The sequence below is a fragment of the Suncus etruscus genome, chromosome 6 (genome assembly GCF_024139225.1).
Source record: "Suncus etruscus isolate mSunEtr1 chromosome 6, mSunEtr1.pri.cur, whole genome shotgun sequence".
Lineage (NCBI taxonomy): Eukaryota > Metazoa > Chordata > Mammalia > Eulipotyphla > Soricidae > Suncus > Suncus etruscus.
This window is the reverse complement of record NC_064853.1, coordinates 27,862,875-28,007,053: the sequence shown is the minus strand read 5'-3', so window position 1 is coordinate 28,007,053 and position 144,179 is coordinate 27,862,875. Positions and strand designations below refer to the sequence as shown.

The following is a 144,179-nucleotide window of genomic DNA, read 5'->3' as shown; positions in this document are numbered from 1 at the left end:
AATGAGGGTTTTCAACTGTGAGCAGAGTGATCAGATTGTATGTTTCAAGGATCCTGGAGACATTCATTTTTTGGGGAAAGAATTGGATAAATCTGGTGCTAAGAGGTAAATCTGAAACTTTTATTTTTTGGACCACACCTGGCAGTGCTCTGGGGTTACTCCTGGCTCTATGCTCAGAAACTACTCCTGCACTCAAGGACCACATGGTATTGAAACCATTTAGGCCATGTGCAAGGTAAACAAATGTTTTACCTGCTGTGCTATCACTCTGGCCTCAGAATGAATCTGGAACTTTTATTTATTTATTTATTTATTTATTTTGGTATTTGGGTCACACCTAGCATCGCTCATGGTTACTCCTGGCTCTACATTCAGAAATTGCTCCTGGCAGGCTCGGGGAACATATGGGATGCCAGGATTCGAACCACCATCCCTCTGCATGCAAGGCAAACTCACTACCTCCAGGCTATCTTTCCGGCCCTGAATCTGGAACTTTTAATGCCCATTCGTAGGGAAAATAAGCTGTGTAGTGTAGAATTGGAGAAAAGTAGAGATAGAGAGAAAATGGAATGAACTTGAAAATTATGTTTAGATATAATGCCACCTCATAATACTTTATTGTTAAATACTTGTTGATTGAATGAAAATATTCACGAAATCCTGGTGATGAAAACTATGGTGATAAGTGGCAAACTGTGCAAGTTATTGAATCCCTCTGAGTCTCTCTCTGTTCTTCACAAGTTTGAAAAGATAAAAATATTTCACAGGAAAATTAGCTAACTAGGGTTCTTAAGAGAAAGGGCACCAATAGTATGTATGTATGTATGTATGTATGTATGTATGTATGTATGTAAAAAGAGACTTAATATAGAGTTGACTTGTGAAATTTTGGAGGCTACAGTTCTAAGGTCTGCAGTCACTAGCAATCATTAGCTAGTATTCTTGTGCTTTGAATCAGAAAAAATAACAGTGTTGTTCTAGTCCAAATATCATTAGACTCCAGACCTAGAAAAAGATGATTACGTGTTTCAAGTTTGAAAACTCAAGGCAGGCAAGCATGAGGAATTTTTTTTTACTCCCTGGAGGGTCTGTCCTCTTGTTCTTTTCTGTAGTTCCACTCATTTAATCTCTTTTGATCCCACTCATTTAATCTCTTCTGGATTAAATGACCCCCAGGCACACTTAATGGGAAGGCCAATCTGCTTTACTCACTTTACTGATTTAAAATTAAATCTAATCCAGATACACTGACATAGACATAATCAGAATAATGTTTGACCAAATATTTGAGTATTCTGTGACCCAGTCAAGTTGGCCTATACATTAAATACATATTTCCGCTGCTTGTTTTATATTTGCTATTTAACTTTTAATATACTATATAAGGGAATTTCATTTATTCAAAGGTGAAAGGTTATTTCTTTGTTGTTTTTTTTTGTTTTAGTTTTTGTTTTTTTTTTGGGGGGGGTCACACCCAGCAGCACTCAGGGGTTACCCCTGGCTCTACGCTCAGAAATCGCCCCTGGCAGGCACGTGGTACCATATGGGATACAGGGATTCGAACCACCGTCCTTCTGCATGGAAGGCAAACACCTTATCTGCATGCTATCTTGCCAGCCCCGAAAGGTTACTTCTTAATGATAATACAAAATACATCTAGAGCAGGGGTGGCGAACAACTTCGACACAAAGAGCCAAAATTTTAAACTGTAAGAATCAAAGAGCCACACCACTCAGTGACCTGCCAAAACAGACAAACACTCACACAAAAGCATCTAATTTTAACAATAATATATTAAACACATATTGCATTTTGCCATTTTGAGTGAGGGTCAAAATCCTGTGATGGTGAGGGTGTGCTGCGTCCTCCACACTAAGAACTCACGGCAAGATGTGACCCAACATGTGACACACTGGTCCCCCTCTCGCTGGCCCGTGCAGTTGTTCCCGAGGGATGGGAGACGGGATGACGCAGCCTGGGGGCGGGACTCCGCGCTCGGAGATCTCTCCTCAGAGGTCCCTCCTCAGAAGCTACAGAACAAAATCCAAACTTAGCAAAGAGCCACGGTATACAAAATCATAATAAGAGGCAAAGAGCCGCATTCATTTTGGCCGGGAGTAGCATGCGGAGAGCCGCGTGTTCGCCAACCCTGATCTAGAGCATTACATTAACCAGCTATTCAGTTGTACTTCTCTTGATTTATTTTATTTAATTTTCACAACAGCCTTATCATTCCTTTTTTACCCACTGTAGGGGTTTATGCCTACAGTTGTTGCATATGGATTGCCTCTATGATGATATATTGCAGAGAAGCGCAGACTCTAGAGCCAATCTGTAGTACTTTGAATCCCAGCTCTGTCACTGATTGCACAATTCTAGGGACAAGTTTTAACTTCTCTGTACCATTGTATTCTCTTAAACACTATATATACATATATATTTGTTTATATGCATTATGTGTTGCATGTAAGGGATAATAGTGATTCCAGAGAGGAAAAAACTCAAATGCCTTCTAGAACATCAGTTGTGAAGCAGGAATTGTAAGTCAGTCAAAAGTGGTGGGGGTAAACAAAGAATGAAGGCATGAACTTAAGAACTTAAAAGCACTACATGGGCCTCTATCCATTTTTATCTTTAGTTTGCTATATGCCAAGCTGTATAAAGAGTGTTTTACAAGTTGTGCCCAGAAGAGTCCTATCAACAGGTTCCCTAAAGCCATCAAAATCTAAGCCCACTTACCAGATAGTATGGACAAGGGGACTGGCATTGAACTAAGGGAAAGGTAGCCTCATTTCAAAGCCAGTAATTTTTTTTTTTGGTTTTTGGGCCACACCCGGCGATGCTCAGGGGTTACTCCTGGCTGTCTGCTCAGAAATACTCCTGGCAGGCACGGGGGACCATATGGGACACCGGGATTCGAACAAACCACCTTAGGTCCTGGTTCAGCTGCTTGCAAGGCAAACGCCGCTGTGCTATCTCTCCGGGCCCCAGTAATTATTTTTAACTTCACCATATAGTCTAGAGGCTCCTGGTGAGTAGAACTAAAGCTGTCAGTATGTCCTACAGGCTGACTGTTGCCACTAATGTCCTTGCATTGGTCTCAAGCAATCTGTTTCTCTGAGTGGTATTAATAGAGTTAGTGGAAAGAGGGAAGTCATCTATGCTGTTTCCCTGGAATGTTTTCATGATCCTCTCAACACATATTCCATCTCTCTCTCTCTGTCTCTCTGTCTTTCTCTCTCTGTCTCTCTCTCTGTCTCTCTCTGTCTCTCTCTGTCTCTCTCTGTCTCTCTCTGTCTCTGTCTCTCTCTCTCTCTCTCTCTCTCTCTCTCTCTCTCTCTCTCTCTCTCCTTATGCCTATGTCATGAGCTTCCAATGGAGATTACATAGGTGAGGACTATTTTTCTGTTTGTGCTGCTTACTTCATGATTAGTTCAGAGGGTTGTTTAGGTAGCATTTATCATTTCATCCCTTGCGTCTAACCCACTGGCATACTTTGAGTAATCTTCTCATCTGAGTTCTGATTCTCCTCATCAGATGATAACTGTGGCTTTTGTCTACCATCTAAGATGTTTAATTTTTATGTCTTCAGAATTGGAATAGAGGCTGGAGAGATAGTACAGTGGGTAGAGTGCTTGCCTTTTACACAACAAACCTGGGCTTGGTCTTGGTACCCCATGAAGTCCCCTAAGACCTGCAGAAGTGATTCCTTAACACAAAGCCAGAAGTAAGTCCTGAGCAAGAACCCAAAACAAATTAAAAAAATAAACAAAATTGGAATAATAACTGTCACAAGTTGGATTTCCCAAGCACTGAAATGTGGAACAAATATGAGGGAGCACTCTGGGCTTCAAATTCTGGGAGAAGGGAGGAGATTCAAGAAGTGAAAAGAGGGAAGGAGGAGTCACAGCAGAATCTCAGGAAGTCCTCACTGCCCTATGCCATAAAGCTAACAGCTCTTTAAAGTCTCCTGGGTCAAAGTGAGGGCACCAAGTCTTTATACTTTATGTGCATCGGTAACTGGATTTAGGGTACCCCAAATAGAAAGCATGTCCTTGGGACACTTCTCTCTTCAGTCAGCTGAGGGATTAAGGAACTAAATGACGGTTGAGTGGTACATCTCAGCCTTTTACCATAGTAGCAACTTCAAAGGGTTTTTAAGAATCTAATACTTATAAAAGCATGCATGCTGTGAAGTGCTAAACAGATGTAAGATTTTTGTTGTTGCTTTCATGTTAATAGGATGTTACTGGGCTCAGCAAATATTACTTCATGATTTGAGTCTATTTTCTAAGAGCATGCTATCAGTAAGAATCATGAAGCCAGTATATACCCTTGTTTTTATTCCTCTCGCTTCCCCTAAAGACACCTTTCTTCTCTCACTTTTGTTATTAATCTAGTCTTAAAAGTGCTTATGCCATCCTATTTTAAAACCTCTAGGCTTGGTTTTATTTGATTTCCTTTCCACTGAAATGACTATTCTGAACTCTGACCTTAATCTGGGATGGTTAGAGCAGCTTGAAGCACTTTTTTTGACTCCTATCTATCTTCATACTTTATATTCCCTATAGGCTTAGAGAAATTCTAAATTCAAGTATAGTTTTAAAGCATTGGTAACATTAACTATCCCTGAAAGTGAGGTTAATTAGATGCATTTGAGTGCAAGATTGAACATTCCTAACTTTGGACTGACCCTAGAATGTGTTTTTTCAGCTAGTAGGGCTCAGATATGAGAACATCTTGGCAAGAGTTATCAATGTGAAAGATGAATGTTTCAGAGTTCAAGAATATTGAGGAACTCATTACAGTGACCATACTTATAGAAAGAGCTATATTCAGTGGGAGTTCAGAGGTGTAATGTACTATAGATTTCTCTCACTTTCTTTCTCACCTACACACACATGTACAAACACAAATATATATATGTATATATACACTCATGCAAATATTCTATGAATTTTGTCATTGCATATCTCTTTCAAATATTTATGCATATATATATATATTTCTGAATCAAGGAATTTTTTATGTCTCTACCTTGCTGAAATATCTTCTGTGTCTTACAAACATCTATCATAAAATGTAAAATCTTCCGAAGGCCCTTTGAATACCTGGATACGTCAGGGTTTTTTCCATTGCTGTGTGTGGTGCATGTCTTTTTCTTTTCTCAGAAAGCTTCATTGCCTGTGCAACCTTTGGGTCTCAGTGAAAATGTAACATCCACGAGGCAGCTTTGTTAGGCTTTTCCAGACCTATTCTTGCCACTATCAATTGCCTTTCTTCTCAGTGAACCACCAAATAGGAGGGAAGTTAATTCATTGACCCTCAGAGAGATGAGAGGCTCAAAATGAAAAACTTTATGCAAAACTGTTTTACTTAAAACATCTGTAGAAACAAAATTCAATTACATGTATTTTAAAAAGTGTTACTCTGGTTATCTGATATTTAATTTTGCTCTTGGTTTTAAGAACAAAGAATTTTTGATCCCAAATTTACAAATTTCTGAGAGATTTCCTGACAGAAGTAAAACTTTCCCCTGACTGCCCTCTTGTGGAGGTGCTGAAAGAGCCCAGGAATGATATTAAAATATCATAAACCTTATTCCTCTGGTTGAAAAAGTGTGTTCAGGATAGTCAATGTTGTTCAAGCTGCCATATATATGTATGTATATATATATATATGTATATATATTGAATTTTTTAAAGAATTAGAATTTAAGAATACATACTTCAAATACAAAGTGAAATTAGTAAATTGAATAATTCTTCAAGAATGTTACAGTACTCAACAATGGTTATGAGCAGTCTGTGGAGAAAGTTTGCATGTGGTTTTGGAGAGATCCATGGTGATTACATGCCAGATGGAAACCACATCTCAGTTAGTTTTTAAAAATTGAAGAGAAACCTTAAGAAACCTTACATTCTCTTTCCCATTGACCAGTTGAATTGCCAAGAATTGCCTGGTCTGCTAAGAAATGTAAAAATGTTGATTTCTGGGTCTCTCATCTGGGTTCTGATTAAGTGTACATAGGTTAGAGCCTGGCAATGTGCATTTTATAAGTACCCTGGGGATTCTAATGGTTATAACTTTCACACATATGGTAATGGGAAGAGGTTTAATAAAGTTATTTATATACTTTTTCTGTGACAAGGGCAATTATCTATATAAAAATCTATAGCAATCTCTAATATGCTAGCCCTTACTAGAAGCACTCATTTTATACCTCATGCCTCATGATTTTTTGGCTTGAAACATATGGTCTTTATTTTTATATGTGGGGATGGTAATTAGAATTAGCGCTTGATCTATAATCGCTGAATAGACTTTTCTTTCTCCCTCCACTCCATCTTGCTTTCTTTCTACTTACCTCTCTGTCTACCTGACTCCCTCTGTGCCTTTATAACTTACCAGTGTGAACTTACAAATTAAACTATGCTCTTTGCCTTGTGTGTTATAAGCTAATATGTACCACAGGTAGAGCCAGCCTATTGCAACAGAGGTTACCTGGGAAATTTTACTTTTTTGTAAGAGTAAAGGTAAGAAACACTAGTCAGGAAGTTAGTAACACTAACCATTGATTTGTATTTAAAAAAATTTGAACATTTCTGGACCTCGAAAAATGACTTACTGAATCATACCAAATAGAACACCAGGGAAATCTATCTTATAATTATCTCAGTAAATAGATTCATAAAACTATAAACTTAGAGAGATTATGCTAATAATTACTTAAGGATAATAATCACTTAACTTATGCATAGTTATCTTTTTTTTTTTTATAATTTGAGTGCAAGTATATTTGACACCAGTGATTTCTGCTCTCTCTCTTGGATGAATGCAGTTTCTAGCTCTTTGCAGGTAGGCACCAAAAAAAGTAGAAACTTATTTTGGTTTACTAGAGAACTCTCAATAAATATAGTTCTTTAGGAGAAAATTTCATTTTTGAGACAAAAAGCTAACAAGTCAAGAATTTCCCTCAGAGTCTTACTAATAACATCGTCCTATTTTCTGAGAAAGTCAAAAATCTGTGACATAAAAGTTAAAAGCAATATGTTTGCTTTGACTTTTGGAGGACATTTTTGAAAGAAGTTTCTGGAAAAGGATCAATCTGAGCAGCATGTATCTTAATTTTGTATTTTGGAGAGAACCTGTAATATTATTGACACTCCTGAAAGGTCAATAGCAACTTGTTTGATATTTCAAGTTAATTGTGAATCTCTGCATGTTTGCATAGTTGAACCATTATAAGGAAAGGTCCCTTATAAATGTTACATTGCCCTCAATGTTTGGTCTGCATCGAATACTTTGTACACCTTTGGAATTCATTTGTTGCTGTGGAAAAAGCATTTAATTTGATGCAGAGTACTCCATTTTCCTTTAGCCAGCAGAATATTTTAAAATATTTTTCTTTTGTTATGAAAGAAACATTTTTGTTTAAAATTAGAAAAATATGGGGCAAGAGAGATAGTATAGCAGTTATCCCCAACATCTCATATAGTCCCCCCAAACACCACAGGATTGATTCCTGAATGCACAGTCAGGAGTAATCCCTGAATACCTCTGTATGTGGCCCCAAAATGAAAGCAAAACAAACAACCAAAAATAGAAAAATCTGAAGCAATATAAAGCTGATAAATCAGTCAATGCTCTCATCCAAGAGTAATGATAATAATTTAAAATTTCTCAAGTAAGGCATCATTAATCGTGTGTCATTCACTCTTTGTTTAGATGGCATAATTCTAATCATATAGCTTTGATAATTAAGACTTAGAAAGTTTAAATAACTTTCCTAAGTGTCCTTCTAAGTGGTAAGTAGTGAAGCTTGGTATGGCATTCTATTTTTTCCTCCTTCCACAGTGAATTCTCTTTTTGTACCTCTCCCACATAACCACGGTTAATATTCTAGTATGTTTCTTCCAAGTCTTTTTTTATGCATGTTTTTTCATGGCTGAGATCAGGCTGTGAACATAAATTTTAACCCTCCTGTTTTCACTTACCATAATGGTAATAATTATGTTCTTTAGATGATCTGGCTCTGCATTCTTCTTCACTACTGTCTTATACATTCTTCTGGCTTGTATGCCACATGCTGGCCACACTGGCCTTTTGTCTGTCCCTGAAATAAGCCAAGAATGTTCTTGCCTTGGGACCTTTATGCTAGTTCTCACCTTTGCTTAAGTCACTTTTCTCTTAGCTCTCAATGATTACTTTCTTGTTTGTTTGTTTTTGGTTTTTGGGCCACACTCGGTGGCGCTCCTGGCTTTATGCTCAGAAATCACTCCTGGCAGTCTCGAGGACCATATGGGATGCGGAGAATTGAATCGGGGTCCATCCTGGGTTGATCATGTGCAAGGCAAATGCCCTACCGCTGTGCTATCGCTCCAGCCATTCAATGGTTGCTTTTTTCTTATCGTTTAGGCTCAGTTAAATGTACAGTCTTTCCCTAAATGTCTAATTCTTGCAGTCTTTCTTAGCCCTCTGGTTTCCTTCATAGTAGTAGTCACGATTTATCATTATTTTACTTTTAACTATTCTCTCTTGACATATTTACCTCTGTAAGTCTAGTTCTAGGCTATATATGATTCTGTACTGAACATCTTTTATTTATAAAAGAGTTTACCTATGATTAGGATGGTTACTTAGCATTCCAAACATTTGGTCAATCTATAGGAGCATTTTTTGTGGCTCTTGCTTTGTTTTATTATAAAACTTTGGTCCCTACACCCAAAATGTCTGTGTGCAACACACACACACACATCTTATGAGCTCTGTGTAAGGGAACAGAGCTCTCCTTACATCTTTGCCAGTGTAATCATTTGTAAAGTCTTAACTAATGATATGTTCTTGAAGTCATTGCCTCAATAAATCAATAAATGAAGGCACATTATAGGTGCTTAGTACAGGTTTTGAATAAATAAGTCCTTTTTGATAAGAAACTGATGGAAAATTGACAGTTGGTCAATAATCCAAAACCCTAGGTTCCTTTTATGGACCCAATATCTAATGAGATGATTTGTCTTGATATGGATTTCCCTAATAATAAATGATCTTGTGCCTATTGGCGATCTGCTTGTCTTCCTTTGAGAATTCTCTTTTTATTCCTCTCCCAATTTTTTGTTTGTTTGTTTTGGGGCCACACCCAGTAGCACTGAGAGGTCATTGGGCTCTGCACTCAGAAATCACTCCTGGCAGGCTCGGGGGACCATATGGGATGCCAAAAATTGAACCCAGCTCCCTTTATAGTCAGCCATGTGCACGGCAAATGCCCTACTGCCCCCCTCTCTCAATTTTTGAAAATGGTTTTGGTTGACCTTTCTGAGTACTTTATATATTCTGGATATCAATCCTTTATCTGTTGTATTGATGCAAATAATTTTTCCCATTCAATTTAGCTAGTTTATTTCTAGCCTAAGTTTATTTTGCCATAAAGAAGCACTTTAGTTTGATGTAGTCTCCTTTGTCGATTTTTCATTTTGCTGCCTTTACCAGTAGTATCAGATCAGTTAAGATACTTTGAGGTTCAAATCTTGGAACATTCTGCCTGTATTTTCCTTAATGTACTTTATAGTTTGTGATAGAATATCTTTGGTCCAGTTTGAATTAACTTTTGTGTAAGGTGTGAGATATAGATCAAGATTTAATTTCTTACATGCAGTTATTCAGTTTCCTAGCACCAGTTGTTGAAAAGACTATATTTATTCATTGTCATTTACTCAGTTCCTTTATAAAAAATTAACTTACACATATATAGGTTTTTATCTTTAGTTATTCGATTCGGCCCCATTGACCAGTCTATCTTTATTCCAATATCAGGCAGTTTAATCACTATAGCTTTATAATACAGTTCAAATTAAGTAACGTAGATACCTCCACATTTTTTTATTTTTAAGTATGGGTTTGGATATCCGTGATCTCTTCTGATTCCATACAAACTTTAGTATTGACTTTTCTAGACCCTTGAGAATGTTGCCCAAATTTGGAGGGGAATTGCGTTGAATATAATAGCTTAGGTAGAATAGTCATTTTAACAATATTGATTCTTCCAACCTATGAGCATAAAATCTTTTTATATTTCCTAGGTCATCTTTTTTTTTTTTTTTTTTTCGGGCACACCCATTTGATGCTCAGGGGTTACTCCTGGCTAAGTGCTTAGAAATTGCCCCTGGCTTGGGGGGACCATATGGGACACTGGGGGATCTAACCATGGTCCTTCCTGATTTATTTATATATATTATATAATTATAATATATGTGATAAGATAAGATAATAAATATAATAATATAATAGTTATATATAATATATATTTTTTATTTTTTGAAATCATTGTGATCTACAAAGTCCTTCATTGTTGAATTTTAGATATACATGTGTCAGGGCCATTCCCACCACCAGTGTCCACCTCCCTCCACCAATGAACCCAGAGTGCATGCATACCCCCACCCTTTGCCCCCTAGCCTGCCAATATAAGGCCTATTTAAGTTTAGATTGTTAAAGTTTAGGTCTCTTGATTCTATTGTCGTTGACTTCGACTTAGATATTTAGTTCTGTCCTTATTTTTTCTCCACCAATGTTTCTGAGACCACTTTGCCCCTGGCCCCCAGCCTTTCTTTTTACCTTTCTTCTTAGCTTTATAGAAAAAAAATGCAGAAATATGTGGTAAAACAAAGTAATCCGTGTCCCAATGTTCTGTGAAAAAAGCAGGAACCCCTATTTCAAAAAAATAAGAAAACAAAAAGAAAAATAAGATGTAAATGTGTGTGGCAGTTTTTTTGTTTTTGTTTTGATTTGTTTTGTTTTTGTTTTTGCATAGATGCAGCAAAAGTTGGGGAAAATTGAAAGGAAAAACCTTTAAAACATCCTAGAGACTCCAGACATACTAAGTTTTCTAACCCCAAAGTCTTTCTTTGTGGTCCCAGTAAAAGTTCTTCTCAATCACGGTTGTCAAAGTTAGGTTTCTGTACTTAGAGATCCCGGTTTTTGCGCAGACCCTATGTCAAAGTCAGGGTGTCACAGAGTGTCTTCTAGTTTCATCTTACCTTTAAGTGGCAATACAGGAAACCCTGCCCTGAAAGCAAGTTGTAGACATCCTATTTTTGTGTATTGACTTTGTAGCCAAGAGGTATGTTTTATAGTTTGGGAAGCAGAAAAAAACTGGCATTCAGAGATTAGTCCTACTTTGTGCTAAAAATTGACTTCTGGCAGGGTTGGAGGACCATATCAGATACTGGGGATTGAACCTAGGTTAGCTGCATGCAAGACAAATGCCCTACCCAATGTACTATCGCTCTGGCCCCAACAGGTAATTTTTTTTTTTGGTTTTTGGTTTTGGGGCCATACCTGGTAACGCCCACGGTGACTCTGCCCCCACCCCATTACTTTCTGTCCACCTCTCTTACTTCCTTCATCAATTTCTTTTCTTCTCTTTTCCTCCTCTAACCTGGGGTCAAGGATGAGCTAGGCATCCCCCCTTACTACATTGCATTTCCTTATACAGTTATTTTATACAACAGAAAAGTGAAATCATCTTATTTTAGTCCTCTTCTGGCTTACTTCATTTAGCATAGTATCTTCCAGTTTAAGTTGCAGTGAATTGTATGATTTCATCATTCTTTGCAGCTGCATAGTATTCATTGTGTATATGTACCAATCAATCTTCATAGTTCACTTTTCATTGTTGATCAAGATATTGTTTCATATCTTAACTACTATATTCAATTATACAATGAACAGTGGTTTTTATATGACCTTTTGAATGAATATTTTTGTATCCTAGCATAGATACCCAGAAATGTAATTACTGGGTCATATGGCAGCTCAGTTCTTAGTTTGCTCAGGTTTTTTAATATGTGTATTTTTACTACATTAGATATTTTCTATTTGCTTGTTAGACAGTTATAAGTCCCATTTTACATTTTGCTTAAGTCTGTATTGATGTGTTCATTTGAGTGTTTAAATATCTTTATATCTAACATAAATGTTTTTGAGTATTTATACCTGAGGTATTTTTCCAGCTTAACTTCCTTATAAATGTTACTGTTTTAGATTTATTGAAAATTTGAATTTATGCTTAGTCAATTTTGTCAATATTTTCCCTTGTTAGTTGCTTTTAAGCTTAGGAAAGCTGAAGACTAAATAAAAGTTTAGTTGTGTGTTTCTTATTTTGTGGCTTAATAAGCATGTTTTGTTTAGAAGTGCTTTTTAATTACATACCAGAACACTAAAATTATTTCAGTTGTAAATACTGATTCTATAGCACAGTCCCCCAAATTGGTGTGAACTTGTTCCAATTTGGCTTTGAAAAAAAAAAGAGTTCAAAATGAGGTATAGCTAGATAAGCTTTAAAGGTATTTCTTTGTTTAGTTTCTTGGAATCATTCAGCTTTTTTTTTTTTTTAATGCTCTCCTTGCTATTTTCTGGAATTGTACGCAGAGGAACCCTTTAGCATACTAATATAATAAGTATGCTTTTTATGGCTTAAGAGATCTTGGGAATCCTTGGGAAAATAGTTTAGTGACTCTCCACAACAGAATTAGTGTTTTCAAGACAGTTACCTTCATTCTATATGAAAGATACATTTTCAGAGTTCTGTCTGTGATCTTGACTGCCTACCTTCTTTCCTTTTGATATTTTAAAAATCATGAAGCTCCCATCCAGATAATTGGATTGCAGCCATTTTTCCTTTGTTGTTTGCCTCTTGGAGAATGGAGGTTATGCATTATTTTGCAGAAGAAATGGGGGTGCCTTATACCAGAGGTTCTGCAGATCCAAAGCCAATCCTTCATTCACTCAAGTCACTTACTGGTCTTTGGTTGCTCAGTTAAAGTGATAAAATTTCTAAGTGGTACAGATTGTTTTTATTTATTTTTCCAAAGAACAAATGCTGCTATCAAGAGAAAAGATAGGTATAGATGGGCAATTCCTTATCTTGTGGGCTTAAAAATTATTTTATCACTTGTTATTTGGGGGAAAGTATTAACTTTCTAATAAATTTACTGATTTAGATTCCCTCATCAAAATATGATGGATTGAAGTGAATCCATTTAAAAATATTTTTAATCTTTTTATTTAAAGCACTGTGATTTATAAAACAAATCATGTTTTAGACATACAGTATTTTAGCATCTATTCCTCCATCAGTGTCAACCTTTCTCCACAATTGTTCCCATAGTCTACCTCATACCTCCTCCTCCCAGCCTGCCGTCTTAACAGGAACCTTTGTAAGTTTGGTTATTAAAGTTTGGGTCTCATTATTTCAGTGTTGTTGACTCCATGGTTTGGATATTTAATTTTGTCCTTCCTTAGCACTACCAAGGTACCTAAGTGCATTTGATCCATGTCACCACTTATTTCACATTTGTCTCTTTCCCTCTCCATTTTGTTTCTTTCCTTCTTCTCACTATACTCTGGGGTCAAGAGTGTTCTAGGCAACCCAACCCATTTTAAACTATGCCATTCCCTTGAGCAGTTATTCTAAATAAGTTATATCATTCTATATCTTTCTTCTTCTTGCCTTCATTATCTAACATGATATTATCCAATTTCACCCACGATGCAGCGAATCTGTGTTGCATCATTCCTTGTACCTATGTAGTAGTCCATTGTATATATGTGCCATATCTTCATGATCCATTCATCTGTTGTTGGATATCTAGGTTGGTTCCAAATCTGAGCTATTGTACTGAGTGCTGCAATGAATGATGGTGTGTATATGTTCTTTTGAATGAAAGCTTTTATGGCCTGAGGAGAGATACTCGAGAATTTCTGGGTCATAGGGCACCTTGTGAATCTACTTAAATTCCTAATGTTGACACTCCAAGCCTCCTGTGAGACTCTAAAAATAGAACTTTCAGGATGTTTAATGTATAGGGCCCTAACTCAGTAAAATTATAGGCTGGATCCTAACTTGGGTCCTATAAGAAGAGTATGTGAGCATGACAAGTCTGTAAGCATCTCCCAGTCAGAAAAATCATCATCATCAACACCCTTATCTTGAACTTTCTACCTTCAAAACTTAACAGTTTTCTGTTTAAGAAATTTAGTCGACCACATAGAGTGATGAGTGCAGTTAGGGAAATAACTACATTGAGAACTATCATAACAACATGAATGAATGAGGGAAGTACAAAACCTGTCTTGAGTACAGGTGTTGGTGGCATGGGGAGGAGGGAGATCTGGGAAATTGGTGGTGGGAATCTTGCACTGGGTGAAGGGTGGGGGGTGTTCTTTTACATGATTGTAATCATACAACTGCAATCATGTTTGTAATCACGGTGTTCAAATAAAGAAAATATAAAAAAAAAAGAGAAATTCAGTCCTAGGGGCTGAAAGATAGCAACAGTGGTGTTTGCCTTGCAAGCAGCCGACCCAGGACCTAAGGTGGTTGGTTCGAATCCCAGCGTCCAATATGGTCCCCCCGAGCCTGTCAGGAGCTATTTCTGAGCAAGATAGCCAGGAATAACCCTTGAGCACCACTGGGTTTGTCCCAAAAAACAAAAACAAACAAAAAGAAATGCAGTCTATGGTATTCTGTTTTGGCAAACAGAGCTAATACCAACCTTATATTATATTTTAAAATTCTGGTTCCTAGATCCAGATAACAAGATCATTGATAAATTTCTGTATTTTAAAATAATAGTTGATGTTCTGCTACCTTTTAAAAATATCTAAAATTTTGGTTTTAAAATTTTCTTGTAATTGAAATAATAAGGTTACAATAGTGTTAATGTTAATGGTTTGGGTATAACAAAGTTGCTGTACTCCACCACCAAGACACTCCATCACTTATTGGTATTTCAGAACATTTGCTTTACTTGGAAGATATAGTATATATAGCTTATTTGTTGACTGAAATACTCTGGCTAACAAAAGGAGCAGAAACTGACCTGTCTTCCTTTGAATCAGAAGTAAAGGATTCATTTGCATTGGGATATTGCTGCAACCAGAAATCTTTGCTGGGCTGAGTAATGATTTCTGGACTCATTGAAATCAAGCAATGTAAGTGAAATACAAATAAAGATTGAACAGGATCACTTTGCTAGTTTTTCCTCTAGTATACTGAGTTATTCTCAACATTGTGGAAGAGCTGAATCATAGAATCCTGTAGGAGGCATTCTATCTCATCCCCTCTTTCCTAGAGGACCAACTTTTCCCACAAGCTTTACTAACAAAATTTTGAATCTCTCATCATCCCACACAATAGCTGGTGCCCCTTGTACTGATAGATCCAGATGGTGTCAAATCTATAAAAAATATTTATTGGACTAAAGTTTGAGATTTATCAATGTGCAGCCAATGAAATAAAAGAAAACCGGTTGCTGCTCTGTACTTCATAGCAGAATGAAATAAAAATCAGTTCCATAGTATCAGCAACCAAATGTTCTTCCACTTCCAGGGTTCCAAGGACAAACAAGCTCCTTAGTTCACCTCATATGTGCTGGAAATCAGAGAAGAAGAAAGGACAATCACCCACATAGCCAGTAACAACTCTCACAAACTCCTACTGAATCCTTTTCTCCAATGCTGGATGAAAGATATAATCAGTTAAACCTTCCTAAGTGACAGTGAATTTAGGTGCATTTAGATGACAACCATGTGGTTTCTTAAGGGTTGAGTTACTCTGTGGAGCAGGCTAAGTACAGTCATAATCCCATTCACACCCTATAATGTAAGATGTGTGGCCTAACACAGCAAAAGAATTTAGCTGCTACTGATTATAGTCTACCTTAAATGTGATTCAGCTATAAGAATTTTTTTTTAATTTTATTGAGACCATTGTGAATTGCAAGTCTTTCACAGTTGTATTTCAGGCATATAGTGACAATGAATTAAGGCCATTACCACCACCAGTGTTGACCTCCCTCCACCAAGCTTCCCAGCATCCATCTCATACCTCCCCTCTTAGCCCCCTGGACTACTAGTATAACAGGTCCATTTTGTGTTTAGCTTATTATAGTTTGGGTCTCTTGATTTTGTTGTCTTTGACTGTGGCTTGGTTATTTAGCTCTGACTTTTTTTTTCTACTCAAAGCTCCTGAGACCACTTGGCCCCTGAATCCCATCCACTATTTTTTTTCTTTTTTTACTTGAAGAAAGATACAGAAATATGAGGCAAAACAACTTATTCAAATTCAAAGGTTCTATGTAAAACCCAGAATCCCCTATCTAGAAGATACCCAATAAAGATTGGGGAAATTAGAAAGGAAATTTCTGAACCTCAAAAATCGTTAGTTTAGTTTAGTGGGAAATAGAGCCCTCTAAAAAGTCCCTGCAATGTCAAAATGTTATAATGGAGTTAGAAAGTAGAGAGGAGAGCATAAAAGTTGGTCTCTAACAAGTTTTTTTAAAACTAGACAAATTGAGTTCAATCCACAAGACCAGATGTTAAAGAAATAAGACAGGGATTAAGGTGCATGCCTTGAATGCAGTCAACCCTGGTTCTATCCACAGCACTCCAGGATCACCCCAGCATTACTGGGTACCACAGGCTCAAGCAGCATCATATCTTCAGGTCCCTTGCACTGGACTATTGTTCCACATGGATGAGAATAACTCGAGAAATGGCCCTCAGTCCCTGAGCAGTGGTTGGGAATACCCCCACTCAAAACATAAAGCTTTGTTATTTTATTTTAATTTCTTCATTCTCTTAAGTGTTGACTTTTTATCTCTGGTTCAATTCAATATATTATTATTATTTTGGGGGCCACACCCAATGGTGCTCAGAACTTACTCTTTTATAAAAAATTTTATTTGAACCATCGTGATTTACAAAGCTGTTCATAGTTGGGTTTTAGACATACCATGTTTCAAGACAATCCCACTACTAGTATCAACTTCTTCCACCAATGCTCCCAAATCCATTACATGCCTTCAACCTCAACCCCAGCCTGCCATCATAATAGGCTCAGTTTTAATTTTGATTGTTGAATTTTGGGTCTCATGATATCATTGTTGTTGACTTTGTCTTGAATATTTAGTTCTGTCCTTTTTTAACACCACCAATGCACCTAAGACCTCTTGACATCTGTCCCTGTCATTTTATATTTGACTTTATCCTCCTCCACTCATTTTTTTTCCTTTTTCTCACTATACACTGGGACTTAGAGTGTTCTCTCTCAACATCCCCAATTTAAACCATTGCATTTCTTCATATATTTTTTCTAAATACCACATATAAGTGATATGCATCCTACATGTATCCTTCTTTCTTTATTATTTTTTTTGTTTTTGTTTTTTTTTTAGTGAAGCTCAGTGGTTACTCCTGGATCTGTGCTCAGAAATCGCTCCTGGTTTGGGAGACCATATGGGATGCCAGGGGATTGAACCAAAGTCCGTCCTAGGTCAGCTGTGTGCAAGGCAAATGCCCTATTGCTGCACCACCGCTCTGGCCCCTATCTTTTTTTTTTTTTTGCCTTATTTCATTTAACATAATCTCTTCCAGTTCCATCCATGTTGCAGTGCAGTGAATTGTATGATTGTATTATTCCTACAATTGTAGCATTCCATTTTATATATGTACCACATCTTCATGATACACTCACCTGTTGTTGGACATCTAGGTTGATTCCAATTCTTAGCTATTGTACCGAGTACTTCAATGAATAGTGGTTTGCAATACATCTTTTTGGATTTAATGTTTTATTTTTTGTCCTGGGGATAGATACCCAAAAGCAGGATTGCTGGGCTATAAGGCAGCTCAATTCTGAGTTTACTGAGAACCCTCCGTACTGTTTTTCATCGGGGTGGAACCAGGCAGCATGTCCAACAGAAGTGGATGAGAGTTCCTTCTTCACCACATCCTTGTCAAGGTGTTGACTTTTAAAAAGTACTTTCCCACCTTTCCTGTAGTCAGAATGGGGTATGTGTCTTTTTTCAGTGGATGCCACCAGTAGTGGGGAGAAAGGGGCAAGTGTAGGAGAGCCTATACAAGAACAGTAATATGGGATTGATTTATCATCTATGGAATAAGATTTTGGTTTTAAGGATCATGTTAAAACTTGTTATTTGTATTCCCAGCTTGGAAATAATAGTAGCAAGGTTGGTGTTTAGCTATCAGAGAGGCTACATTGCTCATTGCTGTGAGCAGGTGTGTCCACTGGAGGTACTTGGAAGTATCTGGTGCAGAGATTGGGGGAAAGGAGAGGTCAGACTATCTTAGTCAAAGATGTCATACCTGAAAATTTTCCTGAGTTTATTCCCTCCTGTAAAATAGTGGAAGGTTATTATGAGAGAAAAGTGAAACTTGCATATACAAGGAGACTGGCCCTTAAGAAAACATGACCTTTCATACCTCTTCATCCTTCCCTAACCCTTCCCAGTACTTTCTAAAATAGTCATTTTCAGAAACCAGTGGTACATAGGCTAAACTAAAAATACAATATATAAAGTGTGCCACTGAGGCTTTAAGGAAGAAATTGATACAGAGAGTTCAGAGACACTTAGTCTGGAATATTAGCATTGGGAAGGGGAATATGTGATAGACTATATATGTCAGAAAAGTTGGGGACCGGCGAGATAGCATGGAGGTAAGGCATTTGCCTTCCATACAGAAGGACAGTGGTTCAAATCCCAGCATCCCATATGGTCCCCGTGCTTGCCAGGGGCGATTTCTGAGTGTAGAGCCAGGAGTAACCCCTGAGCGTTGCCAGGTGTGACCCCCCCAAAAAAGGTGAATTTTCTAGCAAGCAGTCCTCAAATCTTTGAGACTAGCACAGTCAAGATTATTTACCACTCATAATACAGTTCACCATGAGACTATATGAGAATGCTGCATACAGTCATTTAGGGTCTCAGCCATCCCCACCCTGCCCATCCCGTGGCTGTGCTCTCTTTAAGGGGCTCATGCCTTCAGCATCTACTTGTTAGGCAAGTTAAGAAAAAGAGAAGATAAGACATTGTACTAAACTTGTTTAGGTACAAAAGACCTAGAAAGTGATCATTCCCACCTACATTCCAATGACCAAAACTAAAACTCGGTTGATCAACCCCCCTGTAGTTCATCTGGTGTCCAGACCAAAAAGGAAACAATTTGTTTTTAGTAAACCCTGTTCATTGGTTAGTGATTACCACAAACTAGGCAAATTATTGAACAGTTAATATGCTTTTTCTCACTGAAGCTATGTAAGTCCAATGCCCTCTTGCTTTCGGGCATGTTGGGTGAGTCAGGGTAAGGGAACATTCAAGCTAGAAGAATTTAAAGTACATTTCTCTCAGAGATTCTCTGATTCTAAAGCAGCAAAAAATTGGATCCGAATTACGCAGCTGAATTTCCGGTGCTTAAACTGAGCTCTTGGAGTAGAAATAGAAACGTTTGAATTCCATTTCATAAATTGTTCTTCCAGCTTGACGTATTGGAGATTTTTAGCACGCACGCTCACACCTGGCTGCCCGCCACCTTCTGCCATTGCAGATACGCTTACAGGAAACCGTAAGTGGATCTGCTTTTGATGCTGGCAGCATCTTAGTAAAATGCTTTTGCTGGCATCATGGAACAGGAGCAGAATTCAGCTGGGACCAATAATGAGGCTATTTAGAAAGTTCTTTCCTCTACCCCCTGACAAGGCAGATGTGGTGGGGTTTTTTCCATTCCCATTCTGTTGATGGTGGCCGAAATTAGCTCAAGGCCATCAAAAATGTTTAGACCTTGAGAGTTGAAACCCCAGACCCATAATGAGGACAAAACCTTTTTCTTCTATCTAGCAAGAGAAAAAAATCCCACTCCAGAGACTCCCAACACAGAGATTTTTCTGCCTATTTATTCTGTTAACAGACCTAGGGAAAAAAGCACAGCCATGTGTAGCTTTGAAAGGAAGAAAAATACTGACTTCATATTCTAAATACCTCCAGATAGCCTTTTGTGATATTCCTTCTCCACCCCACATCATACTATTATTTGAAACATTTTCTTCTAAGCACTTCACTTTTATCATCTCATTTAAAGCTCCCAGTCATCTTTGTGTGGGGTAAGAATTTTAGTCTTTGTTTCTGCTTAATAGATTAAATTACTTAAGTTCCATAGAGAGCTTAAGTGACTTGCTTAAGGTATGTGATATGAATTTATGATTAATGCACACATCCCTCCACTTCCAAACTCTTTTACTAAACTACAAAAATATACATTTTGGGGGTATAGGAGTTTGAAGTAATCAAGCTTATTCAAATGAACTTTGTGTGTCTCTTGATCATTTATCTCTGTCCACAAAAACTCAAGTATTGTATTTGAGATATAGATAAGAATAAAGTTCTTTACCTTCAAGGAATTTACAGCTTAGAATAGATATATAGATATAGATGGTGGATACAAATGAGTATATTATATATATATGATGGCTATACATGTGGGAAAGGAACAGAATTAGGCGTGCAGTAAAAGCTTAGTGAGTTCTTTCTTGAAACTCAGGGGTGATGTCACAAAGGAGTACAATGTCCCTCATTTGAGCTGAAACTTAAATGATCTTCAGACATACTAAGGATAAGGGGTGTCTTAGACAAAGGCAGTATCTTGTGCAAATGCATAGAATATTGAGAAAATATTTAAGACTGTCCTAGCATACTTGGGGGTGTTTTTGCTTTTAGTTTTTTGGGGCCACATCATGCAGAGTGTGTCAGAGTGGCTCTGTTCTCAGAGATCACTCCTGGTGGTTTTCAGAGGACCATATATGGTGCCACGGCTATTACCTGCTTCTCTAATCTCAATCACCCTATCTCTCCCTCTCTCCCTCTCCAGTCCTTAAAGATGTTTTTGAAGTTATGAGCAGCACAACTTCAGAATTTATGGACTGATGATGAAGAATTATATTCTTTTTTTTTTTTGGGGGGGGGCCACACCTGGCAATGCTCAGGGGTTACTCCTGGCTGTCTGCTCAGAAATAGCTCCTGGCAGGCACGGGGGACCATATGGGACACCGGGATTCGAACCAACCACCTTTGGTCCTGGATTGGCTGCTTGCAAGGCAAACGCCGTTGTGCTATCTCTCCGGGCCCGAAGAATTATATTCTATAGTTCTTGTGTCCACCTTATTCCTGGTCTCAGGATGACATCTCAATATTCTGAATGTAGAGAATATTTTGGTTCTGACCCACACATGTAGCCATTTTTAATGTGCTCTCTTGCTCTTTTCTGTTTTGTCCTCATTAATAAGTTTGATTTCTGTTCTGACTGTAAGTATTCTAAGATGTTGAACCATGTCAATATTCTTGCTGTATCACCCAACCCATGACTAAAAATAGTCCATCACTGGTACTAAGAAACTGCATGGTGATTTTGAAACACTCAGAAATCAACAGTGAGCTCAGGAGAATGTTAGCAGGGTAGGCATCTTAGGAGGGATAGTAGGTGATCTTCAGTTCAATTAGGTAACTCAGCCCCTGCTGTGTTTTTCATGGGGGACACTAATAAAGATGGTTCTTGCCTTAAAAAAGCCCACAGTCTTCAGTAGAAGGAAGTAACAAGTTTCATGAGGCATGGAATAGTTTGAGGAACAAGTTCTTTGAATGGTCAGATAGAATTTGCTCATTCTTCAGGGGGAAGGAAAGAATTGGAACACTTTGTATACTCCCAGTTGAGTATAAAGTCACATGGCAGGGATTTGTGTCTCTTTTCATGTTCAATTCCAAGTATATGATACATCATAAGTGCTTAATATTTGCTAAATGAACTTGCAGGGATAAATACTTAAACTTGATTTTGAAAGATCAGTGATATTTATCAAGCAAAGGGACAAAAGAAATAGGTTTTGAAAAGGTAGACTAGCTTATACAAAGACAGATGTAACTATACAATTTTATTTATCTAAAAATTGCTTCCTTGAGGTCATTCCTGAGAATATTAGTATAAAGTGTGGATGTTAGTTGGAGAGTGATGTTTATGTTTTTAACTGAATACTCCTCAATCATTGCTGCATTGTGTGCTGTGATAATATAATAACATAATATCTTAGCAATGACCATAACACCGCATATTAGTCATTATGCCCATGAGTAGTTATCAGTTGATGTCTGGAACAGATAAAATGACAATGTAACTTGATTTACCTTGGACGGTGCTACTCTATGCCTGTCATCTAAGTGTAATTGTAAATAGAGGTTTTTTTTTTACATTCTCAAAGATGTTTAGATATGATTAAGAGAAGGAAAGAGTCCCTTCTCTCAAGCATCAGTCAAAGAAAATGGCTGATGTAGAAAGCTTCACTACCAGAGTTCAGGAGTACTAATTTTCAGATTTCAGTACTAATTTATCAGATATTTATTGCATGAGATTCTTTTCTGGATACTCAAAGGAACCCTAAGGACAACCAAAACATGGCCTCTCATCCCATGTATTGTGAATTTACTTTCTTATAGCAGAGTAAACATTCTATAAATGACTCAATATATGTTACTTAACCTCTCTCTGACTTAGTTATTTTAATCTGCCAAAGTAGGAATAATAGTAATAACAAGTACTTTATAGTGTTATTGAAATATTAAGTATGTAAAGAGCTATGACCAAAGTCTGATATAGGAAATCTCAAATAGATAGTAGTCATTATGCAAAAGCACCTTGCAAATGAAATAACTGCTTGTAGCTTTCTGCAACTTAAAAAGGAAAAAGCAGTTATTTGGAAGCTTTAGTTAAGCAAGATTGCAGTTTAAAAATTTACTCCATAATAGTTTTCATATATGAACTTGACCCTCAAATCTAATAAGACTAACAGAGTTGTAAAAGAAGACTATGAACTCACATTTGTGACTTGAAAAACACCTTATAAGCTTGTGGAGACTGTTAGAGATTTGTTGAAAACCTATCCACAGCCATTGCATTGAAATTCTCAACAAAGGAGGCAGTGGACACATATTGATATTATGAAGGAAACAATGAGATTAGATTGGAATTTTTAAAAGGTCACTGTGGCTGGTAAATGGGATTCAGTCCAAAATTAGAGGTAAGGTATTTTGATGACAATAATCCAAGAGAGTGATGTAGAGACTTGAACTAAGGCAGTAGCAATAGATAGAGGAAAAGCTGAAGGACATTGTACTCAGATGATAACAGAACTCCTTAGCAGCTTACACACAATAATAGGTAGTTATATCTTAAAGGAAAAGCTCTAGAAACCAGATTTCTTTCTCCCTAGGTACTTGAGTGCCTCTACTCATTGTTTTACTTTGTATTTCTGAAAGTAAAGAATGATTTGTCAAGTAGACTACATATCTTGAAGGTATATAGAAAGTATGAGAGGAAAAAAGTTATCCTGGTGCTTGTGAAACTTCAAAACTTGGGCATTTTATTGGGAACCTTGGATAAATATTTCCAAATTCTTTGGGCGGGGGGTGAGGTGGGGTTAAGTCACATCCATTGGTTCTTAGAACGTACTACTGGCTCTGAACTCAGGAATTATGCCTGGTAGGACTTGGTAGACTATATGGGATACTGGGAACTGAACCTGGGTAAACCATGTGCAAGACAAGTGCCCTATCCACCATACTATCTCTGCAGCCCCAGATATTTTGAAATGCTTTGAACTAAATGTAATGGAGAAATCTTGGACCCCACAGTGGTAAGTTTGTTCTGGAACTCAAGTCTTTTGACTCTCAGCTCGGTTTCCCAGCCCCAGTCTGTTATCATTTAGACTAGATTGGTTTTCTCTCTGTTTTCTGAGTTATTCAGTGTATGCCAAAAACTGCATGGGTGAGTAATATAAATTATATGGGGTATACCCATTCGCAATTATTTAAGTAGTTTCTGTATTAGGGATATTTATGTCTTTATTTAGAGAAAAGTTAAACTGAAAATAAAAGCATGAAGGAATTATAAACTGGTTAAGGAGATGATACTGAAGAACCATTGCTCTCTTTATATATAATGACATAATTATATATGCACATTAAATATTAACTAATGTCACTTAGCATGCAGTGATATTAGTGAAATACATTTAGAATACACTATTAGTTTATTTAAGCATTTGCTACAGTTTTTCTATAATTCTGGTTGTATAGATCCTAGTTTCTTAAACCATGGATTGTGAGCCCAAATGGGGTCATGATACTGATGTGGAGATACTCAGAAATCTTGACAGTATTTGAAAGCTTCTGAATATGTGACCAAAAATTTATCAAAAATCAACTACATAATGAGTATCAGGTGTTTCTTGCAGCACTTGACCATGTTGATTTTTTAGGTGAAAGTGAGTCACAAATGGAAAAAGTTTAGTACACTCTGGCAGAGAGCAAGGGAGTAAGGACAGATTATGATTTCATACTCCAGGCCACATTGTTAGCAGTTTTCTTTTCTTATGCCTTCTCTATCCTTCAGGCCCATTGGAGTTCTTTGTGATTGAAGACTTCTCTAGTAGTAGAAGCACAAATCATCATGCCAGCCCTTATGTTATATTTACTAAATATGTTTGCAGACAGTATATTGCCATCTCTAAAAAGTTTTATTGCTGTTGAAATATCTATTGAAAACCTTGTGGCTTCAGTTTGATAGCTATGATTTTCAGTCACTTGAACATTACTAGGAGAGTGAAGACCTTTCTTTTGCAGAGAGTTATCACATCAGGAAAAGGATTCTGTGATGGGGAGGATTCCAAAGTTTTTTTTTTTTTTGGGGGGGGGGCTCATCTTTGGGATGAGACTTATATGTTTCTAAAAGAGCCAGAGTGATAATACAGCAGGTAGGGCACTTCTTTGCATAAGGACAACCCATGTCTGATCCTTGTCACCTCAGATGGTCCCCTAAGCACCACCAGGAGTAATTTCTAAGTGCAGAGTGAGAAGTAACCCCTGAAAATCACCATGTGTAGGCCAAAAATAAAACCAAAAGAGAGAATGAGATCCTATTTAACTTTCTATGTATATATTTCTTTTGCTTTAGCTATTTTCCAAGCATCAACTATGATATAGATCCTGTGCTCAGCTGAAGGGACACAAAGACAAAGAACGATCTTTGTCATGGCTTGTCTTGAAAACTGCTCATAGAGACAAACTTGTAAATAATAATAGTAATACTCTGCTATGATTGAGTAGCAAAATTCTGGAATGAATTTTGTGGAGCAGGATGAAAAACTGCTATAAGAGTTATCTTAAGATAATGAAGCCGGTAATTTTGTTTAGTGACACTGAAACCTAACAGATACCTGAGCATGACTTTCCAAGGAGATTATGCTTCCAAGTAGAAGGAACAATAGTAATAAAGGGATGGAAATGCTGAGCAATATGGAAGAATAGACTGACATGTTTGGAGCTGTCTGTATGAGTGAAAGTGTTTCAGAGGAATCAAGAAGCTCACAAGAAGGTCAGATTGCAAAAATCTGAAAATGCCATTCTGATTAATGTAGTTGTTATAAGTAGGGAAGCTTTTTTAGGCAGAAAGATTAAAGAACATAGGTTTAAATATATAAAATTGACAAAATTTAATTACTTTTGAGCAAGGAAAACAATATAAAAATAGTTAGCATTCTTGATATTTAACCAACATGTCACATATCCAGTAATGTATTTCAGGTCAAAGCCCTTGATTTTGGTTATTTTAACCAACCTCTCTTTATTCTATTAATAATATCTTTGTTGGGGCCGGAGAGATAGCACAGCGGCGTTTGCCTTGCTAGCAGCCGATCCAGGACCTAAGGTGATTGGTTCGAATCCCGGTGTCCCATATGGTCCCCCGAGCCTGCCAGGAGCTATTTCTGAGCAGACAGCCAGGAGTGACCCCTGAGCACTGCCGGGTGTGGCCCAAAAAAAACAAAACAAAACAAAACAAAAAAATAATAATATCTTTGTTAACAATATTGGCTATTAGAGGAACATAATTCAGTGAGGAATCTTCTCTTCATTTGAGACATATTTTATGTCATATTTTATCTTCTTTAAAAGCATAATTTCCCATTTGCCATCATCCTTACACTGTAAAGTTGGTTGAAATTTTGAGTTACCCTTATTGACAATTTAGTTTGTGAAGATAAAACAATTCATGCATAAACTTTGATATACTAGATCTAGCAGAAACTTCAAAAGTAATCTACTCTCATTTCTTATTAACTCATGAAGATTCTAGTTCAAAGAGAAATGACAGTCCCACAGTCCCACAGGCATAGAATTATTAGTGGTAGAGATGGAACAAGTCTGGATATCACCTGTCTCCTACTGTGTCTTCAATATAAATTAATCTTTCTTTCACAGACACATTTCAATTTTGTACTGTGTATAAGAACCACTGGTCTAAACACATTCTTCAGTACTAGATTAAATGTGGAAATGTGTAAAATATCATGTCAAGTGGATGGTAAGTTTGGCTTTCTACTAATGCCAAATAAGAGATAGAGCATGGGGGGAGGGGCTTGAGAAATAGTGCAGTGAGGGTACTTTCCTACTACACAGCCGACCCACATTAAATCCCCAGCACTGCAAATGTCCCCTGCACACAGTTCTAGGAAGTAAGCTCTGAGCATCATCGCTATGATCCAATAACCAAAACTAAAGAGCAGTAGGGGGATAAATTTTTAGTTACCCATATCTTTAAAGACATACATAGATTGGTCTTGATACATTTTTAGCAGTGATGAAGTTCATTGAAATAACTGACTGAATTCCTCATGCACTTTATTTTCTTATCCACATGTACTAACAGACACTAAAGAATACATTTCAAGGAAGAGTCTGTGTTGTCTGAATACGAAGCCTCAGTTTAAAAATTCTTGAAGATGAACATTCATAACATACGCGACTCAGTTTACATCATAGGGCTTTTGAAGACTTCCAAAATCTTTTGTAATAATTCTTATGTAACTGAATATGAAAACAATCAAATGTAATACTTATTTGATTTTGTCATGATCTTTTTTAGTTAATATCCATTAATCGTAAATTCTGTACAGTTTGTGAGCTAGAATTTGTTTTGAAATTTTCTTGTCACAAAACAAATGTAAGTTTCTAAAACTGACTTAGTTGTTTATTCTTCTCAATAAGAGGGCAAACAGAATAAGATCAATATCAACAACCCCCTTTTTTGGGGGGAGGGGTTGGGTCACGGTGACGCTCAGGGGTTACTCCTGGCTTTACGCTCAGAAATTGCTCCTGGCAGGCTTGGGGGACCATATGAGATTCTGGGATTTAAACCACCGTCCATCCTGGATCGGCTACATGCAAGGCAAATGCTCTACAGCTGTGCTAGCTCTCTGGCTCCTCAACAACCCTTTTGAAGGAATAAGACATAATTTGTAAAAGAACCTAGTATTTACGGTGACTTGAATACATCAAAATTATGTGTTTCTGAATAATTTTAAAGTAGACTTTTTCAGAGGCTAAAGTTTTTTGGGGCCCAGCATCATTATGATTACCACATAATAATCTAAAAGAATAGCATGAACTAGGTATCTATAACCTACAAGAGTTTGAGGGTTGTAATGATTAAACTTCTATTCAGAAACTTAGATGAATGGATAAATATACTATAGTACCTCTATACAATGAAATTTTATGCAGCTGTTAGGATAAAATGAAAACATGAAATTTGCTTATTTGTCCATAGACATGAAAAGTGAGTCAGAGGGAGATAGTCAGACATATAATTATCACACTCAGTTGAGGAATATAAAAATAATATGACAATAATACTCAAAGACAATTAAAATGAAAACCAGGAAGACTGGTCTATGTTATGAAGCTTGCCACGAAGGTTGGAAGTGAGTACAGTTAGGACAGAAAAGGAACTACTATGACAATGATAGTTGGAAATTATCACTCTGGACAAGAACGTGGTGCTGAAAGGAGATAAAGTGAAATGTAGAATACCCTTTGTAGTAACAAAGTGCAAACCACAGCATCTAAAAAGAAAAAAGTTGGGGTGGGGGCAGGGAACGGGCAGTGAAGGGAGGAAGGAAAAGGAAAGCTGGGCACATAGTAGTGGAAAGTATGCATTAGTGAGGGGTATACATTGTATTACTGAAACTATATCATGAACAACATTGTAACTGAGTATCTCATGGTGATTCAATTAAAGAATTTTTTTTAAAAGGATGAACCGTCTTTTTGGAAATGAGAAAGGAGGAAATAAAACTTGAATGTTAAAAGGAGATAATGTGATATTCATGATACCCTCTCAGTGACAATATTGCAAACCACGAAGAAAGAAAGAAAGAAAGAAAGAAAGAAAGAAAGAAAGAAAGAAAGAAAGAAAGAAAGAAAGAAAGAAAGAAAGAAAGAAAGAAAGAAAGAAAGAAGAGGAAGGAAGGAAGGAAGGGAGAGAAAGGAGGGGATACCCTCTCAGTGACAATATTGCAAACCACGAAAGAAAGAAAGAAAGAAAGAAAGAAAGAAAGAAAGAAAGAAAGAAAGAAAGAAAGAAAGAAAGAAAGAAAGAAAGAAAGAAAGAAAGAAAGAAAGAAAGAAAGAAAGAAAGAAAGAAAGAAAGAAAGAGGAAGGAAGGAAGGAAGGGAGAGAAAGGAGGGGGGAAGGAAGGAAGGAAGGAAGGAAGGAAGGAAGGAAGGAAGGAAGGAAGGAAGAGAAAGGGGGGGAAGGAAGGAAGGAAGGGAGGGAGAGAAAGGAGGGGGGAAGGAAGGAAGGAAGGAAGGAAGGAAGGAAGGAAGGAAGGAAGGAAGGAAGGAAGGAAGGAAGGAAGGAAGGAAGGAAGGAAGGAAGGAAGGAAGGGGAAAGAGAAAGTCTATCACAGAAGCAGGCTAGCAAGAAGGGAGACTGAATGAGAGGAAATGGGTGGTGGGAAATGAACACGGTTGATAGAATGGTTATTGGAATATTATATGGAAACCATCAAAAACTTTTGAATTCTTCATTTCATGGTGTTTCTATTTAAAAAATACTCATTTTTCTTAAAGAGATGATCTTTTCCAAGGAGGTATTTTGAACTTGAAATTGCTGTTGCTATGAAGTTGCTAAGGGAAATGAGCTACTCAGCACTAATATGTAACTTTACTCTTCCATTTAAAAGTAGTTAAATCATTTCCTCACCTTCAGAGTAAGAGAAGGAAGGAATAACAGCAAAAAAGGGTAAAGTGGGGAGTTGCCTCTTTCCAGCAGTTAGATAGCAACTCCTTGTCTTGCCTTTTTTATTTTTTTTAACAGCCCATAGAGAAAGAAAGCTACATCTCTTGGCATCCAAAATGTTGATATGGTAACAAAATTTCTGAGCAGGGAAGACTGATAATGAATATTGGCTGTCCCTATAAGAGGCAGAAAGATCCTGAGCACAGAAAGAAATGACTCTGCTGATGACCAATCTCTAAATAAAACAATAACAATCCAGCATTAAAGATGACTCAAATAAATTGACAAAAATAATTAAGAAAGTAACAAATACTTGTACCCTAAGAAATTTGTTTAAGAGTTTGTCTAAATATTTGGAATTAATTTTAAGATGTTTTACGGAGTGCGTACTATATTCCTATACAGATAAGTAATTAAAATATAATTTTTAACTTTATAAATTCTTATTATAATAGGAAAGTAGCAAAGAACTAGAATTCATTGTAATATCTATAGAGTTGTGTTTGAAAATGTTGAAGTTTATAGAGTTGTAGTCAGTTTAATTTTTGACAATACATTTTTAAAAAATATTTGGAAAGATTAATGTATTGGGGTAATTACTTTTTTTAGATTAAGATTAATGTTCGAGCAGCTAATTTTGAGGATCAGGTACTCATTGTTTACTGCACTTCTAGAGATGGACTTGGGGATTTCACACACACACACAAAAGAACAAAAGTGGCATAAATATGCCCTTCGTGAGCCTCAAAATACCTGAAATCTATCACTACCTGGTAGCAAAAGACAAATCACAGGCAGAGGATAATTTCCTTTTGGGTTTTAAAAAATTATTGTTGTTTTTTATGTTGGCAGAAGTCAACAACATTGCTCTAAATTTTCTTTAAAGTAAAAAGTAATACAGAATTAAACAAATCTTAATTTTTTTTAGTCTATGCTTTTCTATGTCAAATATTGAATAGGAAAGGGACATAAGATTGGACATATGTAAGTCTGAACCCAAAATTTGCCTCTTACTAGCTACTTGATTTTGAGAAAAAAAAATCATTTAAAATCTCTAATCTTTAGTTTCTTTGTTAGAAACTTCAGAGCTTTGGAATTAAATGAGATTTATAGCAAAATATCTAGTACAATATTGAACACATAGTAGATGTTCAGGTATTAATTTGAGAACCTTTTACTGATAAGAGATCTCCCATACCACGGCTATCATAGGAGAATATTACTCTATTTGTAAATTTTAAAATGGAAGATATTGAGCTAGATTAAAATAGACCTCAGAGGAGGCCTGGTTAGAATGTGCCAGCATTCTCTTCTGCCCTTTGATCTGACGTGAAAATCATACACAAAATTGCCTGAATTTTTTTGTTTGTTTTTGGGCCGCACCCGGATTGCTCAGGAGTTATCCTGGTTCTGCACTCAAGAATCGTTCCTGTCGGCCTCGAGGGACTATATGGGATGTCAGGGATTGAAACGCAGTCAGCCGTGTGCAAGGCCCAACCTTCTATGTTATCTATCCAACCCCACCTACATTTCTCTAGACAAAACCTATCCTATTTTTTTTCCTATAGATTCTTGGCCAGTGGTTCAGTGTGAGAACCCAAAGATAGTATTTTCAGAGGTCTCTAGGTTTGCACCCAGCATTGCACAGGGAATAGAAGTGCTAGGGATTGAACCCTATTGGGTTCTGTGCAAGGTAAGCATCTTAACCCTTGTACTGTCTCTCTAGCCCCCAAAGCCAATCATTTTTTAAGCTTAGCCTTATTACCAGTTTCTCGTATAGTATCTTCCTCCATGTTGCAGATGACACCCTCATCATCCACTGCCCTTAATACTTAATTTTTATTATTATATTTATACTTTATTTATATATTATTAGAATTTTTACATAAAGAGCCAGCTCATTTCACAACCAGATGATAAACTTAAGCTTTAAGAATTTAACACTGAACTTTGCTCACATTACTAAGTAAATTTTTTTCCTGAGGAATATATGTTCCTCATATGTTTTTTTTATCAGAACTTGAACAGACTATTGAGCCTTTTATTTTGGGGGGAGCCACACCCAGTGACACTCAGGAGTTACTCCTGGCCATGTGCTCAGAAATCGCTCCTGGCTTGGGGGCCATATGGTACTCTGTGGGATGGAACCGCGGTCCATCCTAAGCTAGAGCGGGCAAGGCAGATGCCTTACCGCTTGCGCCACCACTTGGCCCCTATTTGGCCTTTCTTACTTATTTGTTTTTCCCCTTCCCTTTTGTTAGGATCACACACATTTGATTACACCCTTGGTTGTGATGCTGTCTGGATGCCTCACATCTGATCATTGTGCACCAGAAATCACACACTGGTAGGAATCCCAAAGGGCAGTGACCTTAGCATGTGGAAATCAAATAAGAGGCCCCTGGCTCCAAAACTGCTGAGCTATCTCTGGGTCCTCTCTTAGTTATTATTGTCTTAGTATCTAATTGTTTTTAATAATCATTGTATTTTCTTTAATAAGGTTGAAATACAGTTCTCCCTATTATTCACATTCCAATAATAACTACAATTTAGAGTTCTGTCTCCATCAAGTCTGTTTCTGTTTTGATTCTGGCAATAAGTCTCATTTGTATTATTATGTCCATTTTACAGTTGAAGAAATTGTTTCAGAGAACCTATCATATCATTTTCCCCAACGGAGATGTTCAGCAGCCTTAAAGGAATTAAATTAAATAAGCCTTTTTTGAGGGGTACTGTTTGAGTGCTTCCCAGAGCCAGGTTTTGTGCTATAAAAGACTAAGGACATATGGTTCTTTGACCAATGTTTACTGACCAGCTACTCTACATAAAATTTTGTAAGATGTAGATGAAAGAAGTCCGGAGCGATAGCACAATGGTAGGACGTTTGCCTTGCACACAGCTGACCCAGGACAGACCTGGGTTCAGTCCTCGGCGTCCCATATGGTCCCCCAAGCCAGGAGCGATTTCTGAGCACATAGCCAGGAGTAACCTCTGAGCATCACCGATGTGGTCCAAAAACAAAACAAAACAAAAAGATATAGATGAAAGAGGGTAGGGAACTAGGGATTCAGAGATTCTAAGTCTTTTTACTTTATAGCTTTAATCATTTGTATCTTTGTCACAAATTTATAGTTTGGCTATAATGATAGATTAGAGGAAATATATTTTGGGAACACATCTAAATTAGAAGCACCTTACAGAGTAATATTATGTCAATTTTAATTGAGAAAAAAATGGAACAAGGGAATGATGCACAATGAGTAGGACATTTGCTTTGCGTGAGCCAACCTGTGTTGTATCACCAACATCTCATATGGTCCCCTGAGCCTGCCAGGAGTAATCTCTGAGTGCCACTAGGTGTGACACAAAAACAAAAACAAACAAAAAGGTAACAAGCCTTCTATCATCCCTTTCCTTCCTCTTCTAGTCCTCATTTTTATGCAGATATTTACTGAGTATATTCTTTTAGGAACTGATGAAGTTTTTCTGAGTAAAACACTTCTCTATAGTACTTGAATATAGTGATTGTTACTACTGTTCTGTTATGAGATTGTGCCTGTCAAATGCCTAAAGCAGTGTTTGGTATACAGGAGTCTTTTAGTAAAACGACAAACTTTTTATTTGCACTTTACAAGTCCTATCAATTCTATATTTCTTATTCTCCCTAGCCCTTCCTCCCCATTATCTTCTCAAGGTCTATCTCAACCCCACCACCACCACTATCACTTCCTCTTCCTTCTGTAAATTACTTCCCATGCCTTACAATTCATTTATTTTTTTTATTTATAGTTATATAAATGTATTTATAAATGACCCAGGATTTAAAAAATAATTGCATTATTTTTGAAACTATTAATCTGGTTAAGCACTATATTATTTAATGACATAAGTAGCTGCTTCATACTTCTGATCAGTGGCTTTGATTTGTAAAGAATTATATTTGTGCTAGGATTTTGTTTCTTTGTTTTCGTTTTTTAAATTTTTAGTAGAGCCCTTCTGAATTGAAATGAAAGCCCAGATCCTGTAATGTAGGGATTCTTTTAAAAAAAAAAAAATCTCTGTGTTTGCAGGTTTGCTCTACCGAGTTTCCTTCGACTGTAGTGAGAAATCTGTCAGTAAAAAGTCCAGACACGGTCTCTACCTAAATTAGATTTCTTGACTCAATATGTATTTGCCTTTTCCAGAATTATCTAAATAAGGCAATTTTCCTAGCCTTTACATTATCTTTCCCAGAAAGGCACTCTAGTATTTTAAGAGTGTGGTCAAAGACACATTTCAAAAGCCATATACAGATTCTGGAAAGAAACCTGCTTTAGGGAACTGCTGTTGTAGCTTGAGTTAGGAGTATGTTAAGATAATGGAAGAATCAACAGTAAATTAACCCCTAAGTTAATTTACCTGCACAGATGAACGCTTGAAAATGTAAGGCCATATTACAGGCCCCCTACACACACACACACACACACACACACACACACACACACACACACCCTCCAGATTCTAGTAGCTTTTTCATACTATATCCATTATATGAAATTACTTAGGAAAGAGAAAGGCATCACAAGGTCAGGTTATGTTGCTCTAATGAACAGGGACAGTGATTTCCTGATCCTTCTGTATCCATCTGGTGTATCTTTTTTTCCTCTATGGTATGTATGCATGTTCCTGTAAAATTTGAGTTAATGTTTCTGCGGAGAGGGAAAAAAAGAAAAAAATCAACACAATTCATCATTGGAAACTTGGACTTTAAATTTTTTCAGAAGTCCTCAAATATATTATGACATTGCCTGTGGATACTTACTGTATTTTCACTAAAGCAAGAAATGTCAGCTGTTTAGGTTTAGGTTTATTTTTCAAGGCAAAAGACATAAAATAAAAAGAAATTAAACCATAAGAAAATGTCAGGTCATAGACACATAGATGCTGCTATTTAAATGATGTGACATAATCATATTAGGGAAGAGCACATGGAATTCCTAATTTCTGCATGACAATGAAAAAGGGCCTGCAATTATCTCTCTGTGTGTGTGTGTGTGTGTGTGTGTGTGTGTGTGTGTGTGTGTATGCACTCTATCTTTCCACCTGACTTTGCTAATTCAATTGAGGGGCAAGAAGGGGTAATCCAGACACCTGGAACTGGAGGAAAAAGACTGCAGCTGTGCTCAGAGGGACTGGTGTGGAGAGAGGCTCAGTCTGACTTGAGGTTTTGTGCTATTGCATGTGAATGCTCTGGAAATGCCCTAATCGACTGAAAATGAGCCGGCTATGGTCATATGGAACAGGTCTGTTTAGCCACCTCACTTGGAAGAATGGCAGATGGTAGACCGTCAATGGGTGGTATTGATTGGCTAAATTTGCCTTAGGGCAACAAGACTATGGGTCCTTAAAACCCTGCTTTATCTTATTTTCCTTTGTGCAGCTACATACAGTTGTGGTTTTCTCACTCCTCCAGCCCCCAATATCTCTTTTTATCCTTTTTCAAATCAAAAGCCTTCCTTGGTAATCAAAATAGAGAGGTTACCTTGAGATAAACACTCTTTAAATTATCACCAAGGCAAGAAAACTGGAGAATATTTTATTTACTAGGCTGATTACATTTTAATGTTTGAAGAAAGTGACATTTTTTAATTAGTGTTTAAGACATATGGTGAGTGTACAAATTAGCTTATTTCATACAACCAGAATTTGATGAGAGCAACTCCTCCTTCTCACTCCCCAGTAAAAAATTGTCACTTGAAACCTAATATATTCTAGGAGGTTAAATGGTATTAAGTGATGCAGCCCTGACTTGAAGATGAAGACAGACACTGCTGTATGTGGCTAAATGTTGCCTGGATTGGCTATAAGAATTCTAGCATTCACACTGTATTTGCAAGAAGATGTGAGAGTTCCAGGTCTAAAATTTTGTACAGCCTAGGAAACAGAATATCAGGTAACTGTGTATGTTGGTTTCTCTTTTAGATACGAGGATATATAGAGTGGTGCATGCAAGCTCTGTAAATGAAACCTCCTTCAAATCAGACCACATGGTAGTGTAAGGGAGAGATTTCCTTTTCTCCAGGATTGTACTTTATTCTTTTAACATTCTCTCATTCTGACCCACTCATATCACTTGGAACTTTCAGTTGGGGGTATTCCTGGCAAAGAAACAGATTAATTGGAATATAAAGGAGATGCTAATTTGACGATACATCTGAAATAATATAGGACAGGAATGTTCTATTTCAAGACAGGTCATAGGGAAATAGAACTACACTTGGAGGAAGACGTGAGTAGTTTTCTTCTGTGGTTGTTTATACCTATTTACATAACTGTAGTTTTAACAGAGATGTCTTTGATCTTTTTCAACATCTTTAAAGTTTTTGTCTATTTCCTATTGTGAAATAATCATGTCAAAGAAATTTAATGTTGAATTCAGAAGGAAAGTTGTACCCTCAAACTCTTGCCTCCAGTCTGTATGTGCCTTATCCATTTGCATATTTTCTAATTGGGTTCAGATTAGGTGTTCTTTTTTTTTTTTTTTTATCTTTTACAAATGAAAATATTTCCAGGGAGTTTTGGGTTTCTCCCTTGCTGTTGTAATTGGGTTTGCCTTGTTCATCCTTTGCTGAATGAAACAAAAAAGCTTGTTTGTATTTCATTCTTCATAGTCTTTTTAGAAATGGTTATGATGTGTTTTTTTTTTTGTTTTGTTTTGTTTTCTTGCTCTAAGTTAGGAGAAGGAATTTTATTTATTTATTTTGACAAGATATACAAGACATAGTGTCCATAAGAATGCTGGTATTTCTCGAATCACATTCTACCATCCAAGAGAGGAGGGAAGAAAAAAAAAACAACACACAATCTTTTAAGATGGTTCGTTTGAATGTGTGCACTCTACCCACCTGGTGGTTATATAGTGAACTGTTACTTTAAAGAGTAGTTTAAACACCAGCCATGTTTGGGGCAGGCTGCTCTTGCAAAGAGAGCAGTAGATATAACAGGAGTCTACTGTGTGGGAGATAAGGGGAAAATTCAGCTCCCTGTCTAGAGGTTTTAATGTGCGAACTCTAGGGAAATAATATATTGACTGTTCCGTGGCGTGCAAGAAAATTGAAGAACCCTTTGCAGACGGAGTGCTTTGCAAAGGATTCTATCTGTTTCTCTTAAAACAAAATCTGTGGCAAGATGTTTGAAATCAGCAGGACGCTTAATGCTGCTTTGTTAAATAATGAGGTAATATTTTGTCACTTTTTTCTGGGCAGCATCTGTTTTCCCCCCCTCTTCTTATCCCCTCCCCATGTTTATGAAGAATTCTTTTTTCTTTTTCTTTTTTTTTCTCATGGAAGTCAAGGAAATAGAATTAATTCATGCTTCCATTTCTGTTCCTTCCTTTCCGTGCTTTTGGAGAATTTGGTTGTCTTTTTATTTGCACTTTCAGCCGACTGCTGTTTCCTAGCCCATTGTGCCACGTAAGGCTTCTCCACTGCGCGGAGTAGGTAGTTATTAACGCTGAATTGGCTTCTGGTACAGTCCATCTGGACTCTGTGTGGGAAAGCTGGCTGCCGGCGACTGATGCTGAGATATCTGCGACCTTTGGGATGTGCGCATGGTGGCGAGGGGCTGACTGATATGAGATTACTTCTTTTAAGGGAAATTGTTATTAATGAGTCAAGAAACTGCTCATTTATGGTAAGAGGGATGGAGCGACGCTGGCAGCCCCACCGCTCTGGGATATCATTTTTAGGTTACCTTAGCTGCTTGAGTGAGACAAGTTTCTTTCTGTGGTGGTGGAGGATTGTGGTAGGAAAAAAAAAATCCTGCATGACTGGGAGACTCGCCTGCCCGATTCTTGAGATAATATATTGAGAATCTGTTGCTTTCCAAATGTCACACCACTGATGTAGTGGTCAGCCCCTCTCTCTGAAAGATGAATGGTACTATTGGAAATGCAATAATAAGGTTGACTTTTCCCAACAATAGGATTCTGCCATTGTCTTTAGAGAAAAGGCCTCTGAGGACATTTGTGCATTTGTTTGAGGATTCTGTTGAAAGACTTTAGAGTGGAGGTTTTGGGATAAGTGATCAATATACAAAGTGCATGGATTTTTTTTAGCCTAGCAAAACCCGTCTATTTATATGGTAATGTAGAGTTAATATTTTGGAAGTGGTCAGAATATCTTTTGCTATACCTGCTATTATTTTATAGTTCACCAAGTGTACTGAGATGAATATGAATAGGAGAAAAGTATTTTAATAAATTCCTTCTTTTATAACCTCCAGAGAATACAAAGTAAATATTTTGCTCCAAGCTAGCAGTTTTTATTTGTGTTTGTCAGCATTATGCTCTTGTTTACTTTTCACAACATTTTGATGTTAGTGAGCTTGCACTTGGAGTTTCTGTTGTTGATTTGGGGCACCTGTCCCTGCCCTGTGTATGTGTGTTGAGCTCCTCAGAACACTTAACCTGTGGTTCATGTTTAGTACAGAAGTCAGCACTAGTGCTGTGGAGACTCAATTGCTATATATTTGCTAAAGAAATTGTTTTTATGGTTTACTTAATTCAGTATTGTTCACGTAAAAGGACTTTTTAATATTTCCATCTTTTTTGTTCATACATTTTTATTTCTAATAGCTAAATTTACTTACAGAGAAATCTAATCATTCACATAGTGTACTCAGCACCTTGTCTTATAGTGTGTCTGTATTTTTTAAGAGTGTGTTTACATGTGTATTTGTTATGTATGTATTTATAAAATAGTGTGTAAAGAAAAATTTATTCTTTTAATGTAAAGGTTATTTTGTAGTAATTTTTCAAAGTCATATGTATTTGTAGACTTTGAAACTCAGAGCATAGCATCATTTTCAGCCTTCACTTCTTCTCTACCCAGCCCTATTTCATTATCACCTTTGATCAAAGATTAAAGAGTATGCTGAATTATGACTTTGGTAAAATCTATTACTTCTATGTATTAATTAAGGGGCAAATATATTAAATTATAAGCAGAATAAATAGTGATAAATTAGTCCTCGGATTGAAGTACAGTCAGAACTCCCAAAAACCCAAACCGGAAAAAAATAACTGTATACTGGAAGCATGGTAAGATAGATTTTATAAACGCATTGTATAGGTAAATAAATGGTTCACATCATGTCCTTTTGCTGAAGTCTCTGCGGGTCTTTTAAGAGGCAAAAAAAGAAAAGACATCCTTCAAAGGAGAGAAACAAAATCACATGTTCAGTTTAGCAAAATGAACACTGCACTGGTTATAAAATGAGGCAGATAGTTGTCAAAAGCATCCTTTACCTTTCTTTATTAGCAGAAGGGGAAGCAAAGAGAGAATGTGTTTTAGTAGGTTTTTAAAAATTCAGATCATGCCCCTATCCAAGTTGAGAAATAAATTCATTTAAATAAATCATTCATCATTCTCTGTTTTGAAAAGCTCAGACAGAAGGCAGAAAGGTAGAGGCTGACAGCTGCCCCCTCCTCCCTCCAGGTTTTTGTTTTGTTTTGTTTTCTGTTTATTAGGAAATAGTTTTCTGAAGCAAACTTGTATGAACCTAGTTCACCGAGAAAGCACAATTTCAAACTGGCTTTCTTTTAAAACTCTGGCCATGTTAACTGAAACAGTGCATCTCCTAGTAAAAATCTGCAATAGTAAGAAATAAGAAAGTTAAAATGTAGACATATTAGCACATTAAAGTGCTTTTGTTGTATCTTAAAGCCTAGAGGCGGATCATTAAATATGCATTTCGCTAGAAAGCAACTGTCTAGAAAGATAAGGTGGTTGAAAATATTCTGTAGGGGGAAAAGCCCTCCAGCAGGCGTGTGGGGGTGGGGGTGCAGCCCTTAGGACAGGGGAAAGGGAGGACACTCCCACTAGTAAGGTTTGCTAGCTCCCGGTGACCTGCAGTTGTTACAGTACTTTTGAGCTAGGAGGGAGAAAAAGGTAAAAATACAAGTATGGCTGTTGTTGCTTCAGCCTGGCCTTAATTACCAGACACAAGAAGCAGTTCAGAAATCTGGTCTCTGTTGTTGTAGAGGTCACCAAATCATTAACATCGTCAATCTGGCAGTAGCTAATTTAAATAGCACCTGATGTTGCAACGCCTCCCTTCGTTTCCCCAGCCAATCAGGTCCTGGCTTCTGCTGACAGATGGTCCCATAAATGGATGTAAAAAGGGGAAGCTTCGAGCCAATTTCAGCAAGGCTCTGTTCAGTTGTTCTTATCTACATCCTAGAATCGGGGTTTCAGCTCACTGCTCCTTTTCTTTCCTTTTTTTTTCTTTCTCTCCCCCGACCCCCCCCCCCATAATAGATTTGCTTTACAATCATCCACACTGTGTTTTGTGGATCCTTAAATATATATAACAATAGTAGTCCTTTTAAAAATATATTCTGAAACCTTTGCAAATTTTAAGAGAAGAGTTGAAGCCCTGCGAGACCCAATATTTGCCAATAAGAATGGTTATGGTAGGTATGATTAGATTTATAATCTGTTGTTTGTGTTGCTGGAGGGAAGAAAAGCATCTACACCTTGTCCAGTCTTATGCTTGCACAAGAGTTTAGTTCTGTGCCGCTGTTTGGTTTCTACATTTACTATCTCTTTTGTGTAGAGTCTGGGTAGGTCCTTTTATTGAAAAGCAGTGGGGGAGTAGATTGTCATTTTTAAGCGGTCATTGTCAATTTTCCCTTCAACAGAGAGGCAGGGGTGGGGGTGGGGAGGTGGGCTGAAATAATTATGGGTTTGTTGAAAGAGGTTATATTACTTGAAACCATAAGGGCAGAAGAAGAGCTTTCTTTTTTGTCAGGGAAAGGGGGTTTGTCTATGTGCCTGGATTTTGTGGGGTTGGGGCTGTATGTATCAGGGTTAGGAATCTCTCCATTTCTGTGCTGGAAATTTAAACCTCAAGAGGCAGCTCCTGGATACTGAACGTTGAGATGGGCAGTTGATGGGGGTGGGTGGGAGGGGGGCTGCGCAGTCAAAACGGCAAAGAGAATGATTTATTTGGGCTTCAGTAAATGCTGCATCTTGTATTTCAAAGAGTTTCCTGTCATGACCTCATAAAAAAGAGGAGGCGGCTTGTATGTGTAGCGGTGCCTGGCTTGTTGAGTTGTTGCTTCCTTCTCTGGGCAGCAGCTCTGTAAGAAGGAATGTCAGCTTTTACATAACGTTCCTTTCCGCTTTTGACACACTGTGTGAGGGTCCATCTTCTTCTGATCACAGATGGAGTGGAATGGCTTAAAGATGGTAAGTGAAAGAGGAAGACAGCTTGGAGATTTCAGCCTCGCGCGTGTGTATGTGTGTGTGTGTGTGTATGTGTGTGTGTGCGTGTGTGTGTGTAAGGATGGTGGACTGTGTATTATAAATCACTGTGCTGATCGTTTGTGTGTGTGTGTGTGTGTGTGTTTGTGTGTGTGTGTGTGTGTGTGTGTGTATTTATTAGTATTTCTCCTCTCAGAGAACCAGAATCCATCTCCAAGTATAATGGCACTGCATGCACACAAGGCACACACACTGCCTCTTCCATTGAGCACATTTTTGCCAAGCAAGGTTGGTGTCTTTTTTGACAATCACTGTCACCATTGCTGTTGGCTAGCATGTCCACAGGCTCACTGAGCTTTCAGCAAAATTATATGACTGTTCAAGTTAAAGGCACATTTCTTTTTTCCGTCTCCTGCTAGGAGTGATGGGGAAGGCTGGGAAAGAGGGGTGGTAAGATTTAGTGCCAGCAAATGTGATTGTGAAACAGGACTTTTGGATGTGGAAGGGGAAGTGGAAAACCTTTCTGCCAAAGTAGTAAATCTATTTTTAGCATCATCTTTTTCGGGGGATGGGGGAGGAAGTAGGGAAACTCCTTGAGTACCACTCCTGCTGCTGATGGTGACCCTTAAAGATATGGCACAAAATGGCACGATCAGATGCCACTAGTGCTCACTTTGACTTTGAATTTTTTTTACTAGCAATAGCTTGCATGAGGTTTTAAGGCTTGGTATAGGGGGAGGCTCTAAATTCATACCCATCTCACTTATCTTTCCCTAGAAAAGCCTGGGAGGACTTTTCACTCTGCATAGATGTTATAGCAAAGCTATGGTCTTTTTCCCATTCTTAGAGGATTGCCTTTGTCTGGCTGCTTGTTTTGATGGGTGTAAAACAAATAAGATTAGACCGAGCAGCCCAACTGAAAGCGATAGCTGGGAGGAAAACCCAATGAAAGGTTGCCGGGGAAACGAACAGAGGAAAAGCCGAGTAGGGAGCAGGTGGCTATCATGAGAACACACAGCAAACAGTGTAAAAGGGGGGGGGGGAGTAGAACCTCGATTATCTTTGCTGTTCTTTGTGACTAGCCCAACTTTAATTATTCTTTATAAATAGGTGTTAATTACATTTCTAAACTGATTTGCAGTGATTTTTAGAAATCTATTTTTAAGCATCTATTCTGTCTTCCTTGTTTTTTTTTTTTGTGGATTTTTAAAAAATATAAAAAACAGGGTGGGGGAAGGGAGAATAGGAAATTCTCTCTCTCTCTCTCTCTCTCTCTCTCTCTCTCTCTCTCTCTCTCTCTCTCTGCCTCCCCCTTTTCCCTGCTGTGAAATTGTACGTGTGAAAAATCGCACTGTGAGGCCATTTGGAAAAAAATGTAAATTATATTGAATGAAGTTAACGGAAGCATACTAGTGAACTCTCACAGAGCTGAGCTGATAGGTTCTGCAAATGATTTCTTAGAAATTTCCAGCAAATATCCATATGAGAAAGATTGGTAGAGTAGGTTTACCTTAAGAAATTATTTCATGCTAAGTGATAACTGGTATTTGCACTGAACCTGATATTAATACCACTGTTCCATCGGATGATCATTGTATCTCTCATTTTATATCCCAAGTAGGAAATACTTTTTAAAAATATATGAGTACCTGTGTTCCAGCCTTTTGCTTTTTTATTCCCTTTTCATGCCACCACTGTCAGGATCCACTTGGTTGTGTATACCCTTGGAAGCACTGCCTGACTTTTGACACTTGGTCTTGCTTTGGTCTTGGCATAAACTGAGTAAAAAACTGTTATATTTTCCTAGTGTCTCTGAACATCTGGGACCCATGCCTGCGCTGGGTGACAGGAATCTTTCAACTGTTTCTCTCTCTGACTGAGCTTGCTCAGAGTCCTTTTCGTGACTGCGAGTATCTGAAGGACCAAATAGTATAGTACTTAGGTGAATAAGACAGAGAATAAAAACAGCTGTAAGGTCAATCTGTAACTGTCTCTGGCTGAGGTACAAATACATGATTGGATAGCTGACTTTAAGATTCCATATGAGCCTATTAAAAATCCTGAAATGTGTAGAAGATTAGGAAATATAGTTGGTTTTAATGAAAACCTCTTCATTTTTACTGTGGCAAATCTCTGCACACACACACACTCCTATTTTTTTCTTATAAATTCTTATTTTACCTTTTTATTGAGAAAGTTAAAAAAATTAACTCAGGTATAAACAAACATTTTAGTTATATAGTTGAACTTTGCTCTCATGTCTTGAGTGCTTTCATTTGTCAATATTAAAATTCATTTTTATCACTATTGTAGTTTCCCCCGCCCCCTAGCTATTTTTTATCTTTTCTTTTCTTTTTTATTTAAGTTGGAAAAGTAATTTCCATAAGATCTTGGGTATAAAAAAAAAAGATATAAGATTCTACTGCTGACCTTCCTGCCTGCTTTGTCTTAAAAATATTAATATCTCTTATACTTGTTTTTGGAGGTATGCCCTATGGGAGCACGAGGCTAAGTGTGCAATTTGATTGGAAATATTTCTGGAAAAAAAGAACACCAGGCTATATAAAAATTTTAAGAGCAGAACTTCTCATGTATTTCCTTGTAATAAGATGGAAAAATTATTTAGTATTTCTGAATTTAGGTGGTAAAATGACTGAAAACTATCTTCATAATAATTGATTTTTGATCATTTTAATCTCATTTTTAAAACAACCCAATAAACAGCATAGCCATGCATTTATGATCTCTGTCCCATTCATTCTTGAATTCATTCAAGCCATCATCCTGACCAGTAAAGATGAGCTTGTTTCTGTTTGATAGTTTCCCAAAGCCTTAAAACTTTTTTCTTTCTCTATAGCCCTTCTTTGGTCCTTTGAATATTCAAGAATTTTGTTACCAGAAGAAGATCAAATTGGTGTGAGGTAACAAAAGAATATTTTTGTAACCAAAAAAGAAAAAACTGAATTACAATTGTGCATTAGTTCTAAATTTATTTGAAATAGGGTTTGGGACATGTTATACTTTAGATACTTTACATTTGTCATTTCTAATGGGATAACCTATTTGAAATTTTGAATCTCAGACTTATTGCATGAATTGTGCTTTTATGTGTATTCATAAAAATTATGAAGAATTAATTTTAAAATTATGGGTGAATTAGGGTGATTTTTCTCAAATAAGGTTTACCATGAATAATGAAAAAGCTTCTATAGACCAAATCTTTTTTTTACTTGATACCTTTATTTTGCACTTATTGTGGGTGGTTTCTTTTCCTATATATGGACCAAATGCTATTCCTTACATGAGGAAATAGTTTGTTTCAATTAGCCTTTGACATCTTAATATTTTTTAAAAAGGGGCAAATTATTTGTGTGCATCACAAGTAAGGAATGGTGGTCTTGATAGAGGTCACTGTATATGGACAGAAATACTTTGACAATCATAAATTTTTTTATCAGTTTCAATAATCTGCAACCTCCATATATTTAATTTATATTCCTTGACATCTAATATGTATAATATGTACATATGTTGTTGAACTGGCCAGTAGATTTTAGATACATGAATATGTACTAAAAAATGCTGCAATGCAGTATTTTTTCCAGTGTCATTAAGAATTTGGAGGATATGAAAGGACATAACATTCTCAAAGCTTTTATCTTAGTATTTTCCAGTTGATAGACCATGTGATATCAAATTGGCAAATTTCGTTTTTTGAAAATGTAGTCAACCCTTTTGCCTACCGTCCTATTGATAAAGATGCAGTAAGCCTGTATGTATGAGCGAGTGTATGTACATGTACATTAATATGCGTATAAGTATGCATATTCTAGAAATCTGCACCTATCTGAAGCTTTCCTCATTTGGTAGAACCAAATGTATATATACATTTGCAAGTATATTTGTTATTGAAAATCGGGGGAAAAATCAAATTGATCTACTTCCTATAGGAAGTAAATTACCTCTTCACATACTCCCAAGTCTTTAGCAAAATACAAAATTTCAGACATTTAATTATATATATAAAGGGGATCTTGTAGACTTAAAATTGTGGCTCAATTTGTGAGCTAAAAAGTGTGTGTGTGTGTGTGTGTGTGTGTGTGTGTGTGTGTGTGGAGAGCTTTTAATCACTGGTTTAAAACAAGAAAGATGTGATGGGGTAGTAGTGTTAGCATGCCTTGCTGTGTGTGTGCATGCATGTGTGTGCGCGCTTATATAGCCTTATGTGTATATATATATATTTTTTTAAATCTCAGCATATTTTAAAGATAGAGAACTTTTATAGGTCAGTTTTCTAAGGGTAAAATAAAAAGGTGATCTGTGGGTGTATGGAAGTGTCACAGCAGTAATTGTCATAAATTAGCCATCTAGAAATTGGAAAAAAATGGGCTGGAGGACAAGAGTTGAGAGGGTACCAACATGTGGATCTGCACCTTGCTGGCAAAAGAGATAATGAGTAGTAAATTTGAACTGGTACAGTGTGGGGTGCCCGATAATTTCACAGAAACTTGACTTTGCAGGTTCATTACTTCCTTGCTTGCTTGTTCACACCTTTAATTATATCCAGTTTGGGATGCTAGCTGGGGGGCACCAAAGATAAACTATTTTGCTTATTGTTTACTTCATTAAGTATTCAGGTAGTGTTCGCTATGGCTCTGGAGCATCAGTGTTAGGAAGGAAGCACTTTGGAAATGAATTGTACAAGAAGAAAACTGTTGGCCAGCTTCTTTAAATTGAATATTCACATCTATTGTGCTTAATGGTAATATTTATGCTGTTGTTGTATAACCATTAAGAAATAACTTGTACAGTGTCTAATGCTCTTAATAGGCCAGTGTTCTCTCTCTCTTACACATATCTATATGCAGATATAGATATATTTCTCCTCACTGTTCCACTTACTAGTAAGATTGTGCCTTTCACTGGACCATTTAAAGACTCAGCAATTTTGCTTTGGAGAAGATCAATATTCAGGTCCTCATTGAATATAGCAGCACCAGAAAACATTTTCTTCTCAATATGACACACTACAAGAATCAAGAAATGCTGCATGCCATAAGGAAATTTTTACAAAAATTTTGGTTGAGAAAGCAGTGAAGATGTTGAAAATATACACTCAGTTTAATCGTACTTGCTTTTAGTTTTTATATCGATATGGAAAAGACATTTAACCACAGAAAAAAAATGCAAAACTAGTGTATGTGATTTTTATGTGTGTGATTTGTTAGGTTGAGGGCCACACCTGGATGTGCTTAGGGCTGACTCCTGGCTCGTGCACAGGTATCACTCCTGGCAGAGCTCAGGGTACTGTCAGTGATGTCAGGGATCAACCCTGAGCTGGCTGCATGCAAGGCAAACACCCTACCCACTGTACTATCACTCTAGCCCTGTGTGATGTTTTTCATAAAAAAAAATTACAAGTATGCTTCACCTAAAATGAATTTCCTTCGGTTGGAAAAATAGAATTTAAATTCAAGCTTAATTTTTGGCTTATTTATTTTCAAGCTATAAAATTAAATTTATAAATATTTTTTCTAAAAATTTGGTCTAGTTTTCAGTATATGAGTTAACAAATAAATAAATTCTAGTCAAAATGGCAAATTATGAAAACACACTCCAGCACTGAGGTTTTCTCTTTTTCCCTTTGTGGCATTGAATTTACTCCTGCTAGTCTTGTGAATTAGTTTCCTTTATGGTCTAATAACTAACCCTGTGAATTGTTTTGCCATGAGTGTTTATAGTGAAAACTAGCTTATCAGAGCCAGAGAGATAGCTAGCTAGCTTTCTTTACACATCACCAAACTAGATTTAATCATTGGCATCCTTAGGGTTCCCTGAATATTACCAGGTATAACCCTGAGCCAGGGGTAACCATGAGCATCAGTGGGTGTGCCTCTTGCTCTTTTAAAAGGCTAGTTTATCATTCATAGTTGACATTGCTGACATGATTCATAGAAGACATATTGCTAAGTCTATGTGAATTTCTTTGGAACATGGAATTTAAGGTTACCATTTCCTTTTCTTTTGTCATTGATCAAAAGTCGAAATTTGAGATTAAATTTCTATAACAGAATAAAGTTGGGGTGAGTGACTTTCAAGTCGATTGTTAAACAGCACAACTTATTGCAAATTGTAAGAAACGATCTGTTGGAACATTCAGATACATAAATGTTTTCCTTTTATTTGTAAAAACTTTAGATGTAGCTCTAATAGATAGACATGAAAGATCTCCTGGTCATTTTTTTTCTTTTCTTTTTTTTTTTTTCTCTTTTTAAATAGTATCTTATTTAAGCACCTTGATTTAAGCTTAAATACTGGTCATTTTTCTTTGTAAAGCTCCTAATATCCAAATATCTACTCTCAAGAAGAGGTAAAATTTGGGCAATTGGGACAAAATTGTCTTTCGGTGGCCCATGGAGCTTAATTAACTTAGAAATTTATAGAAATACGAATTTCTGTAATTTTACAGAAGTATGAATGCCTTTCTTTTAATAATGATGACTCTTTAAATACCTTTTTCTGTGTTTTTCTTTTTTTTCAATAAGAGTCAGAAAAGATACCCCTCTTTGCATATTCCTATGCAAATTGGAAGTGTGCTGGCTAGTAGAGCAGAAGTCAATGAATTACTTTGTTGTACATGCCTTGATACTGTAAAACTGCTACACATGCATGTGCATGTCTGAGTGTGTGTTGTGTGTTTATGTTATTAGGCTGTCATGTATGCCCTGGGATGTTCCAATAATGACTTCTCAAGTAGCATGTGTATTTTTCTAAGATGACAAGGGTTGTGCTTTCTAATTTGTACATGAAAAATAACAAGCTGAGTTGAACTTTTTCTCCAAGCCCTCCTTTGAATATGCAGCCATAGTAAATACAGTATTAATGATAAACTTTAGCTCTAAGTGCTATGTAAAAGTCTGTAGTGGAAGCCTGAGAACTTGCAATCTTTACTAATGAATCTTTCATTAGGAAAGTGCTCACTTAAAATGGAGTAAACGACTAAGTCCTTGCAATTTGTGATTTTCACCAGATTTGACTCATCCTTTCTTATGCTACTTTTTGTAAGGCAGCCAACCACACATCTAAAAATTCTGGATATTGTACATGTCTTCTATATTAATTATCTGTTAATGTACTGAGTACAATTCCCACAAATCCAGATTTTTACAGTAACATCAAAACAAAAGTGATATTTATGAGTAATTTTGGGAAAGTTATCCTCATTGTAACAATTCCCTGAAGGAAGTTTTATATAAATGTGCATTTGTGATTCAGGCTATTTAAAGGGAGTCCTTAGTTTTTACTTTTTAATTTGGGCTAAAATATGTAAATTGGTTTTATTTTTGAGTTGCTCTGTTTTAGGTGGCTTTGGGGGAAGATAACTTCTGGCTTGATTATATTTTCATCACCTCTGTAGTAGAAAGATACCAGTCTTGATATCAACCTGTTTATTGTTTGCTTATTTGTTTGAAGTTTTGGAACACTCGTGGTGGTGCTCAGAGACTCCTGCCTGCTCTGTGTGTTTGGTAATCCCATATGGGTTCCATACCAGGGTCTGAACCCACAGCTTACACACATAGCATGCATACTAGCCCATTGAGCTAGTTCTTCAACCTCTCAACATCATTATTGTGATTAGGTCCCAGAGGGTTAGTGTGCTGATGGGACTAAAAACATTACATTGACTTGCACATGTCAAAAACTTAGATATGTTTCATCTAGATATCACTATTCCCAAAAAGGCTTTGTTGGTGAGAACAACTCTAAGACCACTTAATCACAAGCGTGCTTCTGAACACTTAGGATCTTCCTGGTGTGACTGGAAAGATGGTTCTTTCTTTTATGAAACCAAGACAGACAGAAGACTTTGAAATTAGGTGGATGGGGTTAGATTTCCATTTGTAATTGTGTGGTCTTGGATGAGTACTTAGACTTTCTGAATCTTGAGTTCCTCCTCTTTAATATGATGATGAGGGGCCAGAGCAATAATTTAGCACGTTGGTGAAGTATTGAGTGCAAAATTGAGTGCACCTGACCCATGTTTAATCTTCAACATCCTATATGGCCCCCTGAGAAACCCTGAAGAGTAATCCTTGAATGCAGAGCAAGGAGTAAGTCCTGAACATTGTCAGATGTGGCCACAAAACAAAAAAAAGATGATGATGATCATTCCTGACTCACATAGTTTCTGTGGGTATCAGATGAGAAACTGAACAAGAAGACACCTATCAGATTGAGTCCCTGAAAATTAAAGAGGACATTTAGGTCTTTTTCTTTCTTTAGTTCTTTCTGTCCTTGTCAAATGTCCTAGGAAAAGTAACATCACATTATATCCTCTGTGTCATAGCCTCCATTCTTGCCTCAGAACTCATGGGAAGGGGGATGTTATATACAGTGTTTTTGTAATCAAGCCTTTGATTCTTTCCTGGAACAGTGTGACTTTATTAAGTTTTCTGTCTTCTCCTAGGAGGTTGCAGGTTTCATCTGTGATGTTCTTTGGAATTATAATGAATGTGTCATTTATCAAAAAGTGAATATAAAATTAATGTTAATAAGTGCTGGTTTGGGGGGACTCTCACACTGTACTCTGTGAGCTAAGGGGGCACTCCTAGTGACCCGGGGCTAATGAGTCTGGCAATTCAATGCTAGAGTCCAAGGATGTGATGCTGCTTGTGCCCTGTGGTGCTGGGGACCACTAGGGCCACTCCAAAGGTGTTCTGGCACATGACCTTGTACTCTCTTACTTTCTCCCAGTGCTGTGCGGTTTTTTTTTTTTTTAATTTGGTGAAAGATTTTTAAAAGGAAATTCAGAAGTCAATAATAAATAAAAATGAATGAGTTAGTTTATTGATAGGAATTTCATCTTTGGTGTCTATCTACGTATATAGTATAAAATGTGAACTACTTGACTTTGACCCAGAAACCAACCAACTTATTTTAGAACTATTTCCCCCTTTACTACATCAGCGTTTTTTCTCTGCCTTCTTGTTTCCCCAGTAGGCTGAATTTTGAAGTTCCTTTTCTGTAGGAGAGGTAAAGAGGTTGAAGCAAAAAGTGGCTTAATGAGATTTTTCTAACTTGCCATCAGATTTTTTTTTCCTCCTGCTTGCAGAGGCAGGATGATGGATGACTTTGGCAGTGCAAACAGCTCTACAGCAATCAGATTGACTGAAGAGATGTGGAAGATGTGAGCAGAATATTGGCCCTCAATTTATTAGCCTCTCATTTGAAAGGAAGAAAGAAAAAGGAAAATTACCTCTTAGGTCATGACATAGCTGTTGATTACACATAGTTGGGGAGGGATATTAGGAGGTATTAGGATTGCTGTTTGGCCACGCCTACTTTTCTCCCCCCCCCCCACTCTAAAGGGGATGGGAGTATGTAAAAACACATTAATGAAGTCACCAATTGTTTTTATTTGGGACCTATTGCTGTAACTGGTATGGATAAGTCAATAAATGAGTGAGCCCTAAAGATGTTCAAGACTTAAATGAAAAACATAATCTTAGAACAGTTTTAATGTCCTAGATTTTTAATACAATGTCATAGAAAAGATCTAAAGTGTTTTTATTTCTTCACTGTAATCCTTAAACTAGGGGAAGCAATTGATTTTATTCCCAGTGCCATTTTTTTCAGGCCTCAGTGCTTTTGTTAAGGACGACCCTTTCTGTACATAATTGGCATGTGTTAGATCCTTGTATCTCTTGGGTGCCTCCTCTACCTCACCAACTCTGCTGAGATATCGTTGGAAGCCACAAGCACTATTAAGGTAACTTGAGCAGCTGGGCCTAACTTTAACTACCTGATCCAGTTGCCTGAGACTTTCTGGGAGTGACCCCTGAATTCCCTGAGTACCATTTGGAAGGCCACTTCACACGTATACCTTTATTGTGATACTAAGTCTTTTATTTTAGTGTGGACCTATTTTAGACCTTTGCAAGGTTGTTGTTGTTTTTTAAGAATTTTTTAAGTAACCATGTCTGTGATATGAAAGTTCTCTGGGTTAATTTGATTTTTAAAATATGTTTGTATAAGCAAAAACAGATTGTGGAAGGAATATGAATTCACCAAAAAGATTTTATAGAAAATGCTTCTGCATAGTTAAGAGAGGAAAAAAGAAATCTCACTTCTGTTAAAAGAAAAATGACTAAAATGAGATGACTGGGTAAGCAAACTGAGAAGTGACAGGAAGACAGTGGAATATTCTTGGGATTTTCTTGCTAATATATGTTTATATTATATTTTAAAAACTGATTCCTAGTTAAGCCAATCCTTGAAGTTTATTTCTTTAATCTTCTGAATTCAATGAAATTCTTAACTAGATCTCCAGTTAATACATTTTGGAGACATAGGCTTTCATTTGATATCATCTCAACAGTACTCATTCTGAATTCATCAAGTTGAGTCAGTTTTCCAAGAATAAAGAAGCAACTTTGCATTTCTAGAACTTGAGATGTTTATATACATTCTGCTGAAACATCTGTGACCATGAAAATCATTTTTCATATTTATTAGACATTGTATAGTTTTTGTCCTATGGTGTCAGTTTAATCTCTTTTATGTTTGACACTAATGTATTTTAGCATGATTAATACAGATTCATTTTATTTCAGAGTGTTAGGTATTTTGACATGACTTACCAAGCTTTGAAGTTCTCACAAAAACCTTAAGTTTTCTAAAGAATAAAAAAATAATAATAAATAAATAATAATAAAAAAGATGTTTTTTTTAATAATTTTTATTGTGATTTAAGTGAATTACAAGTCTTTAACAGTAATATTTAAGGTACCGTATTTTCCGGCGTATAAGACAACTTTTGAAACAAAAAAAAAAAGCCAACTGAAAATCGGGGGTCATCTTATACACCGAGTATATCCCAAAAAATGTTTTAATACGCCGCTAAACGAAAATTGTCTGAATATTGCCACAAAAAGAATTTTCCAACTCGATCCTGCACCAATCACTGCCAGGCTGCTCGGACTGCCTCTCTAACTCAGCCAATCCAAGCAGGTTTTTTATGCATGCAAATTAGACAATATTCTGGACCCGAATCTACACTGTCAAAAGCCTGCTCATATTGGCCAGAGTCAGAGAGGAAGTCTAACCTTTGAACCTTTGCTTGTTGTGATTGGCTCACTGTGGTACATACAGTTGCAGCACAGGAACGTTCTGTCTGATACAGCGAATATAGGCCTAAACCTATGTTTTAACTGCAAAATTAGGGGTCGTCTTATACGCCCAGTCATCTCATAGGCCAGCAAATACGGTACATAGTGTCAATGAATTAGGGCCATTCCCACCATCAATTTTTTCCTCCCTCCACCCCTTTTCCCAGGCTGCATCCCATACCTCCCCACTTTGTCCTATGTGGATGGCTAGTGTAAGAGGTCTCCTTTGTGTATAGCTTATTGTAGATTGGGTATAGATTCTGGTTGACACTAACATTTAATGTCTTCTCTGGAGAGAGCTAAGTAACCACCTTATTTGATGTGTTTAACAACATTAAAGGTCCTAGTTTGAGTGTGTTTGGGAATACACTCTTCTTGTTTACTTTGGGCAGATCATGTTTTTTTGTGAATCAGAAAATGTAATTATCTATTCCAAAGGAACCAGATTCTAGATACCTCCTAGAACATCTGAGTATTAAAAACAACCTAATAGAATGGACATGGACAATGACAGGGAAAATGTAAATGTATCTTGAAGAATAGGTATAAGATACAGAGGATCAAAACTTTCATTCTTAGGGGAATAAACAAGCCACATAGCAGAAAAAGATATAGTAAGTGGCTGGAAAGCAAGAGAGCAGAAATTTTCAAAGCAAGGGAGATTGCATTGGAGAGAACTGTATATTAGTGAAAGCATGGAAATGCGTATTTACAGCACTTATTTATTGAGTGGTATGTAGTCTGGTGCAGCATAGAATGTAAGATAGAGTAAAAAAGTGTGGGAAAGTTAGGATGTCTTTTATTTGAACTAAAAGCTATGGAATGTCTTAGGTCAGAGAACTAAAGTTTCATTATTGTTTTTCAAGACCTGTCTTTATATTTTTTTTTTTACATTTTTTAATTTAAGCACCATGAGTACAGAGTTGCTCAAAATTGAGTTTCAGTCTTAAATGTATGCCGGCCTTCACCCATGAATGTTTCCCACCACCAAGGTCCCTAGTTTTCCTTCTACCCTCCCCCCTGCCTGCCTCTGGAGCAAGTACTCTGCCCCCTTCCTTTATTTCCCTTTTAGACACTGTCTGTGGTTTGTACTATAGTTAATGAAGGAATACCATACATATCACTTTATCTCTATCCAATACCAAGTTATTGTCCCGAGTGATCAGTTCCAATTATTGTTGTCATTGTGGTCTATTCTTTGCCCTAACAGCACTGCTCCACTATCTGTCGCAAGCTTCTTACCATGGACTGCTCTTCCTCTCTATTGTATCTGGATATTATTACCATATCATCATTTATTTTTCTTATATCCCATTAAAGACTGAGAATATTCTATGTCTGTCCTTATGCCTCTGGCTCATTTCACTCAGCATAATATTCTCCATGTCCATCAATGTATAAGCAAATTTTATGACTTCATGTTTTCTAATAGCTGAATAGTATTCCATTGTGTAGATGTACCAGTTTCTTTAGCCACTCATCTGTTCTTAAGCACTTGCGTTGTTTCCAGATTCTAGCTATTGTAAATAGTGCAATGATTAACGTAGGAGTGCAGGTGGCATTTTTGTATTGTGTTTTTGTGTTCCTAGGGTATATCTCTAACCTGTCTTTATTGACTCTTGGTTTCTCAGAAGTTTAATTCACTTTTAATTAGGTCTTGGTTATTTATATGGAATCAGTGTTAATAGTGTTCTTTTGGTCATAGTGAGATGTTATGATGATACTCATTGGTAAGGTCATATTAAGGATTACTTTTAGTGTCCGGGCCAGAAAGCAATAGAAGGAAAAATAGAAACTTTATTTCAGAATGTAAGAAAATTGAGCAATTAGAAAAGTATGCTGAGGGGCTAGAGCAATAGCACAGCAGCAAGGCATTTGCCTTGCACTCGACCAACCCCAGACGGATGCTGATTCGATTCCCGGCATCCCATATGGTCCCCGAACCTGCCAGGAGCAGTTTCTAAGCACAGAGCCAAGAGTAACCCCTGAGTGATGCCAGGTGTGACCCCCTCCCCCAAAAGGTATGCTGCATTTCCTCACTGTTGATCATTTTATGAAACAATTCATGCACTAGAGAAGATGGTGGGTGGTATAATGGTGTCTACAATAGGATTCCACATTCAGGTTTCCAAGTACTTATTCCAAGGCATGCTTGTCTCCTCCATTAGTCTATCAAACCTAGAGGGAAGAGATCATATCAAATGCTCTTACTTCACTATCAGGCATAGGTTCTCAATAATTATTTATGTTTTAAGAGTCAATTGCAGTATTAAAAGATGTTTGAGTTTAAAATATGTCTTTAACTTGTGGGATTCTATTTAGTCCAAGTCATTTAACCATACAGAGTTTCAGTTTCTTAATATAATTATACAATTAATACAGCCTTGTAACTTTATAGGAAGAGCAATTAAATTATATCCTAACAAATAGGTTAATAATATTAGTAAATTATTGGTTTCTACTTTACCTACAATTATTTTATTGAATATTACCCACAATTAAAAAATTTAAATCAAGATCTGGAGCGGTAGTACAGCAGACAGGGTGTTTGTTTGCTTTGTGTGCAGCCAGCCTAAATTTGATCCCTGACACCTCCTGGTATCCCCTGAGCACTTCTAGGAGCAATTCCTAAGTGCAGAACTTAGAGTAAGGCTTGAGTACTGCGAGGTGTGGTCCCCAAAATAAGCAAAATTAAATCTGCAAAATGCTAAAGTTGAATGAAATAATAAATAAAATGTTAGTGACTGGTATTTAGTAAGATATTTTGTAAAATTTATTTTAATTTCCTGTATTCTGATTTGTGATGATGAAGTTGATGTGTTCCATTTGTCTTTTTGATTTTTTCACGTTGTTAGATTATGGTAAAGATATTATTGTTAAAGATATTATTCTAAAAAATAGTGAAAATTTTATGTTGTGCAGAGGGGAAAATGTTTAACTTTTTCAATGCTGTGCAATGTAGGAGTTCTACCTTCTTAAAGAAAAATGAAATATTTGATAGTTAATGATGTTATCTATTATATATTATATAATCTTGTATATTTTATTTATATATGAACTTATATATTGTATAATATATCTTATATATTAATGATCTTATATAGTAGGCTCTCTATTGGTCAAAATATGTATTTACTAGCACACCTCATTGCTTCATTGTTCTACGTAGGTGGAGCTGCAAAATAGCATAATACACAAAGTGGAGTAACCTAAAGGAGAGCATAGAAATAATGAGTTTCTTTTTTTCATTTCTTGAGGTCTTTTAATAAGTCAGTATCATGTCTGACACACACCATTACGTTAAGATGTCGAACATGTTTCAAGGAAAATGTTCACTTTACTATTTATGAATGAGCTAACTGATACTTTGAATAATTCTCTGCAATCACTACTTGATTTAAGTAGGATTTAATTTGAACTCAGGTCTCTTTGATTCTAGGGCAGAATTTTAAAGGTCTAAACACCTACTGCGTGTTAATACTGTGTTCCTCTGTAAAGTAGTTCAATTGGTCTCTGCCCCTAAAGGTGTATTAGCTGTCCCTAAAGTAAGAACTTAATTTCATCACAACAGGAGTACAAGTGCATTTGAAGCATTGTCATTCTTTTTTTACAAGTACCAAGAAAAGTGTCTACCATATAGTAGTATGCTTTGATAAAGAGTAATTGAATTTCATTGAGGTTGGATTAATTCTTGCCTAGGGACTGCAAAGGGAACATAAGATTATTGGGGAAATTTTACTAAAAGATGCCCTTTACTTCAAACTTTATTCAGACAGAGGACAGCCTTTCCATATTTGTATATACTGTGGCAGACACTATTGAAAAAGAACAAGTGAAGGATGAGCTGTCTTCAAAGAAAAAACTGATAGAGGGGCCAGAGAGATAGTACAGCGGTGGGGCATTTGTCTTGCATGCGGCAGACCCAGGAAGGACCTGGTTCGATTCCCAGCATCCCGTATGGCCCTCAAGCCTGCCATAGGCGATTTCTGATTGCAGAGTCAGGAGTAACCCCTGAGCACTGCTGGGTGTGGCCAAAAAACAACCAATCAATCAATCAATTAGTAAAGTTTAAAAAAAAGAAAAACTGATAGCAATTGTTATTTTTACTACAGTTTATTAATTTATAATCTTAAGCAAGACATATAACCTCTATGAGCTTTTGAACAACTATCAGAAATGTTGGTGAGCATTAAATAGATCTAATTGATAAATACTTTCTAAACACTGATTGGTGGTCTCTAGGGACTTAGTAAAGGACTTAGCCCCTAGCACCTAAAGAAGTTGAAACTGGTGAATGTTCAGTAAGAATGTTTCTCGCATTTCTCTACTCTCATTTTTGGTGACTTTTTCACTGTAGAGAAGCTAAACGCACATCCCTCTCTTCTTTTCCCCTCACATCTTTCTAAATTGCAATAAATAAAAACTATCTTGCTTCAAGGAAAAAAAAGAAGTGCTATTACAATAGAATTCAGACTCCCACCATCCTCAAAGGTCAAAATTAAGAGAACGCAGCACCGACATAGAATATAGATATCTTGGAATATGTTTATTACTTCTGCTTCATTAAAAGTTCAAGACAATTGGGTACAAAGGTGCTATGGTATTCTTCTTTATATTGTTTCCTTTTCTCTTGCCCCTGCCCTGCACGTGCTATCTAACATAGTCAGAAAACATCAACATTTTCAGGGTACTGTGGTAGGGACGGAAGAGAAACATTTACTGAAGATAATTGAATTTGGAAAACAGAAACAAACAAAAAAAAATGACTTGAGTGTCCAAAAACAAGGGAACAGTATCATGACATGGTGATAACCCTAAACGTGTGGTTAAATTGCTTGTGGTGTATTCTAGAAGAAAATTGGGCAATCAAATAAAATTTCGTGGTGAACTTAAAAACAAAGTATTTCTTTTCTTTTTCTCCCAGAGCTATTTTGTTTGTGTTTTATGGGAAGCAGTATATTTGCTACAGAAACAGATGAGACCTGGCATAGCTATTTAATTGATCTATGGCTCAGGATCAAACCCAGCTACTTTCATAAGACCCAAGAGATCCTCCCATATCTTGGCCTCTGTCCCTGGCCTCTACTCTCTCTCTTTTTTTTTTCTTTTTCTTTTCTTTTCTTTTTTTTTCTTTTTTTTCTCACTCCACCTGCCATTCTTATATACTGTAGAACTACACTATACTTGTCTATACTTGGTCTCAGAAAGATTCCTAGGTCAAGCATCCTTCTGCTTTTCTTGATCTGACTTCATGAGTTTAAATAAGAGAGCTATCTTATACCAGAAGCTTCCCTGATTCACTGTGGGTTAGAGCTGCCTCATCAGTGCTGTAACTTCCTTCCACCATTGGTGTGTATGCCTGCTTAATAAGTTACTGATTTGCCTTTGTTTCACCACCACTTCAACAGTCAGAATTAGGTTTATCTCTGTACCTGGAAACTATCAGGTGCTTCATAATTGTTAATAACTTATGAGGTAGGTTGGATGTTGGTTAGATTTTTCATAAAAGGGAGTCCACTGAGGTTTCTGTTAACTTCTTGTATGTTAAAAAGAGTGTTGGATCCAAAACCCCTTATCATGAAAACTGGTTTTGACACCACTTGTCATTCTCCAACCAGTTCTGTAACTTTGAGCTGAAGATCTTGAGCATATATATTTGTGTGAATCTTTTCTCTACCACCATGACTCACCTCAGTAATTCTTCCAGTCTCCCTTATGTCATTTGCTCTCTATACCACACAGTTAACAATGAAATTGCACAGAATAGGACCCTTTATAGTGTGTGTGTCAGATTTCACTTAGATTATCACATTGAACCTCACAACTCTGAGACTTGAGTATTTTTATTCCCATTTTGAAGAAAATTCCATGTAGCTTACATATTTTGCACAAGATTACATGGCTATAAAATATTAGATTTGTAATTCCATGCTTCATCTGGTTCATACATTCATATTACATCTCCCATTTTGAATACTCACTTTTTAAAAGGGAGAAAATAATGAGATGCACTTAGCTTTGTGTTCCAGAATAAATGACTATTAATATAGACTTTACATCAAGACTGCCTGGACTTGCATCCTAACTTTACCAATGTGAGCTTGGGAAAAACCACTGATGCTCCCTAATTGTCAGGGTTTTTATTTTAACCTGTAAACTAGAATTGTTCTGAGGATTTGATAAGCTTAAACATAATGCTTTTAAATGGACAGATATGAACATCACCATTTCATAAATATTAATTTTTGAACAATTTTTCAAATATGTTTTAAGAGTCTACTGTATTCCAGGCACTATTTTAGGGGATTATAGATACAGCAGTCAAGTGACTTTAGTCACTAAAGTGAGTCTTTGGCCTGGATCAAATAGATAGTGTAGGATAAAATGCTTATCAGGCACATGCCTATTCTGGTTCACACCCAACACATGTGTGCATGGTCAAGATGTAATCCCTGAACACAGCCAGGAGTAAACCCTGATCATCTCCATCACCCAACCACTACTCCCTCGAAAAGACAATTAATTCAGTCCCTCTAGTGTATGTATTTTCGTATTGGTCTTTTATTTGCACAGATAGGGGAGAGAATGTTCAGACTAAAATATACAAGCTTCTTCCCATGGTATAGCTACTTCAGGTAGGAGAACAGGTCATTTCAACACTGCCATAGAGTGAGCACCATCAATGGAAGCAAAAGATATGATTTATTTTTGCTGTGTATCATTATGATAGAGACAGCATCAGCCAGTCTGTGTTTCACAATAGTGTTGGCTCGACTCTAGAACAGACCTTTAGAGCTTCAGGCTTTATGAAGAAAAACACTTGTTAAAGGAGCTTTGGAGTCTAGAATTCTGAGTTTAATTCTTGGTCTGCTACTTGTTTAGTTTTAAGTTGCAATTCTACTTTCAAATGCTCATTTATGTAGGTCAAAGGGACCTCATACAAAGTTTTCCACCCTTACTATAATTGTAAATAAAACTTCATATGTTCCATGGCAGAGCAAGTGGAAAGTACTGATTTTTAAATAAAGATATAAATGCTTGTGTATTCTGTTTTCTCTCTTCGTTGTGTATACTATTGCATGAAATTGTTGTTTCAAAGTTCTCTTGTTTCATTAGAAATGAGTAGACCCTAAAGTGACTTTTACAAACAAAACCAAGCAAACATACAAACAAAAATCATTTCCGATAATTCAGGCATTTGACAACTCACCCTTTCTGCAGAGTCTGGTTGAAGCCCTAAACATTTTCCTTATGCATGGTTAGTAATTTCTGTATTTTGACTCTCTGGGAATTTATTTGATCCCCTTAGCTACTAGTTCACATTTTTTTTTTTTGGTGGCTGCATCATCTAAATTAAGCAATAAAGAAGAGTAGAGAAAATGTTTAAGAAAAGAATTTTAAAGTAGACAATGTCATGTTCCTTCTGTAATTTTCTGAGCACACTGGAGAGCCTGGGGATGAGAGGATGTGGGTGTTATGTAAAAGGAAATCTCCAGTATCCCCATAGACAAACTCTCCTAGCACCTCTATCTCTGATCACTGATTCCTTTTGCAAACCGGTTAACTTCTTCCTGTATTCTACATGCTGGGAGTAAGAAGTCATTCAAATCTCTCTTCTCAAGAACTTGCCAGATAAGTAAGCAAATATAGGATGGGATATGCCTCAATAGTGGAGAGAGAGGAAGTGTTTGAGGCCACAGAGGTTAGGAAGGCTAGCTACAGCTAAATTTCCAAAATGACATAGTTTGATAGTGGTAAAAGAACTATTTCAGTAGAGGGAGAAGGAATATGTACTCAAAGACTTAAGAGGAACATTGTGCTGGAGACCTTTAGAGTAAAGCATGACACCTTCCTTAACATATACTGGAATTTCTTTATTTACAGATATAGCTGCTATTCCCCCAGGACTGAATATTCTATAAGATAGGTATCAGTGTCCAGGAATGTTATTTAACAATAATAATTCATGCAATATTTGCACATGCCTATTGACTATATCTTCACTAAGAAAACATGGGGCCAGAGAGATAGCATGGAGGTAGGGCACTTGCCTTGCATGCAGAAGGTCAGTGGTTTGAATCCCGGCATCCCATATGGTCCCCTGAGCCTGCCAGGAGCGATTTCTGAGCGTAAAGCCAGGAGTAACCCCTGAGCACTGCCCCGTGTGACCCAAAAACCAAAAAAAAGAAAAGAAAAGAAAACAAAGTCACAGAACAGTTAAGTAATATGCCTAAGGGCACATTGCTGAGTAATGATTTGAACTTTGTTAATCAAGCTCTAGTATCTGTATATACTGGTAAGCAGTATATATTTAATAAGTGAACTTATTGTAAAGTACTTCTTTTTATTTTTATTTGAACTGATTTGAATTGAGAGGCTGTAAACTCAATTGCTTAAAAAAATAATGATAATAATACTATACTGGGCATGCTCAGACCATATATGGTCTGATAGATGTTGAAGTAAAACTAACTAATTAACTAACATTCCTTCACTGACTTTGACTTTTGCTTATGTGATATACAGAAACTCTCATAGATAGAAATATTGTGTGGGGCTCTTAACCTCTAGTCTTTAGTTACATGTATAGCCAAAGTGAGAATGAAATAGGAGTTTAGACCTGAAACAGTGCGAATCTGGAAGAAAAGTAAGAATGAGGAGACAGAGGCTACAAAAATAGCCTCACCCAGGAAATGGAAGGCCTTGAGGACAGAATGAAAGAAGTTGAAGAAACTAATCATGATAAACTTTAGAAAATGAAATGCTTAAATGTTTAAATTGTTTGTGTTTAAATTGTCTTTGAAAGAGAACAATTAAATGAAAGGTTTATGATGAAACAAAAATTTGAAGAACCAATCAAGTAAAGCAGATTTAGCTATGGAGAGAGTAGGTGAAGAGCTAGTCTTTCATTTGTGCAGTTACTTTGCAACAAAGTAAAACTCACAGTTATCTACTAGTCTCTGTGATTACAGATGAATCGAATATATTTCTTGCCTTTAAAGAGCAGAGTTCAGTGATGGAAAAAATGTCTGTGATGGAAGTTTGTAGAGGACAGAGATGGGAGATGAAATGGACACTTGGGGAAGGATATGTTAGGTCTGATTGCAAGAAATGGAGGCTCTCCAGACCAAAGGAGTATTTGTGTTGAAAGTGGCACTGGAACACCATATGGTCTGGTTTCTCCTTGCAGAAGAGCATTGCTGAGAGTGTTGTGGAACTGAAAAGAGTAAAAGAAAGATGGAACCCATGATGAGAAAAGCTTAGTTCCAATCATAGCTCTACACCATGGATGCCATAACTTTGGAACTTATGTTTACTCCTCATTAGCTCACCTATAAATGCAATGGTAGAAAAGTAGTCCCTCATCTCTTTGTGTTCTCACGATCATAAATATGGTAGAGAGGATATGATGTGTTTACAAAATTTATTGAATCTGTTAAGTATTTTCATGAATTCTTACCCATTACACTCCAAGGGTTAGTCACATTTCTGCAAGGATATCAAATACTTTCCATGTTTTCTCTGTTCTTCTTAACATACCTTTCTCACAGCCATGGAACATACTCTTGAAATCTGTATGGTCAATGCAGTTGTCCCTTGAAGTTCACAGGTAAGAAGGAGGACTCTGAATGGAGAAAGGACCAAGATCAGTCCCTGCTCTTACTCTTGAGCAATTCCATTTGCAAAACTAGAAATACCCTCTGCTATCTCCATACAGAGTACACTGTGGCAATTTCCAGAAATTTTTCATAGAAACAAAAGGGTTTTCTTTTTGGAGAACCCAAAACCATAATGATTGTGCATATTACATTTGAAGTATCTGACTTTAATCCATTCAAAATGGAGTGTTTTAAAAGGGCAAAGCACACCTGAATTGTGTGAATAAGTGTTTAAAATAGTACTTTCATTATACACTTTTGAGATTTCACTTAATCCCTCCCTCTTGGCACTGTACTTTCCTAACTGGCATTATTGTGCGAATTTATTAGTTAATGTTTGTGAAGCATTCAGAAGATAAAGGAAATAGCTATCATCATGAGTGATGAATAGTAATGTTTTTTAAGTGTTCTTTTCTATTTCAGAAATTAAATTTCGAGGATAAATCTTTACCAGCTCTTATATTAGCAACTTTGCCACCTCAACACATGTTCAGGGGTACATATATTCCAAATGTTACGTTTTGGACAAGGGGAATAAATATGTACCAGTGCATACTGCATGCTGAACTCTGAGCCAGATGCCTTAAATTTACTATATTTAATCTCAAAGTAGCCCTGCAAGGCAAATAGAATTGTTCACATTTTTCAGATGAGTAAATTTAAATTGCACCTCAGAGAGTCTTTAAGTGGCTCAACCAAGGTCAAGGCTGTAGCTAGCTTTCAAACTCATATCAGATCAAAGTCAAATTCATGTTCTTTTTATTCCACCAGGTATAATTTTAAAATAAGATTTCTTCTCTCATTTTCATCATTTAGTATTTCATTTGGTAAATTTATTTAGTAGTATTTACCTACTATAATAGATGCACAATCTATAAGATTAGATCATTTGTGCTTTATTTGGTTGAGTTGTATTTTTGTTTGTTTTTGTTTTTGTTTTGGGGTCACACCCAGCAACGCTCAGGAATTGTTTGTCTTTCTGCACTCAGAAGTTGCTCCAGGCAGGCTTGGGGAACCATATGGGATGCCAAGATTCTAACTGGGGTCTGTCCTGTGTTGGCCGCATGCAAGGCACACACATTACCTCTCACTGTACTATCGCTCCGGCCCTTGAGTTGTATTTTTTTAATGGCAGGAACTCTTTCCTCAGACTGGTAGTTTTGAAAAAGACACAGGATTTGTTTTCAGATTTGAGTTCAAATTGTGATTTTGACTGAGTGACAGTAGCTACTGTTTCAGAGCTTTATTTCTCCATCTGTAGGATGACTTTACTTTTTCATGCCTCCCCTTCTCCAAAGTAGGTGAAAATATAGTAACCCAGTTTTTAAAAATTGTGGGAGAATTAAGAATATAAGTGTGTGTGAATAGGCCTGTCACTCTTATTACATGCTTATTTTTGGTAGTTTTGGAAGAAGTTAATGGCTAATTGCTGGCTTTGTCTTTTTCTTTTTCTCCTCCACTCCCCCTTTTTTCCTTTCCTTACCCTTTTCTTGCTACTGGGGCACATCTGCTGTGCATAGCCATTACTCCTGGCTTTGTGCTTAGGAATCACTCTGAGTGATGCTTGGAGATCAAAATTAGGTCTGCCACATGCAAGGTCTTAACCCCTGAACTACCTCGCCAGCCCTTTGACTAATCTTTTTGTCCTGTTCCAAGATCAAACCCAAGTTTTTATGCATAATAGGCCAGATCCTCAGCTCTCCTAAACATTTTATTGTGCAACACAAATCACTCTTTAATTAGCATTATAACACTCTTTGGAAGGAAGGGGTACACCTGGAAGTGCCTAGTGCTTGCTTCCATCTTTATGCTCATGGATCACACTTGGTGATGCTCAAAAAACAATATGCAGTGTTGTGGATCGGAACCCAGTAGGCTACATACAAGTACACTACCCACTATAATGTCACTCCAAATCCAACAAGGATGTCGGATTCAATATCCAACAGCCTTATTCTGGTCAGGAACTCTGCTAGGCAGTTTATATGTACTTTTCTATTAGCACAGTTATGATAATTTCTTATTAACTGATTTATTTACTTCCTTGTAGGCAGGTAACCCTTTTTCTCTCCTTGTATCCCTGGCATTCAACATAATGGTTTCTCGCTCATCAAAGAAGCTCATTAATGTTAAGGAATTAGCTTGGCTTTCCTCCTTTGTATGCTTCAAGTCAACAACTACAGAGAGGAATCTGTTCAAGTCAGCACTATATTATCATTATTAAATTGAGAATTATATAAACTGTAAAGCACTATACTATCGGTATCAATTTTGAATTATAATGCACTTTAAAATTTACCTGAAACTAGTTTGACAACAGGTAATTACTGTTTTTAAAAGGTAAGTATCAAGGCACGGAGAGATAGTACAGTGGGCAGGATGCTTGCCTTGCACATGTTAGCCTTAGTTCCATCCTTGGGATCCCAAGTTCTCCTGAGCCCTGCCAGGAGGTGATCCTTAAGAGCAGAGCCATGGATAATTCCTGAATACCACTGGGTGTGGTACAAAAACAAACTTAAAATATATATATGGTATTGTATCAAGAGGGGGCTGAAGTGATAGCACAGAGAATAAGATGTTTTCCTTGCAAGCGGCTTATGCAGTTTGATCTCTGGCATCACATCCCAAATGGTCTCCCGACCCTGTGAGGAGTAATTTCTGAATGCAGAGCTAGGGTAATCCTTGAGTGCCGCTGGGTATGGCCAAAAAAAAAAAAAGATTGTATCAAGAGGATGGAGATTTACCAAGTAAATTTATTTTGTATGTATATTTTCAAAGGACGTGGTTACCCTCTCCAAAAAATACAGTTTTTTAGTATTTTAGGATATAGCATGTATCATATATAAATTATTCTTAGGAATACATTATATTAATCCTTAAGTACCTTCTCTTGAAATTATGTATTATAGTGTAACATTATTTGTGAAACTTTATCATACATAATAAAATCTTATTTCTTTTTTTGGGGGGTGGGCTTTTGGGTCACACCCGGCAGCGCTCAGGGGTTACTACTGGCTTTATGCTCAGAAATCGCTCCTGGCAGGCTCAGGGGACCATATAGGATGCTGGGATTTGAACCACCATCCTTCTGCATGCAAAGCAAATGCCCTACCTCCATGCTATCTCTCCAGCTCTAAAGTCTTATTGCTAAATTTTTTAAATATCTATATGATCTGATTGATTAGCGAGGCTTCCAAAAAATCTTATTTTTGGTAAAATGGAATAAACAGTCATATTAAAATTCTTATTACATATTTAAACTGAAGTTTCACAGGTATTATGAAGCAATTTACAAAACATAGATTTTTTAAGAATGAGACAAAGAAATAAGTTGTGGTAATGGAAAACTAAGTGAATAAAAATATAATACAGTGGTGCCTTCTGTGTTTTAAAAATAACTATCTCACAGTTACTCAACTAAATAATTTATTAAAAAATAAAATTAAACATCAAAGAAAAAAGTTTTCAGTAAGGCCCAGGCTCTTTGCACAGCATTATAAAGAGGATTTCTGCTAAATTACTAGACACAAAGTCCACAAAATGAAAGCAAACCCTGTCACACAGAGGGCATAGTATATTAGTGGTTCATTGTTATAAAACAGTGTTTTCCTCACAACAGGAAGAAATATCTAATACAACTGTTTGTGGGTTTTTTTTTTTTTTGCCGCGTTCCTTTGCCTCTTATTTATGAGATTGTTTTAAATAAATATGTATTAGGAGAATCTCTTATATAGGAAAGAAAGAGAGAAGCTTAAAAAGGATGACATGGAATGCTGCTTGACAATGTCATTCATTCACAAGACGTCCTTGAAGATGAACATAGAACAGAGATCAGGGAAATTTTTGGCAGCTGCAGTTGGGAAAATAGATGGCTGTTGTGTGATTGGGCAGATCCTGAAAACGGGCTCCTGCTCAAACCATGTAATTAAGAAAAGTGGGAGCTTTTGTCCAAGTGCAGAATGTTCATAATATCAGAGTTTGTCAGCAGGAGCTTTTAGAACGGATCAGTACTTTTCACTCCCTGATCCAGGGAATGGTTTTCTTATAAATCATCTATTCTCCTTGCTGTCCTTGTGAAGGTTGCTGCCAGGCAAAAAGACAGACTTAGATTGTAAGCTTGCTAATACACAGTGATTTAGGTGAAGAGGAGACCCAACCAGAGACTGTCTCAAGAAATGTGATTTGTATTCATTTGAGTTCCCGTGTGTCTTTAAGTATAAGAGCAAACAGAGTGTGACCAAAGAGACATCCTATCCTGTAGCACTGGTCCCAGAAGGAGATAGAATGATTTAATACCATGATTCTAAACCTAGCTTTAAGCAATTGACATTTTCTTTTGTTTTTAAAGATAAAATCCTTTTGGATTTAAGAAATGCTGTTTTTCTTATTTTAAAATAAAAGTTGGAAAATAAAGATGGAGACAAGAATAACAATTACTATAATCCTATTATGTAATTTCATTATACTCTAAATCTTTCTTATTTTGTACATGTTTATACAATGAAGACAATTTTGTTGCACTTTTTTTCTATACTGGTTGTACATATTTTCTAGCATTATAAGAACTCATTGTAAAGATATTTAATAATATTATATCATAAAACTATACAGTAACTCACTTAATTGTCTTCCTGTTGAGCCCTTAGGATGTTTTCATGTCTCACTCTTTTTTGGGGGGGTGTTTTGATTTTGGGGGGCCACACCTGTTGATGTTCAGGGATTACTCCTGGCTATGTGCTCAGAAATCGCCCCGGATTGGGGGGATCATATGGGACGTCGGGGGATCAAACTGGGGTCCATCCTAGGCTAGTGCTTGCAAGGCAGAGCTGCCTCACCTCTAGCGCCACCTCTCCGCCCCCCCACAAGTCTCACTCTTATAAACATATTTTTATTTATGTATTATTGTACATACTTTTGGTCTACAGAATTTTGGATTATTTTCTGAGCTTCAGAATGGATCATTGGATCAAAGAGATAAACTTTTGGAAAACTGCCAGTGAATTTATACCATCACCAATAATATGAGGAAAAATATTTCAGTGCACTTTTAGTTGCTGTTTGTAAGCCTTAACTTTCTGTGTTCTCATAGTCAAGATGACAACAAATAATTCAGGTACTAATTTGATAAGTTTTACTCAACCATTTGCTTTCATATAGGCATATGACCAATGGTAGTGAGGAATGAAATTTCTATCCAGTCAAAGGTCAATTTTTTCTTATTCTATTTATACACATATACAATCATAGAAGGAAATTTAGCAAAGGATGGAATTAACAGTAAACTTTCAAGTGTAATAAAGTGATTTTTAAATTAAAACTATTCGCTCAGAGCAATTTCAATATCTTTTCATGACTAAACAACTACCTATACTATGAGGCTGTGTGAATAGCTCAACAGAGTAATTGACCATGGCCACGGATATGGCCATGAGATGCTGGGAAGCATTTTAGTGCATTTAATATCTTTAGCTTTAGAATGCCCCCAAGTAAGTTTTTACTTTGTCGCACAATTGGAAGATGGGCTGGCATTATTAATTCTCCTTAAAATAAGATTACTCTGTACAGATTTTTCTGTGTACTAATTCTATCTTCTCCCTTCACATTTTTTCCCTGTCCTTATCTCAGCTGTGCTAAAAAGATATTTTTATTTTCAAAATAAAAAATATTTTATGAAGATATCTGAAGTGTTTTAGTGTACATAAAACTTAAATTCAAAGATGTGGCATAGTGCTTTACATCAGGATAGAAAAACAAGTAAATTGTTTTATTAACAACTGAATCTCAATGAGTTTATATGTACTCTGAATTTACACCATAAGTATTGTACATTTATAAATACATAGTACTTAGGTTTACATTGATTATGTCATTGGCTATTGTTTAGGCATTTGATCAAAAGATAAGTCTGCTTGAATTAGTTTGTGGGAAGTTTTACTAATGTCTCAGTAATGTTCTATGTATGGAAGATGAAAATAATTTTAGTGTTCTTTGTATGGAAGATGAAGGTAACACATTTACCTTTCGATTTGCTTCTCATCTCAATAAATCCATAGCTTTTTATTAGGCATGTGGGTTATTTTGTCCACATTAAATACTTAGAGTTTGTGGGGCTTATATAGAAGGATGAAAAAGAAATTGTTTGCCAATTGATTTTTTATGAGATCTAATACTTTTGGAAGAAGAATTTGCCAACGGTATTATATTTATGTTTTTAAAATTCTGTTTTTCAAATATGACTTTAATATGGAAAACTTATCAAAAGTTTATGATTACATTTATTTATTTGCCATTTTAGAAACGAGGACTGAATTGTTGTGAGGGTAGGGTAAAAGAAAGGTTTAATTGCCTTTCTATTGACCTGGATAATTAAACCATTTCTTATATGTACAAATTTTACTGGATAAACTTGCTAAAACCAAGTAATCAAGAGTTAATTAGATGATTTAAGGCCTGAAGCTCATGCTTTGCATGCAGTGGACCCAGTTTGATCCTTGATGCTCTATAGTCCCCTAGAAACAACCATGAATGGCCTCTGAGTACCAAACCATGAGTAATTGCTAAATAGCTTAGTGATACAAAAACAAAAAGTGAGAGTTTTACCAAGAGAGGCACACTAAGAAATTGTTTCAGGCACAAAGTGAAGCCACTGGGCATCCATGAGGTCTGATTGGTATTCATTTAACAAAGAAGATGCTGCTTGGGGGCTGGAGCAATATCACCACAGGTAGGGTCTTGCATGTGGCAGACCCAGGTTCAGTCCCCAGCATCACATATTGTTTCGAAGTCTGGCCAAGAGTGATTTCTGAGCGCAGACCCAGGAGTAACCTCAGGGTGCTACCGGGTGTGCCCCCCCCAAAAGATGCTATTTATGGAAGGGATGCCTCAAGTTTACCTACTTGTTACAAATAGTTATTTAGGCTCAAAACAAGTTTGCCATTTCAATATCAGAATGGCATAGGATTATTCTATGTTTTAGTTATTTGTGTTTGGTGTCATTAGAGAAACTCTGCAGGATATTAAAAGAAAGGGTTATATGCAGTTAATTTTAATTGTCCTTCTCTTCCATTCTCCCACACTCATCACTCTAAGGGCAGGAACCAAAATATTTTTGTTTCTCCAAATTTTGGTGCCATGTTCGATTATAAATAGCATTCAGTTAACTTGTATTGAATTGAATACACTTGCTTTAAGGATATGCTAAGAATTGTTACCACATAACTTCTTAGAGTAAATAGGCCTTTTAGGTTATTATGTGCATCTGCCCAAAGGTATTATTAAACTGTCAGCATGTTTTCTCCAGTTCGAATTAAATAATTTTTCTAGAGATTTCTTGTTACCTTTGGGCAAAATCTACCAAAACTTGTTACAAATGATTTGGGAGGACTTTGATCCTTTGGTGTTTGTGATCAGCATATGTCATTTGGTGATAAAAAGAACATATTTCAAAATTCCTTTTTTTTATAGTAATTAGCTAATCAGTTGTATATCCTCTCGTAAAATGTCGCTTCCATTATTGAATAAATCAAGAAAACATTGCATAAAACCTGACAGGACTTGAATTAAATTCTCTTAGAAAAGGAGGGAAGTGAGAGTATGAATTTTATATTATAATGGAAGAAATTTCATAGAAATAGGAAATTAGGATTTTTTTGTTTTGTTTTGGGTCACACCTGGTGATGCTCAGGAGTGTTACTCCTGGCTATGTGCTCAGAAATAGCTCCTGGCTTGGGGAACCATATGGGATGCCAGGAAATCGAACCTCGGTCTATCCTAGGTTAGTGTGTGCAAGACAAACACCCTACCGCTTGCGCCACTGCTCCGGCCCAGAAATTAAGGATCTTAAGGACATTTTTAGTATATTTCAAGGAGAAAAAATAGAAGTGAGGAGTTATTCCTAAAAATAATGCCTGTCTTCAGGAACACTGAACCTGCTGTTTAATTTTCTAACTTTGGGAATTTGTTTTTCAGACTTTTGAAAGGTGGGTGAGACACAATCGTCTGAGCTGTTCCATTAGTCTAACATACTTCATGTCAAAATTTTATAAGGGTTAAGTAGGAAATACCTACAAAGAGAATTAGAATTTTTATTTTTGTTCTCATGAATAATTTAAATCTATTTCTTTAATGGTTCCATTCACTGACTGCCCTTGGTAAACATATTTTTCATATGCTTGGGAGTGCTTGTCTATTACATAAGGGTTAACCTTTAAACATAAATTTTCAAAAGTCCTTTCAACACAGTAGAAGTCAACACCTTTAAATATTTGTTAAAATCATGCCCATGTATATATATGTGTGTGTGTGTGTGTGTGTGTGTGTGTGTGTGTGTGTGTGTGTGTGTGTGTGTGTGTGTGTGTATACCAGAGACATGCTTGCAATCAGTACACTCTTTTGGTATCTTGCTAGGTTCTAGGAATGCTGACACTCAGAAGGCACTGAGAACAGAGGAGAGAATATTTGGAAAAGAAACATCCTAGTTCCATGATTTTCTTAAGTTCTTTTCTCTTGTTTTTTTGTTTGTTTGTATTTGTTTTGCTTTGATTAAGCATCAAGGCCTCCCTTCCATTAGAAAACAGAAATTGAGTGCTGCCTATTGTTCCCTGATGGGGGGAGGATAAAGGGGGACTAGGGCCCAGCCCTGGGCTCTTAGATGTCAGTGGTGACTTTTACAGCTGTTCACGTTTTTATAGCAGAGGAAACCTTCTATACTGAAATCTTTATGATATTTTAATGCAAGACTACATTTATCCTCAGCGCCATTATATAGAAAACACGGGAGTGCAGACAGGATATGGCATGACACAGTACTGATAAAGAGGCCATGCTAGCACCCGGGATTTCTTGGGTGCCTGAACAATGAATGATCTGCTCCTCATGTGTAAGGGGGAGGATCAGCCTTGGAACTCTAGCCTGACCTGTTGCCCCAAACTTGAGCAAATGAGAGCCTTACAAAGAGTAGAGAGCAGTAGAGGATAGGAATTCATGAGCTGGTTGAAGGAGCTATACGTACTTTTATAGAATAATCTTATTAATACATGTAAGGACTTTCTTACTTTCTAAATTGCTGGCTCTCTTGACACCTGGACCCTTTGACAATAAGTATTTGTTTGGATAATGAATAAATGTGTTCTGAGAGCAAGAAATTGTGCAAAAAGAGTAACTGGGAAGGAGGAAAATTTTTGTTTTATTAAAATGCTACTATTAGCTTTTTTGTTGTCTAACTCTGAACCTAGGCTCTTAGTTTTATTTTCTCCCTGTTTTCTTCTCCCTATGCTATTATCACTTATTGCTAACATCTGTGGAGCAGTGCTGACTGTTCCATAAATATCACCTCCTTCTTCAGTTTTGTGAAGATGGGTACCATCACCATCCCCTCTCCTTTTAATTAAAATGTTCAATTGATGGTCGAGAGCAGTAGTACAGGGGGTAGGGCTTTGGTCTTGCAAGCAGCCGACCTGGGTTCAATTCCCAGCATCCCATTTGGTCCCCTTAGTACCACCAAAAATGACCCTGAGTGCAGAGTCAAGCGTAATCCGTGAGCACCGCCCAGTGTGGCCCTAAAACAAACAAAATTAAATTAATTGAATCACCATGACTTATAAAATTATAAAGTTATTCATCATTGAGTTTCAGGCATACAATGTTCCATCACCCTTTACCAGTGTCCAATTTCCTCCAGCAGTGTCCCCAGTTTCCCTCCCACATCCCCACCATCCCCCAACCTTCCAAAGACTTATATCAAATACTGCTATAAACCAGCAGCTCTACCCTCTTCCTGATGACTACTTCAGTAGAAAAGATAGGAGACTGTGGATAGTTTTAGTAAAGCTATGGACATTAAGTGCTACCAATATTCTTTACTAAACAGTTCTTATATACACACACCCTTACATGGGAAGAGAGGTGAAGAGTAGAAGAGTAGGAAAGTGTGAGATGGGCTAGGTATATTCTAAACTTTCCCATAAAGAAATAAAGTATTGATCTACACAGAGGTTTCAAAAATGTCTCAGGTTTCAGTGGTAAGATTTGGGGACTTGAACCTAAACATAATGGATTGCTTTAAAAAGTGTTGAGTTTTTCCAGGGAGAAAGGACAAAGGTATTCAACATTTAACAGCTTCTCCAGAGGAATTATGTCAGCCAGATACTCAGCTCTTCTATAGGATTGAGTATCTTTTAAAATCTGCATTTGTAATAATATCTGAATGTATTCCTGGTATACATTTTAAATACATAATAAGCATGTACTTTATTTCTATGTGTGAACTGTAAATGGCAATAATACATTATCAGCTTCTACTTTACAGGCTTCTGGACTTTTACTTATTCAAAAATATTTTATACAGAATCTTCCAATTGTCCGGCCAGTGCAACACAGAGAGATACTATAATAAACAAAATGGAGGTGGTCTCTGTGGAGCTTAGAGTTAAGGTTACCATTTGGGGGGGGGATCACACCCGGCAGTGCTCAGGGGTCACTCCTGGCTCTACTCTCAGAAATTGCTCCTGGAAGGCTCGGGGAACCATATGAGATGCCGGGTTTCGAACCACCGTCCTTCTGCATGCAAGGCAAAAACCCTAGCTCTTACCACCATGCTATCTCTCCGGCCCCAAGGTTAACATTTTTTAATGAATTGCAAAGTGCAATAGTCAGTACAAAAAAAAGGATACCTTCAGACTTCCATAAAATACATTTCTGTATTGTAACCATTTATTCCCCAAGAGGAGAAATAAATCATTAATATAACTAACTGTATTGTCAAGAGCAATTCAAGTGAGGTTATTTAAACACCTGCACTCAGATTCCACCTGTTTTTAACTAGCAGTATGACCTTGGTCAAGTCATTTCCCTGTTGTGATCCTGTTTCCTTAGTATTAAAAGTAAAAGGTTATGTTTTATGCTCCTGATGTTCTGTGAAATCTGTCAAGTATCCTCAGTAAAGGCCAGCTCCTTGCCTTTTTTGTTTCTGTTTCCGTATCCTAAGGGCCTGTCTCTACATGCCTGGCACTCTGCATCTCCCTTTTTTCCCTCTTTTCCATTTAAAGTATTTTGATCTAGCCAGAATGGACATAAAAATGCATATAACTGTATGAAAGAAGTAATATAGCAGAAACCCTCAGTGAACAATAGTAAAAGACATGATTGACAGGTGATTAGAGCCATTTGGAGGGACTGAGGGTAGTAAAGATGGCCATGCCATGAAGGGCCAGAGAGGATTGGCCTTTTTCTCAAGAGCACCCTGAGAAAGAAGTTGATCCCTCCTCCACTTTTACCTTCTCTCCACAGAAATAATGACCCTGAATGATGATCCAGCAGCTGCATGTCAGAAGCCTCCTCTTTTGCTTTTGTTGTATATTTTGCAGAAAAGAGTGGTGGGAGGGGTAAGGTTAATGCACTGAGTGTGAGTAATTAGTCATTCAAACCATCGACATTTACAATGACAGGATTTGAGTGCCTACGTTATTGTGCACCACTCTAATAGTTTATCCCTGAAATTTTCTGCCTGTATAATGTTTCTTAAAATATATCAGAGAAACATAAAAGATTTAATGCAGTGCTTTGTACAGTCATTAGAGTTTGAAATCAACTGAACCTCCTCAACGTTCCATCCTGGCTGCTGACTGTAATTCTGTTTTTAATTGCCATTCAGAAAAGGAAAGGAGGGAAAGTCAGGGGTTTGGAACCTGGTCAGCTAAAAATTTGATTGTGAGGCCCACACAGAAAGTTTCATTAAAATACATATGCACACTTGAGTAACTAATATATTTAGTTGCAATGAAAATTATGCTTTCAGAATATCAAAGACCGTAGCCTGGGGAAACAATGATTTTGCTGAGCTTGCTCTGGTTTTATTTGAGAATATGATTTCCACTAATACACATGTTTGCTTTGGTTTTTTTCTCAAGTAAAGGTGCTCTGTGTTTTTTCCGTAAGATCTATCTTAAACCTTAAAATTATTTTGTTTTGCAATCTTTAGACTTGATACCTTTATGTATCAAACTTCTCTTGTTTTCCAAGTAAGATTTCTTAAATCCTTTTGGTTTACTTGTGTGTCAGATTGGATACTGACATTTTACATTTCTGAGTCCTTTTAAAAATTGCCTTGCATCCTGTGATGCAGCATTAAGACTGGGAAGGGGTCTTATTACATGATATATTAACATTTTTTGAAAATGTTCCTCAGCTTTCAAAGTTAAATTTTTATTGAGAAAACCCTATGAGTGTATGTGTATATTTTCATAACTTCTTTCTGAACTCAACAAAGGATAACTGTATTCTGAATAGATCTAGTAAACTAATTTATAGTTTTAGTCAGGATATTTGGCCAGTCCCAAACATTACATTGCAGTGTTCCTTTTTTACTTATTTCTTTTTTTTTTTAAATTAAAACATCTTGATTACATAAATGATTGTGATTAGGTTTCAGTCATGTAAAGAACAACCCCTTCACCAGTGCAACATTCCCACCACCAATGTCCCACCCCACCCCCACCTGTACTCCAGACAGGCTTTCCAGTTCCCTCATTCATTCACATGATTATGGTAGTTCTCTGTGTAGTTATTTCTATGGCTGCACTCACCACTCTTTGTGGTGAGCTTCATGAAGTGAGCTGGAATTTTGCTTATTGCTTGAACCCACATGGAATTTTCTGACCCCCGGATGGGATTCAACTCCAGGAATCAATCTCTATTAGGAAATTCAAATGTAAGGAGACATAGGAAGCTTATTGAATTGAAATTATTTTGACTTAGGCACTTCAGCTTGAGGCTTTCTAGGTCTTTCAGAAGCAGGGACACCTGTGAAATGTTTTCATGGCAAAGGAGGTCATTTACCTCATGGGTATGAGGTGAACATCCAGTGACTAGAGTCTGAACCTAGCTGTCAAGTGACCTGTGGCCATTGAGTCTAATTTGGAATCTCAGCTTTTTAGGTCTAATTTACAATCTTCTTTGTATCCTATAATTAACACCCAAAGAGCCACCTAAGTGCCTATTTTCTAGGTGTTTGTGGAAGAGCCCTAAGGAAAGTAACTTGAGAAATGTGAAAAGTAAGGAAGATATGTTCGGTAGATTACAGGACTGATTTTTCTTTTGCTAGGAAACTCAGCAAAAAAGGAGTAGTTAGGCAACTCTAGATAAGTCTTTTCAAGCTCCTTATTGAGTTGTCAGTGCTCTCTGTTACCTGGACACCTGACTCAGTGAAGCAGCAAGAAGACACAGGAAGTGGAGGCCCTGCACAGACCCAGGAGACCTGACAACTTGGCAAAACAGAGCCTGCCTGCTAGGCTGGAGTTGTGCTAAAGCCCCACAGCATCATCTCCGGAAACATTACCCCTCCCTGGCACACATCCTCCCCACCACCCCTTTTCTTCTGGACCCAGGTCTCAAGGGCAGAGTTACTGGAAATTTATTTTTCTAGTTATAATTATCTCAGTGCTGAGAAATTGATTTCAGACTTTCTCTTTTTGGCTTTCTCCTGCTTGTCTGGACCAGTCTTCCTAAATATCACAGTTAACAGGAAGCCACTTAAGTCCTGATGGAAAAGGATTTTAGAAGATCCCCAATGTTTTAATCTACCTTATTTCTCTGACTGCTCTTTTGGTTTTATTTCCCATCTCTGATCATCAGAAGACTAAACAATTTGAGCAACACTCACCTATTTGTGAAGCATAATGAAAAATGATGGCTACAATGCCTTTTTTATGTTCTAGAGTATATGTATACAGTATGTTATATAATGATATATGCATATATACATACATATAATTTATCTCATATTTAAGAAAGCATATATAGGACCGGAGTGATAGCACAGCAGTAGAGTGTAGGACAGACCCTGGTTTGATCCTCGGCATCCCACATGGCCCTCCAAGCCAGGAGTGATTTCTGAGTACATAGCCAGGAGTAACCCCTGAGTAATCCCTGAGTAATTACTGAGTAACCCAGTAATCACTGGGTGTGGCCCACAAACAAACAAACAAACAAACAAAAGGAAAGCAGATACAGGAAAATATTCATTCTGACGATAACCCTGCCTGATAGGCTTTATTCCAACTTACAAAGAGCAAAGGCTCAGAGTATATAAGTAACCTGCTTGAGAGTCACAGAACTAGAATTTCAAGTCAGCTTTTGTCTTAATAAAAATTTATTTATTTTTTACTGTGGCATTCTCTTTTAGATGAGAATGCATATTTTTAGACAGGCCAAAATGGAACAAAAGAGAAAAATAATCTGAATGTCAGCAAGGATGTTTAGTAATTGAAACTCTCATACTCAGCTGGTAGGAGTAAAATTTGGTATAACCACTTAGAAAAACTATAGTACCTACTAAAGTTGAATATATATATATACATTGTGCTTACATACATACATATATGTTCTATGACCCAAAAATTACCCCTAGGAATATTCCCAACAAAATTGTGTGTACACCAAAGACAATTACATAATGTTCAGAACAGCAGCATCTATTATAGCTAAAAACTAGAAACAACAAAGGTACATCTACAGTAGAAGATAAATAAAATGTGATATTTTCATACAATGCTTCCACTATATCTAGCAAAATGGATGACACCTTAACATAATGTGTAAAAGGATATGAGTTCACAGGGTAGATCAAGAAGATATCTGATGAAAATACATTGGGGCTGGCAAGGTGGCGCTAGAGGTAAGGTGTCTGCCTTGCAAGCGCTAGCCAAGGAAGGACCGCGGTTTGATCCCCTGGCGTCCCAGGTGGTCCTCCCCAAGCCAGGGGCAATTTCTGAGTGCTTAGCCAGGAGCATCAAACAGGTGAGGCCCCCCGCAAAAAAAAAAAAAAGAAGAAGAAGAAGATATCTGAGCTGGCAGAGCACTTATTGCATGCGAGGAGATCCAGCTTACAACATCGGGCACTACATGGTCTGATGACCACTGAGCACTAGCAGGATGGGAACAGAAAACTGGTTTTCTGTCCTGCTCCTTTTGCTCAGAAACTCCAAGTGCCCATTTATTTGTGGGATTTATAAAAAGATAATATAGTATTAATATCCAAAAACAAAAGAGATGGGGACCAGGAAGGCCAGTCCATAGTAGAAAGCTTGCCACAAATAGTGGGGTAATGTAGTTACAGCGGAGAAGGGACCACTATGACAATGATAGCTGGAAATGATCACTTTGGACAAGAACTTAGTGCTGAAAGGAGATAAAGTGATATTCATGATACCCCTTCAGTGGCAGTGTTCAAACCACAGCCAGCAACGATTTCTGAGCGTAGAGCCAGGAGTAACTCCTGAGTGCCACTGGTATGGTCAAAACAAAGAGAAAACTTTACGGGATGTTAGTAACTTTCTATAACGTGATCTTCACACCTGAAATGTGACTTAGCGGTGAGGTACTTGCCTTGCATGTGTGAAATCCTGGGTTCATTCCCTAGTACCAGAAAATAAATATATAGACTAAATGCCTCACATGTATCATGATCTCAAAGGTGGTTATGCTAATGTGACAATAAACATTCTCAGATTTGTACTTTCAAATTTGGATACTTTACTACATGTATGTTATATAAAAAAGCTCCCCCCCCCACCACCACTGCCACATAAAAATTGTCTGAAAATTCAGTAATCAAAACTACTACTTACCAGATGTCTTTATAGATGTCATCTATAAAAGAAAATGCTTCAGTGCTTTTATGGGTGGTGTCACAGAATTTCCAACAGGTGATTTGAGAATGACTAATAAATATCAGCAGTGGCAATTAGTTCCCAGCATTGTTCAGGCACTTTATATAAGTCCTATTATCAAATCCTTCTTTCCACCTCATAAGGTAGGTAGCATTGTTCTCATGTTTTAACTGAGAAAAACTAAGATTCCTAGAGTTTGTTATCCTTGCCCAAGGTGACATAGCTAGTGCATGATAAAGCATGATTACATTTCCAAGGAGTTTTATCAGTTTCAGAAATGGAAACTGATCTTGAAGGACAAGTGAGAATGATGCTAGAATAGAACAGGAAAGTGGGACTAATAGACTGCATTTGGGGCTGGAAACCTGGGTGCAGGCCCAGACTCTGCCCTACTTTTCTGTGATGACAAAGAAGTTGCTGAATGTCTCTGAAATTCATCTCAAACATGAGAGTTTTGAACTAGTTTTTAATTCCCTTAAGTGCCTTTGGCACTGCAGTTTTGTGACTCACCATGTTTGTCATCCCATACAGGGCATCTTCATGACCTGACTCCATGAACTGAAATGCATTTTTTGTCTAAAATCTTTTTGCGGCATTATCTCAGCTCTTCTCCTTTATCACCTTTATCGCCTTTCCTATAAGTAGGGTTAATTGCTCCTCTAGTATATGACATTGTCCTGCAAGCTGTTTACCGCTGTGTCCTCCAGAAACTATAAGCTCCTTGAAGGTAGAGATTAAGAGATATTTATCTCAGACTGGCTAGGGTGGGGGGGATGGGTTGGATGTGGAGACCCAAAAGTTACAGAGTATACTTAATATTTATGAGACCAGAGTTTGATCCTCTGCACTCTTCCCTGCTCCTAGCACTACAGCCATGAAGGCCTCTATAAAAATAAATGATTAAAAAAAGGGGGAACCAGGAACATAGCACAGGAATTAAGACATTTTTTTTTTTTATGCAGCTGACTCATGTCCAGTTCCCAGCATCCTGAGCACCGTTGGGCATGGTCCAAAAACCAAACTATTATAATAATTATAACAATAATAACTAAAATCAATCAAACCAAACAGACTCTAATATCTAGAATCCATAGATTATTTTAGTAATTAAGTACATTATTTCATCTTCTTATTCCTTTTCATGTTCATACATTCATAAAAATCTTTGGTTGATTAAACATTTCAATTCAGAGTTCTTTTTGAACTGTATACTAAACTTAAGATAGACACTAGTGAGAATGTTTTCATAGTTTAATTTTACTAACAAAGTGGGAAAATAGTAAGAGAAAAAAATCTTCAGATGGCTTTGCTGTTCCCCAGCATATGTTTATGAAATTTGAAGTTTGATCAGTGATTGAGCATCAGTTAAATTCTAAACTCTTCCTATATGAATTGGCCTCATTTAATTTAATGTCATTTTATGTTATGAGATAGTTAATAAACAGGTACTGTATTTGATCTTGTAAGCATAGCCCTCTATATTTAGCTTTTTCAGCTTTAATGGAACTATAATTTTAATCATGATTATTACTTTACATTTTAATTATAATTTGGTGTGGCTTAAGTATACATTTCTGAGAGTGATTGTGTAATGAAAACAGGAATTAGCTTTTCATTAACAAAATAATGGGAGAGTTCCCACTGCATTCTAGTCTGTGTTCAAAATCTATGGGCTGGCCTAAAAATAGCAAGGGGAGTTTAAAAACATGCTTCTAAATTAGCTGTGTTCACAAGCTCTGTTGCTTCATCTTACTTTATCTTGTTCCTTTTCCTTTCAAAAATAAGTAAAATAAAATAAAATAAAAATCTGAAGTAGACTTTAATTGTGTCTTGGCATTTCAAAAAGCTTATTTGTATTATTCTTATTTGTATTTAGATAATTAGCACCATGGAGCCTCAGGTTTCAAATGGTCCGACATCCAATACAAGCAATGGACCCTCCAGCAACAATAGAAACTGTCCTTCTCCCATGCAGACAGGGGCAGCCACAGATGACAGCAAAACCAACCTCATAGTCAACTATTTACCCCAGAATATGACCCAAGAGGAATTCAGGAGTCTCTTTGGGAGCATTGGTGAAATAGAATCCTGCAAACTCGTGAGAGACAAAATTACAGGTATGCTCTTCAGTATTCTAGATGGGATTCACAGCAGTGTTGTGCTATGAAATATGCAGCCCTTAGCAATAATGCACATGCAAATGCATGGGAATGCATTTGAGTGTCTGCATCATATCACACACTCGATGACAACATGGGAACATTATCATGAATTTACACTGCAAAACCTTCTAGCAGATCAGTAGAACTGGGAAGCAAAAAAAATTTTTTGAGCTTCCTCTTTTTTTTATTTTATGTGAAATAATCCTTTTATTTTATCCCTTTATTCATAATCAGCCACTCTTGCTTTCCCTTTATTCTTTAGTTTTCAGTTCTGCCCTGTGCTCCATGTAGCCTATGTAATCTTTGCCTCTCAAACATTTGATTTGTGTGTGTCCAATCTGACACTGTTTTAAAGAGGGTCATTGCAGGCTTCTGAATGGGGATACAGCTATCCATTTTCTCTGGGGAGAAGTAGGCCTGAAGAATAGCAGATTATTCTGGAATAAAACTGCTCTCCATAGGAGTAAGGTGTTTGGTGAAGATCTGCATTTAAGGTATTTTATTTTGTTTGTTTTAAAGAATGTCATTTGAGAAATCATCAAAGACTTGTTATTTGAAAGTGAAACAATTCACTTCAATATTTGACATACATCATGAGCTTTTTTTCTTAACCAACAATAATTATTTGAGGACCTGAAGTTTGCCAAACATTAATGCTATAATTCATTGTGGGAAGTAGCCCTGTAATTTTATTGGGAGTAAGAGTTTTTTGTGGTGGGGTGGGAGTGAATGGGCCACACTTGACAGTGCTTAGATCTAACTCATGGCTTTGTGCTCAATAATTACTCCTGGTGATGCTCAGGGACTGCATGTGGTACTTGGGATTGAAGTTGTATAAGGTCACATTCAAAGCAAGTGCAGTACTCTTCTATGGACTACCTTTCTTGTCCCAGATATTTCTGTCTCTCTGCTCAGGAATGAATCCTGGTGGTGCTCAGGGGACCACATGTATTGCTGTATATTGAATAAGGGTTGGCAACATGCAAGGCAAGCAACCTATAATGTATATATGTAAGTTGGACGTAAGATTTTTTTAACAAAAAATATTGGGTTACATCATGGTGTCAGTGAAGCATGCTCCTAAATCCATTCACATTCAACTTTGAGTCTTTGTTGTTTTTGAATGTTGACTTTTATCATTTTTGTGTACAATTTAGTTGATAAGCTAAAAAAAATAAGGAAGCTAAGTAGATTCCACTCTGGAGTTGCCCACATTCCAAGTCAGGATCTGTAATTCCTTTCTTTTACTTTATGAATTCCCTCTTATTCTCTCATATATTTCTAAATAAAACTTTTACTTCACTGAAAGGAAAAATAAGAAAACTTTTAAAGGTCATGGAATGCACATCATCCTGACTTTAAATCAGCAGATTATATACATAAAATATAAGTATAGATATTATATATACATATATGCATATATGTAATATACACACATGTATATATATGCATGTAGCTTTATATATCCTCCAATTCTAATTCATTTGTGAATTTGCCCCCAAATTTCCAAGTGACAGCCTCAAAATTAAATACTTTGCAAACTAGTGAAACTAAACTGTGTCAAAAATAAGTCACATAACCCTGTCAACACAATTTCTTCATCTCTAAAGCTGGAGAATAATACTTATCGCAAAGAATGTTATAAGAATTAAATGGGAGATGGATATACACTGCCTAGCACAATGCAGAGTAGTCTCTCAATGATCAAGCATGTTAATTTTGGACATAGTGAGTATGTTTTAAGGAGAGTGACTTGAATGGAGAAAAATATATGGGATTATTGAAATAGGACCGTGGCTTTGATGATCTGTTCTCAGAGCACTGCAGTATCCATTCTTTGGCAGAAGTGCCGATGCTCCCAGAAAACCAATGTTTAGACTCCTGAATAATCTTTATATAATAGTGTGATAATTCAAACCAAATTAAAGCCAGTTAACCATATGATTTTTCCTCCCACTCCTGTATAGAAAATGTATTTTTGATGTAGTCTTACCTCCTAAATAGGGACTCTGCTAGCTATATTAGTGAATATTATTAATCACCTTTTCAAAAGAGTTTCTGTAGAGCTGTAGTGAGATTTTTGAGAAGTACTGATTCATGGTGTTGTTCCTTGTTTTCTAAAGACACATGTTTAAACAAGCAGATTCCTTTACTGAAAGAATGCTAATTTGGTAGTTCACCGAGTGGATTTGAATAGGAGTGACAGCTTCGAAGACAGCCTTTAATTTGGTATACAAAACCAAAATTGTCAACTTTGGTTTGTTTAGCACTCTCTCCAGTACAAGCAGAGACGTACAGTAGCATCTGAGCTTAAAGAGGAAGCTTATGGGTTGAAAGCAGAAATACAATTCAGGCATAAATTTATAATTATGCATTTTTAAGATTCAGGCACAAGAAAAGGATTTTATTTGCAGAGAACTTATGAGAATGAGGCATGAAAATATAGAGAGACCAGAGATATTTGCCCTCATTTGGTAGCAGTGTTTAATAAAAGTAGAACTTGTGGTTGTAAAGAGTGCTTATTAAATTCTTCATTTACACTACCTAATTAATTCTAGCATTTTAAATTAACAGTGAAACTGGTCCCTGCTGTACCATTCCATAGATGCAGCATATTTCCTCCATCCACCCGTTGTTCAGGTTTAATTGGCTACGCTAAGTCAGAGAAGGAGGGAGAGATGGGGCTTTGGGGAGGTGAGGAAGGAATAGGAATAGTTCCAGTGGAAGATGCTGTGAGGCCTCCTTTTGGGGTTAAATCATAACACAGGCTAGGAGAGGTGAGGTATCACACCAGGCACATTGAAAGGTTGTTGATGGTGGTTCAGAAGTCAGGGTAAATGACATCATAGGTATTTTTGTTGCCCTGATTTTTAACATCCTAGACCCCCCCCCCTTTTCCTTCAACACCTCCTACAGATCTTTAATGCATCTGGATCCTGTGAAGTTTACAACGAGTTCTAAATATCCAGTGGGAGGACTGGGGGTAGGGAATGGCAAGAGATAAGAATTCAAGATTAAGATATTTCAGCCCAATATGGTCCCCCCAAGCCAGGAGTGATTTCTGAGCTCATAGCCAGGAGTAACCCCTAAGCATCAAACGGGTGTGGCACACACACAAAAAAGATATTTCAGCCCAAACTATTCCCAAAGAGGATGTAATGATATAATGAATTCCCTTTAAACGTTTTACTTTAAACTATGAAAGGAGTGGGATCCTGCTTCTGTTCTCCAAGTACCACCCCTCCAAACACACATTGAAATGGGGGAAGAAGAAAAAGAGAGAGACCCTATTGATGGCATTGCCACCAATGGGAGTAGGCGACTGATGAACTCTCCATTTGAAAACGGGAAATTTGTGGCTAAAGTATTTGGTGCTGAGGACATAATCATTTATCATTTATTCTATGCTAGATGCTTGTTGAGCACTGGAGATGCCTTATTTCAATAAACCTGGAGAACAGCATTAATTTTCTTAGATGAGGACACTAAAACTTGGTGAGGCTAGGTCACATCCTCAGGCTGCACAGTTACTTACAGGTGGGAAAGCAAGAATTCTCACTAGGATTCATTCCCAGTTTCCAAAAGCATAAAAGAAAGCATACAAGGAGTCTAGGTTTAGTGAAGAACCCTGTTAACCCTCACCCCATTTCTCACTAAAATTTTGTGCTCCTATGAACAAAGAGAAGTTGTTTATCACCCTTTGACTGCTTACCTGTTCACAAGGTTTTAAACAAAACCTCAATATATAATGGAGACAAAGATAACAGTATTTCTCATCTGCTAGAAATACAACTCAGTTTCTTGGAGAAAAACCAAATTTACAGAAATCATCAGGTTTGAATATCTCTGTTATTCATCTTCTTAGATATTAGATTGTTGCTTTTCTTTTTTAAGTATTGCTCTAGTTTTAGTAAGTTGGGAGGGAGGGTGATGGTGGTAGAGAAGCACAGCCCTACAATGCCCAGGGCTTACTTACTCCTACTCTTAGTTCTTTGCTCAGCAGTCCTTCCATGCAAGGCTTGAGGGAACTTTATGGAATGCTGGGATTAAACCTGAACTAGCCAAGTTCAAGACAAGTGTCTTATCCTCAGTATTATCTCTACAGCCCCTTGATGAACAGTTACTACTTGCCACCACTGCTTTGATGACAGGGTTTTGGGGGAGGGATGTTCCCAAAGGAAGGTTTTCTCTGTTTCTATTTCCAAAATGGAGAAGACACTTAATAGAACAAAGTATGTGCCAGAGAAAGAAAACATGTTCCAGAATTCACTCATAGATAGTGAAGGGCTACATAATCTGTGGATACCTGTCTGCCACTTCTACTGTTATAAAGGAAGTAGCTTGTGGCCCACAAGGGTTTGTGTCACCTAGAAACTCTTGCAAATAAGATCAAATTCTTAGTGTGGAAATCATATCATTTCTTTGGAACACACACACACACACACACACACACACACACACACACACACACACACACACAAAACAAAAAACTGAATGTGGTCCAGAGCATTAGTATATCGGGGATGGAGTTTGCTTTGCATGTGGCCAATCCAGAATCAATCCCTGACATTCGTCCTGAACACTGCCAGGAGTAATTCTTGATTCCAGAGCCAGGAGTAACTCCTGAGCACTGCTGGGTATGACCAAAAAAAAACAACAACAAAACAAAACACCTAATCACCTAATTGAATGTTTCTTATTTTGTACCTTTTTTTTTTTTTGGTCAGATCTTAAAATTACATTACTGAGTTCAGGTTCTGAAATGATCAGTATTTTATAAGAGGAAACATGACTTAGCAAGTAGCTCCATGTATGACTGAAGTTAGTAGGGCTAGAATGCTAAATTGTATTTTTATTATTTGTTGCTGTTGCTGCTGGTGGTGGGGGTGGGGCTTACACCCAATAGTGCTCAGGGACTTACTCCTGGCTTTGTGCTCAGGCATAACTTCTTGCAGGGTTAAGAGTACCAAATGCAGGGCCAAGGCCAAAAGGCCTGTCACATGCAAGGCAAGCATATTTTCCACTGTATTATTTCTCAAAGTCAAGATTTAGGTAGAGATTGGAGACAAGGAGATGGCTCAGAGGGCTAGAGTGCATTTCTTAAAGGTGGGATCCCCAGGTTTGTTCCCCCAGAACTACATGAATTCCAAGCAAAACTGAAAACAACCTCTGAATAAGTAAGGAGGTGCTCCTGAGCATTACCAGGTATGGTCCCAAAACAAAAATAAAACCAAAACAGGGGCAGAGGAAAGAAAACCTGGACTGGAGATGTACTTTGATAGATCACATATGCCTTACTTGTGAGTTCACTCCTCAGCAACACATAGTAAGTAGAACTGGACAATGTTTCTTTGGAATCAATGATCTAATATAAAGAGACATTGTCAAATAAACCTGATTAACACATCAAAAAATTACATTGGTTTGACTTGTGATCCAGTAACACAGACATTTCCTAAACATCACCTTTAAATTCTTCTTTCTTTCTTTCTTTCTTTCTTTCTTTCTTTCTTTCTTTCTTTCTTTCTTTCTTTCTTTCTTTCTTTCTTTCTTTCTTTCTTTCTTTCTTTCTTTCTTTCTTTCTTTCTTTCTTTCTTTCTTTCTTTCTTTCTTTCTTTCTTTCTTTCTTTCTTTCCTTCCTTCCTTCCTTCCTTCCTTCCCTCCTTCCCTCCCTCCCTCCCTCCCTCCCTCCCTCTCTCCCTCCCTCCCTCCCTCCCTCCTTCCTTCCTTCCTTCCTTCCTTCCTTCCTTCCTTCCTTCCTTCCTTCCTTCCTTCCTTCCTTCCTTCCTTCCTTCCTTCCTTCCTTCCTTCCTTCCTTCTTTCTTTCTTTTTCTTTCTTTATTTCTTCTTCTTTTTTTTTTTTTTTTTTGTTTTTTGGGTCACACCCAGCAGCGCTCAGGGGTCACTTCAGGCTCTACACTCAGAAATCGCTCTGGCAGGCTCGGGGGATCATATAGGATGTCGGGATTTGAACCACCATCCTTTCGCATGCAAGGCAAACACCTTACCTCCATGCTATCTCTCCAGCCCCTTTCTTTCTTTCTTGACTTATATAAAGGTAAAAAAGAAAAGGCAAAAAAGAAACCTTTATTACTGTGGACAACAAGGTGACTACTTTACCTTTGTCTTATATTTGAAATAATCTCTAAAGGAAACAACTCAGTTTTGATTTGCTGACATAGGGTAAAGTGCCAATAATCTCCTGTGTCCCTCTCAGTTGTGAGAGGGACATGAATCACACTAGTGGGGTGAGTGCATGCAAGACTGTCAAGTCTGGGAGGCATTATATGGGATATGGTTGAAAAGAGAGAGGAGAGAGAGGGCTATTGATTGCCTTACATACTTTTAAGGAAGTGGATTTATAGGAGTACTATGGTAATCTGGTTGTTTTACTTCTGAAACAGCTCTAAAACCACAAAAGGCTTTAAAAAGCCCTAAAATATGAGTGCATTTTCAATCGACTCCTAAGGTATGAATTTAGCCCCTAGGTGAGTTTATTGGCATAATTCATAGTACCCAGGAGAGATTAGTGAAAATAATAGCAGCAGCTTTTGCATGTTTTTCTGTGCCTTATGTGTATTCTGGGCACTATATTAGATGTTACAAATATAGTAACTCATTTAAATAGGAAACCAAGTTTTTGCTTAGATTATAATAGCCAAAGTTTATTGAGCTTGTACTCTGTGCTAGTGTAAATGTTCGTATAATCTCAAAACAACCATTTTGTAAAGTAAGAAACCTAAACTCAGGAACAATTGAGTAATTTGCCAAGTGATTTAAATTCAAAGTAGGGGAGCTGGGACTTGAATCCAGAGCTATATGACTAATCCTGGGTTTTCTGATTATAATTTATTTCTAGAAGTTTTCTAAAAAGGAATTAAACTGGCTAAACTAAACTGACTTCTTCCCTTTACAAACCAACTCAACTTATATTAACCAGGAAGTAAAAAACCTATAGTTTAAGAATGATCAGAATTTAAAATCTTTTGTTTTGATAAATAATATACTATATACATAGTAATAATAGCAGTGGTTCTTTTTATTTTTAATTAAACAGATCAATGATGCCAGAATAAGGAAGAAAGGAGTCAGGTTTTTTTAGCTTCTAATTTTCTCGCTTCATGACATTCCCGTCATTGTATTTGCCTTTACTTGCAGCTGTCTTTTTTAAATGTATGGTGCTTTAGTGAACTCAAGCATAGTTAACCCAGCCCCAGTTATACATATCCAGAAAAAATTTTAAGATATTGATTCGCTATGGGGACTTTTCTGCATGCATATCAAAGGGGCATTTGTTAGTGATGGGAAAAGTAGCATTAATCAGCACAGTTTGCTGCTCATTTTGAGCATGTGCTTGGTACAGTGAAATCTAAAGAAAATCAGGCATATTTGCTTCTGTCATCTTATCGCTCCACTGTAGTCATCTTCTATATATTCCACTATATGAATAACAAAGCTTTCTTTGTTGACTTTGGAAGAGGTTGGTTATTGTTTGGGGTGAATGGAAATTTTTAGGCATGGAATTTTAGCAACTTAATGCTGTTATACCGTGTGGGAATATGGCCTATAAATAATGGCCTATAAAGGTGGACTTGGAAAATATTACAACTTTAAGTACAAACAATATTTCATGTAATCATTATGTCTTTTATATACCCACTAAGGACATCCAGAGTCCTTCCATCCTTTTTATTTAGGACAGGTTGGTAACTGAGTGGAGATGTGAGGGTTAAAGTTTATGCAGGTACCATCTGCCTCTTTCAACACAGTGTGTTCCCAGGGTAGCAATAGTCAGGATTGTAGGCCAGGTATGGTTCTATGTTGCCCACTGGCTATCTTTCCCTTTATCTTCCCTTCCCAATCACACCGTTCTACCCGGCTTCCGAACTTGGATAACTGCAGAAAAGTATTCTCACTCCCAGGAGAGATGTCTCAAAGGATCTTTTACCTAGGATGTGAATCAGGACTGGGTATTTTAAGAATTTTCTATTTCTGTACTTTAGCTGACTATTTGGTTGGTAAGACCAATTCCCAGTTCACCCAGGCTACCCTCCTCCCCCACCAAGATACCAAAATATTCTCTCTCTCTCTCTCTCTCTCTCTCTCTCTCTCTCTCTCTCTCTCTCTCTCTCTCTCTCTCTCTCTCTCTCTCTCCCCCCTCTCCTCTCTTCTCCTCTCTCTCTGACAGACTTTCTTTCTGTGTCTTTCTCTCACATACACTGTCTCTGTCTGTCTTTTATGTCTGTCTGTCTGTCTCTCTCTCACACACACACACTTCTCTGTGGAGTGACCTATTACAATCTAGACTAAGCTGGAAGGTAATGTCCAAAAGAAATTTCCACACATTATCTAAAGATTTAATTCATCAGATTCAGGAAAGAAGGAAAGCGCTTTTTGGAATATGTTTATAGGAAATCTTTTTTTTGTCTTGTATGAGGATTGTTAGTGATCATTTTTTTCTTCAGTCTATCGTCTCTCATTATTGTTTTCAATTGATCAATTTTTTGTATTAACTAAATTTTTTGGTGTTGGGGCCACAGGTATTACTCCTGGCTCTATGCTAAGGAATCATTTCTGGCAGGCTGGAGGGACTATATTTGATGCTGGAGAACTAAATCCGGGTCAGCCCGGATGCATGCAAGGCATGCAAGGCAGGCACTCAACCCTCTGTGCTATCACTGGCTCCAATTTCTTGTAATAACTAAATTTTTAAGTTGCCTTTTTATTTTCTATATTGTCTCAAATTGAGTTGTTTAAAAAGTTTTCTTGGGGGTTGCATCTGACAGTGCTGGAGGAAAATGTAGTACTGGGATCATACATGCAATTCAAGCACCATACACCATCTCACCAACTTTGTGTTATCTCTCTGTTCCTTGAATTGAGCGTTGATAAGAAAAAGTATTCCTAATTTGAAGAAACTATAAAACCCAGATATTGATTACATATTTGTATAAGGTTTTTTTACTCATAAAATATTTTCAGTCAAAAGCATTTAGTTAGTATCTGCTCTCAGATCAAGTAAATGTTATTTCCTTGCCTTCTCTTAAATTCTGTTTAAGAATAAAATACAATTCTCTTAGGAAAACAATGAATTATTGATATAGTTTGTGCTCACATATTGCTGCTAGTAAGGCTAATGAGTGGACAAAGCCATACAAATACTAGAGCCCTGCAGCAATTCACATATTTGGAAGGGGCTGGGAACTTGCTTATTAAACATAATACACTTGACTTTGCTATTTCATGGGGTCTTTGTTTTTCACCACTGTCCAAATTCACCCCACTGAGCTAGAAGTATAATTGGCATAATTATGACTCTAGACTAATGTAAAGTTAACTGAAAAAGATAAAACAAAAGTATTTGTAATGAAATGAAGTTGTAGGTAGGAAGGACTGCCTACTGTGTGACAGTTATATGTACATGTTAACTCACTAAAGTGTTATGACAGTTATATGACAGTTAGCAATTTGTGGTATATTATCCCTATTTTACAGTTACAAAACCAAGCTTTAAAATCAACTAGGTCAAAGAGATAGTTTAGTGGGAAGGTACATACCTTACAAATGGCCAATCTGAGCTCCATCCCCAACACCATATATGGTCCCCATATCCCAGGAGTTATCCCTAAGTGCAGAGCAAAGACTAAGCCCTAAGCATCACCAGATATGCCCTCCAAAAAAAGTGATAAAGTCAACTTTTTAATTTTATTTTTATATCCTTTTAAAAAAAAACTTTATTGATTTATTGGTTTTAGTGCCACACCCAGAAACAGTCAGAGGTTACTCCTGGCTCTGCACTCAGAAATAGCCCCTGGCAGGCTGGGGAACCATAGGGGGAAGCCAGGAGTCCCTCCCAGATTGGCCGCATGCAAGGCAAATGTCCTACCGCTGTGCTATCTCTCTGGCTCCTTATTTTAATATTCTTAAAATAAAACCAATAAAATAAATTTCTTTGGCCTTCTACATCCTCAGGGAAAAATAGTCACTAAAGGTCTTATAGAAATCTGTCTTCTTTTAACTTAACAAACAGAAAGTGCTTGGGTCATTTCAGCTTCCCCCTGGATGCACTATCACCTACTCTGGAAAACACTAGACTAGATGGGTTCTATCTGTCTGACTGAAAAGCCTATGATCTTTTGATCTCTTACCACTGTCTCTGTTGAATGAACATGAAGACAGCAACACTTATGGGTGTTTAAAGGAAAAATGGATGGGAGCTCCCAAAACAAATGTTAAATAGTAATGAACTTAGGTATAATTTAATTGCAAGAAAAAAGTTTCATATACAAAATCCATCAGAACAAAATTCAAAAACTTCTTGGTTTTATGAGTGGACAGATCAGAACTACTGTATCATTTGTGTCAATGAAATAGCTATAGCTTAGAGAGGTTAAGTCATTTATTTAAGGTCACAGCTAATAAGTGGTGAAACCCACTTCTGTCAGAATCCTAAGTCCATGTTCTTCTCCTTTGCTAAGAGATAATCAGACCTAACACAAGGAGGACAACAATTTGTAGACGTAACATCATGTTTCTGACTTAAGAATCATTTTTTGTTTTGCTTAGGTCAAGAACCTGATATCTCAGTGATCCTGCTTCTATCTTCTTCAATTTCTTACTGATTTTTAATTGATTTTATTTTGTTGTTGGGTCTCTGGTGAGGTGTGAGGCCACTTCAAACCAAGTAGCTATGGCTATTTTGATAATTACTTTAATCCTATGGCCTCTAGAGGAACTTCTCATCACAAACATCTTGAATCTGATTATATCATGTTATTTCTAGTATGGGCACAGTTATAATCTCTATACTTATTATGAAGTTATTAACTTCTTATATTTGCCCTTGTGACTTTTTAGGGTTTGTTTTGGTGCTTTGAAATTATCCCCAACTTGATGTTCAGGGGTGATGTGCTCTCAACCTATTAAACCATCTTCCAGCTTTGTATTTTTTTAAGATTCTTACGTTCTGTACTTTTTTTGATTCTGATGAAGCTGCCAGTATATGCCATGAACATAATTACTTAACAGATGAGACTAGTGCAGACCAAAGATTTAAATCAAAAGCACTTGGGTTTCTCATTTATTTTACTTTTATTTCTTTTTCCTTGCTTATTCTCAACCTCCTTCCTCTTTCTGTCTCTTATTTATATACCATTTGATTAAAAAATAATCTATATTGGCTGATAAAATATTATGAAAAGAATTAAAATGGCTAGCAATTTTTAAAAAAGGAAAAGGGAAATGAATGTAAATTGAAAGAAATCAGTAGAATTAAATGTGACAAGGTGCTTTGTCTGAAGAATAATAGACCACCTTGCCTTAGTTATGTTATTTGATGAAAAAAAGGATAAAAACCTTGACCCATTCTCAGGTGGTTACCTGAATCTCAAAGCCACCTCCCTTCTATCACAACTCACTATAGCCCAAGGGTCTCTGATTGTGGTGACAGTTGCCAATACAGGATGACATATACATTAGGCTGAAGTCTCATTCTTTTTATTTCCTTTTGACTTGAACCTGCGTTTCAACCTAGAATTCATTTGTTTGTCTTTTAATGGCCAGAGCAGCAGTGACACAGAGATGCCACCCTAATGGAGAAGTCTCTGTTTTCATTAACTTGAGTTTAGCAGTATACAAAGGAGGTATTCTAAAGCCAACTTTACTCCCTCTGCCCTGAAATTACAATGGGCTCCTGAGCCCATTGTAATTCCCTTTCACCTTAGTCCTTGAGGATGGGCACACAGGAACATCAGTCCTTTACTTCCATTTTTTTTTTGGTGGGCCTTCCTACAATGGCTTCTAGCTGGTGTCTCTACCTTAGGACCCTCAGCTGCACCACAAACAGGAAACCAAATGTTTCCACCATTCAAAACCACAATTGATCTTGAACTAGTTCAAGACCTTTGTCTTCAGTGGATCAGTTGTCTCCACAATTGATCTTGAACTAGAACTAGTTCAAGACCTTTGTCTTCCCAGTTCCCCTTAACCAGTTCATGGACACTTTCCAAGAAGACACACCCCTTCAAAGTATGAAAACAAGAGAGCATGCCCCCCCCAAAGCTCCACACTCCCCCAGATACACACATATACCACATACACACACACACACACACACACACACACACACACGTATTCAGCATTTCCTCCTTAAAAATACCAGACAATATAACAAACTAACCAGAAGAGAGACCGACTTCACAAAAAGCTTGTGCCATTTCATAGCTCCTCCCTCATCTCCTCTTGGTAGGTGGGCTTGCATAAGTCACTTTATCTTCTGTGAGTTCCATATCATTATCCCTTATTCTTTGGCTGTTACTTGTGAGTTCAAACTGGGAGACACCTGTGAAGGCACTTGTAAAGCAATGCGACCTGAAAATAGGAAAGGCCCTTTCCCTCTCAGTACTCTTTGCTCTCTCTAACAGATGGGTTAAGGGAGAGAAAAAGGAAAACAGGTATCTGTTCCTACTTTGGTCCTCTTATGTAACTCCAAGTAGCTAATAGGAAACAGCATATGAGAAGGAAACTGGAATAGCAATTTACATTTATTAAGTGAGTGCTAGATGCTAAGCATTTTGTGTTTGTTATATCATTTAATCCTGACCACAATCTTAGGAGATAATGGTACTCCGGTTTTTCAGATGAGAAAAGCAAGACTCAGGAAGTTTAAAGTTCTTGATTAGAGAGGTCACACAGTTGTCAAGCGGCCAAGCTGTCTGTGTCCCTGTGCTTGTGTAACACATGCCACCGTCATTTGGGACAAGAGACCTTCACAGAAAGGGTTCCTCTTGTTCTCTCTGTTTCATCCTGAGTCGTGAACATGTCTGTGTAGGCTGAATTACAGTAAGCCTCAGAAATAGCTACAGGAATAATGAACAGCAGTTTTAGTGGTTCTGGAAGATTACAAATGAGAGCCTTTAGTTCAATATTTGAAAATGTCAGGGTGATTTTTGAAATTGTTTGAAAAAACGGCCCACTTTTCTGAGTGGCAATGGGATAAAATGGAAAGATTCTCATGTTTCTCATTTAGTTCTAACTTACTCTGTGGATCAAGCCATTCTGTGCCTCAGGTTGTTGTGCTTACAAGAGAAACCCTAACTCCTGCTTTCCAGTGTCCTGTGTTATAAACCACCCCATTAGTTGCTAAGGTGTTAGTAAGTTGGCAAGTAAAGAGCTGTGCCAATTAAGGCTATTACTATGGTTGCCCAGAAGATAAGACACATTTTAAACAGGGAATTTCTGAGAGTAAGGTGAATACTAAATCCTAGTGATATGCCAGCTTTGCTTTCTAGTCTGCTTTCCAGATGTTTTGTTCAGTTATCTATCAACAAAAGCTGATTAACTCTCTCAGACATCAATGTCTAACTGTTATTAATGCTCAAGCTGATCAAATTATAATGTCACAGATCCTACTTGTGCTGTTAATATTAGATTTTGAATTCCTGTCTGTAATATATTATTTTTTTCTCCATGCATTGGAAAAATTGGTTAGCAGAGTTCATAAGAAAGTTTAATTATCAGCCTGTTTGTGAAAATAGCGAGAGTGAATCATCGTTCAGAATGAACTAACATTTCTCAGGATTGAATTTGTTCTTCTGTATCTTGAGCAGCCAGTCACATAGGAACCTTGTGTTTGGGAAGCTGATGTCTGTGTGCTGCCCACTTGAACTGCACCATGTATTAAACTAATGACATAAACAGCAGATTTTTAAAAGCAAAGAGGAAGAGGAGGTGTAGGGTATTTATGTATTTGTGTATGTTCGTCTGTGTCCTCCAGCAGAGTATGGTAGAACTGCTATAATTTAGGACTGTGCTCAGTAATGTAGGCTTGTGATTAAGAGCTAGACTGCCTGTGTTTGCAGCCTGGCCACACCACTTTCTAGCTGTGTAATCGTCAAGTTCTTACCTTTGTTGTGCCATGTTTCTTCTTTTTTATGTAAAACAGAGCTATAAATAGTACTGTTATGAGCATCAGTATATAATACACTCAAAACAGCATCTATCTTGTAGTACTGTAGTTCTTATAGTAGTTTTGGGGTTATCAGTATATTGGTCCAATTTATAGGTGAGGAAATAAGCACAGAAAAGTTAAGTAACTTGTTCAAAATCACGGAGCTCTTAAATAGTAAAGCAAAGTGAAACCCATGTCCAATCAGCTTCAATTGTGTGTGTGTGTGTGTGTGTGTGTGTGTGTGTGTGTGTGCGCGAGCACACGTAGTATATGGTATAAAACTCAAGGCCTCATTTATTTGAGACTTGTGCTCTGTCTTTAAGTCATATCCCTGGCCCAGTGTCTCAAATATTATTTTTGGTTTTGTTTTTTGACCACACCCGGTGATGCTCAGGGGTTACTCCTGCCTATGTGCTCAGAAATCACTCCTGGCTTGGGGAACCATATGGGATGCTGGGGGATCAAACCAGGGTCCGTCCTAGGTTAGCACAGGCAAGGCACATGCCTTACTGCTTGCACCACCGCTCTGGTCCCAAAAGTTTCAATTTTTAACTGCATTTTTATACTGCTTCTCAGGCTCATATGCTTGATTTAATATAGATTATATACATATGTATACCTAAAAGTACGTGTATTCATACAGCCATACAAAATTAGGTTTGGTTTTGCTCCATGGTTCTCTGTGAAACTCCGTGAGTGCTGATTTCCAATACATAGTGAATAAGAATTTGTGTTACTTGTGCCAATATGAAAATGTCTTTAAATGTCTGACCCTCACCTCAGCACACATCTGTCTTGCGTCTAGAGTACTTCTGTGTGATATCTTCTGAAAAACAGAATCATAGATCATCATAGTGATAAAAGAACTTAGAAATATTCACTAGTGTCCTTATTTTACTGGAACTGTAAATTAGAGTTAGGCCCTTGATCCCACAGCTTAGAATAATTATATACTGAGGTCGTAGTTAGTCCTATTTCCAAAGTTATGCCCCCAATATGCTTAATAGGTGAAGTGTCTTGTTGTTTTAAAGAATTCTATGACCAAAGAAACAGAAACTGAAGTGAACCAAATTAAGAACAGTTTCTTTTTTTTTAATCACTACTTTCCTACATCTGTTTTATATAAGGAAAATCTTAGAGAAATTATTCAATATTTGGTTATAATAATTTGATAATGATAGTATAACTCTTCCACCATTTTGTGGATTGTTTGTTTTAAGCCAGAGGGCACTTGTTAGGAATAAGTTTAGGGGTAAAAGAGAAGGAGTGTGGAACACTTCCTACCAGATGACTTCCATTTCTTTCACTAGAAAGGTGATTGGGGGGGCTGGCGCAATAGTACAGTGGGTAGGACATTTGCCTTGTATGGTACTGACTCAGGTTTGATCCTCAACATACTTGTGGTACCCTGGGCATTCCAGAAGCGATCTATGACCATAGAGCCAAGAATAATCCTTGAGCACCACCAGGTGTGGGCATCTGCCCAGAAAAAGGGTGATTATGTCCTTCCTCTACTGTACGTGGGTGGCTATTAGAGGGTGAGGCATCCTAGGTCAATCTGACTCCCAAGAGGAACAAAAAAGGATGCCATATGGATCCATATTTCTAGTACACACATACACACATGCACACACCACTAAGCCTTTTTCTTGAAAATATCTGACTTGTGAGCATGAGCTAAATTATGAATTCTTTGGTTTCATTATTGTCAGGATGTCATTTCATTTATCATTACTCAAAAGAGCTGAGTCATTAAATGATATTTATATTTTGTGATTCTCACACACACATGCACACACATACACACACACACACACATACACACACACACACACACACACACTCTAAAGGGCCCTCTTTCACTTTCACCTTAATTCTGTATCAGGAAGTTGGTTACACTTGCTTGGTGCAACAATGTTGAATAAGACTTAGGTTTCAAAAAGAATCTGTAAAGAAGAAACTTTCCTCCTCATTTTCTATTCTACAGACCTGTTGAGGGTTTTTTGTTTGTTTGAGGGATCTTTTCCTCTTGTTTCTTACCTACAAGCTTAATGGTGATGAAAATAAAAAGCATACATTAGCTTATTTTTTATATTTTGAACAATTCTGGGGAATTTCTTTCTTTTTTTTATTTTTTAGAATGTGCTGAACCATCAGACTGGATAAGCCTCATGTCTGGTCCTTGATCAGTGACCTCCTGAGTGACGGGGACAAGCTATTCATTACTGCATTTCACATAGCCAAAAATGTAAGGTTAAAGAACCCCAAGTCCTTATCTCAGAACTGATATACCAACAAAGAGGTTCAGAGAAAGTCCTTCTTTTGCTCAAATATGACATCCTGACTTATCTCTGCACAGACATGTTATTTATCTCACCTTCTTCACTGAGGACCATGCGTTTTCCTTTACTTAAATATAGTCTGTCCTAATAGATATATATTTGGTTACTAATATGAAGCCTCTGTCTTTCACATAAGCTATCTCATTTAATATAAATCCAACAAGATATCAGAAACCTCCACGAGCACTTTATAAGAATAGTGTCTGGTAGGAGTTTTAGAAGCCATTGTTTTAGTACCTACTAAATACAGCAGTTCCTTTCACCCACAGACATTTCACCGACAATCTCACTTTGCCCAAAGGCTAATTACAGTGTGTGTAATTAGTATTAACCTGCTAACTTTTTATACCTCTTCTTCTGTTGCTAAACTGTCTTGTAATATCAGCTGCATTTCTGGAATCACCTGTTGGTTTCATCCATTCTGGGTCAGGAATCTTGACTCTGACAACCAGATCATTGTTTCATGTAAGAGTAAGCTAATAATTTATAATTCTGGTTCATTTCTCAGGCTCTCTGGGAGTTTGCCAAAATCTTTTCTTTTGTTTCAATCCTTGTTAAAAATATTTTTAAACGTATGACTATTCTTTGCTGTCTGCAAGAATATTCTGAACATAATTTAATGTTCCTTCAATTAAGGATCTTTCCTTGCCCCAGGGTCATCAGTCTGAATGTTTCTTTGTATGTGTTAAATGCTGAAGGTAAGATAGTTGTCACTGGGGCTTCTTTTGTCCCTAGTATATTACCTGGCATATTTTTCCCTTCAGCTATTTTATCTTTTAAACTAAGAACTTGATACTAGCTTTTTATCTTATGAATCACCTTTCTTTCCAGAACAGACAAAAGGAAAATAGGGTTCAAATTGGTTCAGCTTTCACATTTATTGTGGTTTATTATTGAAATGTATATTTGAAGATATGGATTTTGGAGGAACTGATTTTATAGGACAAGCCCAAAGAGGTTAAAGAGAAGAAAAAGCCCTTTGAGAATTTGTTTTTGGACTTTCTTTATGAAATCATGTAGCGTTGCGAATGATCCTTACTGCTTTAGGGACTGCTTGAAATCATTGTTCATATTCTGAATTTCCATGTGCTATACTTCAGTAACAGAGGTACTGTTATCCCTCACATTGAACAGTTTGGTTGATCTTTTCTGAAGTTAAGAAACTATTAAAAATTTGCATGGAAGGAGAAATGGCACAGTGGTAAAGATGCTTGCTTTGTGCACTGCTGACCTAGCCAAATTCAGTCCCAGGAACTCCCATATGGTTCTGAAACCCACCCAGAGGGATCCCTGAACAGTCAGTGGTAAGCCCTGGGCACAATTGGGTGTGGCCCAAAAGCAAAAAAAAAAAAAAGTAAGCTTAGTAGTTAATCTTTGGTCACAATAGTAGTACAGCAGGGTAGGGTCCTTGCCTCCTACATGGCTGCTGACCCAAGTTCCTTTCCTATCTCCACATATAGTTCCCTGAACAATACTAGAAGTGATCCCTGAATGCAAAGTCAGGAACAGCCTTGAAAACCACCAGGTATAGCCCAAAAACACAAAGAAGAAAAGCAAAGGAAGAAGCAAAACACACACACACACACACACACACACACACAAAAAAAACTCTGTATGGGTCTTGAAACTAGGTGAACTAGAGTTTTAGAATGTGAGGCCTCTGGACATCAATCATTCCCCTTCTTATAAATAGCAGTGGTAAAGTTTCCATATTAGAATTGTTTTAGGGAATAAATAATAGGAAGCACTGAGGCAGAACTTAAATGTTTGTTCCCAAAAAAGAAAAAAAAGATAAATATGTGCTAAGTGAATGGATGGGAAGAATCCTTTCATGATATATATTTGACACAAATCACCAATCTATATTTTAAATATCCTACAGTCATATTTGTTCTTTATTCCTCACTGACTCTGAAGGAAAAAAAGAACACCTAGTAGAATGATTAACAAATAGTAAACTTAAAGAATACTTGTATACTTTTGTTACTTTTCATTCATGTAATAAATTCATTCATCCAATTTATTCTGTGCAGATTTATTGGAAACCTACTCTCTGACAGACTTTGGTCATACTAAGATTTAAAAGACTAATAATACCAAAACCCCACTGTTAAGATCCATTGAGAAATATATTTTATTCAAAAAGCTAATATTAAGTGCCCACTTCAAGTGGGCCAAGTGTTTTACTTGTGGCCATCTTGATGCCACATGATAAGTTCTTAGCTTCTGCAAAATTGTATTTACTTAGGATGCCAGAAGGTAGCCCCTGGACATAACTAAATACTACTCAATCTAATTTTAAAGATTTTGAAAATTCATAATTAAGGAGACCTGAGTTTCATCTTTTATAATATTGTTGTTTGTTGGCAGAGATTAGACACGCTCAAAATTTCAAATGTCTAAAGACTTGTTTCTCTTCCAGCGCTATAGGTAGATCTTCTATATGTATTCTATGATAATAGACCCAATGTAGAAATAATATTAAAGTTCAAATTGATATTAACAACCAATAGTATTGGAAAGTGGTATCTGTAAACCAAGTACCAGCTTTTTTCCAAGGAATGGGAACTCATACTCTCTCTTTATGAGACTTTCTTGTCTATAACCCAACTCTCACATTAATCTTTCCAGCTTAAAGTCAGTTCAAGCAGCATATTAGAAAAGCTTTGTCTTCTCCTATCATCATACATAATCACATACTTCTATCATTGTTGATTCATAGATTTGATTTTCCTATTAGACCATGAACTCCTGGCTTCTTTCTTGGCCTCTAGTTTCCCAATCAATAAAAAAGATTTAAAGATGATTGATATTAATGTGCTTTCCAAGACTACCATGTACTAGTTGGATAGGCATAGTCATAGAGATAGGAGATATTGCAGTATGTCTTGTCATTTAATAAAAAAAAAAACAAGGTCTTAGCACTAACACTTAAAAAACCAGACTCAAGTCTCTGGCATACTGTCTTATGTCAGAGCATATGGTTAACATACAAATAAGAACATATTTAAGAAATTAGAGCCCAGGCTGGCAAGGTGGCGCAAGAGGTAAGGTGTCTGCCTTGCAAGCGCTAGCCAAGGAAAGACCGCGGTTTGATCCCCCAGCATTCCATATAGTCCCCCCAAGCCAGGGGCACTTTCTGAGCGCTTAGCCAGGAGTAACCCCTGAGCATCAAACGGGTGTGGTCCGAAAAACCAAAAAAAAAAAAAAAAAAAAAAAAAAAAGAAATTAGAGCCCAGCAGAAAGCACATGGACTCTAGAGCAGGTTGAGTCTGGCTACTTATTTAATTGCAGATAACATTGGGTATATTATTTCTCTTTTCTGGGCTTCAGTTTTCCCTTCTATAAAACAAGGATAGATATGAATGATTTAAAAAGTTTTGAAGATCTAAGTAATGATGAATTTAAGAGTTTAGTCCATTATAATCACTTAATAAATATTGCCTGTCAGTTATGTCTTCTAAATTAGAAATCAGCATAAAAATCACTAATTGTAAACATTGAATATGAAATAATAATTTAGAACCTTTGAGTCTTTTTTTTTTACTTTTTTTTTTTTTTTTTGGTTTTTGGGTCACACCCGGCAGTACTCAGGGATTACTCCTGGCTATCTGCTCAGAAATAGCTCCTGGCAGGCAAATAGCTCCTGGCAGGCACGGGGGACCATATGGGACACCGGGATTCGAACCAACCACCTTTGGTCCTGGATCGGCTGCTTGCAAGGCAAACGCCGCTGTGCTATCTCTCCGGGCCCAGAACCTTTGAGTCTTAACATTACCTGGGTTCTTAAGGATCTGATTTAAGAACTGCTACAGTAGCTTCTGTAAATGTTGCTTTAGCCCATACTTATAGTTACAGCATTCTCACCATCTAACAAGATAGCCCTCTGCCTTATAGAGACATAATATCATTATGTTGTCCTTTCTAAAATTGTCTTATTGCCTCATTCTAATGTTCTTCCTTTAGAAAAGAGCTTTTCTAATATGCTGTTTAAACTGACTTTAAGCTGAAAAGAGTAATATGAGAGAGTTGAGCCATATTCAGACAAGTGTTTCATAAGGGGAGAGAATAAGTGTCCATTCCTTGGAAGAAAACTGGTATTCAGCTGACAGATAACAAGTCTCTGCTTGCTCACTCTGATGATCTATCAAATGTTAGAAGGAACTTTGAGCTCATTTTCTTACTTCAGACTTCTGCGTGTCTTTCTTTTAGTTAGTTAGTTAGTTAGTTAGTTAGTTAGTTAGTTAGTTAGTTAGTTAGTTAGTTAGTTATTTGGGCCACACCCAGTGATGCTCAGGGGTTACTCCCAGCTATGTGCTCAGAAATTGCTTCTGGCTTGGGAGACCACATGAGATGCCGGGGGGTCGAACCTCAGTCTGTCTTAGGTTAGCCGTATACAAGGCAAACACCCTACCACTGCACCACCACTCCAGCCCCTCTGCGAGTCTTAAGTACCTCACGTTTCTATATTTTATCTGTGAATCTGGTCCATATCTTTTTCCCCATAGTTTGTGGACACCAGTGAAGGCCCTAAAACACAGAGATCTTCCTAGTCTCTGCTTTTGACATAAAGGAGATTAAGGATGGTTAAGATTAACTCACTTACAAATATTGACTGGATTACTAGATTTCCTACAATTTTTTGGCCATTGGTAGATTCTTGGGTTACTGAAATAAATAAAGTATTATGTTGGCCTCAAGTTTTCCTCATTCTCCTTGACAACAGAGCCATATAAAGAGATGGTTTATACCTTACCTGTAAGATTGAGGGAGTAGGGATCTGGCATAATTTAGTTATTCTGGGTATTTTTTTAGAACCATAATTTTAAAAATGTTAATATTAGTGTTTTAGGAATACATTGTCACTGCACCACCCACAACCAAAAGTGCTTTGAAGAAACCAATCTCAGGGTGGTCCCATCCTTTTTACAGTCCCGTGACAGGTATTATGATGATCTGGTCCTACTACACTTATATATTGTTCCAATATCTAATCATACTTCTACCTTTGCCCAGGAGACCTCCCTCTCCCCAAAAAGCCCTTCCTTTTCAGTAGGGAGGAACTGACTACTTCCTTCCCCTCAAATCTCTTTTATAAACCCATTTCCACTCCTACCAGGGAGACCTTACATGACCACTCTATTTTAATAATGAGCCTTTATCTCTCTACACACTCATTTTAATAATGCACCTTCATCTCCATACCCTCATCTTTCCTCTTCTCTACTTTATTTTCTTTCTAAAACTCATCATCTGAAACTTTTAACTTTGTGTTTTCTTGTCTCAATCCCACACACCTAAAACAGAATATAAATTCACTGAAGACTGAAACCAAGATGTTTTGTTCTATGATTATTTCTGTGACTGAACTATGTCTGGTACATAATGAATGCTCAATAAGTATCTTGGAAAATTAATATAGTACATGGACCCATCATTTAAGCTGGAATATCAACTGTTTAAAACAGGATCCTTATCAAAATTCTGGTCCTTCTTTGAAGTCTTAACTCAAATTCCTCTACTTTCTAAAAATCCTTTCTTGCTCTGCTCAGCCAAAATCATTCTTTATCTTCACATTCCTACATGGAGCTTTAAAAGAAAAATTTCTGGGGAGCTGAGGAGATCACTTGGTGGTCAGGAAATGAATATATGAACTCTGGCCCCACATAGTCTGTCCTGCTGACAATCACTGCTGGGTGCAGCCCAGAAGCTCTTGAGTTCAAGTTGAGTCTTGAACCATCTGGCCTGATCTAGTATTTCCAGGAGTGGCCTGGCTTCTCTGAAAACTCCTTGAAGGATCCATAAAAGAAAGAAAAGGCTCTGGTAATTTTATTGTTTTGGGTGAATTGTAATTAATCCTCCTATCTCTCTTCTCTAAGTCTCTCCAAAATTAGGAACAAATTTTTAGTTATTTTGGGTCCTACTCATGGTGTTGACATGTAGTAATGGATGCCAGGATAGAATTTGTCTGCTAATTACACTTGATGTGCTCCAATCTAAAATAAAAGAATGAGAAACATTCTCTACTTCAAGGAGGTTGGGACCTCAGAGAGGAAAGAGGAAATAACAGCTGTGTCAGAGCATGGGACAAGAAAGAAAAGCAGACAGCATTCATGAAGTATCTTTCTGTGCTAGGCCTTTTACATGCATGTCTTTTAATCCTAATAACATCTTGAAAAAAGGGTCATTTTACAGATGAAAATGCTGCAGGGGCCGGAGCGGTGGTGCATACGAGAAGGCGACTACCTTGTGTGCGCTAGCCTAGGATGAACAGTAGTTCAATTCCCCGGCATCCCATATGGTCCCCCAAGCCAGGAGTGACTTCTGAGCACATAGTCAGGAGTAATCCACGAGCATCACCGGATGTGGCCCAAAATCAAAAAAAAAAAAAAATGCTGCAACAAAAAAAAAAGGACTAGAATAGAAATGCAAAGTGGGGGCATAGAAATAGCTAGTATTAAGAAACTCTAAAAGCTCTCTCATCAAAACTTCCCTTCCATATTACTATGGGCTAGTGTTCTCAAAAACAAATGAAAAAGGACATTGGAAAGTTAATTTAATTTTTCCAGGTCATACAGCAATAAACTAAAGAGCCAAAAGTCATCCATAGCTGGCTAACTCTAACTCTTTATTTCCCTTGTTCTTCCTCATCCTCATACTTTATCATTTCTCTTACTTCCATATGCATAGGACTTGCCTGAGCATCTTGTTGAATTGCAGATTCAACAAGATCAGCAAGATTCAACAAGATTCAGGAGGTCTAGAATGGGGCCTGCGAAATCTATTGTTCTAACAAGTTCCCAGCTGTTGAACATGATGCTGGCACACAGACAACATTTAGAGTATGAATTCTCTATACCAGATTTACTTTAAAGTAATTGTATGAGCTAAAAAAGGAAAAGGAATCATCTATTTGTTGGCTATACTAACTCTGAGTTTACAGAAGTAGCCCAACTCAAACTGCACTGCCTATGTAAACACCTCCAGGGAAGGATGGGAAGGAGTAGGGCCACTGGTACTCCAGAATCTCAAAGCCTTCCCAGTCCATTATTAAAAGGGGGAAGAGATCCCAAAATGCAGGGTTTGTCGGCGGCACCTTCAAACCTAGACATAGGAAGAAGAAGAAGTAGAGCCAGAAGAAACACAGGATGGGGGTAGCCAGGGCCTGGCTCACAGCTGCAAAGTGAATCCTCTTGTCCAGCTTGACAAAGAAGAGGTTGTGCTAGTCGATCATATGTTTTAGTAAGACTTAGATGAGGCCAAAGGGTGCGATGATAGGGAAGGTGATGCTGTAGGCCATGATGACAGTGCAGTCACAAAGTATCCAGGCATACATGGCTCTGAACTCATACTCCCAACTCATATTTCTTGGGTACTTATTTACTTGCTGCCAGATACTGCTGGGACTTGCAGAGAGGCTAGACTTTGGAAAAAGAAAACATCATCTGAGAGTCACAGCTCTGGAACCTGCTTACTGGTTAACTTTGGGAAGGTTAGTGAACATTTCCTAGCCTGATTTCTATATCTACACCATGAATCTGACAATACTTCTTCACACAGGATTGAATATTTTTTCCATTTTGGTAATAATGACAGTCTGTTTAGCACAGTTCAGGCACAAGGTAGACATTAACTAAATCCTAGTTGCTTTCCTCTCCATGTCAATGTAACTATCCCCATAGTGATTCTTTGGGAGGCTTATCCCCCATTTTACCAGATAAGTAAACAGCTGATGAAGCTTAAGTGACTTACCAAGGTTCTGCAGTAAGTCAGATTTGATCTCCACACATGTATATATGCAGTAATGGTACAGATCTCTGGCCTTCATTGAGTGTGGCAGCAGATTTCCAGAGAGTAGGCAGCAGGGACTGCATCTCAGAACTAACAGGAAGAGTTGAGGGATTTGAAACAGGCAATGGTTAACCCAGCAAGTGGATTATTGCCACACAGGTGATCTTGAGGTGACTGGAGATTTCATCATGTGCTTTGAAGGCAAAATTTCATCCTGAGCTAGGGGTTCTAAGACCCATAAAATGTCCTTATTCAATTCAGAACTTTCATCCACAGCAGCTACCCATCTGGCCACCCCCTTGGGCATCATTTGCAGATGAGGGGGTAGCAGTTAGGTTTGTGGAAAAGTCTATTTTTGAAGAGAAAAAAAGCCAAATGTGCAGGTTGGCACTGCAGAAATGCTGAGGCTCCTTCCAGCCAGCCCTGAATGAGGCCAAGTTCTCTGCTGCTGCCATTAGCCAGGTGGAATAGCAGGAATAACCTCCAGGATTTCACAGCACAAGAAAACAATGTCTCTCAAAATCAATGGGGAAATGAAAGGTTATAATACCTATGATCTTGACACTTTCTAAAGTTTTAATATAATGAAAGTTATATTAACACAAGCCAATGAAATAATTTACCTTTTCTTAAATGATTCCAAAAAATGGGAGACATTTTAGACTTTACAACAATAGTCCATAGCAGTTCAAAAGGATTATGGAGAAAGGTACAAAATTTGGAGTCAAAAGATTTAGATCAAGGACCCAAAGAAGGAATTGAGCCTGCCACTTGTCTTTCTAAATAGTTTCATTGAAACAAGCAAGCAGTTCATGTGTTTATTCATTGTTGGTGACTGCTTTTTACACTACAGTGGCAAAGTTATCCTGACATAGATCACAGGATCCACCAAGCTTAAGCTATTGATCATATCTCTGTATTTTTTATGTACACAAAAATGCAAAACTGCACATTTAAACTTAAAATACAAAACTGCACATTTAAATCATGATATTTTACCTCTAAAACACTTCCTCATTATACTTTCTTCCACTATTCAGTTTCTGGAAGAAATGAGGCTTAATTTTTCATATTTTCTACTAAAGGAGTTTAATCCTCACTCAAGTGTTTAAAAAGAGAATGCTCTTGGGCCAGAGCAGTAGTGCAGCGGTAGGATGCTTGCCTTGCACATGACTGTCCCAGGACAGACCTCAGTTTGATCTCCGGCATTCCATATGGTCCCCAACCCAGGAGCGATTTCTGAGCACATGACCAGGAGTAATCCCTAAGCATCACTGTGTGTGCCCCCCCCCAAAAATGAGAGAATGCTCATTCCATAAAGTATTTAAAAAAATAATTAAAGAGTTGGATCCTCATAGCAGCAATATAATATTTTGGTAGTGTTGTCTTTTTGTTTTTTGGGGGGAGGGTATAGAGCCATCAATGAGTAGGGCTACTCCTGTCTGTATACTGAGGGATCACTTCTTTTAGGGCTCAGGGAACTCTAGGGTGTCCTAATTTGAAACCTAGATGGCAAGGCAAGTGACCAATATATATATATTGGTCCAGTCCCTAATATCAATAATTTTTTATCAGAACATGAACAAACAACTAACTACCCAAAGGCATATGATAAATAATGACAACTTCAGATGACAAACCCAATAGTTGAGATTGAGAGCTTTTACTCATAATTGTCACATATAATTCCTTTCAGCAATCTACTTGCAATATTTATCATGAATGAATAAGTGTTTGCTCAGAAGTCCTTATCTCTGGATCTTCTTTGATGACACTAAGCTAATACAAGTGGTCATAAAATATTTTTGTTTGAACAGCCACCACCATGTAAACAGCTTAGCTTCACATAAAAAAAATAGTATTTTTTTACTCAACTTTGCTGGATTTCTCCTGTGACAGCAAGACCTTCATGAAGATACCTGATCATAAGCCAGGTGAACCACAGGTAGTTTTTCCATTCTATCCAGTTTATCTTACATCTTTCAATTCACAGGCTGGTCTTTCCACTTTGTCCTGTTGTTCAAGGCAGTGTGATCTATTTCATAGTTGTCTGTTCATTATTATGTATCAAGGGCAACCTCTACTCTTTTTCCCTCTTTTTTTCTGAAATGATGTTCATTTGGTTTTTAGTTTTCCCCAAGGGACCCTCTTTATTGATGTTAAATGCATTCTCTTTCTAAACCTGGAGCTGATGATGATAACACAATTGTGCTAATTGCAGTCATATACTAAGGTGATGGTGGGTTTGGGACCAATACAAGCAGGTGGGTAGATGTGACACATCTTGCTCAACCTAAGTCCTTTCCTTCATTTAACCTCCAGGACCACCCTAGAATATGAATGTGTTTCCTTCCCTCCAAAAGAAATTGTCTAAAACACATAATGGTTTAGCTCATTCGTGGAATATAAAGAAGTAAAAGAAGGGAAGTACAAATGGCAAATAGCAACAAATCCTGAGAGTGGGTCTGCCAAACCAAGTTTGTCAAAGAAATCAGTGGGGCTAGAGAGGTCTTCAGATATTTGCGAAGGGATGCTGGTGCTGTGGTGGTGGATGTGGTATTATTAACAGTATTGTAAATCATGTTGCTTAAAATAAAAATTGAAAAAAAATATAATCAAAGTGTAGAATATGAAACTAATACCCACTATATTTTTTAGATGTCCTTAAATACATAATTAGAAGGCAAGAACCATGTACCACAGGTGAACATGATGAATTTCTCCACATATATTCTCTCAGTATGGTGAATCATGAACTGTTTGGACTTAGGTCCTATGTTCACAGTAAAGTGGTGCATGTATTTTATTTTTACACAAATTTAATTTTATAGCTTAATCATTTGACCAGTTTCCTATAACTTTTGTATAAAGTTTATTATTGAGATAGTTTTACTCTAAAATTGTCCTGTAGGGCAGGAGTGATAGCACAGAGTGTAGGGCACTTGCCTTGCATGAGGCCAAATGGGTTCAATCTCCAGCAGTGCTTATGGTCCCCTGAGCCAGCCAGAAGTGATTCCTAAGCACTGTGCCAGGAGTAGCCCCTGAGCACTGCCAGGTGTGGGCCCCCCCAAAAAAATTGTCCTTTAAAGAAATGAAATTGGTATATGACCATTTAAAGAAATAATTATAAGAATAGTTTAGTAGAGTAATTTTAAGGCATCTCTAATATACAAGGTAAATAGGACTGATAAATTTGCATAATGAAAATGGATTTAATTAGGTGAATTTAGTAGACTTGATGAAGTGGATCCAAATTTAGGAGAAATAAAAATTTTAAACCAATGAAATTAGTTTATTTTATTTTGGATTTGCGAAGTTTCTCATGGATCTTATTATATTGTGGGTCTTGTTAGGATCTTGTCATTCACCCACACAGCCGCACACTCTCCTACATGAATACACACACACACACACACACACACACACACACACACACACACACACACACACAGTAAAATGAAAAGAGCGGGCAGTACCTGGATAGGGCTCTTGTTCCCTCCTCTTCCTTCAGTTGCTAATTCTAGCTGCTGAAGGAGGGACCCGGCAGAGTTTTTCCCTACCTTTCATATTCATGTCCTGTTATTCTAAAACAAAGGATTATACAAAAGGAAGGATGGTCACTTGAGGTTTAACCATTTTGAGAACAAAGATTACTGTTAAGTTTTCTCTTGATTCTCTTTGCTTCCTCCTATAAAGGATAACCAAGTTACCCATTGCCTGATCCAGAACCCAACTTGTTTTCCCAGGTTCCCTCCTACAACCAACACAAACACAGACATGTACCAGCAAAACAGAAGCTGTTGGGAAATTTTTTTGGCTGCTGAAATGGGCTCCTGTCACCAGGACATGGCAGGCTTTTTGTTGTATTGTCTCTCAGCCCTGGCCCCAGTACTCCAAAGAGAGCTTTATGTAATCAGTCTTCCTGACATGCAAAGTCCTGTCATTTTCCTCCCCTTCGGTTCTGCTGCCGCCTACAAATCAATAACATTGCCTAGGAAGTTCAAGCTGATTTTGCAGCCACCCGAAGCTCTGTTTCTTAAAGGGTATGTCAGAAAATGTAAAGTTTCCTAATGATATTTCTGGCTGATGACACATGGCAGAGCTGATGGACTATTTATAATCAGTGGCACGATCGCAAGCACATTATTTTTATTTCACTTAGGGGGGAGCCCTGTCACTTGCTACCTCTCTCTGCAGACAAGTTGATGCCTTCTCCACCTAAAGTAGCTAAACCCTTATTGCAGAATCCATTTTCACTTGCTCCTTGTGTTAGGAGCTCCCTAGGTCTTCCCAGTAGATAAACCCCCCCTTTTTTGTTATTGTTCTCAGACTAGGAGTGAGGAGGGCAACTAATGATTTGTAGCAACTGCTTTAAATTCTGGCCTTGCCTCTACTGTAAAGGTCTCAGGTCTTTGCCGCTCAGATGCTTCTGTATACCTCACAGTGTGAGCTGTTGGCTGGCAGGACTAAGGCTGCAGACATAGCTTTCACATGCGGCACTTGACCCAATATTATAGAATAGCTATCTTTGGTCGAGCAGCTACTATGTTCCCAGAAATGTACGTGACAGGCATTTTAAATGTCATCTCATTCAAGGTCTCAAAATTATCTCTTTCAACTGAATGACTTCTCCCTAGAGTCATACTACTAATAAGGAAAGGGCCAGGGATCAAGTATGGGTCTTTTCTGCCAAACAAGCTGCCTTCTTTCTGCTCTCCCTTGTCCCATCTCTTCCAGAATGCATATGCACTTGTGTGTACCTGGTTTGGATATGCAAGGAAACTTATTTGGGTAGTTTCTATTTGTTTAAGGTAGATATACAGTGAAAGCTAAAAAACCAGAACCCTTTCAGCCTGGGGTAAACCCTAATATAAAAGAAACCATGTGGTAGAGCAGTGTTTTTCAAGCTTTTTCTAATCATGGCCCCCTTCTGACCTTGTTTCTTTCTATTGGCCCTATTCCTACTAGTTGGCCCACTAACCTCATACTTGTGGACCCCCATTTCTGTCATTTTTATTTGTGGCCCCCTCGGAATATACTGGGGACCACAAGGGCCATATGGCCCCTGATTGATAAACACTGGACAAGAGGAGGGCCTTGACCCTCTGCAATGGGAAGGTGTTACCTCTATAAAGATACTGAGTTCTCTTTCTCTCTCTCTCTCTCTCTTTCTTTCTCTGTCACTCTCTCTTTTTTAAAAACTGTTTCCACAGGACAGAGTTTAGGGTATGGATTCGTTAACTATATTGATCCAAAGGATGCAGAGAAAGCCATCAACACTTTAAATGGACTCAGACTCCAGACCAAAACCATAAAGGTAAGAGGTGATATGCTGACTCCTGATTTGGGAGGCTTTGGTTAAATTTTATCTTTTATCTGATAGCTGCAGGCTGTGAGGGAGCTAGAAGTGATATTTTTTTAATCTAGTCAAAGGACGTTGTTGTCCACTGTGCTAAATAGGGGGCACGGACCATTACAGAAGAGTGAGGTGAGGAGTCCATAGAGGGAAAGTCCCTAGCTGTGGGACCTCCCATCCAAAGGGCAGAGGGGCTGTCAGAGGTAACTCTCCCACCAAGAAGGCCTATAAGCCTGAGTCTACAAAAGTGGCCAGCACTGAGCCCTGGAAAGAAACAGGCACAGGGAACAATGTACACAAAACAGTAGAGAAGTCTGTAAACTGCTCTTGGGGAACAAACAGCATAGAGACAAGTATGGCCTGGATTGGATTAGAGAAATAATGACAAGATGAGGCAGAGAGGTGGACAGGGGCATTGGTGCCAGATAGAGCAACTTGGTTACTCTTAGATGGGGTATCTGTCCTCCCTAATATTTGGAAAGGAAAAATCAGTTCTAATTAAATGCATGAGTGTAATAGGGATGGATACTAGTAAATCAAAGGAAGTATAGAAAAGAGAACAACAAAGAAGGCAACATTTCAGCAGTATGAAAATAATCAAGCTGATAGAGAATATTTCAGGCAGGGTGGTTTTTAAGTTGACTAGCAAAAAGCCACCCCCAATCTGCCCACATACACACCCCCAGATGGAGGTTTGTTGTGGCTGATTCGTCAGCCTCATATCACAGACTTCTGAAAGAGGAGGTGCTGGCTTTGAGGTTCCCCTTGGACAGCAAGGATGGTCTCATGGATGAAGCCTATCTTCCTCAGCCTCACTTCCTTTCTTCCCTCACCTCCAGGCAGCATCCTGTTTGGGGGCAGCTGCCAGCCAATTAATGAGTCCCATCCTTCATAGCCTATTAAACCTCAGGGAGGTGTCTCCTGGGTGCTCTTATCCTCGTGACAGCAGGTCTGACGCAAAGTAGGACAAAAGAGAAACCTCTCCCAGAATGGAAATCTATAGATGGCACCAGAACTCAGTGCCTAAAAGCACAGAACCAGGACTTTTTAGTCCAGCTGAGCTACTTTTCCAGGATCCAGACTGAAAGAGGTGACTTCTGGTATCAAATCATCTTAGCTAGGCTAAAACACAGCAAAGCAAAAACCTTCTCATTTTGATATATTGTACATAATTTTCTTTCCTTTTTTTTCTTTCTTTTCCCTTTTTCTTTTTCTCTCATGTTTTAAAGCAGCTTACTTTTGCATTTGATTTTAGCTTGTTTCTGAAGATGATTGTTTTCCTTGATCTCATGCTGTCTGTAGTCAACAATGATCCTAAAGTGGACTGGATTCAGTTTGCCTTGGTCTCAGCAGAATTAACTAAGCCCACTAAGGGCGAATAATAGAGAATTGTTTAATTCTGAGTTAGTCCTCTGGGAGGCAAGAAGATTAATTTCATTTGAAGGAAAATCATACCTATTTTTATGTTTTAGATAAAGATGGAATGCTCACATCTCCAGATTCTTAGATGAGACTGAGAACTGTTGATGGGTTTGATTGATTTTTCGATGCTATCCAGTTCAGCATTAGACTGTTAGATATTTACTCTTCCCTTGATAGACACCTTGACCTTGAACTGAGGAAGGTACTTTTCTTTCCTCTACAGGAAATCCAGATTTACCCAAGAGCATAGGATCAAATCACTGTCTTCATTCTGCTCTTTTGTTTATCTAAGTATCCTGAGGAAACTGTTAGGGGGGTTCCTGAAAGACCGAAAGGAGCCAGCTTTCCTGATCTCAGAATGCATCTCATGGCCCATCAGAAGCCGTGCTTTATCTTAAGTGGATCTTAGAGACAAGGAACATTGATTATTTAATTTCTGTGAAAAGCCAATCTGCTGCCTTTCCTTTTCTATATCCTTTTCTCCACCCCCTCACCCACCCTGTGCTCACCCTACATCAAAATGCTGCCAACGCTTTTGCACCCAGCAGTAACATGCGCTTCTGAGCACTCTAGGATTCAAAATGCACGATACCATGGCTGAATCAATAATTCCCATTCTCCACTACGAATGAAAATTTAATGTGCAAAGCTGGGGATTTCAGCCCTTTCATTAAAGCAGTTTATTTGCTATACAAAAAAATTAAGTTTGAGTGATAGGTTCCTTTATTAACTTTTCTTCCCTTTCCTAAAGGGACACAGTGTTTAAGGTAAAAAATCATATTAAAAGGGAGAAAAAACACAAATCCTTTTCATGTGCTTTTAATAGCCTCATCATTTATTAATTTTTTAAGAAATTGTTTTTCTGCCTTTCAGGCGACTGTTTACTTCGGCTTTAGTTTGTTTTGATAAGTGAGAAGAGATTAATCTCTTTGTTCTAACTCCCATGAAGAAATTGATAACTTGCCTGTATGGGTGAAAAAATAAGTATCTACTTTGGAATCATGCACTGCAAAGATCTCCTTGGAACCATTTGGTCTATATTTGAACATTTTGGTCAAGTTTGTCTCTCCTCATGTTTCTAATGTTTTCACACATTGCTTGTTTCTTCTTTTTTATTTTATCGGGGTGAAGGGTATTCAGGGAGCCCAAGAACCACTCCAAGTGTTTCTTAATGGATGTGTTGCTACTTAGGCTCATTCCCAAGACCAACAGACCATAGAGGGCTTCCAAAGATATATCCTGTGATGCTTGAGGGGGGCTATGAGTTGCCAGAGAGCCATGCAGGGTTGGCCACATGCAAAGCCTGTGCCTTAACCCCTGTACTAACTCTCCAGACTCCCACTTTTTCTATTTTCTTGGAGGGTGGGGGTTTGGGGAATTTTTATATGTTTGTTTGGCCACAACTGGTTAGTTGCACCTGATATTGTTCTGGGAAATTGAATCCAAGAATGTAAAGCATACATTCCAACCTATTAAGCCATCTTCTTCGCATGCAAAACATACAACTTTAGATATGGCACATAATATATATTATTTAGGAAAACCAACAGTTAATTCCTCAGCTTTAAATATTAATGATTAATAACTAGATTCAGAAATAGTTCTGGAAAGTCCTGAGGGAACAGTGGGACTATCGAGAACTGGAGAGCAGTGAAAAGGGCAGCTATTCTTCAGCTGTTGGTGATTGTTTGAGCCTAAATTATTGCCAGATCATCCATTTGTTCAATAGCAACCTAAACTGACTTTTTTTTAAATTACAAATCTTCCATATTTTAAAGTTTGAAAAGCAACTGAAAAATGTTAAGGCATTAAGTTGGCAAATCAAACAACTTAATGGTTGATCTGTGGTAAAGCAGTATATAGCCTCTGAACTCATATTTTAAAATACAATTTTTGCCAATTGAAAGTGGATGACTCATTACAGTGTTTCTAGGTGAAGGTGGTTACAGTAGTGGTTCCCTGACAACAAGCATTCATTTCCCTTTATTAAGGTGATTACATTATAACTGTGTGTAAATACAGAGGGCACATAATAGACAAGGCTAGGCTTCTATTCTCAAGGAGAATACAATCTAGGTGTAGACTCAGCATCACAGGGGACAAAGAGCTGATTTTGAAAGTGATTTTTGAACCACTGGGAACAGAGTAGATGACTGAAGATTATGTGCCAACCTGGAATAAAACAATAGACTTCTTGGAAGCATCTATTAAAGATCTCCTTAGAATATTCTGAGGACATCTTACAGACATACAACTGAGTAGGAATCATTCTTAGGTTATCAGTTGTTTCATATAAGACAGAGATCACTTAGAAAGTGACTTTTTAAAGCCATGCAAGTGGCCCTCAGTTAAATGAATTAGCAGTCAAAGATTCTAAAGAGGATACTCTGAAGAGTCCCTTAATATATGAACTTGAACTTGAAAGAAAATTATAACAATTAATTACAGAAATATTACCTTATATTGAGTATTGTCTCCAACACTTTTACTACTTTGCATGCACATCACTTAATTCTTAAAACATCCTCAAGGTTCATTGCTTTACACATTTTAGTTCTAATTCTTAAAATATCTCTGTAAGGCGTAGCTATTGAATCCTTTATGCAATGAGGAAACTGAGGCCAAAAGAAGGTAAAGAAACTTATCTAGCATCACACAATAGCTAAATGAGATTTGGAGTAAGAAAAAAATATTGTAAAAATATCTCTGGCAATAGCCCTAAGTGTTGGAATATCACACTGCCTCTTTGTTTGGTAGCATGTGCATTCTGTAAAAGTGTAGAGTATTTGCTGTTCTCATGGGCAAACAAACACACACATACATACACATATATACCCATACACAGACTATATTCCTTAGCACTGAAGAAAATATAAAAAGCAAACAAATGAATTGCATGGTTAGTCCTTCTTCTTCAGTAAGAGATTTATGATTCAGGGATATTGCCATCAACCTTCAAAAAGACTTGACTTTGGGTCATTTCCTATCAAATCCCAACTTTCCAGACTATTCTAGGCCCTAAGGATTAAAGGACTCAGTGACTGTAGTGTTATGGAGAGCCTCCTGTGCCTGTGTCAGATGGACATTGTGTGTGGACTACAAATTTAACTCAACTTACTGTCACCTGGGAAACTGGGTCTTTTCTCAGTATTTGAATCCTGAGCCCCAATGTTTTGCCCTATCAAAAACTGGGGTGCACGCGCACACACACACACACACACACACACACACACACACACACACACACACACACTGTTGTTTCCAAGACAGATTATTTTAGACGTAGGTGACAATGGCTATGGATGTCAGAAAGTGGTTCTTGGGACTTCATGATCCCACACTGGTACCTGTGCTGTACCTCTTTGGAGCCCCAAAAAGAACAGTTTTAAATTCACACTAAAATTCCAACTTGTCATTGGAATATTCTCAGGTGAACTTGGTAATAACAATCTAGCTCTTTGTCCTGTTAACAAAGATTGAAAACAAATAGATGGCTCTGCAGTGGGCTTAAAAGGAGTTTGTTCACCAAGAGTTGGGATTGATTTTCAGGTTACCCAAAGATTCTTCTGCAAAAAATGATCCAAAATGGAATGGGAGGCACATGTAGGATTCCCTGACCCTCTCAGATCAGTGGGACAAATTGGATTTTAATTAAAATGAAAGGGAGCAAACTTAGAGTAGAGTAGTATTCTGTCTGCTGGATGGACAGACCTGGAAGGGCACACCATGTTAGGAGGGACCTGAGACCCCAGAGCTTTACCTTGACTGGGGCTGGAGCTGTGCAGGCCTGGGAACGAGATGGATCTGGTCAAAATAAAGTTTAAAGAAGGTTCATATGGCAATGGTGTGTCACTCGGGGTGTTTGATGAAAAAAACTAGCAGATAGCAGTCTGGTGTGGTAGGTTTTCGTCAGCTGTAGGTGATGGTTTTCATTAATTCTCTTAGGAGATTTTTTTCCACTCATTTTAAAAATAAAATATGCTTATTCATTAATAACTTGGAAAATACATTTTTAATGAAAGCGGTATCAGCCATTCCCAACCCCAGTGCTGTTAATGTTTATATATGTTTTCCTTTCTTTTCCCATTGCCTTACATATTTACAAATGATTTTGTATCTTGTCTTTTTCTGGTAATTGCATTAAGCTGTTTTACAAATTATAAAAATGTGAGTTTTAAAGAAAGACTTGCTAGGGTACGGCCCTTGTGCAAACCGGAGGTGTGAGTGATTTTAGGACTAGGTCTGGAATGAAGGGATCTCAAGGGCCGTGCTGCCACTCTTGAGTGAACCTAGGAAGGTATGGGCGCTCAGCCAGGAGAAAGGAGAGAGAGAGGAAGCGGTTTATCACGAGGCAGCAAGCCAGTGCTGGTGCCAGAGGGAGCAAGGGAAGGTATTTGAGAACGGGCTTCTCAGAAGGAGAAACCTCTTTTTCCCAGGAAAGAAGGCAGGCTCCTTTATTCTAGCCTCTTCATGCTGTGATGCTGTTGAGCCAGGCTCCATTTCCACTTTACTCTTCTAATAGCACTCACAGTGCCTCTGGGGATCTCTCCACTCTCGAGTTTGGCAGGTTCCAGTTTTCCCCTGCTGCTTCTTTTTCTTGCCAGGGGTCATCAGGGAGCCGAGCCTCCCTCTACCTTCTGCAGTCCACCTGCCTTGCTAAAGGCCTCCATTCCGCTGAGACATCTCTTCTTTACGCTCAGCATAAGCAATTATTTCTCCTATCACTGCTCTTAATGCTTCCTGGAGAGTAAGCGGATCATTTTTGCTGACGGATATCACCCCACCCAGAGAGGATAGATTGCCTCCCTCAGTCTTGTTAATCATAAAATGGCATTTTTGTCTCCTCCCCCACTCTGCCTTTAGACCAAAGCTATGCTGGAGTGCTTCCCTGTCAAGGTCATCTGGGCTGTTGAGTCATTGGTTCCCTACAAAACTAAGGGCATGTGGCAGCACCAGTAGAAACTGGGCACCTAGCACCACAGCACCCCACTTGTACTTTGTGTGTCCTTTGGGGGATTCAGCTTCTCAGTACCCTGTTAGATTTCTTTGTCTGAGTAATATCAGATGCTCAGGAGAGGCGTTTGAAATAAGGATGTGTAGGTCCTCTGCTATCTCAGCCCAGGTAGGTTGATATATTTATCTTCAAGGTCATCCACACAGAATCCTGAAAGTGAATGGGTCCAGACTAGGAGAACACCTTGGCTTTCAGGTGTTGAGGTCTTAACCAAGAGAGGTATCAACAATGCAATGTCAGCTGGTATAAACCATTTTTTTCAGCCCCCTTCCCCCCAGCTGTGGTCTAAAAATTGTGGATTTTAGATTACAAAAAAATAGTGTTCCCTTCTTTCATCCACGCTGGTCAAGGCCCCTGGGATCTTGTGTCCCATTCTCATTGCACATTTTGAAAAGACCTGACTACTGATTCCCTAAGGGGAATATGAAGTAGGTCCCTCATTCAGTTACCCCACAAGATTTTTTTATATCTCTCTCTCCTTTTTTTTTTTTTTTTTTTGGTTTTGGATTGACCATACCTTCAGTGTTTAAGGGATACCTTGAGCGCTGTGCTCAAAGTGACCCCTAACCATGCACAGGAGCCATATATGGTGCCAAGGATTCAAATCTGGGTTGAACGCATGCAAAGGAAGATATTTACCTCTTATACTGCCCCTTTTATGTGATGTTTCTTTTTAAGGGGGCAGTTTCAAGCCATAGCCTACAGTGCTCAGGGCTGATTTTTGACTCTGCTCAGAGGTGACATCCCTTTGGGATTCAGGGAACCAAATTCAAATCTAGGAATCAAACTGGGGTCATTCATATGCAAGGCAAGCACCTTAACACCTGTACTATCTTGCTTTTCCAATTCTCTAGGAAAGAAAATTCTGCATTAACTCTAAAGATCAATCCTAAATTTCAGTCCTAGACAATACAGGGTGAAACAATTGCTATGTTCATCAAAGATATGTAAATAGTTACAAGGAATAAGGTAGAACTATACCAAACTGGAATTTGCGTAAGTGATCTCAGTAGTCTTTTCTAGATCCGAAATCTTTAAATTTTGTCTTGTTTTTGAGCCTTAGGCTGTATTGTCCAGTGTCAGAGCTCCAAGACATACATGACTTTATGCTTGAACTTAAGCTAATTAAAATTTAACAAAATAAAGGTTTGGTTCTCTAGTCACACTAGGCACATGGGAAGTATAATGTTGCCATATATATTTTAGTCATAACCATATTGAATTGCACAGATCAGGAACATTTCCACAATCCCAGAAGGTTCTGTTAGACAAAGATGGCCTAGAACATCCGGGGCTTTGGGGAATAAAGAATCATGTTTCTAAATGAAGCACTTAACCTAAATAGCAGGCTCACAATCAACAGAAGTCACATCCCACTTTCCTTTCCCCTTTGTGGCCCACTCAAAAGAATTCTTAGTGAGGATGGAGAGTCAAGGCTCCATCTCTATCAGAGAATAACTTCTGACAGAGGATAACCTTGAGCTGGTGACTTATTTTTTTACCTATAGATATGTTATTTCCAGCTCTCACAGTGTAGCTAATAAAATATGATAGCCTGATCTTTCCAGCTTGGTAGCTTTCCATGGGAAGCAGCGACTTGTGCCAAGCATGCAGCTTTTCTTTCACTGCCCAGGTAATAGTGGCATAATGGAAAGATCCCAGGACTTTAAGTTATATCTGCCTTTGTCTCTTAGTTCATCTGTGTGACATTGGACAAGTTCTCGACCTCATCAAGCTAGAGTTTATCACCTGGAAAATGTGACTAATAATATCTTACTTACAGGTCTGCAGGGTGTACTCAAGAAATTCTCCCTCAAAGGTTGCTGCTGCTGACGAGGGTTACCTCTAAGGTCAAAATTATAGAAGTAAGGGGAAGACTTTTCTCTAGCTACATGCCACCAAGATGTATAGAAAGGTAAAGACTGAGTCATACTAACCCCCAGCAGCAACTATAAAATACTCTGTGTAGTAGAAAGTATGAAACAGCTTCCAGGGGACCATAGCAACTCTAATCTCACAATCGATCCTAAAGCTAGAGTTGGGAGCTAGCCTGAGTTCAGTGAAGAGACAATCTGAAGCCTAGAATCTAAGATCAGTCCTTCTGGAACCACTGGACAGAAAGCAAGATTCTCTTAAGCCTTTTGATCATTTGATGGGAATTTTATAGGAGTTATGAGGTATTTGAATCTATTACTATACCATTTTTTTTTTGTGGTTTTTGGGTCACACCCGGCGGTGCTCAGGGGTTACTCCTGGCTGTCTGCTCAGAAATAGCTCCTGGCAGGCACGGGGGACCATATGGGACACCGGGATTCGAACCAACCACCTTTGGTCCTGGATCGGCTGTTTGCAAGGCAAACGCCGCTGTGCTATCTCTCCGGGCCCTACTATACCATTTTTAAATAAAGATAAATACTCAGCCTAGTATGTGCCCACACTCTTACCATAGTCTCAGAAACTCTTCAATGTCTGGTACCTTCAGGCTCTATCTCCAGCTTCTGAAAGGAACCAAAAGTTATTGCATGCAGTCTGCTCCATATGTCATTTCAGTCACATAACATGTACTGAGATTCTGCCCTGCCTATGGCTTAAAAGCCAGATGTCAAAGAAAATCTTGAGAGACCCTCAGAATGCTCAGACTATTGAGGCAAATGAGGCTTAGCACAGATGGCTCAAGTGTGATAGATGCTGCCATGGAAATCTGTAGAGTTTGTGTCTGGGCCTCAAGGAGGAGGCAGCATTCAAGTCAGGCCTAGAAGAATAGGTGGGGTTTCATGGTGCTGTAATGATGAACTAATACAGAAGAATTTTTTGTGCATATTTGTAAAACTAAATGTGGGGTGGGAGGAATTTAGCTGAACCTAATCCCAAGGTCCTTGAATGCTCATGTCAGTCAAGGATTTGAACATAGGTGCTGAGAATCATGAATGATTTTGAGCAGTGAAGATTGGCACCATCAGAATTCATTATAAATGTTATCATCAGGTCTGCCTTGATGAAGGCACAGCATGTGGCAGGTGTTAGATGGATGAAGTATCAGGAATAGGATCTTGGAAGTGGACACTTGTTCTGCTTGTGCCACAGATATGGCAGTAAACTAGTCCTTACAATTGCTCAGACTAACAGACACTATTTGCAGAAACCAGCTGGCATCTTCCCTTCCTGATTCTGGGAGGCTTTGCTCCTTAGCAGCTCTGGAGTCATTTCCCTGATGCCAATCCCCTGATCTCTTTGGGATGACTATTCCTCAGGAATCTTAATACTCTGGGGGGATTGTACTTACTCAGAGAAGAGGGTGTGAGGACAGATTGGGGAAAGTTCTGAACCTGTTAATCTGAAATGATCATCTCTGTTTCTCCCTCTGCTTGCCTAATAGACCTATGTGTCAAGAGCTTTTATAGTCATCTCTGTAGCCCAGTATCTAACAGAAAGCATGGTCACATAACAATCATATCAAATACTATTTATGGGCACTTAATGTATGCAGTCTTGTGTCTCAGAATGACACATTAATTTTTAGCCCACAAATTACTATTAAATAGCTTCTATATTATTCAAGCAATGTAGCTTATAATCAGGGGTCTCAAACTCGCAGCCCACGGGCTGCAAATGGCCCTTCGTACAACATTTTGTGGCCCTGCCCTAGAGGAATCTTTTTTTCTTTTGTTTTGTTTTAGTTGTTTGGGTCACACTCCCCAATGTTCAAGGCTTACTACTGACTTTGCACTCAAGGATCACCCCGACTTTGCCTCCTGTGGCCCCAGGTAAATTGAGTTTGAGACCCCTGTAAGGTACTTACCACAGTATTATACATTTTACTACTGAAGATTATTTTTCTTAATGGGGACTTAGTAGTGCACAGAGGCCATCAGAGCCACACCTAAAAGTGGTGGGCATCTGGTTTCAAGGATTGAATTTAGGGCCTCACACACAGAAAACATGTTTTCCCACCTTGAGCAGACGCATAGTCCAGTAATCAGAATTTAAATTCATATTTTCCAAACATATATACCTTTCTCTAAATCTCTGCCTCTTTTCCATTCCAAAGTAAGTTCTCAATTTCAGTTAATGTAACCTTGATACTAAACTAAGAAATTCTTAGAGTGACATGTCTCAAAACAGTTACCTGTGACTCTAATTAACACATAGTAATGAGATGAAGGCCAATGAGAGTCTTCATTGTGTAAAGAGATAGAATATAAATAGAAAGATATAAATGAGGAAGAGGAGCCAGAATGATAGCACAGCATTAGGATATTTGCCTTGCATGCAGACGACCCAGGACAACCCCAGGTTTGATCCCTGGCATCCCATATGGTCCCCCGAGCCTGCCAGGAGAGATTTCTGGGCACAAAGTCAGGACTAATCCCTGAGCACTTCTGGGTGTGACCCAAAAACAAAAAAAATGAAGAGATGGTACAAGGGATGAGGTACTTGCTTGCAGAAACCCTGTTTGAATCTCCAGTATCACTTAGGGTCTATGAGCACTATAAGGAGTGATCCCTGAGCACAGTGTTAGGAGAAAGCCTTAAGGACTATTGTATGTGGTCCAGTTTCTCTCCCTTCAAATAAACAGAAGGATGGAAATTATGGGTTTAGATTCAGAAGACAGAAGCACTTTTCAATATTCAGGATTGCCTCTTGAGGTAGGTACCTAATATGTTTGGTAGGTGACCAGCTGTTTTGGAGCCTCCTCTAAACCTTTGAGGCTACTTCTAAATACAAATTTCTTTGAAGTGCCTTTCAAGGATAATGCTTTCTGCTAGAATTACTAGTCACACACACACACACACACACACACACACACATACTTTGTTCATTTAAATTGTGTTCTAGAAATGGCAGTTTGTGAATAGAATGCCTAGCTCATGAAAACATCAGTTAATTTCAAAGGGCCCAGCCAATAGCAGTGCTTTCTTTCAAATCCAAGCTCTAAACTGAAAGAGAAAGGCACAAAGAGCTCTAAGGTTGCTTTGTGTATTATATACCTAGATGGAGTCTGTAGCCACATTAGGCTTCCTAACATGGAGCCCCACATTGGGCAGATGGACAGAGGAAACACTCTTCCCTAGACTCTATACTCTCCCCAATATGAGCTCCCATGGAACTCACAGCCTGGAATAGGCTTGTTTCCACTGCTTTGGATTCTCAGAAGGAAGGAAGCAGGTGGAGCCAGGGGTTTAGTGGCCCATTTCTTCTATTAAATGGACCCTATTCAGTATGGTCATTCCACTTCCTCTAGAGAAAATAGGGTGAAAGCATGGGAAAAGTTTCTAAACTGTACCTTCTTCATTCCTACTCCTCTTTCCATCTCTCCCTTCCTCCATTTTAATAAGTGAATTATTTAGTTGAATCACCATGAGATACACAATTACAAAGTTGTTCATAATGTTAAGTCATACAATGTACAACACACTTCACCAGTGTACATTTCCTGTCACCAATGACCTCCCCTCCCTATCTCTGTGGCAGACATTTTTCTTCTCTTTCTCCTCTCCTCTACCCCTTTTCCTTTTAGACACTGAGTTTTTCAATTAATTACTGACAGGGTATATGCATATCACTTGCTCTTTTTCAGCACCCAGTTCTTGTTCAGAGTGATCATTTCCAACTATCATTGTCATAGTGCCACACTCCTTTTATCTCTCATCTCCCACCTTCAGTGTTCTCTTCTGTCTGTGTTCTTATTACAGTATTTCTCTCTTAAAATTTTAGAACTGTCCTTGAGAAGTAGGCTGTATTATTTTTCTACATATATTGAGAGAAGATGATAATCTTGCTCTCTTTTTCTAGGGTTCTTTCCAAATGGAAACTCAGAAAGTAGTTGAGATCCTTCTGTGAGAAGGATTTGCTCCCCATTTTTGGATTACTTCACTCTCCAGACCCTGGGTCCTTGAAAGAGAGGCACTCTGAGCATAGGCCTTGCACACAGTAGGTTTTCAGGAAGGAGGAATGAATGAACTCTCATATTATAAAGGAGCTCCATTCAGAAAAAATTCCTTCTCCTTTTCTCTCATTGTCCCTCTTCTGATCTATCATAATTCCATATTGTGTCTTCCAAGTTTTTTTCATTTTCTATGCAATTTTGTATCACTTAAGATTCAAAGTATTGCTAGATGATTTGAGAAGCTAAGGTTTTTCACCATTCCAAACCCCAGTCAAGCCAACCCCCAACTGTTAACAGATAAGGGCACCTAAGGGTGAGGGAATGGACAACCTCCACCCAACTCTGATTCAGCTGCCCTGTTTGTGATGAATGGTCATGTCTGGGCCACTGCTTTGATAAAGACTGAGAGGCAAGGGACAGAACACTTAGCCTTGCATGTGTGAAGCCCTGGGTCCAGTTCCCAGCACTACAAAAGACAAAGGAATCACTGAAAGTAGCATTGTGAAGTCATTTTTGACAAGGGTAAGTAGTGATAAGACCTTACTGAGCAGAGGATAGTGTCTTTCTGATATCCTGGTAATATCTAGAGTTTTTTGGTAGAATTATTTATTCAATAGGGTCTTGATCTCCAGGCTGTCCCTCTAAAGACTACAGTCTCATAATATAATATTCACTAAGTATCTATTAGATCTAAGTGTCATTATTTCAACTCTACAATGACCTATCAGGAAGAACTTTTAACTCCTTTCTGTTGGTAAAGAAATTGAGACTTGGGGTTGGGAGATGGTGTAGCTCTTAGGGAACACCCAGAACTGACACCTTAATTACATGGTGACCTAAGGATTACCAATTACACCTGTGAAGGTTCCTGTGACTGCTTGGTGACCCAGATAATCCTCAACACTGCAGAGCAAAGTTGATATAGAATTATGGGGTGGGGGGAATTCTCCTGAGCACAATTTAGGAGCTCCCCAAAAAAAGAAACTGACTTATCAAGGTCACATTACTTGCTCAGAGTCATACAGCTAGTGCATGTTAAGAGAAGTCCCATTCAGGGATCCCTGGCTCCTGGTTGTGGTGCTATGCTTCCCACAGGCGTTGGCAGGGAAAAGGTTTAGAGGAACTTCAAGTCTCAGGACTGTCTAGATCCCCTGTGAGGCACTGTTTAATGGTCATCTGCCTCTGAGCCATCTTTACCCAGAGATGAAGGAGTGGGGGCCACACCAAGCTCTTTATGATCTTCAGTGTAAGATTACTGCCTTAAAATGCCAGTCTTGTCTTACAGAAATTCTTGGTGAAGCAGGATCCTGATGGTCTGAGGCACCAGGTTCTCTAACTGCATCCTAAGTTAAATACCTCAGCCATAGACTACTGGCTCAGCAGGATTAGAAAACCAGTTACTCCTGGCTCTATGCAGAAGCTGAAAGTTGGACATTTTAAAGATAAATCTCATAATAATAAAGGTCCAGGTACCTGCAGCCAGGAACTCAATTAGGTTTTAATTAATGCATTAAGAAAGTTGGAAAGTCTATACACTAGGATGAGCATTTAATATTGAAGATGGAAACTTTTTCTGTAATTTTTACCCACACTTCAACAAGTTTCCTGGTGAGGAAACTAAAAGAGCAGTAGATTTACGCTTCCAAAAGAAGAAAAAAATTAATCAGGGATTAGGCTTGGCTGAGAGGCTTGGTGGAGAATATCAAGGTACATTTTATTGGGAGCTATTGCTGCTCTGTGACTTGAGGTCTGTTTCTGTAGTTATCAAAGACATATTTGGGGAAGATTATTGTGGTTGAATCATTGACTTTTCATTACAGCTCCTTTTCCCCCAGCAGGTCTATCCCTGCTCTGGTTGCCCAAACAAATGGAATTGAGAGCATTGCTTCTTTTGTGTATTTATGGGGTGCCAAGCAGGTACTTAATCTTGACCTTTATTATCTCTGTTCTAAGAACAGAAGGCCATCATCAGACATCATATCCTGATTCCACCACATACTTTAATACCACCTGTCATTCCACCAGTTTTTCCACCTAAATTCTATCTCCTTCCTGGCTCCATTAATCTTTGGAGCTAGGAACAAGAGTCCTAAGCTGTGTCTAGTTGCACTTCTTCATCACACTGGAAGAACACACATAATGTGGCATCATGATAACATTTGTCTCTCCTGTGTACCTTCTCATTTTATCATTGTCCTCTTTGGACTTGGAGAGTCTTTAGATTAAGAACCTAAGCACAATTTTGTTCTTTACCCACAGTATACTGTGCCTGAGTCATAGTGGATACTCATGAAATTCTTGCTGAGAATCTCTAAGTGATATCTAATTTTAGAGCAAACTTCTTCCATTCCTTCCTACCACAGATATTGAAGCAAGCTCATGAATGCCATTTATTTATTAGGACCTGTGTTTGTCTATCCTTTTAGTAGATGTTGTGCATCTTTCAAGTACCAGGCTCTGTGCTAGAGCCAAGTTGAGTTAAATACACACATAGTTCATGATATCAGAGAGTTCAGAATATTGAATGGAGAGCAGGTGGAAAAAGGTGCCTTTTGAGTGCACTGAAGTTTGGAGAGGTTCTTAAGAAGGAAGTGAGATTTGGAAAATCTGTCTAACAAAGATATAGTATTTGAACTAATCCTTGAAGGGGAGTAAGATTTGGACCTGGAGAAATAAGTGGGAGGCTCTCACCATGAGCAAAAGCACAGAGGTAGAAAGGTGTGTTTTGAGGAATCCAAAGCCTTGTCATGGATAAGACAAGGGTAAGCCTCATAACCTTAGACATGTCACTGTGATATTTTTATTTTTCTTCACTCTGTTACCCTTTCATGCACCAAGCATATTTCTCCTAGATTCTAGTCTTGGGACTTTGTTCCTTAAAGAGCATTGGTCAGAGAGTGTTTTATGGATTAACGTCACAGTGATGTTATCCTGACTAAAAGAAGGAATCCTTTCCTGTCAATCTTGTCAGGAGCCTACAGAGGCTGCCCAGGACTTTCTAGAGAAGGTGAAAATGCTGCAGTTTTCTTTACTCCAATGACTGGAGGCAAATTAGTCACTCACACCATTCTCTATGTTGATTCAGCACCTATTTTAAATATCCATAAAGGGTCCTGGCATCCCTGTCTCAAAAAGGGATAGGAGGCAGGACAGAAAGCACTTGCTTTGCAAACAGTTGACCCAAGTTCGATCCCCAGCATCCTGAGCACCACCAGGAGTGATTGCTGAGCCGAGTTCTGGGAGTGATCAATCCCTGAGTACTCCAGGTATAGCCCCAAAACAAAAGCAAAAAACGGGAAGAAGAGAGGGCTTTGAGTAAGGGGAGTTGCACATTGACAATTTCTTGTCTAGGCCCATTCCTACATTCAAGGTCCACTTTACTGCTGGAGGTTTGGCTCTTAATGAAAAAGACCTATTTAGCATAAGTTTCTTTTGCATACATGCATTTCTGTGTTGCCTACACACCCACCCTACACACCCACCATTCCCGCCCTTTGATTTTCCGGGTTTTATGAATCAGTAATATAGATTAAATAAAACTCCTGGCTGGAAAATACGGAGGCATATAGGTCCCTTCCTGTCCAATGCTGTCAGATGTGCCCTGAAATAACTGTTTTCATCATCTATTCTGAGCCATAACCACCCCAGAAATAGCTTTAGCAGGAAAGTGCTTTTGTTAGACTAGCTGTAAATTATATTTCAAATGTCTGATGTTGTTTTCTTTAAAAAATAAATAAATAAGTAAATGAAAGTCTAAAATTAATGATTGCTGGGGTTTGCTTTGCTTATGTGTACTGCTACAGATTTGGCTTCTTGCAGATGGAATTTCAGATCTGTTTACACTTCTGTGTTAGCTTTTTGGGGGGGGAGAAGGGAGCATTTTAGAGAGCTGAGAGGACAAATTTATCAAGTCAAACTTATAGCCATCAGTGAGGCTCACTTTTCTCTCCCATGCTTTTATCTCCTCTCTTGTTTCTATCTCCTTTGTCCTGGTCTTGTTTATTGTGCTTTTATCTGCTCTATCTCCAAGTTTGAGGGCAACTGGTTCTTGCAGATGTTGTGACAAGGTCACATATTCAGTTTGTTCCACAGGCAGATGTTCATTCAGCCCCATCTCACCACTCTTTGTCATTCAGTGAGAGCAGACCTTGTGGGAACAGATTGAACAGCACAAAGGATGGGATGTTTAAAAAAATCTTGCAGAGATTTTTATCTCTTCTCTGTGTTCAGGAAAGGGGTGTGGATGGGAGGGTGGCAAGGAAAGAAATGTGCAGAGAGAATTTCATGAGGGGCTTTTTTTTGGTTTATTCAAAAATTATTATGTGTTGGATACAGTAAATCATCTGTACACCCACATCCAGGAGGTAAATCTTCAGAACTCCATGCGTGGGTAGTTCTGCATTTAACAGCTGCCATACAGTAACTGTTTTGTTCTCCACTTAGAGACCCTTGTCTGTGCATTTGTTTTAAGTTATTGTTAACTCCCTTTTGTGTTCCTCTATTGCTGTTCTCCTGGTTCTTGTTATTATTACAGGAGTAGCTAAAACTCTGAGCTACTGAGTGATTGAACAGACACCCTGAGTCAGGATAGATGGGTGCATCACCTTGGTTGTTGGCTCAGTCTCTCCTTGAGGGTGATTGCCTGTAATGGATGCAGCTCCTCTTGCCTTTTCCTAGGTCTCATATGCCCGTCCAAGCTCTGCCTCAATCAGGGATGCTAACCTCTACGTTAGCGGCCTTCCCAAAACCATGACCCAGAAGGAACTGGAGCAGCTTTTCTCACAATATGGCCGTATCATCACCTCGCGAATCCTGGTTGATCAAGTCACAGGTTAAGTGTTTCTTTGTCCTTTCTTTCCTTAGGGCTCAGTGTCACCAGTCAGTGTCCTGTATCCCTGAGGAACAGAGTGTTAATATTTACTTAAGGAAGAGGTTATGGATCAAACATAGGCAGATTTTTGTCTTCCGAGAAAGACTTCTTAGCAGTCAAATCCTCAAATGTAAAATGGGCCATCTTGGGAAGCAGGAGATCTGCATCATGGGAACTGTTCCAGCAGCGCTAAACTATTTGGCAAGGCTGTAAAGAAGAGTCAGGCATCAGGTTTATAGTGGGACTGTGTGACCTTCAAAATCAGCTCCAACCTAACCAAATAGCATTCTTTTGTAAGTGAAAAGAACCAATGCGTCTAGCTCTAGGTTCAGCGTAGCAATGTAGAGTTAGAGAACCTCAAACAGCTTCATTCACACATGATAAAACAAAGGTCCAGAATAGGAAATCTGATTTCGTTCTGGAGGGTAGTTATCAGAATCTGGTATTGCTGTATGTTGTTTGCAATGAGAAAGGGCAATCATGACCTCTTAGTAAGAAATGTAAAGAAGACCCAGTTGCATTTTTAATGAAAAATATTTTCACCTACTCCCAAATTGATTCCAATTTCAAACACCCTTTAAAAGCAGGTTAGCATGTGTTTATCATTTGACTCACACCACAAACCCTCACTGCCAGCTCTCCCACAGACTACACAGAAAGACCCTGGGATCTAGGGATGAAGGATACACAATACCCACCCTTTCAGGATTCTAATGTGATGAGTTCCTTGCAGGAGCTGTCCAGTGTATCATGAGAAGACAAGAAAAGGCACACTTTGCCTGCTGGGAAGGTGCCATTGAGGAGATGATTTTTGAATAAAACTTGGGGAGAATGCTTCTTCCCTGACAAGATAAAAAGCATCTAGGTGTATAGGGCATATTATGAGGGCTAAATTCAAGGGATATATTTTCCCTTGAAAATTAATTTTTTTCCATTCAAAAAATTATTTTCCCTGTTCAAATTAATACCTGGCAGTTTGGCAAGACTGACTTGAGGCTCAGTAGGGCAACTGGAGTTATATTACCAGGGACAGTAGATGCCATGCTAAGTCTGGACTTCATTTAACTTCAGTGGGGCCATGGAAGGGCTTTTGTGGGGTTTTGTGTCTCTCTCCTTTTTCAGAGAAGATGCAATGAGGAACAGGTACTGCATATAAGATAAGAAGTTGCAAAGGTCCACAAAAAGTATAGATGTTTTTAAAGAATGTGAGATGGTCAAAATTTGTTCTTCAAGTAGATCAGTTAGTTGCTAGATATAGATTGAACCTAGATGACCAGCAACTGAACTGTGGGTAGGCAGTGGTAGAAAGCAGGTGTGGCAAAAGTCAAGGGTAGAAGGGACAGATACCTCCACAGATGCCTAATTCTCTAGATGGAAGTCATCTCTCCCAAGCCATGATGGCAAACAAAAGAGAATGTGTTTGAATGAGTGAGAAACAACCCCACAGATGGGTTGACTCCCCAGAGAATGTCCATGAGACCCAACCTATCTTTTTCCAAAGACACATGCCAGCTTGGTTTAGTCATTCTTCATGAAGCTTCTTTATCTTTCTCCAGGAGTTTCCAGGGGAGTGGGATTCATCCGCTTTGATAAGAGGATTGAGGCTGAAGAAGCCATCAAAGGGCTGAATGGCCAGAAGCCTAGTGGTGCTACGGAACCTATTACTGTGAAGTTTGCCAACAACCCCAGCCAGAAGTCCAGCCAGGCCCTGCTCTCCCAGCTCTACCAATCCCCCAACCGGCGTTACCCCGGCCCACTTCACCACCAGGCTCAAAGGTTCAGGTAGGCAAGACCATAGGGAAAGTGGCCCCACTGCACAGGTACAGAGCTGGGCTAGGGCCAGGAAACTCCATATCCCTGAAGGATGGCCAAGGATAAGAACCTCCACCTCCAGGAATCACTGTGAAAAACTCTCCCCGAATGGCAGTTTCCATGCTTAGTAAACCAGCTGCTTGGACCAGATGTTCTCCCCAACCCCATTTTCAACTACCATGATGACTGTGTGGTTAAACTTCAGATTCTTTGTTTGAAACAAAATTTCTGCATCTAACCAAACAAATGGCTTGTTTCAGCAAAAGTTAAATCACAGATAACACAGTAGCTTAAAATTAAGGCTAATTCAGTGTCTCCTAATAAAGTCAAGTAGAACAAGGGCTGAGTCTTACCAAAAGGAGTGATTTGGGCTGTCTTCTTCTTTCTTCCATAGGTAACTCTTTGGGTTGGTTTTTAAATTTTTTGTGTGTGTTTTTTTTAGTGGGTAGGGACCTCCCCAGCAGTGTTCGGGACCATCAGGACTACTACAGCTATGGCTTTGGGGGTGGAGGGTTATGTGGTGCCTGGAACCAAACTTTGTACATACCAAGCATATACCCCACCCCTATCACTGGTTACTCTCTTTTATGTTAATTTGACTCCATTTATTAAGTCAGCAGACTCTGAAGACATAGGGAGGATGATTTTGTGCAAGCCTTGTTAGTGTTTCCTTCTGGTACCCAGTACTCCAGAAACTTCAGGTGCAACAGGGCATTCTCTTCTCCAAGGAGACATCTGAAATGCAGATTTCTCTCCTTAAAATTAGTCCAGCCTTGACTGGCCTCTATTGTGAAAAAGACAAGAATATTCTTACCCTACCTATAATAATTCTAAACAATCATCTTCCACACATGTCCCAATTTCCATTTAATGAAAGGGTTTTTCTCCTTTTCAAACATCACATAGGAAGACAGAAAGACCTTCTGTCATACCACAATAAGGAGAAAAAACACCCTTTTAGTGTCCTTCTGTGCCCCTGAATTTGAAATGGTTAATGATTTCAACAAGAGTCCAAGTCATCTAATTTTTATTTTGTGTGAGAGCACATGCAGTATTTATATAAAAAGCCTTTCCAGCAGGCTTCTAATGGCGGAAACTATGGTTACTACTGCCCCATGGTGTGAATAGTTTGTCCCCAAGTAAAGTAGTGAACATAAGAGAGATTGTAACATAATGGCTTTTTCCTGGGAGTTGCTTTCAGGTTGTAAATATTAAGATAATTTTTTTAATCTTAACCCCCAGTACTCTCCTCACCCCTGTCTCCTGTGTTGTATTACTCCTGTATAGTAATATTTACCTAATTTTAGCTAGATTGCAAAGGAAGATTTATTCTTATATTGGGGTGCACACATATACATGCATTCATAGTATTAATCTCTGGAACCAGAGACTTTCAAAAGTATAATTATAATTTTAAAAATGATCATGTAAGAAACCTCTCCTTTTTAACAACTTCACAGATAATGTAAGGTACAAATCCAGAGCTATGAAAATAGTTCAAAGGACAGTTCATGCTTTGCATGCTGGAGCCGAGGTTTGAATTCCAGCATCCTGTGGTCCCTTATCATTGCCAGGAGTGATCCTTCAAGTACCTTCAGACTGACCCAGAAAACAAAAACTGAAATTCACATAAATTTTCTGAGATGTGGTGGAAATGGTATTGCTTCAGACCTTGAAAGAAAAGATTCATTAGATACTGACTTTCAACTCTAGCATTGACCTGAACTTGAATTACTTGTAGTTGGAGGCAAAAAAGGGGGCAACTACCAGCAGATAGACTTTAAGCACTGGGGAAAGTTGTTGAGCTTTTCTTCTTTGAAAATGGAACATTCTTATTAATAGTTCCATTGAGCGATCTTGCCATCTGTGAGGCATTAACCCAGAGACCCTCCTTCTCTTTGCAGGCTGGACAATTTGCTTAATATGGCCTATGGCGTAAAGAGGTAATTAAAACTCCACAGATTGCCAGATGTCCGTGTTGGCACAGACTGGGGCTAGAATTTTTTTTTAATTCACTAACTTTACTTTTTTTTAAATTCTTCTTTTTTCTTCCACCAGCATGTCAAATTCTTAATTTTAATTTTGGACCTCAGTTGGTTTTGTTTCTTTTAGGGCACACAAAGTGTGTTTGTGTGTTTCACTTTTTTCTTTCATTTGCAGGTGGGCTTCTCCTATGGTTCAGGTGCCGCAGCTACCAAGCTCTTGATAATCTAGTCCTGAAATGCTCCCCTCAGGGGGAAGACTCCAACTCTTTGCCAGCTGATTTTGCAAACTTGCACAGCACTGCTTTGCATTAGCAATGCCAAGATTCAGTTAAGAGGGCATATTCCAGCAAATCAAAATTAGAACATTTTGCTAATCATGGTTGACAATCTTATGATGGTCAGTGGAAAATTTGATTTTGGACTATCAGCCCTGGCCAAATCATGAATAAATGCATGGATGACCTGATTCATGCCCCACCTCAGAGTGCTTTTCAAGGCGTAGTCTTAGAATGAAGTGTATCTGTGTGCACCTCAACCAGGGGTTTCTTTTGTTACAGGTTTTAACAGTTATTATAAATCCTTCCTTGATTATATTTGTATGTATGTTTTAAACTGATGTTTCTTTCATATGGAACCCTTTTGTGGGGTTGGAAGTTCAAATAGAGTATAAGCTTTCAAGGCTCTATTGCCATTATAAGGGTAATTCCAGACCTACTCAGAAAACAATCTCAGCAAGTTAAGTGCCTTGTGTCACTGTGTCCAAGAGATTCCCATATGTGCTTCTGGTAAGCTCCACTGAGCTGTTGGGGACATGGTATCTTCATCATCCTGCTCAGTAGAGCTGCACACTGTAATTCCCCCTCCTACAGTCAAGGGAAAGAGACATGGTCTATAATCGTGCACATCCTGCTCCCTATATGAGGCACTTCTTTCACCACTTTGCCAAGCCTGGTAAGTGCCCCAGCCCTGGAAACTGGCACACAGTGGAGGAAGGAATTAGATTTCAAACTTCACTTTGAGAGCATCAGCCTCTGAAAGCTTTCTCCAGGCCTCCAATGAGGGTAACTGGAAATTATCATCATGTATCTAATACATTGATTACCAGTTTTCTATAACTTTCCATCATCTTTGTCAGCGTGGTCTCATCTCTTTGCTCCTCTCTGACTTCAGTGAGGTAGAACTGAATGCTTATATATGTGGGTTCAGAAAGATATAAATGCAGTATGCATGCTGCCACTTCTAGTTCCCTGCCCAGATTATCACAACTTCTTGGCACAAGCAACTCCTTTCCTGTTAAGCTGAGAACTGAATCCAGAACCAGTGTGCTTTAGGTAGCTGTTACTAACAAGAGTTGATGACTCTTTGCTGGCCCTGAATATGGTTGTCTGCATATAAAGAAGCTGAAAAGGATTAAATTATGAAAGTAAAAATAAATTAAGAAGATAAATTTCAGAAATAATGCAAATAATAATTAGGCATTGATTTGCCCTTCTAGGAACCCATTCCATGTTGGTTTGGGCTTTATCTTGTTTTTGCTTTTAAGATATCAGAAAAACTTAACTCAATAATACCAAAAGTAATGTCTCTGGAATCAAGTTTCACCTACCTATAGCAGTCATTTTATTATCTATTTAGCTGGAAAACTATTCTTTCATTGGACTTTTAAATTTCTAGTAGTGGCTATATATTTTTAGACAATCTTAAATCATACGTTACTCCAATTTTTGCTTCCTCTCCTCTTAGTTCACCTTCAGAAAATTAGATAGATGATGATGATGATGATGATAGATAGATAGATAGATAGATAGACAGACAGACCACCAACCAAGTGAAAAATAAAATAATGATAAGTAAAAATGGTCCTATATAAGTTTGATATGAAACAATTGCTAACAAATACTGTTCTTTTATAAGTACTAATAATCTAGTTTATCACCTGATGCATTCATCATGAATCAGACTTGGATATATTTTACCAGACATGTGTAGAATCTGAATAGTTGGTTTTCTTTTCAAGATTACATGAAAACTAAGGTTTTAGAAACCTAATACAAAAGTAGTCGTATTTAAGCAAATAACAGTTTTCTGCCTTTCTAATGTGCAGTGATTCAAACTATAGAAATGCACAAACCACTTAAAATATTATTTCTGTGACACTTAGAAATGAATTCCAGATAGCATAGCATCAAGGATTGAAGCATTTTCTATTTAATTACCATGAATTACAAAGTTATAAATATACTTTCTGTTGAGATTCAGGTATACAATATTCCAACACCAATCTCTTTACTGGCTTCCAATAGCCTTCACCATTGTCACCAGTGTCCCTACCAACTCCAGCCTGCCTCTGTGGTAGGCACTTTTCTTCTCCACCATTGACCTTTATTATTATTGTGTGAGATTTTGGGAATTCTTTTGAATACATGCTGAGTGATATATGAACCACCCTCTGATTAAAAGACATGTATGTTCATTCTCACATATCTCCATTCTCAGTAATATCGAGATCTTGAAGACTATAAGCCAAGGGACTACAAAGATGGTAGACTTGAGCACTTCTAATGCCATCTCCTAATCTGCCTTAAAAAATCAAATTTCCCAAGCATTGACATGTACCAATGTTATGCACGTATTCAATCAATAAATACATATTGCGTGCTTTCTATGTGCCTATGTTGTGAGATTTTCATATGTGCTCCACTGAATAATAATGTCAAGTGTGAATAGAGAAATAATAGCTCTTCCATGAAGAGCTAGCTCACAGTCTTTTATGGGGTTAGGGTGGAATACCCTATGAAAACAACAGTCCTAAACTATAGAATAAAGTCTTGCTCTGGGAGTTCTTTGTGGTCCCTTTTCTTAACTCTTCTCTTGGCATATGTGTGCCACATGCCAGTTGAGCTAATCCTATCAGAAGAAATGCCAGAGACATTAGTTTTTGCATTTTGGTTTTTAAACCCTGAAGACTCCTGCAAACACTCATTCAGCCCTCTGCCCCATGTCTGTGTCTGTGCATCTGTGTGTCATCCATGGTCAGACTGATGTCTGGACCAGTCCCCCCTTCTGCTTGTCCTCCTAGGTTCTCCCCAATCACCATTGACGGCATGACAAGCCTTGTGGGAATGAACATACCTGGTCACACAGGAACAGGCTGGTGCATCTTTGTCTACAACCTATCCCCTGATTCTGATGAGAGTGTCCTCTGGCAGCTCTTCGGCCCCTTCGGTGCAGTGAACAATGTCAAGGTCATCCGCGACTTCAACACCAACAAGTGCAAGGGATTTGGTTTCGTCACCATGACCAACTATGATGAGGCGGCCATGGCCATCGCCAGCCTCAACGGGTACCGCCTGGGAGACCGAGTGTTGCAAGTTTCCTTTAAAACCAACAAAGCCCACAAGTCCTGAATTTCCCATCCTTACTTACTAAAAAATATATATAAATATATATGAACAAAACACACACGCACACACACGCACCCACGAGAGAGAAACAAACTTTTCAAGGCTTATATTCAACCATGGACTTTATAAGCCAGTGTTGCCTAAGTATTAAAACATTGGATTATCCTGAAGTGTACCAGGAAAGGATTTTATAATGCTTAGAAAAAAAGAAAAAAATACAAAAAAAATACCTTTGATGCATTGAATGTTCTTTCATAGCTGTCGTTGTTGAATATAATATACATAGATAGCAATGTGCAGGGATTTTTACCCAGCCAGCTAACTTTACTACCTTCCTTGAAGGTGGGTCTTTTTAAGATGACCATTCGCTCATTTGAAGAAGAAAAACAAAAAACAAAAAAAAATTAAAAAAAATTAAACAATTTTTACAATGTAATGGGATTCAAAGAAAGAAAAAAAGATTTTTCTTTTTTGTCAAAATGTTGATCCAATCAGATTGGTAAAAAACAAAAAAACAAAAAAAACCCACACAAATTAAAGAGGAATAATAAAAATTGCAAAAATAAAAAACTTTTGCAAATTTTTTTATTTTTCCTTTTTTCTTTTATATCATGTGAACTAAAAAGTCTTCTGTTAGGGGATGGGGGCCAGGGGGATACCTGATGACATTAACAATTTAATAACATTAACATTGTTGCCAAAGAGGTGGTCTCTTTGCTGAAAATGGGTTTCAAGAAAAATCTATTTTTATAAAATATAAAGAATTTTTACAAGAGAATCTGGATTTGAGAAAAAAATATTTTGACTGGCTAATTTAGGGGAAATTGACAACTTTGTCACGTTCATACTGCACTGGTAACTTTTTAGAGATCAAGATGTGTGTTTTAAACTGGATTCGTAGACTGTTTTTTGAAGGATGGGCTATAAACAGATGATCTTCATATCTTTTCATAGCATGTAATAATAATAAAAACAATTATTAATTACTAGGGGAAAGGAGTGTTCGTTCTACCCAGGGTACCACAGTTCCCCACAGTCAAAACCCAAAAGCAAGGAGATGAGTTGAAAGACAGTTTTTCTTTAAGTCATCAGTATGGGATGTCAGCAGAACAAAAATTAAAAAGATTAATTTTCCTTTTGATCTAAAACTTCCTTAGTTTGAGCAGTAGGTGCTATGAAATTATTTACATATCTTAGTATCATAGTTAAATGTAATGTGTTTAGGAGAGGAAAACAAAAGATACATTTGCTTTAAATTCATTAAGGAATTTTCAAAAATCACTTTGTAGCCCATGCTGATAGAATTGGGCTGTGTTGGTACATTTGAAACACTGTTTATGTTGCTTGAAACACTTATTTATTTAATTGCAGATGTGATGATGCCTATGGCCGAGATCAAATATAGCTAGATTGGCTAGACTACTTATTTGTTTACTTAAACTATGGGAAGAAGCATATTATTGTGTCATTATGTTGTGTGTGTATGTGTATATACAATATAAATATATATATAAAGTTATTTTTTCTTTGGGTTAATTTATTATAAGTTGTAACACTTGCCTAGTTTTGTTTGTATATGTCTTAAAATGTTTTCTTATGATATTTAAGTGACAGTTAAAAAGGTATCAAGGTAACTTGTGTAGAACTATTGTTTGATATATTGTCATGTTTGTTGTGAATATTTTTTCTTACTGCACAGTAGAAAAATAAAAACAACTGGGTCATTATTTTAATGTAATTCAGATTGGGGAAAAATACAGAGCTAAGGGAACAAAATGACTGAGGGAGCATTCTCCCACGTCCAGTGCACTGATCATTTTAGTATGTTTGTGCTTTGTATGGTTATATATTTAAAACAAAAAACAAAAAAATACAAGGGTTCACGCTCTTCCCTGGGTAATAGAAACAGTTACTCGCTATGCATAATCTAGTTGATAGTTAAATTTGCTATTGCTTTTCTTGTCTTGTTATATAAAATCTTTTCAATACAAGTTTAGTCTTAATGGTAATAAAACGTTATGGTTATTTATAACTTGTGCTTATTTTGTGCATTTTTTCCCATGCTGAACCCACTAAGTGCATGTAGACAGAACTGTTGTTTTCACACTGAAGAGACAAACTCTGTAGTAGTAGTCGTAGTGGTAGACAGCGAAAACCAAGGCTGCATCATAAACTCCTCCTTTAAATTTTTTTTCTGGTTTTTTTCCTCTTTTCAGTTTTGAAAAACAAAAACAAAAACAGATTTCAGTTCAGAGAACACTCGTTCAACATTCAGGGAAACCTTTTTACATCACCTGCTATGAATGAACGTAGTTTGCTGGCAAAGTTTTGATGCATTTGCTAAGCATTAGTGGGAAAGGCATGACAAAATCTCTTCTCTATAATGTGTTCACTCTTGGGGGAAAAAAAAAGGAAAAAAAATATTAGGACCAGGCAGTTGTATACTTTAGTTATAATGAATGACTCCATGTTAATCTTGCTAGTTTAGATGATTTCTGAGGGAAAGTATTGTAAATGTTTTTTTTTTCATAATCTTGTTGTGTTTGAATTATTTGTACTTTATCTGTCCAGACAATAAATGAAAGTGTGTAGAATGGATTTGAGCTTCCCCGATTTTTGAATATGTTCATTCAAACGTTTTTTTTCCTATAGCATCTTCAAATTTCCCCGATATTTTTATCATTAAGCCAACAAATAAAAAGAGTAAAATTCTGTTTTGCAACTTAGCCCTTTACCTCAAAGTCATTTCAGTCCTCAAAAGTCATTGCCCAAAAAGCTAAAAAAAAAAAAAAAAAGAAAAAGTCATTGCCCTAGTTCCTTGCTCCTAAATGTGCAGTCTCCACCCAGCACTCTCAGCATCATCTGGGAGCTTGTTAAAATGCAGACTCTCCTGAATGCAAATCTATATTTAACCAGACCCCCAGGTGAGTCACTGGCACCAAAGCTCGTGAGGAACACTGCCCTGGTTGGTCACAGGCCGGTACATTTCGCATTTTGTTGGGCATTCTGCTACACTTGTCTGTTACTCGCTTATAAGCATATCTTATCTGTGACTTGTTCAGAGGGAAGAAAGTCACCATTTGCAGCGCATCGAAGATGTGTCAGGCAGGCTGTGTGGTATCCTCTGTATTCTCTCACTTTGTCCTCCGGCAATCTGGGAGGAGGAGATTGTACTATCCTCATTTCACAGATGACATGACTGAGGCTCAGTGACATTTAGTCACTTGAAGCTGCTAGCAAGGTTTCTGTGGGAATTTGAATCTGATTCTGATTCTACTACACAGCATTCACCATTGATATTACAGAGCATGAGCAATATCAAGGAAACAAGCCATTTATATTGCAAGTGACAGCTAAATGAGTAAGGCCACCTTTTTAACGCTGGCTTTGCTTAGAGGTAGTACATATTTGACTTTTCTACTTTTGACTAGAGCTACCTTAAGTTTAGGGTGGGGAAGCAAAGGGACAAGGGGTACTGCCTGAGGTATGAATTCTTATTAAAATATGCCCTGAGCTTTACTGAATTTTATAGTGATTTCTTGGTAGGATCATTCATTGGAGTTATTATCTGTCTTTCATTTTAATTTTATCACTAATTGAAAATTTATAAGACCCCATAAAACACTTGAAGAAGAAAGGCCCTCTCTGAACTAATTAAAGGAATAGGGAAGTTATCCTCAATTTCTCTTTAACCTTTTATTATTATTATTATTATTATTATATTAAAATACCTCAATGATTGGATCATTAAATCCAAGCCAAAGAATGGTATTTAATTAACCAAGCTAAACTCCTGAGCCTGAACTTCCTATAACTGTACTTAAAAGTCCTTATTTTATTTTAAAGACAAACTCCTAGTTGCAATTTGGAAGAAAAACAGAATTCAAACTAAAAGTTGTCCAGGAATAATAGATTATCACAAATATGTACATAGATTCTCACATATTGCTGCCAAACCTCTCTAATTAGGGCTTACCAGTCACCCCTGCTCCTTACACATGTATTTTTAGTATACTGTAAACAAATGGGTCATTATTTTCAAATAGTGGACGGTAGTGAAATCCTTCCAGTTTATATAGCTCATTCCCCAGCTTCCAGTAGAGCCTTCAGCTATTTTAGAAGTAGCTGTAGGTATTTAAATGTCCTTATTAATTTTAAATATGTATATAAGTATTTTCTATAGACACTCTAGGCAACCATTCCCATCAGTACTACATGTCTGCCTAACAGCTAATAAACAATTCATCTTGCTGGGAGTGTGTCCTTAGATCTCCAGGAAAACATAGTGTCTGTATTTGTTTGTGGAAAAGATCTAACAAATCACAAGAATATGGACATTATCACATTTCTTTTAGGTCCTAGGTATATTATGTTTTGCTTGGATGATATACTGCATGCTGTAGAGGGCTGGTGGCATTTACTTAGTGTTGTTTCTGTCAAAGTGATGGGAAGAAGATACTGCAAAAACCACTTATGTCCATCCATAATCATTCCCACATCATCACCAGTGGCATCAAAATTACTTACAACTATTAATCAACTAATGCCTACACTCAGAAATTTTTCAACTTAGGTCCTATTCAAAATCTCTTATCAAGATCAAGAATTATTTTATCACTTATAAATAAAATCTTTAAATCCCAAGGACAATATTATAAAATATGTTTGAATACCATAGTCTTCTGGGGTCCACACTGAGTACCTTAATCTTGTCGAAATTCTGCACATAACCTATGCCTTATGCAATAGAAGATTCCATAAATTCCTAATTCTGGAATTGTTTAGCTCTTATTACCTGCAGACACTATGCATTTGTTCCTTACTGGACAAGCACATGTAAACATACAAGTAAAGCAATTGTACAATTGTATAGAAAAAATATATTTTTCTTTCACCTGCAAATTTGAAAATAGTACTTGACAAGACAGCATTTGTGAAAAGAGTGTGTTCTCTAAGTATAAGAATTGTTAAAATCTTAATTTAAGGCCATCCTGAAGGATCCCTTCCATAGCCTTATAAGAATCCCTGGAACACAGCTATATAATCTCTTTACACCCTTTACTGCCTTTGTTCTATCTGGATATGAGAATAATAAAATGAAATTACATTTTATTTCCATGAGCTAAAATCAGGTTTTAATATTGTCCAAAAATGATTTGTACCATTTCTTTATCTTATTAGCTTTTGGCATATTAGGTAATAAGATAATTTCTCATGGTACAGTATTTATGCAAGAATCATATTTCTTTCTGTGCAGATCACTTACAGAAGTGTCTGTTAACAGGAGAGAATGATGCATAATCGGCACTTAAGATTAAAATAGACCTGAGAACGTAAAAGTGTTCTTTCAATTAAAGGAATAGCATCCCTCAGTCTCTTTTTGTTTTTGTTCATATAGCACGATGAAAGTGGCTTAAAATCATCCAGCCCCAGGTTAATGATCAAAAGGCTGTCCTATACAAGTCTAACTTAATCTGCTAGTAGTTCAAATGCAAAATGAACTAGCCTGCCACTCCAGCATGCCATGTAATTATTTTAAACAGCTTCCAGCAAAGTTGGAAGGTTTAAGAAATAGTTTTTAGAAAGAACACTAATATTTATTCTTTTTAACATACTAAACATGTCTTTTCTCTTTGATAAAATTAGTTTCTGGATATCTTGGTGTGTAGATAAGGCAAAAATAGAACTCTCACCAGGTCGATCTAAGGCCAAAACCCCCATTATACCCACCTGGCTATACACCAACTCTATTATAAGTAGAGCCTAAACAATTACCAAGTAATCCCTACTTCAATTAAAGTTAGAGATGAATCCTATTGTGTAAGGAACAAAGAAAAATGTACTAATACACTATACTTATATCTAAATCTTCACTGGAAAATCAGATCCAGGAACACTGGTTTACATGCAAATTGAAAGAAAAAACTTTAAAAATTAAAATTTTATTCTTAAATAGTCAACAAAATGAGTCTATTGATAAATCTATTTAATTCCCTAAAAAAGATTGCAGTAGACTGGAGTAAGGATGGAACCAGAAAGCAAAACTATGAACAACTAACTTAGTTTCCCAGAGCTGACCATTAGACTCCTAAGATATTGCTGGTACAAGCAATTAAGTATCACCTTGATGAGCTCCTTCATTTTCTGCACTGCCCCCAAATACTCAGAACAATTCAAGGAGGCACAAAATATATCCTTCACCCCTCGACTTTCACCTTCCCTATATTTTTTTATTGAACCAGCAAAAATCAGCCATCTACTATGTGGTTCTGAGTATACATTGAAGGAACAAAAGAGATCATTATAAAAATGAATGTTGTCAAGGTCAAATACAGGTTGCTCAGGATTTGCCTAGCCGAGTATAAGGAATGCCCCGTAACTGTGGTATTAGAACTGGCTGTGACCCATCTTGGCAGAGGGGAAATGGCATATGCAAAGGTCCAAAGAAAGAAATGAGGCTCAAAGGTGTAAAGTTGTCATTATGTTAGCAGTGAGATGGGAATAGAGCTTGGATGAATGTGAGAGCATAAATCTGATCACCAAGAACTCTAAAGGTCACGGAAAGGACTTTGATCTTTGCCTGCAGAGTAGTGGGAAGAATCTACAATCCAACCTATACATCATCTTCCTACTTCAGTTTTACTCTGCTATGAAATGATAATGATAAAGTACCCCACCTTGTATGCTACTGAGAGGGTCAAATGCTATAAGTATTATGTTTAAAACAACCTGGAAGATAGCATTAACTAATCAAATGTATGTTGTTATCATTATCAACAACATCGTTCATAAAATTCTTAATCTTACCTCAAAATTTAGCCTAATTGCATGGGTAGAGCATGAATATAGTCTCTGCTGGAGTTCCTTTTTAAACCAGAATATATTACTCTTCTGAGCTCCCAAAGTAATATGCTGTTTACTTCTCTGTCTTTGCCCCTAAACTATGGATTCATCATCATACAAGAGTTTTTCCCTATTAATCAGCACAGAGCTTAGCATAAAAATCATGGTTAGGAAAGGCCTTCATTATGATGGAGTGAATAAAAACCCTTCCCAATGATGCCAAATGCCAACTGCCATAACCCAGATGCTGCCTCATATGATAAAGAGGATTCTCCACCAACTGTGCTTCAGTTAAAGATCCTGAAAGGTCTTGTCATAGATTACCCAGGCAAGCCCAATGTCAGCCAAAATCCTTCTCACAAAAATAATAGAGAATAATTTAGTATATATAATGATGGAAACATGATTGGGATGATAGGAGAAAGGTCGCACAAGCCAAGGAATGCCATGGCCTCTAGAAACTGAAAAGGGCAAAGAAATAGATTCTCCTGTGAAGTCTCCAGAAAAAATAGAGGTTTGACAACACTTTAAATTCAGACTTATGATACCTAAAATAAAAGCAAATTTTAAGTCACTAAATTCAAGGTAATTTGCTACAGAAACAATGGGGAATTAATATTCCAATCAGTCATGAGGAAGAGAAAGGTTACAAAAAGGAGGATTGTGGGAAGGAGCTAATACTCCTCTACGTCTTTCCTGATACCTCAGGCAAGTGAGAACAAGGGTGGTGTTCATGATGGCCTTTGACTGGGTGGGCCTCTACATAATTTAGCCAGACTGAACACTCTGGAAAAAAGATGGCACTGCCATATTAACTTCATCCCTGCGTTCTTGGGATGGTGGGTTGAAAGAAGAATCAGTGGATCCAAAGAAACCTATGGACTGCTTTTCTGGGCTCCAGAGATCAAAAATTGTAGTATACAGCCATGTAAGAAAAATAACTCTGACCCAGGGAATTTGAGCTCAAATCCCACCTCTGCCACCAATTTTCTGTGTCATTGTGAGCAAGTTATATACTTGCTCATTTGTTTCTCTCCCACATCTCAATTAATAGGTGGGAAACCTAGTAATCCTTAAATTCCACTTTCATCAACATTCAAATATATTTAACAAACCCTACTAATGTTATTTCCTGAAAATTTCTCAAATGCATTCCCTTCTCTCCCTTCTCTTGACTAATTTAAGTCTTATACTTTTATATAAATGTGATTAATTGGACACCTTCTATGTACTTGGAATCTGGCACTAACCTCAAAGGAAACCTTCCTTCCTTGCCATCTGTCACTCCATCTTCTCCCCCTCAGCAGACTAATCTGCATAAAATGCTAATCTGACCAAATGCTAATCTGACCAAGTCACTCCTCCGTTTAAATCACCTTGTTGCAACCCAAGCACCCTGGGGCTATAGCCAATCTTGAGCAGGAGACCTGCATCTAGACCCTGGTTGTTTAATTTAGCCTAATCCCTCTTCTCTGTCTACTTCACAGTTTGTGGTCCAGCCAAGCAAAACTGCAAACTATTCCCTGAATAAAACATAGTATTTTTCACAGTCCATATTAATTCTTTTTCTCTCTTTCTAGTAGAATTCAAGTTTTATTAGAACATCGAAATGCATATCTACAGATCAGTTTACCAAGTAGTTAGAGATGGTCCCATCACACAGTTCTGATCAAAGAAATGTAACAAGACGACCCTGGTGAGACTATTTAAATGGGAATAACTTCATCTGACACTGTTTTCCCTGTGCCAGTTCCTCCACCTCCTCTTTCTTCTTCCCACTTGGGATGCTGATGTGATGTCTAGAGCTGAAGGTGGCGTATTGCAACCATGAAGGCAATAGTCAAAATCCACAGGTGGCAGATAAGAAATACATGAGGCATGTATTTTGTTAGTAGCATCTATATTACATCAACTCAATATCAAGATGGTCTATTTTGGACTTCATATTACCCCTTATCTCAGCGCTTCCCCACTGATGAACATATTTTGATTTATATACTCATTAATTCCTCAACTTTCTTAGGTGTAGGTAGGACCCTGGACCTCTACAACCTGCAAACCATTCAACTCTGACCCCAATTTGTCCCTTTACTTTATTGGTACAAATGAATATTGTTTTATGTATGCATTGTTTAAAATAGATTAAATAACTTTGTCTCACTGAGTTGAGTTTATTATTTTGTTCTATTTAACCAGTGTGTCTCCCTATTTGATCACATTGATGAGGCTTATATTGGTGTTGTCATATCCTAGATATTCAGTGGCCATCCAGATACATGCTGCCCCTACTGCTGGGACATCTCACCACCTCCAGTCCCTCACTGCTTGATTGTTTTATTGTTGTCACTGCAGTCTCACCTCTAACACTCCATTTGACAGTGGCACTTAATTCTTTGCCCTCTATTGATTTGGGGGGTTATAATTCCTATGACCCCACTACCTAGTATATCTAGGTATTTATACTCACATTCAAAATTTTAGGGCTCATTTTTGTCTCTCTGACTCTCTCTCTCTCTCTTTGGCTTTCTCTCATTGTTGCTCATATTCAGGAAGACACCCGCTCTTTGTTTTATCCCCACTCCTCTGGGAAGCAATAATCCTATAATAGGGTCCCTTTTGACTTAGTGAAATCCTTTTCTGAATTTACAGTGTGGGATAGAAGGGGCAAGATCAAAGCAAGAGCAAATGGACTTGATACTATGACCACATGTATGCAGTGCTACTTATCTTAGATTCTATGTGTCAAATTTCTTGTGCCAGACTCTCCCACCATGGACAGTGCTATTTTCTCTGGAACCCTCTCCTCCTCATTGCAATATAGTTCCCAGTGTCCCTCATCCCTTGTATTTTTAATGCCCGTGACTTACATATGCATCTGAACCTGAAATATAGTCTCGTTCTTCTGCATGGAGCCTATGACAATTCGGGGATGTGGCATAGCTACCAGATGGGCTTGGAATATATGTATATTCCTGAGCCTCCAACCACAGATTGAATGATTAAAACATCAAGGCCTCAGTTTCCCCATATGTAAATACAGAATCAGAACTACCTGACCACTGCATCACCTGTCTGACACGAAGAGGAATCCCAGGGCCATTCGTCCCAAAATAATTTGGAACCCGCCTAAGAGACTGAGGAGGAGAGAAAAGAGGAGGAGAGGAAGTTTTCAATCAGGTGCTGAGCTTTCACTGCCAGAAAATTTCCCACAAACAAACCCACCCCAGCAAAGGAAGCTACTGTCGGCTGGCACACTGCAAAAAAGAAGGCGGGCATGAGGCCTTATTAATCCGCAACTGTGGGATCAGTTGCAGATACCCCCAGCCCACCCACTTCTCACCATCTGCTGCTGCCGCCGCTGAGCTGAAGGCGTGTGGCTAAGTGGGAGTCCAGCCTGGAGTCTGCAGAACACCCTGGACCTGTACAGGGTGCCTGGACCAGGGGAGCCCTGGTCACAGAGACCCTCATATTCCCTAACTCCAGACTTGTGCACCAATGGTCACCCCACCCCCATCCCAAGTCTTCTGATACTACATCTTCCATAAAGCTATGTTTTGGAAGAATAGGGCAAAACTACAGCACCCTTAACCCATAGTATACAAAGGACTAAACTGCATTAATTGAGAACCTACTGTGTGCCAGGTACAAGTCTACACCACCTGTAGATACCCCATTAAGGCACACTCTGCAAGACTAAATTGTTATACTACCTGAATTTTTTAATATGCACATTGATATCCTTCCACTATCTTGACTTCTGAATTCCTCAGTCTCTGCTTTCCTTCCACTTCATCATTCCCACCTTGCTCATATCTTTTCTCTTAATTCATTATTTCTATTTCAGGCTTCATTTTGTTCATGTCATCCCTATCCTATTCCCTTTAGCATACTCAAAATAACCCTCAACCCCTCTGGGACTTACAATTTACCTTTATTATCCATTCTTCTTGTCAGCCCTTTCTATTCAGTATGAATCCCATGGTCAAACATAGAAACCTGGGCTTACAAATATATTTATTTTCATTGCACAACCTTCATTTCATTGTATTTCTATATTATTTAGCATAGCTAAAGTGCTCCATCTACTTTGTGTCTGCACTTTCTTAGTTGGACATGCCAAAAGGAAAAATACATATTAAAGCTGACAAGGTTCCCTTTAATGGGTGAATACTGGCCCCTATATAAACTCTAAAACTTCCTGGAACATTATTTCTCTAGATTATTCACATTTCCTCTTTACTAAATAGCATTTTCTTTCCCTCTTTCTTAAAGCCTTTAATGCCTTCTTGCCCCCTTTACTCTAACGTGAAGATTCTACCTCATTTTACTAGTTTTCCCTTTATGACCATCTCTTAGTTTATCTTTTTGACCTCTAACTGTTCTTAGACCTTTGCACTAACTTCATTTACTCCCCAGGGTCTTTATTCAGAGCTTTAAATAGAATTAATGCCCAGATGACTCCCCTTGAACTCTGGAGATATGCCTACTATTGCCAAGTTGACATCTCCACCTGACTCTCAAAAGGGCATCACAAAGTTAACATAAAAAAAAATTTCCTTTTACTTTCCCATCCACCCAACTTTCTCTTCTCCCCCATGACAGCAAATGGCAGCACTGTCCTTTCAACCA

At 37.8% G+C, this 144,179-nt stretch overlaps 1 protein-coding gene across 8 annotated transcripts; it reads left to right on the top strand.

The window, feature by feature from the left end:
* The first annotated feature begins 36,007 nt into the window (after nt 1-36,007).
* ELAVL4 (ELAV like RNA binding protein 4) lies at nt 36,008-135,305 on the top strand. Of its 8 annotated transcripts, none has more exons than XM_049774865.1 (7): nt 36,008-36,191; nt 78,591-78,831; nt 108,171-108,274; nt 125,314-125,467; nt 127,063-127,288; nt 129,223-129,261; nt 132,341-135,305. In XM_049774865.1, exons 1-7 carry the CDS (start codon nt 36,144-36,146, stop codon nt 132,708-132,710), a joined length of 1,182 nt encoding a protein of 393 aa, XP_049630822.1. In that variant the 5' UTR covers nt 36,008-36,143; the 3' UTR covers nt 132,711-135,305. The 8 variants fall into 8 exon arrangements, with proteins under 8 accessions (XP_049630822.1, XP_049630827.1, XP_049630825.1 ...); XM_049774870.1 differs by lacking the exon at nt 36,008-36,191 and adding an exon at nt 36,429-36,450; XM_049774868.1 differs by lacking the exon at nt 36,008-36,191 and adding an exon at nt 36,433-36,454.
* The last annotated feature ends 8,874 nt before the right edge of the window (nt 135,306-144,179 follow it).

Bases quoted from the DNA above. Each gene is read 5' to 3' on its own strand.
- ELAVL4 (XM_049774862.1), top strand. From the start codon at position 36,531: ATGCTGAGATATCTGCGACCTTTGGGATGTGCGCATGGTGGCGAGGGG. The intron at 108,275-125,313 runs GTAAGAGGTGAT...GCCTTTTCCTAG, and splicing joins TCCAGACCAAAACCATAAAG to GTCTCATATGCCCGTCCAAG. The intron at 125,468-127,062 runs GTTAAGTGTTTC...ATCTTTCTCCAG, and splicing joins CCTGGTTGATCAAGTCACAG to GAGTTTCCAGGGGAGTGGGA.